General features: G+C 42.3%; 5 protein-coding genes and 1 non-coding gene across 10 annotated transcripts; 5 read left to right on the top strand and 1 right to left on the bottom strand.

Annotated features, from left to right (window-relative positions):
- Positions 1 to 24,216: 24,216 nt before the first annotated feature.
- LOC108933619 (transcription factor LBX1-like) lies at positions 24,217 to 26,032 on the top strand. The gene is made up of 2 exons (XM_029259187.1): positions 24,217 to 24,545; positions 25,243 to 26,032. Exons 1-2 carry the CDS (start codon positions 24,224 to 24,226, stop codon positions 25,728 to 25,730), a joined length of 810 nt encoding a protein of 269 aa, XP_029115020.1. The 5' UTR covers positions 24,217 to 24,223; the 3' UTR covers positions 25,731 to 26,032.
- Positions 26,033 to 48,278: 22,246 nt separating this feature from the next.
- On the top strand, positions 48,279 to 54,468 carry tlx1 (T cell leukemia homeobox 1). Of its 2 annotated transcripts, none has more exons than XM_018750881.2 (3): positions 48,279 to 48,968; positions 50,705 to 50,921; positions 54,015 to 54,468. In XM_018750881.2, exons 1-3 carry the CDS (start codon positions 48,479 to 48,481, stop codon positions 54,223 to 54,225), a joined length of 918 nt encoding a protein of 305 aa, XP_018606397.2. In that variant the 5' UTR covers positions 48,279 to 48,478; the 3' UTR covers positions 54,226 to 54,468. The 2 variants fall into 2 exon arrangements, with proteins under 2 accessions (XP_018606397.2, XP_018606396.2); XM_018750880.2 differs by having other exon boundaries at positions 50,684 to 50,921.
- Positions 54,469 to 57,382: 2,914 nt separating this feature from the next.
- cenpk (centromere protein K) lies at positions 57,383 to 63,642 on the top strand. 2 transcript variants are annotated; one of them, XM_018750884.2, is made up of 12 exons: positions 57,383 to 57,464; positions 57,646 to 57,669; positions 57,775 to 57,912; positions 59,358 to 59,414; positions 59,959 to 60,022; positions 60,305 to 60,351; positions 60,857 to 60,939; positions 61,105 to 61,203; positions 62,404 to 62,539; positions 62,662 to 62,715; positions 62,833 to 62,969; positions 63,534 to 63,642. In XM_018750884.2, the coding sequence occupies exons 1-12, from the start codon at positions 57,462 to 57,464 to the stop codon at positions 63,628 to 63,630; spliced, it is 939 nt and encodes a 312-aa protein (XP_018606400.2). In that variant the 5' UTR covers positions 57,383 to 57,461; the 3' UTR covers positions 63,631 to 63,642. The 2 variants fall into 2 exon arrangements, with proteins under 2 accessions (XP_018606400.2, XP_029114998.1); XM_029259165.1 differs by lacking the exon at positions 63,534 to 63,642 and having other exon boundaries at positions 62,833 to 63,178.
- A 1,164-nt stretch (positions 63,643 to 64,806) lies between these two features.
- On the top strand, positions 64,807 to 116,783 carry smap1 (small ArfGAP 1). 2 transcript variants are annotated; one of them, XM_018750937.2, is made up of 11 exons: positions 64,807 to 65,106; positions 85,819 to 85,952; positions 86,490 to 86,575; positions 88,695 to 88,770; positions 91,239 to 91,310; positions 92,549 to 92,620; positions 107,921 to 108,005; positions 109,651 to 109,763; positions 113,913 to 114,117; positions 114,611 to 114,942; positions 116,148 to 116,783. In XM_018750937.2, the coding sequence occupies exons 1-11, from the start codon at positions 64,989 to 64,991 to the stop codon at positions 116,274 to 116,276; spliced, it is 1,422 nt and encodes a 473-aa protein (XP_018606453.2). In that variant the 5' UTR covers positions 64,807 to 64,988; the 3' UTR covers positions 116,277 to 116,783. The 2 variants fall into 2 exon arrangements, with proteins under 2 accessions (XP_018606453.2, XP_018606454.2); XM_018750938.2 differs by lacking the exon at positions 91,239 to 91,310.
- LOC114912460 (small Cajal body-specific RNA 14) lies at positions 73,745 to 73,875 on the top strand. The gene has a single exon (XR_003798278.1).
- Positions 116,531 to 126,556, bottom strand: LOC108933618 (galactosylgalactosylxylosylprotein 3-beta-glucuronosyltransferase 2-like). Of its 2 annotated transcripts, XM_029258787.1 has the most exons (5): positions 124,996 to 126,556; positions 121,128 to 121,272; positions 119,720 to 119,868; positions 117,643 to 117,732; positions 116,531 to 117,490 (listed from the first exon to the last, which is right to left on the bottom strand). In XM_029258787.1, exons 1-4 carry the CDS (start codon positions 125,491 to 125,493, stop codon positions 117,646 to 117,648), a joined length of 879 nt encoding a protein of 292 aa, XP_029114620.1. In that variant the 5' UTR covers positions 125,494 to 126,556; the 3' UTR covers positions 116,531 to 117,490; positions 117,643 to 117,645. The 2 variants fall into 2 exon arrangements, with proteins under 2 accessions (XP_029114620.1, XP_029114619.1); XM_029258786.1 differs by having other exon boundaries at positions 116,531 to 117,732.
- Positions 126,557 to 144,179: the final 17,623 nt, after the last annotated feature.

Here is a 144,179-nt window from a genome sequence, read left to right as displayed (position 1 = left end):
GGACTGGTGTCCTGCCCAGGGTGTGTCCCTTCCCCCTTCGGCTTTGCACCCTGGGTTGCCACAGAGGCTCTTGTTTGCTATGACCCTACTTGGGACAGGTGGCTGTAGATGAGGTGTTCCTTTTTGTAGCAGAAGAAATTTGGACACTTGAGTCAACCACTTCTTTGCAGAGAGCTTCTGGTGTGGACCATAGCAATAAAAAGCATTTCCTTGCCAACTATGTAAGAGTAGTCAGCCCATGCTTCGTAACTATATCAAAAACAGAATTACGGTTGTGGTTTAACAGCAATATATTGGGGAATAGATCAGAAACTTTAAGATTTGTTGAATGGCTGAATTCATAAATGTATCAAAGTGCCAGCAGCAGTCTTATAAAACATAACTTAGATGTCCCCTCAAGTATTTAATGAAGACATTCTGGAGTAAGGTAGTCTGTATGAATGAACTTGAAATATACTGAAGCATGAGGTGTGCTGGGGGGTGCAGTGGTGCAGCAGGCTTGGCCAGGTCCCGCTCTCTGGTAGGCTTGTGGTGCCTTGCAAAGGACTGGCATCCTATCCTGGGTGTGTGTCCCCCCCCCGCAAGCCTTGCGTCCTGTGTTGCCGGGTTGGGCTCATCGCAACCCTACTCGGAACAAGCAGTTTCAGACAATGTGTGTGTGAGACAAACTAGAGCCCAACCCGGCAACACAAGACACAAGGCTGGAGGGGGAGGGGACACAGCCAGGACAGGACGCCAGTCCATCGCAAAGCACCCCAAGCGGGATTCGAACCATGGACCCGCCAGAGAGCGGGACCCAACCAAGCCGCTGCACCCCCTGCCCCCCCCTCATGTGATGAGTTGCTCTGTTAAAAATATCTACCTGGATAAATGAACGTAATGGTAGGCGGCTTTTGGATAATAGCATGACCTAAGCGCACAATAAATAAATTCCAAAGCAAATAGATGAACACTCACGCTGCACTAACAGACGTAGTGAGACTTGGAGCAGGACATTTTCAAGGACCAATCTTTCTATTTTACATTAAATGTTGAACCATGGTGGATAATTTAGATCACCAGAGGTGGAATAATAATCAGACCAGCTGACAGCTTGTGTACTAAACTGAAAGTTGGTTTCTAACTAGATTTTATTAGGCACACGCAATATCTTGCAATATGAAGCCAGCAACAATTATTGATTTTGGAAGGCATATCTGGCATGGGATTATCTTGGCAAAAGAAGGCGACCTGACTATGTGAACAAGGCTTGTCAAATTGCCCGTATAAAAACACCAGAATGCCATGGTGCAACACAGGACATTTGGTGGTCTCCGTCGATTACATTGCTGATAGCCCTCCTTTTCCGCTGGCTTGAGGACCAAAAGATATTACTTATATGGCTAAGTGAGATGTTGTAATTATGTTTTTGTGATGATAGAATAAAGCCTTGTTTGGAATGTTGTTCTCATTTTCTAGTGAATGAATACAGACTTTGAAGGAAACGCATTGCAGGTAACTAAAGTACATAATGACCCGGGATTTTTTTGTGCGCTGAATGTGTTTAAGGGGTTTAGAGGCACACAGAGCTCCAAACTCAGGGAGCAATATGAGGCAGCATCAGGCAGCTGAACACTAGATCACTAGAGAAAAAGACCTATAGACATATAAGAACAGAATTAACTTTAGAACTGAACCATACTGCGGTATGTCATACATTTTTGGCATTGTTTAAAAATACTTCAGCAAACAGTAAATGGCTTGCGTTTTCGGGTAAATATATTATTGGGGAAACAGGAAACTGGGTACAAATATAGTTGTGTAAATATATTATTTTTCTCTAAGAAAAAAATCCATTTGAAAAGAAAAATGCAGCAGTTATAATGTAATGGTATAAGCTGGACATTTCAGAATGGAGTTAACCTTAGGACTGAGCCTTGCAGTACACCATACATTTTCCACATCATTTTAAAACACTGAGCAATATATATTTGTTTTATCTGAGAAAAAAAAAAAAAAAACACTTTTTTTGAAAATTAAAAAATGTAAAAATCCTGATATGATCTCTTCAGTAACAAATGTCCAAGGAACAGAGAGGTTTGGGAAGAAAACTGTAAGAAACTAAATGTTGTTTTTTTTTCAGTTGCCCCTGTTAATTACCGTACCACACTTCGCGAGATGCTGACGAGAAGCACACCAAGAAAAAAAGTCAAAACGCTCAAATTGCAAAATGAAGAGTCGAGGGGTGTTGGTGGGGGTTGCGGGGAATGTGACTTTAGCACAGCCCAGATGACGAAGGTCATGGTCTGTTTCTGTTTCATTTGAATATCTGATGTGGTGAAGAAAGTGAGCATCCCGTCTCTGAGCCCCCCACTCCCGAGCCTGAGTCCAAGAAAATACAGAGGGATCAATATGATACTGGGCAGGTGTCAGGGGCCGTCTGTTTGCTATTCCCTTCACCACGGCCTTGGCAGCTGATGCAACAAGGACCCCAGCCATCTAGAGCTGTGAAAATAGTTTGTTTTCTTATAAGCACCTTGGCTCTCTTGACATCCTTGTGAATCTAGTAAAGAAGTGATTCTAACAGTCAGTGCCAAGTAGAGCACATAGACCAAATGCAGTATATTTTCAGAATTGCACAACCATATTTTCAGGTAATCTTTTAGGTAACGGTGGCAACCTTTCCAGACCTTCCCTTTAATGGGAGAAACTTCACAATTACCCATTTTCAGTGTAAAGACATTCTTCAATTCCAAATTAAATTGAGAGAATGAATTTAAATAAAGAAATGGGTTCTGGTTGTTTTTTGAACACATTGATTTTTTTCCAAATACACACATTGAATGTAGAGTGTGGTGTAGCCCATCCAGCTAGACTTATGCACAGTAATGCTATATTTAGTGACGTTTGACATGCATGTAAACTGTAATTTCAGTTCCATAAAGTTACTTTCAGCAAAGACAGGAGACAAAAACTGAATATGAATTTTCTGCTAAAATCACAGTATCTACGCAGTACGTGTAGTGTATGTGGTTCATCTGTGTATATATATGTATATATATATGTATACATAAAATACAAAAAACTGAAGCGGAGCACATGGTCAGACTTGCATATAAATCCACATCATTCATTCATCCATCCATCCATCCATCCATCCATCCATCCATTCATTCAGTCAGTCAGTCATTTACTATTGATAATCTCTTGTCCTATTGTAGTGTCCTGGCAGTCTGGAGCCTATCTTAGTACTATAGGACTGAAGCAGGGTCCACTCTGCACAGGCAGGCAATCCAAAGCAGGGCATATATCCCTAACGGTACTGTTAATTCCAGTGGTAACAGCATTTCTGAGCAATGCTTTAACCGCTTCCGTGGGTAGTGAGGACTTGAACTCACCAAAGCAACACACTAGTTCATCTGTTTTTTTTGCCTACATTTCATGGTAAAACTCACACAGTGACATATATTTAAATAGAATCTCAACTGATTAATTAATGCCCACAGTTTAAATGCAAAAAAAAGGAGTTTAAGCCAACCAACGAGAACATTTTCCTTGAGTAAATACAGAAAAAAAAACGTTTTCGATGCAGCGTACTCACACCCCGAAATGAAACTGCTTAACCTGGACCCAGACCAGTCTCGTAGACGCTTGATCATTAATTCTCTTAATGTAACCTGTCAGATGTCAGCCGCGTGAAAATGTTTTAGGCAAACATTCGGGAACGGCTGCGATAAATCTGCATTATCTCTCCGAAAAAAGAAAATCAGCTGTGGGATATGAGAAAGGCCTGGTCACGCCTGTTAGACGTGTATTTGTATTTCAGCCGTATCTGGCTTGTTCCTGCCACACAGGGCTTGGGTGTCACGCCTCGGGCCCCGATTGAGTTACGATAGACAGAAAGGTTGGGCACCCGGTGCCGCTTACATTGCTGCGCATCGGCTACTTTCAAGGAAGCTGGAGGTCATTCGAGAAGGCCAGCCGGGACCTGTTTCTTTTGACGATGTTTTTGAAAATTTCACTTTTAAGTAGGCCCCCAAAAGTAAGTTTGATACCCCTAAAAGGCACATTCTAAAGAAACAGAAACCCATTTGTAGAGACAGGTATATGATATAAGGAACAACGCGCTCTCTCCAGCGTTTTATACACTATACAATAGATATACTGTCGGCACAGCATCGAGAGAACAATTTTTTTTAATAATTATCCCCTAACGCAATTTTTAAACGCATCGTTTTAATATGCAATAGCCAGATTTTAAGTCTCTCCAAATGGTCATGAAAGTAAACACAAAAACAGTCATTTTCTTTAGTGCACTGCTAATGTAGACTTAAGTTTGCCCACGCAACAAAAAGTGTTTCGTGCATTGCTCAGTCTGCTGGTTCTTCGGTTCGATTAACGCCGCGAGTCTGGAAGCCAAGTTATTTTTCTGTTCTCTTATTCATATTTTACGAATATGTGTAATGACAGCACAAATTGTAATCTTTGCTTCCTTGACAACACAAAGCATTTGCCAGCTTGATTATAAACTATGTTACTTTGTTCATTTACTTTGATAAATAAATTATTTAATGTTTCCATGAATTTTAGAAAGATACTGTTTAATCTGTGTGGTGCAGCTGTCTGCCAACATATCACATATGGATTTGTTTATACATAAACAAATTTTTTTTAAAAAAAAAAAAAAAATAAGAGTTTTTCAAAGGGAACATTTTTTTTTTTTTTTTTCCTAAAAACGCAAGCGAACAACTTCCCCAATCCTTGGTGAACTTCTTGTCTTTCCTAATGATGATAACTCATACAGTCTGTTAATAAATCACTTCAAATGGATTCAGCAGCCCCTGTATGAGGACTGAATGGCTTTCAATGATGTTAAAGGAAATCAATCTCCATGGATTAACAGTCATTAGTTTGGCATCTGAAATCATTATAATTGAGAAAATGTGCTATTATACACATTCAGCTAAATAGTCAAAGGTTTATTTGCTCCAAAATTTACAACTTAACATTTAGTTTTAATTTGCCTTTTGCAGAGGTTGTGATTCAGATCCTTCATTTACAGCCTCTTGCGGAGCTCATGAAGTGAGTTCTTGAAATCCGGTGTTTTTCTGTAAATTCACTCCCCTCACACACTCTGACGCGCACATACATAGGTCCCACGTGTGAGTGAAATATTTCATAATCTCCTGCACTTTCAATTTCAGCTCACCACTCATTCAGCACAGTATATACTGTACATTGATTGGTGATTTAATTTCCCCTTCGAATGATCATCCAGGGTCTCTGTTTGTGGTTGACATGAGCCTTGAGCTTTGCTGAGACTAAATTATGCCCCCACCCCTGCCCGCACCCCCTCCCGCTCTGCCTCCCCTACCTCTCACTCATTATAGCGCAGGTGCTGATACCAGCAGAAAATCCTGCTCACATCACCATCTTTTCCTCTCTCTGTTGCTCTCTGTACCCCCTTGGAAGAAGAAGAATAAGAAGGAAGGGAAAGAGACAAGGGAAGATGAGGTTCCCTTTCCAGCTGGTCATGGAGGAGAAGGGGAATCGATAGAACAATGTGCTGTGCATATGCTGGAGAGGTTTCCGCTCCATTCAATGTGTTCTCGGAGCACTTTGGCGAGAGTGACGACAAGATCTATTTAACAATTAATTACCTGTGTCTCGCAATGATCCCATGATCCCAGTGGCTAAAGGTCTCTCCCTCTTTGCGGATACTGGCCTACTGAGATTCCTTTCCTCAATCCAGGAAGAGGGGAGTGAAGATGGCTCCCATATCCATTTATGTCATCAATATCCTCCTATATATATGTCAGACGTGCCATTTTACTCATAGCTATTTCCCACACTGCTGATTACATTACTGTGCTGTTGGGGGAGGGGGGGTGTGCTCTGGCTCTCTCTTAACTCTCTTCGCAGTAATGTGTCAATAGCCTGCCTCCATGAAACAAGTCAATTTTCTGCCGCCTTGGCAGCAGAATAAATCTCGCCACTATCCGGAGAACCAGAGATATTTATAAAGGAGGGTGGGGTGGAGGGCGGGGGGGGGGGGGGTGGCGCTTGTGTCCACGGCTGAGCGGGAGTGATTTCTCGTGTCGGCTCTTTCGGAGAGGAATGGGGAAGCGGGTCGCCCTTAAACCAGGCTTGCAGTGATGACCCACTGCATTTGTTTTACTCGCTCTGGTTTAAACGGCAGGAGGAGACTTATATCCGGATGGATGGTGCTTTCATGCTCACGGGCTTCTCAAGTGGATATTGTGTTGGCCGGTGATGAATATCAAGTGGTATGAGGTGCGAACGGAAAAAGAAGCAGGCAGCGCAGGCCGTATAGCCCTACTATGTTTTACACGAAACGCTTCCTTGTATAATTGCAAAATAGGCAAATGATGTGTATAATTTAGTATCATCAGCACAGGTTCCGCGAAGAATTCATAATCTTTCAAATTGTTGGATTGATTTACAGTTTTTTTACGTTGTTTTTTTCCTCACTGTGCCAAAAAAATAGCTGACTGTACACCACACTCAACAAGTTACCTCTATGGGCCTTATAAGGTGACTATCGAGTCCCTTTAGATGACACTGAGCTCTTTTTTACCAAAACATGGTATGTCTCCAACGCATCCAATCACAACCATTTGGTGTAAACAAAAGTGTTAGATGTGTTTTATCTTTGCCAAATATTTTTTTGCAAACATATCAAGTCTTCCACGCTAATGTCCAGCGCAAACTACATGACTGGATTACAATAAGGAAGGAAAAATTACACGTATATTGTGCAGATTTCAGTTCTCAGAATCGGCACATTGCGTGACAAGTACTACGCTGTCACGTTATGCAGTAGAGTACCGGGAGTCACACTATCTATTCCTTCATGACAACCCGAGTTCGATCGTCACGCTCGCTTTTGGAGGAATGAACAAAATTCAGTTGTTCCCTGAACGTGGCCTTGCTTGTTTTCGTACGCTGTGGCAGGATGGTTAAAGCTGCTCTCACCGAGTGTTTGTAGGAGGTTACATTCTGTACTTAACATGCACGGATCCTGTGGGTGTATTTTGTCTCTGATTAAAATTGTCAACATTCGCTCGGGCACAACAGGATCCTTGGTAACGCAACGCGTTAAAGGCAATTACCTATAATGGCGTGATATATTGGAAAAGCAGAGGTGCCCTGGATGCAGAGTACAGAAGCTGAAGCTTTTAATAAGGCTGTAAAAATGAATGCATGGCCCTTTGAGCGCCTAATGTGTACGGGTGGCCCTAGCACAATGCGGCTAACGCCAAAGGCGGGGCGACGAACTGCCAGGCAGCACAATTAACTCGAAAACAAAGGAGACGCTCTTTTGACCCTTCTCCTCGCTTGCTCTTCGCCACGGAGCGACACAAGATGGAGGCTCACACGACAGTGTCGTGCAGGACTGATCAAGGGTCTTTGTTAGCTCTGAATTACAGTCCCTACATCTTCTCATAAAAAATAAAAAATATTTAAAAAAAAAAAAAAAAAAACAACAAATGGGGCCCGCTGACTTAATTACACCCATCAATAACATGTTTGGGCTCATTTAATTGTATAAATGCTGAAGACAATTCTGGCGTAATCCTGTATAATTTATGTGGAGCCATGAAAGGAGCGAAGAGTTCCTTACTACAATGACCAAGTGTGGAATAAAGCTGGTTTGGGAAAGGGAATGTTTTTGCTAGTCCCTTTTTGGGTCTCTTTTTCTCCTGCATTCCCACAGTCGGCCACAGAGGGGCAGCAGAGTAGGGTTATTAAGGCTCTTCATGTACTGTACAGCAGGACATGAGCTCTGGGCTCTTGGCAGGGTATCTGAACTGTATGGACCTCACCATACCCTGGAGAGTGTGTGTTGGGGATTGTGGGGATGGGAAGTGAGTCCGGTGTGTGCAAAGAGGGGAACGGTGCAGCGGGAGAGCTCTTTTTCCTTCCCGCAAAGCAATCCTGTTAAAAAACATGGAGCATTTCAGCTAAAGTGGGAAATAATATTAATAATTTGCACTAGGAAATGCAGCAGATGCTCAGAACACAGCTTTGAATCTTAACCCAAAATATTGCAGTGTGTCAGGAAACACTGACCTTTTCTTTCAATTATATTTGGGTTATAGGTTGCAACCTGTGTTTTCCTTTTAATGCCCTAGGTTCCCTTTTAGTTCCAAATTGATTCGTGGATAGAAGACCCAGCAAGCTGGTTTAAACTATTTTAAAATATTGAGACAGATGCAGTTTTGGGGTGTTTAGTTTTATATGTCAATGCTGTTTAAAGTGTTGCTGAATGGGAGAAATAGCTTCAAGCAAACTGCTGGCCAAAATGTGACATTCTGTATGTGTTTTGGCGAATAGAGAGACCTTTTGACGTAAACCTGCTTTATACTCTGTATTTCTTAATATAAATGGTAATTTCTTACAGAGCCAAATTGTTTAAATATATAGTATTAAAGAACAAAAATAAATACTATTGACATTTTATGAATGTTAAGAATAACTCATATTTCTGAAATTAACTTCAATAACATATTTACGCATAACTCTTTACAATCTAATAAATAAATGAATGGCATCGTAACCAAACTGTGGTTCTGCATATATTTTACTGCAGATGGTTTAAGTTGCATTTCTAATTTTTGTTGTAAGCGAGAACGTGATTTTTTTTTTTTTTTTTTTTGTACCCCTACAACTACAGACATGAATGGCCATGAGTGGTGCTACGGTTCACCAAGGCACCAGAGGACATAGTCACTGTCTGCTGTCGTTAAACAAACCCTTTGTTCAATTCATGACATGTCTTGATTTGATTTTTATTCATAAGCGCTTGGCATAATACAGACATCAAACTAAGAATACACAAGGGGTCATTATTGTCTTTGCACAGTGTTAACCCTACATTGATGAAGCTAATTCACATTTCCTGAGCACAGCCCACTTGGGGGGGAGCGGAGGACAGCAATGTTTCCCACTTGACCTCGGACCCTCGGCGGGGGTCCTGCGTGGCAGCTGAATGAAGGAGAGCCGACGTCTTGACGACTCATTTTCATAACAATGGCGGCATATGTTTGCGGTATGCGGCAGTCTGCGAACATGGCAGCCACCATATTCCTCTGAGCGGGGAAGCCAGGTGCTTCATATCAAACCAACAGACAGTCGACAAATCATTTACTGGCGACAAATAATGGGGCCGCTGCCCGCAGAGCCCGCAGAGCCCGCGGAGCCCATGGCCCTCTGCGTTGAGTCAGGCATTGTACTGACACTGGGGACTCAAGCAGAGAAAATGTGATCTGGATCCCTGTGCAGGACGCAGAGTCCTGGAAAATAAAAATATGTAAAAAAAAAAAAAAAAAAAAGAAAAGGCCAACGCAGTGTAATTAAATGTCTGTTTCTTCATTTGTTCGTTTGGTTGGTTCGTTCCTTCCTTCATTTGTTTATCAACGTGGATCCTTCTGCGTTCGTCTTATTCTCATTATTAACAACTGCGGTCGCAGACGATAACGGCAAAATTTTACAAATACGTGCCATTTCCTTAACTTAGCCAACGCAGCGACATCTAACCGAAAAAAAAAAAAAAAAACGCAGGTTACAGTACGCGCCGCCACGACTGGTGTCCGGCTGTCTGCGGGGAAGCGGAAGCGTCCCCCACGCTGGACTTTCCTCAGCAGAAGATTGCGCTAACCAAGAGCACAGCGGCGCCAGAAGGGCCTCTCGCCGTTATGAAAAGGGAGCTCCACCTAATTACTATTCAATAAACTCCCGTTAAATTAACAGCTCAATAGGCAGTAACATCTGCTCAATGCGTCAGGCCACTGAATCGTACATCTTCCTGAGCCTTACCTCGCCTGACACTCTCATCGCACGGCTCCCTGCGAGAGAGCGAGCGAGGACAGGCTGGCTAATTGAAAGCGGGAGACAGCTTCTGGGCGACAGATGAAGTTCGCTCCGCAATTGCTAAATTATTTAACTTTCTTGCCGTGTAAATAGGGAATCGGTTAACTTAGGAGGCGGCGGGCACGCCTCGAGTCAACAGCACTCGGTCCCGCAGCTATGCGAACCCAGGCCTTCCCTGGCGTTCAAGAGGTGTTTCCGCATTATCCGAGTCGTTCTCATTTGGCCATTTGCTTCGAACCGACGTCTCCGTTTCGCTCATTTCGATTCGCCGTTTTCAGGTATACCGGTATTATTTGCTTTCAACGTGGAATATGAATCGGAAACCCCCGACCACAAATACCGATCGACGGTCTGTCTCCTCCTCACACCTCTTCATTCAATCTCATTAGAAAGGGCCGTGTGATGGATGTGAAAAGCGTTGCTTCTTGAATTCTCTTGAAATTCTTAAACTTTTTTTTCCGCTGCGCAATTGCAATCAGAAGGGTTAATGCGGTCGGGTTTCTTTTTTTTTTTCGATCTTTAGTGCAGTAACAAACAACTTTTCAATCAGTGAGCTGTAAATACAGCCACCGCCCATTCTTCTCACGCTATGTGTGAAAAGTGCATCGCGCCAACCTGTAATTAATCGGGAAAAAACTGCAGAGGGAATTTTCTTCCCTTCGCTTCCGTCAACGCTAAACCGCCTATCCCTCAACAATCTTGCCGCGGATGTAAAATGTATCCATCAAGTGTCCGGTCTCTGGCCGTCGTCCATTCCTCAGCGATGCCTCATATCTTGCGGACGGGCCAGCAGGCCGCATCGATCTGAGATCGAGCTCTTCGGTCAAAGTCGCGAGGCTCCGCGCGGCAGCTCGGGCCGGACCTGCTCGCGCCTGCGAGAGAAGAGCCTCGGCTTGCAAAATAGCTACTGACACAAAGAGGTCAGTCCATTAATCTCAGGCAGATAGAGTCAGCTGCAGATTTCACTACAGCACTGAAGCCACTCAGCTGATGCGAGCACTCGAGGCGCGGAGGGGGGTGTCGTGTGAAGACTTAAAGAGGCAGGCTGTTCACCACCGCCTACAGAGAGCCCACAGAGCCTGAGCGGGGCAATAAGGCGAAAAAGGGGGATCGGGAACTGCGGCGAAGGCCCGGGACTAATTATAATGTCGGAAGGACGCACCCAGCGCTTCCGACACGACGCATCGCTCGCTCTGCGCTCGCCTATTCACCTGGGCGGTGTGCGATCATTTACGCAAACACACACTCGTGTGCAGACACACTGCGTACGTCTACGTATCACTCGCATAAGCGCATGAGCGCAATCACTCACGTACACACACACACCCATATCACACCGCCGCCCAGTGATTTTGTTATAATTTCAGAGCAAAACACGCATCGTGCTGTAAGGGGGCCCGGATGTCTACGCAAAATGTCTGAAAATGTCACAAGGGTGAGAACCGACCGCATTGGCATTTAACTCTCAAATTGATGAGAGGTGCCATCTTTGAGATCCATTTCCTCCTTCTAACCTTTTGGCTCAGCTAAGTCTCTTCGGTTGTGGCGCACTGTTGTGCTAATACAGCGCTTTCATTTATTCCGCATAACCTTTGGAAAAACCTTAATTTTCCCCCTTTCTTTTTTCTCCTTGGACCACTAGCGCTTTATTGGCGACCAAACACAATCCTCCTCCCTAAAGCAGGCAGATCTCCGACAGGAAAGTTACAGGACACATGCAGATGCGAAACGCAAGCCCAGTCAACCATCTTGGAACATCTGGCCTGGATCTCCTCAGCTCTGCTGCTGCACCTCTATCCAGGTCTTTGGCAGCGCTTGTATTTTTGGCCCCTCAGATAATTCCTGGGGCTCAGTACGCTTATTGAATAATTAAATTTTTCAGTAGGGGAATCAATAAATGTGATACTACCTTTTGTATTAAGGTGGAGAACTGCCCATGCATCAAGATGATGTGTATTCCGAATGCGACAGCTATTTAGATCAAACTGTTCAAATCCAGGTGAAACGGGTCGGAATAGTTCGGTGATACTTTTTCGTAATGCATTCACAGTTTGGGACGAATATCTCGGACTGTGCGCCAGCAGGAATGCGCTCTGATATTGTCAGATCTGCAATAATCGGTTCACAGCCCATGAATTTACAAGTGAAAAAAAATGCCAGCACAGCCAAATAACCTCTCAACATTTGCAGCCTCCCACCACAACTGATGCATACCTTTAAGTGTTATCTGACTTTTTTTAAAAAATTGATTTTGTGAAAACAGGAGCTAAAAATGAAATAAACCTTGATTAAAGCCTTATTTGATTTTCAGTCATAGGCCATGAAGTAAACTATGCACATTGACCTGACTGAATCTGGAAAACACATCCTTTCCTGCCGCTGAGCAAGGGGTAATTGAACATCGAACTGAATATTGCCATCAGTAAATAACTAACCCATTTTTTTATATGTATTTAGGTACACAAACATTTTGCTATTACACTTCAAGGTAATTTTGGTTATGAAACCAGAGAAATGATATAAAACAACCGGTTGAGTGACAGAACTTGTTAAGCAGCATGCAGCGGAACATGGTCCCGTTTATGATCATTTTTATACAACCAGAATCCATACAATGTTTTATGACATCACGGAGCACCAAAGCTAGTACAATAAGGGTCGTGTCATTGAAAAATACTGAAAGATGTCTCAGTGTGCACCTAAAACCTAAACAGTACCTTTACGCAGCTACTCCTGTAATGTAATGTACAGTAAATGTTTCTATACAGTATATCTTTTTAAAAAATTACTAGGAAGGTGATCAGGAATTGTGGATATTCTGGTCAAGTTTTATGCGGCTACGTGTGTGATGTACATTGGTTCATATGGCGGAAAGAAACAAACTAGCTGTACTTATGAATCACACATCTGCATCTAAGTGTCTCTCCCAATGTAATGAACACATTATATTTTCGCTGAGATTTACGTCGCTTCGGAGAAAAGCGTCTGTTAAATGAATACGTGTAAATGTACCATTTATCAAGCAGTGCAAAATGTCCAGCTGTAGTAAATTGTGTCTCACCGCGTACAGTATATAGGTGTTTTGGGTGTTACTGCAGGGGGGGTGCGGTGGCGCAGTGGGTTGCATCGGGTCCTGCTCTCCGGTGGGTCTGGGGCTCGAATCCCGCTTGGGGTGCCTTGTGATGGACTGGCGTCCCGCCCGGGGTGTGTCCCCTTCCCCTCCAGCCTTACGCCCTGTGTTGCTGGGTTAGGCTCTGGCTCCCCGTGACCCTGTATGGGACAAGCGGTTCAGACAGTGTGTGTGTGTGTGTTACTGTAGCAACTTTAATAGGAAAGTTCAGCCTGATCCACCTACCTTTATGGCAAAGTGAGAGGAAGGCAGCGGCAGGTGGTAAAACAAACAATACATGCTGGAAAGCGGGCACCGCAAGCAAATGAGCATCACATAGCGGTGCACAATGTTTGCCTCTTTCAGATTCCTTTTCAACAAATGAACAAGTACAAATGTGCTGTAAGCTCTGTAGTTTTGCTGGACAAGGTCAACACACAAGGTGGAATCCTTCATAGAGTGAATAAAAAGAAGACCACGTGCGCCGGCAACGCCGCATTCACACTACGAACATATTTTCCTGAAATAAGAGAAAGCAGCAGCAAAATGAAGACTCCCTGTACAGATGTTTTGCAAACAAATACGAGAACAATGCAATGGTAATTATCACTAATAACAATTCCTTGCGTGGAGAACAAGGGAGAGCTGGGCCAGGGCTCTTGTCTGAGATGCTCCGCTCCTGCTGCCGCTCTGCTTTTCCAATATTTCTTCAGAGGCAGGGACACATTTTTCACTGGCGCCTGGGGAAGCCCATAAGCTGTGACATTAGAAAGCCGCTGTCAGATTTTGAGTGGTGATAAGTATACAATCTGACTGGGAGCTACTTGTTATCTCTGTCTTTCCTTAGACACCCCGACAGCACAGGATGCGCGCCGAGGAGTGCGGCGCGCCCCAGCGGAAAGGAAGGAAGACCCCGTTTTCACGTCTCAAATCTAAACATGCGGGAAGCGCTTTGTTTATTGCTTTCTTTACGCTCATCTATTTAGCTTTACCAATTTACGCGGGATGATGACGTTCACTCGGACAAATACGCCGCAGCCGAGGTTAACCCTTTAACGCCGTCGAAAGAATCACCGTCAGATGAAACGTATTCGCCACCATCAGCAGCAGCATCATCATCATCGTTATGGCCGTGTTGGTACATGGTCATGGCATGGTGGAAATGCCTGGGAAGGGAATTGAGCTCATGTGTAGTAAATTACCTGTCCGGTGTTAAGCGAGCAGTGCGGTCTACACGCAGTTCTTTACTGAGCTCCGTTTTTACTTTCCATAAAAACCGCTGTTCCTTTGTGAACACTTTCCTCATGGTTATTTTTAGATATCACATCCTGAGCATTAAGCAACAGCAGGGAAAACACTTGTTTATGTTAAATATGAGTGATGGACTATGCTTCACCTCAGATTTTCACGAATGACACCCTGTTAAAGCCCTTTATGTAAATCCAGTCCTATAACAAATTACAAAAGGTGGGCGACCTTTGTGAATGAAGATCACGAAGAAAAACTGTTGTATCGATTATGAATTATGGCAATGGTATCAAACAGAGTAAAACTGTCACGATGTCTGGCGTTTGCCTTACAACCTGACAGTCACTTAAACTTTGGGTTTACCGTTGCACAGCAAATATTTAAAAGAATGTTTTAAATAATGTTTTTTGAAGAAGATGATAAGCGTACCCTACTCTTTGTCTATGACTACACAACAGCCACACTGATGTAAAAATTAATATGAGATTAAAATTAATACGTTTTTCCGCGTGGCCACAGTATATTTGGTCCACTGGGCAAGGAATCAGGTTCCAAATAAATATCACTTAATACATATCTCCATAATCTAATTTTGCAACATGCAGCCTGCCTGACATCTGATGATATTGGCACAGTGACAGACAATCACACTTAAATATTCACCTTCAAACAGCAAGGTTTTAGATTCTCATGAATGCATGCCAATCACTTTTTTGGTAACCTACTGCTTTTCTAGTAATGTCTTGTAAAACACTGCTGAGTCTCGAAAGATTTTGGCATAAAACCACACATGAAACTTTGTAAAATATGTATTCACAGATGCAGCCAGTATTGCACGTGATCAGTGTAATAGGCATAGTATATACTGTAGTATGTACAGTAAACCATACCACAACTTACAGTGGAGCCCGTGTGAATGGCAAACAATGCAAATCTCTGCTTCTCAGTTAAATGCTGTTAATTTCCCTCATTTAATTTACAATAGCCAGGTTAGAAAGGCCCTTTAAATAATATCACTGCCCTGTTTTAATATTTAAAAACACTCAGTTTTACACACCAGAGGTTGCCAGAAACTTCCAGAATGCAACTTCATTCATCTAGATTCTTCACTGCTCTCAGGGCTTTGCCTGTACTTTTTCCAGATCGGCATAACGGACAACTCATAGCCGTGGCTAAATGTCACTGCATGTTGCAGGTCACAGATTTTGTTTCCATGCCAAAATATTTGACCCCTTAATTCTGGCTCATTTTTCAGAAGTATACATCTCAACAAGAGCCTATACCTTTTTATCATTTATCTGCGTTTCTCAGATTCCATAGGAACATTTTTGGAGAGCCTGCTCAGTTTTCAGAGAAAGATCAGGCCCTATTTCACACTCCATCCAATACGAGCCCCACATCCATTACTTAGTAATTGATGTATGAGTCTGTGCAACTTCCTTCAAGAGGAAGCCAACCAAAGACAAATCAATTGAACTGAAGCATAAATCATTTAAACATACTCCTAGATTATGATACTGGCATATTTTCAGGCTGTGCTGCTATATGTTGGTGAGCAAAATTCAAAACAGTATACTTTGTTGTTATTATATTGTAATAATTTGGTAGATCGTTAATTCTATGATTTCTGCAGTGTATTTTGTAATACTGTGATATGTATAATATAAATGATAATAAAAGAGCAAATGTGTTGAGGTGTACATTTACTAACACGAATGCATTTTTCATATCCCTTTCTTCAATCAACCTTTTGAAACAGCAGTTGTTATTTATGTTATTATGGAATACCATTTTTATGACTGCAAAACTGGCATATATTTAAATGTTCAAGTTCTGTCTGACACGTTTAGTTCAGCATACACGTTTTGTCATGACAGCAGTTGATAAGCGCAATGTATGATTTCAGCCAAAGTCTAATCCAAAGTACCGGAAAGGGTTCCAAGTTACTAGGCACGTTAATAGATGCAGTGCAGAAGGTTATCTCATATCATTAGTACCTACTTGATCCCAAGCTACAATATGGTCTTCAGCTTTGTAAAGTGCATATTCAGCCAATGAATACAAAGGACAAAAATATTTTGTCATGTTGTTAACAATATGTTGCCCCAAAGGCAACATGCTATTAATTCTGTGCCATCTAGAACATAACTACGATTATGTTCGGGCCATGAAATTTTGAGTATAGAGCAATAAAATAAAAATCCTTGTACTGACAGTTCATAAAATTAATTAAAAGATGAAAGGGGAAAACCATGCACACTGATGAAAATTAAATGTTAGTTATTTAAAGGTAGCAAAGAATGTCCTACCAGCCGGAGACAAAAAGGTCAGAAAGTGTGCAGAATTAACAATTCTCTGTTTATCGGGTAACTGTGAAAGACTTTGCATCCCCAGCCTACAGTATTCACTATCAGATTGCAAGGGTCAAACGCAGATCTGAAAGGCATCCAAATAATAAATTTTACCATGCAGGAAGAAGCACGAGGTGTGAATGAAAGCTGGAATAGAACAAATAGCCTTAATGTAGAAACAGACCTTTTAAAAATCTTATTAATTTCTAGAATTATACTTAATTTGAATGAAGCCGGTTATGATTTACATGACGCTTTTTCTCCAAAGCAATTTACAAGGTTAAGCAAATCACAACAATTTACCTGTTTGTACAGCTGGGCAATTTTTACTGGAGCAATGTTTTGGGTAATTACCTTGCTCAAGGGTAAAACAGCTAGAGGTGGGATCTGAACCTGGTCAGCTATGGGTCCAGAGACAGCACCTCTAACCACTACTCTACCAGGTGCCCCTCCTCCCCCCATTTTGAGTGCAGCAAATTCTGCTGGTGGTACAAAATTATCAGGTTGACATTTTTGTAACTGCTATTAGTTTGCCGGGAAATTAATATAATATAAAAATGAAATACTTCTGCAACATGTTGATCACATTTACAGCTCGTTACCGACAGCATACTTGGCTGGTTCTGAAACTCTCAAGAAAATATGGCATAACAGAACGTGATGACAATGACACTCCCATCCCTCCTTACACCGCGAACTCAGTCAGAATTAGTCGCTGATTTGTGATTAATCTGACTAAGGGGATTGCAGAGACATTCAGTGCAATTCCAACTGATTTATAATGTCTTAGTGCTAGCTCTTTTCGCAGCTCTTTTCCTTCGTCTCTAATTCAATTATTCAAGAGCAAAGTTTTCCTGCCGTCTGTATCGCATTATTATCCAGCAATAACACTGCCACCACGGTGGAATTAATTTGTTTGCAGGTATGGAGCGTTTGAAAGCTTGTTAACTCTTAATTTCAGAAAGCACAAAAACTGATTTATTATTAAGTCATACATGGGCTCAAAATGAAACCAAGGGTTTTAACTACATAGTAATATTACTTAATAAAGAATCAAAACAAATATTTTAAACACAAAGCTGTAATATAACTGAAATACAATATATCCAGTTATATCTCTGAACCACAACTTCGTGTTCACAGCCTGCTTGTAAATTTGAAAACATCGGTTTTGTCCTGCTAGTACAATTGTGGTATTATACCATGTTCAGTATGAGTTCTGTGCCTTTCATTCTTTTTTTCTTTATTTTTATATCTTAACTTTTTAGTTCAAGAAAATAGTCGCATCAAATGTAATAACCGCTTACAGCTAATGCAATAATTCAAATTACAGAGATTCTAAAGTTCAGATGGGAATATTGTTATCACTGCATGGAGTCCTATTATGATGCAAAAGTAAACTTCACTTTCACAAGTTTCTAACCGTTCCACATCGTCAAACTGGAAAAATTTCCATATAACAGCAAATCAGTTCTTTCACAAATGTTTGCAATAATTATACAGTACTTTATTTTTTTCTATGTGTATCGTAATTAGATCACCAGACTTGAATGTCGCCGTGTCTGATTAAATTATCACCTTCACATTCAGGATATAAGCAATACTGCACCTCCTCCTCATTTTCCTAATACAAAAAAGTCTTCATATGACACTTTTAAAGGAGCTGAAGCATTTACATTTCAAATGACGGCTATAACTCTGCAATAACTGGAACCTCGTATTACACATCACCTAGCAGTACCAGTCTGACACTTCTCTCAAAGTACGAAATGTTTTTTTTCAAAAGACTTCCCCCTGAGAGCTCAGCTCCTTGAAACTGAGTGTAAAGATATTGGCCAGTCTACTCAGTAAGAGGCAGTTGGTCTTTGGCAGGGTAACGAAGCCCTTCTCGTGTTCCAGCAGTGGATTCGTTACCCTTTAGATGATGACCGCAAATCACAACTGGCCTGTCAGAGCCTCGGCTATTTTCTGTCCCTCTACAGTTCTCTGCCAGAGTCCACCAAGACCGACAGAGGGAACGTTTGTAAAGATCATCACTAATAGCTTAATTTTAGCACTTCGAGCTATTCTTAAACTCTCCTTAAATTCTGCCCCTCTATTTTCAGGCGGTTGTTACAGAATATAAGTTGCGAGGAGCGATGGCAGCAAATTCATACTTATTAATGACATTGGATTTCATGTGGTGTGGCCTTTGGTGCACATGGGGCAAATTTTAGTGGTGAAGTTAGTTCAGTTTGTGGTTTATTACCTTCATCCTCCTCGTGAGAATGTAATTTTAACACGGAGGGAGTAATCAAGGGCTTGCAGCCATGTACAAGTCAGCAAAGTCATTCAGAGAAAACAGCAACCCTGGGAGACAAGGATCATTCCCGCATATGCAGAGACCGGACGAGACAGGATAAAGAAACCAACTAAAGGCTGTTTTATATCTAAGCTTACAAAAAAAATTCTTGGTTAATAGAATTAGATAAAAAAACTGCACCGTGCACGTAGCAGGTCTTCGGTGTGAAATCACTGCTAACCAGGTAACACTGCTGTATACAAAAGAGCTGCATTATAAGAAAAAATATGTATTACATAGAGTACATAAGAGCTGAAATGTTTTCAGGATCAACAGATTTAACACGTAATTTAGACAGGCACGACGCTGCATATAACTGCAACTGAAATAACCTGCATACTTATCAACAATTAAACTCATTTACTGTTGTAACATTGTGCATAATTTCCTATATAGGAATCTTACCACTGAACACATAGCAGGTTATGTTTAGCCAAAAAAGTATTTTGACACATTATTTTATTTACAATATTTAGAAAATTCCTATATCTGCATATGAGAATTGCCAAGCATTTTCGACTCAGGTATTGTACACAGTGACAAAGAATTTAAACAGTCTCACAAATTCTGGAAATTATATTTTTTTCCACTGACCAGTGAATCGGTACTGTTGACATGTACACTAAGACATATTATTCTGCACTTAAAAATAAAACAAAAATGATATAGAAACTAAAGGATCAACGAATAAGGGCGGTTTACTGTATTTGCACAGATTACTTTTTTACTTAGCTTACCAGCTGTCTCGATTAACCTTTTTTAAGTCCATCGCATAACAGCAGAGTTAGTAAGTAGGACTAAAGCTGGCCAGTAATTAGAGAATGTACCATGGTGCATTCTATTTTACAGCCTCGCAGAAGTGCCTTTTAGCACAGTGCTAGAATGCCCGGCATTTCCAGTCCACATACTGGCAAGTGGGGGGCCACCGGGTTGGTACGGCGTTGCCCCAACACGTGAAAGTTCGAACGTGAAATCATGTCTCCGTGGCTCTCCTAGTACATATACAATACGCATGAAAACATTGCACCTGAACCTTCAGACACCCAACCCAACACTGGTGTTGCATTTCACTATGGTCTACTCTGTGCTTTCAAGTTCAAAATCTAACAACATGGGGCTTAGCGTTTTTCTTTACTGGATAAAGGTAATGGCATGCTTATGGCACAGAAATAGATATAGTCAAAGCATGCGTACACATAACAAATACTTCTGACAGTTCAGTGGAAGTGGAGTTTTACATTTTCTGAAAATATTCTGAAGTATATATATGAGTTAATGTTTACAGTATGTACATTTACAGTAGAGGCTGCGAAAGGAAATGAAAATTGTGATGTTTACAAATTCAAAATAAATTATACTTTATCATGTCATGAACATTTAGCTGTAATTAAATGTATATATGTAAACATATATAAATGTATATGTACATATGTATGTATGTATGTATGTATGTATATGTATATCCATAACTAAACAGTTTTAACTGTTATTGAAGAATTGCCTGTTAATGAGGGAAGATTAATATATTAAACCAATTAAGCAGATTAATCAAACAACCTTGGTTAAAGCTAGTGTGTTCAAGGTACAAATGTGATTTATTTTACCTGTTTTACAAAGTAACAGCTCAACCTCCTTGACTTTTACTTTTCATTGTCTTACTATTGCTGGGACATAACTGTACATATTCATGCAATGTTTGTGTACTAATAAAGCGCGACAATTAAATCTCATATGGTTAAAAACGTGCACTTTCACCATACATTGTTGAATTCCCACTCAGTATCTTTTGGAAAAAAACTGACAATACGAGAAACTACTGCTGATTAACTATGAAGGACAGACCTTGTTGCACAGTAACATATTAAATATGGCTCTCCTCCAATTACTTTTTTTTTTTTTACTGTAAGTAGCTGTAAACGAAGAACAATGAAATGAAACACCACATCAGCAGGAAGAAGTATTTCACTCTTAAATTCCACTAATATTACAAGAGTTTGAATAGTTTAATGTTTCCAAATTTTCAAAATGTAAAGTAGTTCAAACTTTTTAAAAACCCTGTTTACATGGTAAGCCCCTAATTGTCAATTTTAATCATTAATAGAATAACTGGAACTATAATTGTTCAATTTATTTAATAATGAATTGATACAGCAGCTTGAAATTAACTGTTAACATTTTGGAAAATGAAGAGTTATCACCAAGTTACACAAAAGAATACAGTACATATCTCTTTAATTAAAATTAAAAATATAGATGTATCTAAGAAATCACAAGGCTGGCTAGGAAACAGGGCTCACGTACCGGAACAACTACTATTTACACGCATATATGACAAATGTTCACATTGTGGACAGGATGGTCACAAATATAGATGTATTAGTAAAGTATTAGTATTAACTTTATGGTTCAAATTTTAGGATTAGAGTGCAGCATGTGTACAACTTAAAAGCACATTAAAGGACATTTAAGAGCACTGCACTTAAATGTCATGTAATTTCCTTTAATTTGAGGGGAAATTACCTTCAGTCAAGTACTATGTGTACCTTTGAAGAGCAACTTTCATGTTGTTCTCCCATTTCCCTGACACCTTGTTAAATGTCTGATACACAATCAGTAAATCCCAGCCTCTTTAATGGAAGTAATGGGAATTTAAGGAGTGCCTGAATAAACAACCTGAAGGCTAAATAAGTACACTCGCCCACAAATATGTTCATAACTCAACATCATGCAATCAAGGGCTCGGTAATTTTTAATTTTACATAGATTTATTTCCCTCCTTCCCAGTTTTATAGTATTCTGGCCTGTGTGTTGGGTTTAATTACAGTCTTGGGGCACTGAAATGTAATTGGAAGACTTACTCCCCATGATGTCACAGGCGATCACTCGATTCTCTCTTTATTTTGGTGAAAGAAGACAATAAGGGTCATTCATGTGAAGGGAGAGTTAACTTGAGCTCTTATGTCTTAGATAGGGGCTCTATGGCGCCCCTAGTGGTCGCGCCCCACTCGCACCTCATGCGCTTCATTCATTATTTCCATTATTATTAGCAGTATTATTAATAAAACTACTGTCATTTCGGATTGGAAGAGTGCCTTCTGCTGCAAAGATCAATTGATTCATTTTTTCAACGAAGATCAGATTAAACTAAATTTCAACTGCAATTCACCACATTATAATAATACTTTAAGCTAAATTATTTTTGGACTGTCCCTTACACGGTGCGTTATGTAACAGCAAAGACAAACAGCCCAAAGAGAACTCGATAAGTATAATTATAAACACATGACTGACGCATAAATCTCCACATTACATTTAAAAACTATTATTATTATCACTGTTATTATGATTATCCTATATCTTAAATTATGGCGCAATGCGGTGACAGATATAATAATAATTACGCAATGAATTCGATTTGTTAGGCAGAAATTGTAAAGAAATTACTCAGAATTACTAACAAGAACAACGCAAATGGATCGGCGTAAAGAAAAAACCTCGTTATATTTGTGTTATATTTTGAAGCAATAATACAAAAATTGTCTTCGAAAATTAATGGTGAATTGCAACGTTTAAATGAGTAAACGTTTAAACGAAAGTATTATTCGATAAGGATGAAATTATAAAATATTGTCAAAAAATATATTTGATTTACATTTTATCCTTTCATGATATTATTAAGTCTGGTGGACACTTAAGCGAGTGAAAAATATAGAAAATAACTGCAGTAAGACACTGAAAGAATATCAGCTGCCGACGTAAAGTACAGTTGAAGCAATTCGAGGTCTAAACAAGATTATTTACGATGTTATTTTAATTAATTTTAACAAATTACCACTTGTTCGTTTTTTACAAGACGAAACCTACGACATGAGTCGATCATTTTCACAAGCAGCAACATTTTCGTTCTAAATGATCGTCTGGGGTTTTTTTTTCGCCCCCTGGAAAAAAAAAAAAAAAAAAAAATCCAAAAGTGTCAGAAGACAATGACAGACGCGTACCATGTAACACTGTTGTAAATTCGTCTCGTTTCACAGCGAAGAAGAGTTTCCGCCGACAGACCCCCGCTCGAGCGGCTGTTTATTTGCCAAAAGATCTGCAGCATAAGCCCGTCTGGAGAGCAGGCCCACCCTCCAGTATAAACACACAAGAGCGGAACAAACGGAGAAAAGCAAGGACAAGAACAGCAGGAGATTTTATAGGAGATGAAATATCTTACTGGTGATGTAAGGTGGCCCTTTGCACTTGAATTATGGCACTGAAGATTTAGCTGAGCTGAAGGGGACCGTGCCTTCGCTCTCTCTCCCTCCCTGTCACCAGTATTAGCGCTGCTGATATATTGCCTGCCTCCGCATTACTGTACCTTTATAAAACATGGGCGAGCGCGTGGAGCGCAGCGCTCCGCGGACCCACTGACTCACCGCCCTGCAAGACAAGAGCGCGGCCCCCCGAACCGCACCGAGGACCGACTCATCGACAGCGAAATTAAATCATCTATTTCCACTTCCCCTAACCTGCTGCAAGTCGCTGGGAAACATCCGGAGAAAACTTCGCGTCTACCGTTTCAATTCAACTACTACCGTACAGGCATCACGTGCCGAGCTCCTGAAAACTTCTCAAATATATATATATATATCTAGAGAGATGCATCGTGTGTTTTTTTCTTGTTCGTACTGATGCCCCCCGGTTGCGCGGCCGAAGGACTAATTTAGAAGAAAATGACAAGAGCATAAAGCATTATAATTCAGCCGGGCTCCTCCTACTCCTGGCCATGCCTTCTAATTAATGGGGCTCCCTACTTGCAAAAGGCTGCATTGGACTGCAACACTGTCAAAGAGTGAAAGAGAGAGGCTCAAAGTGCCACTGGAGGTAATTGATCACCTCCCAATCAACAATAACTTGTTAGTGATAGTCAATCCTGGCCACTCTTTGGGTTTGGCCATTTTCAGGGAAAGTACCACTCTCCTCCGGATTGCCACACGTCGTGGGGAGAGCACTGCTGCCAAAGAAACCTTGGACTGAAAGCGAGGAAATACAGAGTTGAAACATTTTGGAAAAAAAAAATAAAAAATAAAAATATATATATATATATATATATATACAGTATTTTTTTTCCAGTGTCAAGAACAAACAAGATGCATGATTTGGTAGCTGTGCTCTGATTTTTTTTTTCTAACTCATCCACAGTTTCTGTCTTGCAAATTTGGATCTTTTTTTTTTTAATATATATATTAGAATCAATTTTGTGATCCCCCCCCCCCCCCCTCTCCAAACTGCGTCCTCATCTGAGATAGGGAAAAAAGAATGACATCCAAAGAAGATGCCAAGAGCTCGGCGGTGGAAGAGAGACGGAGGAGCCCCCTGGACCACCTTCCACCGCCGGCCAACTCGAACAAACCCCTCACGCCGTTCAGCATCGAGGACATTCTCAACAAACCGTCGGTGAAGAGAAGTTACAGCATCTGTGGCACAGCGCACCTCATCGCGTCGGAGAAGCACCCGCAGCCGGGCCTCTCGCTCTCCAACCGCGCTCTCCTCACGCAGACCTCCCCACTTTGCGCCCTCGAGGAACTGGCCAGCAAAACGTTCAAAGGACTCGAAGTGAGTGTCCTCCAGGCTGCAGAAGGTAAGTGTCCCCACTTCCACGGCGCTCGTGCGTTCACTGCCGCGGGTGGCCAGTTAAAGGCAGAGCTCCCTAAACTTTCAAGGTAGAGTAAAAAATGGTTAAAAAAAAAAAAAAGAAAGGATGGAGTCAAATGAAAAATTTCATATTTTTCACTGTATAGGCCTGTGTTTTTTTTTTTTTTTTTTGTATTTTTTTCCATCTGTGCACATGTGTAAGCGCAAAATATTAAAACAATGCGCACTAATTGTCCTCTAAAGGCCTATTCATGCGTTATCGATCTTTCGTTCGCGCACACTTTTTGGTGAGGAGTGTTCAAATTTTAAATATATATATGTATATGTAGAAAATTAGAAACAATTGTAAAAATTAGCATAGAGGTCTACTCCCCCCCCCCCCCCCCCCAAAGTGGTCCACCATCAATAAATAAATAAGCGTAAATGGCAGTAAATAACCACATGTTATTTAAGCAACAGGGATACGTAGGAAGGCAGGTGCGTATTTCATACAAATTATAAATCTATTAAAATATGTTGCAAATGCTAGAGGCAAAGAAAAGGGTTTTTTTTTTTTTTTTTTCCATATTTATTTTTCCTCTAGCCTATTTCTAAAATATAATAATTGGGGCTGTTTGGCTTCCACTGCAGCATAAAAACGCGGCTAAAAGCAATTTCGGATTTAATGTTAATTATGCCTGCAGGTCGCGACGGAATGACCCTGTTCGGTCAAAGAAACACGCCCAAAAAGAGGAGGAAGTCCAGAACAGCGTTCACGAACCATCAGATATACGAGCTGGAGAAGAGGTTCTTGTACCAGAAATACCTGTCCCCTGCGGACCGGGACCAGATCGCCCAGCAGCTGGGTCTCACCAACGCCCAGGTCATCACCTGGTTCCAGAACCGCAGGGCCAAGCTGAAGAGGGACCTGGAGGAAATGAAGGCGGACGTGGAGTCGGCCAAAGCCATCGGCTCGGTACCCCTGGACAAGATCGCCAAACTGGCCGACCTGGAGAAGTGCGCCAACGGAACCCTGGGAAACCCCAGGTCCGAGTCCCCCGCCTTGTCCGGCCACGAGCATCAGGAGGTGTCCAACAAACTGAGGATGTCACCCCTGTCCCCCTTCACAGACCACACAACGAGTAAAGAGTGCTCAGAGGACGAAGATGTGGAGATCGACGTGGATGACTGAGTGATGACTACCTGAACACCTCTGATGATGGTGATGGCGACGCTCATCGCTCATCATGCTTGTCGTTGTCCTTATTGTCACTGTCTCGCAAACACTATGGACTCACAGTGACTTTTTTTTTTTTTCTCGACGAAATGACTTTTTTGGTTGACGAAAATATGAATAATAATATTAGTCACAGCAAGCATGAACGGTACGCGCGGTAAACGACACTGACTGACAGCCACATCACTGAAATCTCATCCGTATTTAATCCGAGGAGAGACAGGCTTCAGAAAAAGCAATAAGCAGCGCATTTTCAAAATTCACACCTCAGACCAAGGACAAAACAAAGGATTGTAACTAAATTATTTGTTTTTTTATTATTATTATTATTATTATTATTATTATTATTATTATTATTGTAAGGCGCGTGCGTGCCCGCGCGCGCACACACACCGACACATGTACATGTATGTTCACATGTTGATTCATCGTCGTACCTTTTTCGGGTTTTTTGCATGTTATAGAAATGCATGTTTAGTTGTCATATCAAATGTATTTCTTTTTATTTTCTAAAAACTTGACTGCTTGTCCCCCACCCCCTACCCCACTCTTCTTTTATTTTTATTTATGCACAGCTCCATTTCTCCACGTGTGTCTGTGTGTGCGCGTGCGTGCGTGCGTGCGCGTGTGCGTGTGTGTGTGTGTGTGTGTGTAATGTAGGGTCTGCACATGTGCAGTTACACAACATGCCACTTATTTATACAGTATTGCATGACTCTCTAAAGGGCAACAGAAACAGAGCGAAATTAAAGAAAACTGATAAACGAATGTACACATTTCACACAAAACAACGGCAAAATAATAATTTAAAAATCTATTGCAGGTGTCGATTAATTTACTTTCCAGTAGTTAAAAAAAAAAATCCTTTATTTGAATACATGATTGAGATAATTTACATTTTAATAGATTTACTATGTTTTGTATGCCTGTAAGTGCCTTCTGACCCAGGACACTATTTAAAACCAATGTATAATGCGTAATGTACATAAGGTGGAAATAAAAAAAAAACGCTTTTTTCTCAGTATTTCTCTGATTTGTGTATTACGATAGTACAATCGTACGCCCCCCCCCCCCCCCCCCCCACACACACACACACACACACACTCACACACAAAATTTATCCCGTGCCTGTGCCTATTCTAAGTGTTTTCGTCGCGTAAACTAAGGACCCAACATCCAAATTGATTTATAGTAACACCCTTATTTTTTTTAACAGGTGGAAGCGGTTTCGTTACGTTTTCGTTCGTTACAACGATCAATGCTTTATTTGTTCCAGCGCGAAAATTTCATTCTTTACACTGACTAGTTTATGTCACTGTGAATTGTGATTGTATATACAACAGCCTACATATTTGCACTGCATAGCTTCATTGGTACGAAATTATAAACATTTAAATCAAACAAGCTTAAGTTTGACAGAAGAGAGAAATTTTAAGCGAATGTTTTCAGGACTGAACATTTACTGAAAGTGAAGAACCCCGCAAAAAAATCACGTCGAAAAATTGCGGTTTCCTGTAAAGGCTTAAAAAGAAAAAAAAAAAAAAAGAAAGAAAAAAACTGGTGTACAATTGTTTTCTCTTCTGAAAATATTTCTGCCGTTTTTCTAGCACAGCATCCCCCTGCTTTTTTTCCCCCTTCTTCCCCTCTTTTGACGCGTCTAAAAGCGTAACCTGCCTTCTTGACCCTGCAACGTGTGTTTTCCTATTCTCAAAGAAATTTATGTGAGAAACACAAATCTGGTCCCGAGAGGAGGAGGGAAAAAAAAAAAGAGAGCGCGAAGATGCTACAAAAAACACAAAGTTTTGGGCCAGTTTCTGCAAGGCTGTATAATCCCCTTTTTGAAAAGAGGGGACGAGGCTGCGATTTTGAGCGTAAAGCATGAAAAGTGAGAACAAATGAGCAGCCCTCCCCGATGTGACGGGCCACAATGGGCCATGCACAGACCCCCGCAGCTCCCCACACTGACACGAGTGTGTCCCACCGCACAGAAAAAGGACGCAAACGTTTGGAGGCCATATGGTTTTTGTATTTTCCTCACAAATTTCAGACAATTTGATGGATTGAGTTAACCCTCTTTTTAAACTGTTTAACTCCATTTTACAAAAGCCATAATGCATACATAGACCCTCTCTTCTGCAGGGCATCTGTGCCCATTAATGTCCACCCCTTTCTTTGGCTCTTTAGCTTGGCATTTTAAACAAGTCTATGAATTACAATGAAACTCACTCTTTTTTTTTTTTTTTGCATAAAGCACTTGTCTTTTCCCTTTTTAGGGGACTGAAATAATATGGCTGACTTTTATCCAGAGATTTTTTTTTTAAAGCCCCGCATCTTGTGGTGAAAGTGTTTTTCATGTTAAGTAGGGGGAGTCATAAAGTGTTTAAACAGTGACATTTATGCGACTGTCTGGTAAATGGGAGTCTTTTGTTTGTTTTCTTTTACACTCTATTTCTTTTTTCCTCTCTCTCTTTATGCCCCTTTGTCTTTAGAGAGTTTAATGAAGCTGAAAACATGATGATGTGAGAAAGAGTATGTGAAAGGAGGGAAAAGGGAGTTGTGTGATCAAGAAAGAGCTGCCTTTAACACGAGCTCTCTTAAGAAAGGGAAAGTGAGTCCTGCCACATGGATGTAGCTGTTGTGCGGACAGCTGATCGGCTCTTTACACTTTTCTCATTCTGTCCGCTCGCTCGTCTCTCTCTTCACTGCGTCACCGGTCTTAATACCGAACGAAGCCTGGACATTCGCTCTTCCTACTTGTGTACAATGTATTACATTTAAAATAAACTATAAAACAGAATTATTTTTATCTTTAATTAAAAAAAAAAAACACTCTCCTGTATCAGGTTAAAAAAAGTAATTATATATTACTATATATTACTACCCCTTTTATAATAATAATTATAGGCGGATCTGAATGTATACAAAATAGCAAATAAATAATAAGTGCCTGCTATTACAGTTTAGGCTCTAACAACAACAACACAATAATAATAATAATAATAATAATAATAATAATAATAATAATAGCGGGAACTTATTTGTTATTTATTTGTTCTTATGTATACATTCAGATTCGCCTTTCCCTTTTTCTGCTGTTTAGGTGCCTTTTCGTACATTTTTCTGTACAGTAGGATCCGCCAGCTCGCGTAAAGGAATTAGAGGATCGATTCTTCTCCGTGATTTCACAGAAATTGCTCAGATCATTGTATTCAGATCACGTAAAATGTGGTTTAAACATCTTACTTTGATGTACCGCTAGCGTCCGCCTTGAAGCTGAAGAAATGCACAGTCTTTACTGTATGCCAGTATAAGAACGTCTTAAGTAATTGTATTACCTTTGAATCTTCGTTATCTTTATGTTCTACTCGTCTGCCCCACACTCCTACTATTTAAATTGTTTCTGCGGTACAGGAGGCGCAGTCATGTAAAAGACAAAATGTATTAAATATATACATTCTGCGAGTGAAACTTCGATGCTGATATTTGTATTTGTTTCATTACAACAGGGTCTGGCAAAACAGACAGTAGTTTCTTCTCGAAGATTGAATGGGGACTGAGTTTATTCTGCGAATTTTTGCAGATGTTCTATGGTGCTGCCAGGAGATCCATCGGAGAGGACGCGCGCTTGCCTCTGATTGAGGTAAATGTATGAATAAGTAACGCTGTGTGCAGGTGTGCGCCTCACTGGATAGGCTACCTGCGCCTGTCTCGCGCCCTTGGGTGAGTGCCGTGCGTTGCGTGCGTGCGTGCGTGCGTGCGTGCGTCGGTGGGTGCGTGGGCGGCACGCGCACACACGAACGCCCCAGCGGCGATCTAATTTTGGCGGGAGAACGTTATATTAACAGAGGAATGAAGTCGCTCAGGCTTTTCTTGCCCCGAAATCGCTTCGTCCCTCAGCTGCTGAGCCAAAAGCGTGTTTATTATATCAGAAAAGGGCGAGGAAGAGGCTGAGCTCGTGCATTGCAGTTCCTTATTTTATGAGGTGTTGTCAAACGTGGCAACGATAAGTAATACTACAATCTGAGGGACCAGAACGTGGTAATTAATCCCAAAGCCTTAAGTGTATTTCAGTTCAAGAGAACAAAAAAAAATCACTAATTCAATCGTGCGGAAAATTGAAGTTTGATGCATTAGTCCCTGCTGAAACAATAAGTGGGCTCGCGCTCTCTTCCCCCCGTCTCTCTCCGTCTCCCTCTGTCTTTCCCTCTCTTTTTTCCCTCCATTTCTGCCCCACTCATCTGCCATCCTTCTAATGACGCTGAAATGTTGAGAAGGGCGGCAAACTCTTACATTTCATTTATTGCGATGCACATATATATGACTGTGAAGTAACAGGAATTACAGACCAATAATTAAGCAGGTAAATGCAACACTAATAAATATGACCGCATGATGGATCAACGTGTTGGTACAATTATTCAATGGATCTGTTTACCCTTTCCGTATTTTGCTCCCTCATACATCCATTACACTCAGTCTCACAAAGAGAATAATAAAAGATTCCGTATTTCAGTGACAGGACTGACTCGTTTTGTGCGTGTAGTACAACAATACAGCTGCATAAAATTTATTTAAAAGACAGAAAAGAAACGACTGTGACATTTAGGGAAATGTTTCCGCCACAAACTCATTTTGCAGTTATGGTGATGTATTTCTAATTTGTTCAACAATTAAAAGCAGAATTAAAACGACAGCAGGATTTAATTTAAAAGCAGAATATCTTCATCTTCCCAAAATATGCAAACGAAACGTACTGACACAAAAGGTTTGACCTCAGCCTAAACCCCATAATACTGCAATTTAAGAGCACATACTTATTTCTTTCGCTTCATATACACATTGTTTTCACTCCCAGACGAATTTTTGCCAATTCTTTTTTAGCCAGGGAAAAATGACCAAGCCGTTATCATTTTAAAAAACTTTTTATCGACTCTGTGCTAGATGGCTTGTCACTAAAGTGCATGATTTGAGATGAAAAATGAACTAGATTAACCTAAGGGGGGAGCTTGATTGATCACTAAATAGGATGAATTTGAAAGTTTTAGTCATAACGTTCCTGTAGAGCCCGTTAATACTTCAAACTTCAATTTTACGGGCTATTGAACTAAGCATGTCCCTGACAAAATTGATATATGTATTAATTTTCTTCAACTGTTGATTAATTACTCTCCACTGAAAGAATTATATGGAACTCTTTGCCTTGAATTTGCATATTAATCAAATTCCACTTGATAATTCACATAGAGCAATAGATTTAGGGGGATTGTGAAGCATAACTTGAAAAAATACACAGAACCTAAAATATTTTTTTCCCCTCCCTTGCTGCTAAGCCGCTTGTCTAGTGTATTAAAATCAAAGATGCAGAACGAGTTAGCCTAGCTATTTGGTGAAAACAGAAATTGCCTGTCCAGTTTTATGATGTGCTCTTGCTGAGCAGGCAGATCTTAATGTGTCCTGTCAAAATATCAAAGATTTAAAGGGGCTCGAGGCTAAGTCAACACGCCGCTAATTTATGTGTGTGTGTGTGTGTGTGTGTGTGTGTGTGTGTGTGTGTCCAGATAACTGGTTGTTGTTGGTGTGTGCCAAGACATTATTATTATTATGATTATTAGCAGTAGTAGTATGTAAATTGAAAAGTGCATAATGTGGCCTTTTAATAAGATTAACTATTACTTCTCTGAGTCTTTTTAACTAATATTATATAATAAATAATATTTCACCTTTTTTATCCCAGAAACAGCAAACTGTCAGCTGCTTTATGTCCTTAGAATGTTGACACAGTATAATAAACTCTATGGCCTTTGCCTTTTATTGTTTGTCTCAACGTCTATACTTACATTATTCTGTTAGATTATTCTCATGTTAAAATATTACTATAGTACACCTGTGGTACCAGCTTGTGCCCCAGTCAGTGTGGTCTATTTTGTTTTATGTAAAAGTTCTTCACCTTCCACCCGAATCCATAAATTAGCATTTTTTTTCCATATAGCAGACACTTTTTTCCAAAGCAACGTAAAATGAGAGTGGCGTGGTGACGCATCAAGTAGTGCGTTGCCTCACGGTGCCTGCTCTTCAGACATAGGTTTGAATCAGACTCTGTGTGGAGTTTGTTTGTTTCTTTGTTTCTTTGTTCTTCATGGGTTTCCTCCCACATCTCAGAGACACATGGTTCGAGTTCAAGGCTAAATTGCTGGTAACGGGTGAGTGTGCCCTGTAAAGGGTGTACTCCCCCAACCTTTCGCCCAGTGTTTCCAGGCTAGGCTCTGGACCATCATGACTCTGAGGTTAGAAAAACTGAGTGACGTGAGCATGAAATGATTATTATCTAGTATGTAGCTGGCAGCTTACAGTGCTAGATGCACTGCAATAAACTCACAACAATCAATCACCAATCTATACATCAAAGCAATGTAACACACACTAAGGCCTTTTCAACAGTTCAAAATCTACCGAAAACATATCTCTCAGCTGTGGATGGAAACCCATCTGAACACAGTGAGAATTTGCAAGCTCCGCACAGACTGAGCCATACTTGAACCCGTGTCCCATGGCATAGTCCAGTCGCTGTGCGGCAACAGTTGTACGACCTGCGCTGCTATGCAGCCCATCAGTAAGCTCTGTGCGTATCTTTAATTTAGTGAAGCTATTACCATCGCCTGGATACTGTGCTACTTTTCAGCTAGCTAGGTAACAGAGGGTTGTATACACACACACACACACACACACACACACACACACACCACTTGTCCTGAGTGGGGTTGCAGGGAAACGGAGCCTAACCCGGCAACACAGGGCGCAAGGCTGGAGGGGGAGGGGACACACCCAGGACAGGACGCCAGTCCATCACAAGGAACCTTAAGCAGGATTCGAACCCCAGACTCACCAGAGAGCGGGATCCCGCCAAGCCTGCTGTGCCACCACACCCCCCTTTGTCATGTGCAATAATTAGTAAAAGCGAGTCAAAAATGAAATAAAACCATCTTTGCTAAACAAGTACATCTGCTGCTGCCATGAGGTTACTTGAGTAGTCTCTGCAATGTCAAATATCATACCTACGTTTTGTATAATTTTATCAACAATATTTGAATCCTGTATATTATATCTATGGTATTACTAGCTAAAGATACCTGAAATGGGTGTTTTAATTTTTTTCTTTAGTTTTTAGCCCTATTATGCATATTATTTATTTTTAACCATAAAAGGAAGCAGGTTATTAGGCATTTTTCTTATAATGTGAATGTTGGAAGTTACTTCTAACTACCTTGCTTGTTAGTACAGTATAAAAGTATTTTTTGAGCAACGTACATTCAGTTATAGAATAAAACTGCAACATTTCTGCTAAACAGCACTAACAGACCCTTTAGTCTGGATGTGTAATTTTGCAGAAGTACAAAAGTGTCATAAGTCACAGATTAACATTTTTAAAAAATGTAAGTATAGAAATGTACCAAAAGATACCACTAACAATCATCAAAACGTAGCATAAATCTGTCAAACTGTTTGTTTATTTATTTATTTATTTATTTATTTTAAGAAATCTACAACCAAATAAATAAACCAGACAGAAGTGGCTATTTTCAGACTTCAATTTTTCTAAAAACCACTTTCAAGGTATTTCCCTTCTTTAGTCAATACAGCTCTTCTTCAGATTTACTAGTTTCACTGCCGACCTTAAGTAACCTACATGATCATGTGTCCAAAAGCAGGAATAACTGATGCAATGGTTAGAGCAGCTGCTTTTGGACCTGAAGGTCACAGGTTTAAATCCTACTTCCAGCTGTAGTATCATTAAGCAAGGCATTTGCCCTAAATTGCTGCAGTAAAGTTACCCAGCTGTATAAATGGGTAAATAATTATAAGTAGCTCAACACTGTAAGTTGCTTTGTAGAAAAGTGTCAACTGCATGAATTAATGTAAGTGTTCAAACAACTGAAATTTTGCACCTAAAATTAGGTGATCGGAAAAAGGAGGAACGCTTTATGACTCTTTTCAATTCCACGCTGATCTTCACATTGCCTTAGTTATCAGAATGAGAAGAGGAGTGCAGAACCATTGCCATCTTATGAACACATTATTCTACAGTTAATCAAGGGAAAATGTTCTGAGTGTCACAATTTAATCTTCCTATAGTACGGATCATCCAAATTTTTTCTGGACTGTATGCTAGTAGGCTTTCAGAGGTATAATGGAGTGGCTATGATATAATTTCTTTTTATATTTTAAAGGCGCTATATGACGATGGTTCAACACAATCACACAACAGTCATTTCAATTCATAACTATACATGGATACAATTATGAAGGGTAGCTGATGCTTAGAATTTAATAAAGACATGTTTCCAGCAGTTGTTTCCAACAGTAATCCTATGGTTGCTGCAAAAATCTTCACATCTGAGACCAAAGCATTCTTTGCTGCGAACAAGTTGAATATGATCTAATGACAAGGTGGATCGCTGATAACTTCAATAATAAGTTTTACATGCTTTACACATCATTTGCAGGTTTTAAGGATTCAGTAGATGATTTATACAGCTGTACAGCAAAATAAATGTTTAAAAGCTGTGTGTTAGTGACAAAACACATTTCTGTGCATCTATATATTTTGTATTTTCAGATTTGGTCTGTCAAAATGATGCTAACCAAATGAAAGCAGCTAAATTGTTTACACTTAAAAGTTGTTCATTTCTACAGGAAGAAAATGCATGTTTTCCCTTTGTGCTTTTTAATGTATAACTATCCAAATTAAGCAAAGATCTGCTCCTCCTTTTTTCACATGCAACTAACGGAAAATGCAAATACTTACCAGCCACTGAAACTGTGTAGCACAATAAAATGTGTCTTTGTCAAAGGAATACTAGGTTATACTCCAGTCACCCATCCACTAACAATAACCGATTATCCCGTGCAGGGTCGCAGTGGTCTGGAGCCTATCCATAAACAGAGGGTGTGAGGAAGGGTCCACCCAGGAGGGGCTGCCACTCCATTACAGCTAGGTCATTCGGTATTCACAGTACACTGTAGATGTAACAACTATTTTTTGTTGGGGATATAATTTTTAAGACAAGTAGCCTGCTCAAGAGTGGGTATCAAACCTGCAACATTTGGATCCCAAGGCATTAGCTCGAACAACTACACTACCAGCTGTCCCCAGCACACCAGTGCCACAGCGAGTGCTGTTATTGTCTCACAGCACCTGGGTGGTGCAAGCAGACATGGGTTCGATCCCTGTTCTCCCTGCATCAGAGTGTGTTTCCAGCTGGTGCTCTGGTTTCCTCCCACAGTCCAAAGACATGCTGTTTAGATGGATTGGTGACTCTAAGTCACTCACAGAGTGTGTGAGTGACAGAGAAAGTGTGTTCCATTGATGAGTGACCCATTGTAAGTAGTGTATCTAGCAGTGTAAGTCACCTTGGTTGAATAAGGTGTGTGGGCTGATAACACTACATAGAGTTCATTGGAAGTCTCTTTGGAGAAAAACGACTGATAAATAAATAAATGTAAATGTTAAACGTATATGAAATAGCTTTGGCACACAGACTTAATTCAGGTTAAACCAAATATACCAGTCGCAGCTCCAAAGAAGCACTTTTTTAAGCTTTTGCTGGCCAAGCAGTGAAGAGAGGGGTCTTGGATTTGGCCCCTCAGATGCCCCAGCGTGTTACTTTGCCACTGACAGAGATTTAAATTGGGAACTGATGGGGGCCACTGTCCTCGAGGCGTAATTACTTGATTGGCTGGCAGAAGAGACAGTGGCTGATGTCTGACTCACATATGGGTGGACAATCAAGTCTACAAGCTCCTGGAACAGAACGAGGGCTGTCGTCCCAGGAAGAACAAAGACGGGCATAAAAGAAGGAGCAGAATGGGTGAAAATGGAGAAAAATGGAAGGCTAATGTGACAGGAAAGTCTAGTTTGTGCTTCGGGTGAAAAGGCCTTTCAGACCCTTTTTCACTAACTGCTGTACATTGATTGAATTAACACATAAATGTAAGTTTGTTCATCTTAGGCATGCATCTTCTTCAATATTTTCACTTAGTTCAGTTCTGCCGCCTGGGACAAAAAAAAAAATGAGTCCGGTGTTGGAAAGCAGGAGTGAAATGAAATCTCTGAAAACTCGTTAATTTGGCACAGATGCTTTAAATCATGTGAAAGTATCTCAGCCCTTTATGGAGATGAATGAAATGTTGCCCATAACCATGGATATTGTGTTTTCCCACCATCATGTTTTTGTGATGATTCATTTTTACCTGCTTTACTTCTTCTGCAAAATGCAATAAACTCTTAATGAGTACTGATAATGTGACATAAAACAGCTTCACCATGAAAACGAACAAATGGAAAAAGCGGCTGAAAATGAGAGCCAGTCAGAGCATGAGAGGATGCAGTGAATTTTCTCGATGCTCATATTCGTGGGAACAGAAAGTGCCTACTCGTACAGTGTGGAAAAGGTAAAAACTGAGGAAAGCAGGAGGAACAAGTAAAAATGAAGATTACAGTGTGAACTGTGTGATGAACTCGTAGTGTGTCGAGCACCGCCATCTAGTGGCAGATCTTTGTAACAACAGGTTTCATGACGACACAATTACACTACAGCTAAAAAGGTTTATTGTTTTCAATATACAGTAATTCATCCATTTCTACGTCTTTACTCAAATCGTGATTCAGAAAAATCATGCACAGTACCCGCTGTGTTCCAATACAAAAGTTATGATACACTTATAGGTTTGGCTCCTAAAAATCATCGAGACCTCTTGATGTGGTGCCACTGCCATCTTGTGGTGAACTTTCAGAAGTACATCCAAGTGGACTTAACATCACAGCTGTTTCTAGAGGTTAAGAGGTAAATTATGGTTATGCAATACATGACATATCATGACATCCATGTTAAAATAAATTTGGGATTTAGCTATTAAAATTCTAGCTTTCTAAAAACCTTAATAAATCTTAATAACAGTTGGAATTGAATCCTTTGTGAAGAGTGGAACACGAAGGAATACCAGTTCCATGAGTTCTCCAAGGCTTGAGAAAATTATTGTACATTTAAAACCAAGGAACAAACAAACTAGAAGGGAATCGGAAGGCGAATAAGGAATAAGAAAAAATAAACTAAGTGTATATTCAAAAATGTAATGAATTTTAGGTCAATATAAAATTAATCATAATTTGCCCAGAGCCTGTGCACCATTTAAAGAAAACATAAAACAAACCTTGTAAATTTCTTAATCAGGAGAGTGAACACTTATAGCAACAATTACCCTCCCAGAAATAAGCTTACAAAGAAAAAATGTTGCAAGGCTGTGTAACTAAGATAAAAAGTACCATCTTGTCCTAATTACACAGTAAATTTTTAATGGGTTGGGATTAAACTCTTTCCTTAGACCTCCTTCCTATCTCTTTATTACAGCTGATCTTACCTCAGCTCTTAAATGGTAGTTTAATAAGAAATTGTGTAAAAACCTGGAAGAATTGGATTTTGGTCACAGACTGGAAATGCCCAAACAGTATAAACCTGCAGATTGAAACTGGGAACATCTTTGGGGCAGAAGGAGCTCTATGGGACGTAACAGTGTGACATCCATGATTTCTGACACGATACAGGGGCACGGGGACACCACCGCACATTGTGATTAATTATGCTAATCTTGTCCAACCCAGCATGGTTTCCCCTTTGTGACAAAGGTTTTACCACAACAAAGCACACCGGCACATGTAAAATCATTTTCATGAAAATCGCCGTTACAGATTTTAGCCTTTACATTAAATTAATTTGTTTATCTGATGCCTCCTCCTGAACATCTCCTAAACATCCAAGAGTCTTAATCTACTTACAATGATTTACTCATTTATTCAGCTGGGTGTTCTTACTGTATGAATTCAGGGTAAGTGGCATTACCAAAGGTACAAAAGCAGGAAATGGGATTCAAACTTTGGTCGTTCAAGTCCAGAAGCAGCAGTTCTAACCATTACACTAGCCGAGGAAAATTTTCATAAAAGTCCAAATAGTGTAAAAAATTATATTTTGGGAAATAAAAAGTCGCAGTATGCGTACAGAACTGTGCAAAAGTTTTAGCACTTGGGGGAAAAAAGCTGTAAAGTGAGAATGCTTCCAAAAATAATGCTCTTAAATAATAAACTTCCTACAGAGCTTAGTAACCATCCATCGTCAACATCCGCTTGTCCCGAGCGAGGTCACGGTGGGTTTGGCTGGGTTCCACTTTCTGGTGGGTCTGGGGTTCGAGTCCTACTTGGGGTGCCTTGCAATGGACTGGCGTCCCGTCCTGGTTGTGTCCCTTCCGCCTTCAGCCCTGCGCCCTGTGTTGCTGGGCTAAGCTCCAGTTCACAGTGACCCCGCTCAGGACAGGCGGTCTCAGACAGCGTGTGTGTGTGTGTGTGTGTGTATACTTTGTTTAACACCATACAAAACCCTTACTGTAATACTGTAACTTTTTGCAAAAGGAATGCTTGGAAATCTAAAATATGTTCTTTCCCATTGACACTAGTGCAGAAGACATTAAATAACCATCTAAAAAATATATTTTTGTGAAACATCTAAGTGCCTAAGACTTTTGCACAGTACTGTACTTTAGGGTGAATTTCAGTTTCTTAGATTTTTCTAGCTGTTACATAGGGTTAAGTAGAAAGTTGAGTCTCCTACACTTCTCTGAAAGTCGTGACACTAATGTAGCTCCTTCACTGAGTCCAACCTTCTGACCATCTTATAAAAGGAGTAGCCCATTAAATAAACATCGCTGTGCTATAGACTATAAGTCCAATTTCAGTGCAGAACATTGGCATCCAGTAATATCACAGGTGCGTATTTCAGTCCAAATTTCAGCATTTAATAACTACTTGCCAAAGACTATCATCTCAATAACTGTATGAAGTGAAATCAGCCTGAGCGGAGTGCAGGTGGAACAATCTCAGACCTTCACTGAGAGGTCCCTGGGATTTGGAACATGTCAACCATGAGCCTGAAGTGAGACGTGTTGACACGTACAAGACATCCGGCGTTACAAGAAGGCTATTGTGTGTGTGCGTGCGTGCAGTGATTCACTCAGAGTGATGGTGTCCAGCCGCAATGAGACATGTGACCTTTAACACGCTGCTGTCACCTTGGTTCGACCTGCTCTTGTCCAGGGGCAAGGTCTTCTTGTCTTCCCTGGAAAAGCCTGCGTTCACTGGGGGGCCCCATGAGGAACTGGGCGGCAGCGGCCAGAGATGAGAGTGGTGCCGACAGTTCCTCGTACGCAGGTGGACGCCTGCGCCTCCGGGTTTGCCAGCACAGGACCAGGCCGCACTGGGCAGTTCACACACCCAGAGCGGTGAGCACGTCTGTCCAGTGAAGTCCTCCAGATGCGGGTAACATAAATGTGTGGTAATTGAGAACTTTTGAACGAAGGGAAATTGGTGCCTTCACAACCAAGCTATAAGTAAGTTCTTTTTATGATATTTCACACACGGGACTCCTCGCTGCATTGCATGTGAGGTTGGATGCATTTATTACATTTACATTTACTTATTTAGCAGATGCTTTTCTCCAAAGCAACTCCCCGTGAACATTATGTAGTGTTATGAGCCCACACACTTTATTCACCGCGGTGATTTACACTGCTAGATACACTACTTACACTGGGTCACTCATCCGCACATCAGTGGAACACACACACTCTCTCTGTCACTCACTCACACACTATGGGGGAACGTGAACAGCATGTCTTTGGACTGTGGGAGGAAACCAGAGCACCCAGAGGAAACCCACACAGACACGGGGAGAACATGCAAACTCCACACAGGCAAGTGACTTACGGGATTCACCATTTATATTATTATGTTTTACTGAAGTATGTCAAGTTTCTCAAAGAACCCCTTCTGGAACTGAAACCGATGGCAAAGATTAAGGCGGCAAACTTGTTACCTTCACGTTGAAACTCTCTATCTGTACTCTTTCTCTCTCGCAGTTTCAGTTCCATCTTAAGCTAAAGCTTCTCAGAAGTAACAGCTTGTGTTTCCTGATGTCTTGAATTCAGTTTGGGGAAGCGGAATGTGCCGCGTTCATCCCCGTTCCGCACTGAAGCCCTTTATCCAACACGAGTTCGCCACAGGCTGAAAGCCCTTTAACAGGCCGCGCCCCCGACATCTGAATAAGTCTGCTTTCGGCCCACAAGTCGGCATTCAGCTCCCGCTCCTGACCGCTGGGCCGGTGGAGAGTGCGTGCTCAGGCGTACCTGTGCTTTGTCTTCATCTGTCTCAGGGCCCGACGGTGAGATCCGTCTTCCAGCGGGGCGAGAGGTAGGGAAATAACAATTAAAGCTCCCAGTAGGCGGTTCCCTGCACTTCGGGGCTCTGATTGCTGCTCTTATTGCGCTCTCACATGTGCCGCCAGTCATTAGCTCCCAAACTGTGTCCCTCTTCCCAAATTAGGGCGAACACAGTCGCCCTCACACCTGGGCTGTACTGTACTCACGCTGATCACTGTGTACTTAAGGAGTATCTTCATGGTAAGATCAACGCTGCTTTCAGGGAGGTTCAAGGTCTACACCATCACACCTGTTCATCACACACCTGAGGGGTCAGCAGCACGACTCCGCAGGGCTTTACACTGCTTGCGTGTATTTACCGCGCAGGTTCACGAATGTTACAACACAGGGTATAGGTGTGCGTGTGAGTCCGTGTGTTTATTTCTTTCCTGTTTCTACACTATGAGTCGCAGCTTGGGTGACAAGGAGTGCTCTTCCCCAGCGTGGAACCAGTTCAAGGTGCTGCTTTAGGACCGCTAGCCTAGCATGGGTTCGAGACCCTCAGATAGGACTGTCTCCACTGACAGTGTGTATTGGTTCTCTCCCTGTATTATTACTTACAATATAACTTTGGATCACAGATTTAGCCCACTTTATATATAGATGCCACTTGGATGACTGCATCGATATCAAAAGCTTTTAAATGAAAGAACTCAAAAAATTCAAATAATCAATGTGTTCTAGCAGAAGCAAAATATATTTAAAAACTAGAACAAATTCTGCATTTTTCCGTTTGGAAAACAACTACTGAAATGTGGCGGCTGTCATGGAGAAACACCACAAATTCATGAAACGGGCAAAAGGAATAAACCTTGAAACAACCTGATCAATATACAAATGTGAAAAATTTTCACAATAAAAAAAAAAATCTGACAATAAAAATGAAAAATGTGTTAAAGGTTGAGATGAAATATACATTAAATGTATAATTCCATATTCAAAAGTTAATTGAAAAGAAGTGACATGTGAACATCTCCTAAGGTAAAGGTAAGAAAACTGCTCAAATTAGACCGAGTGGAACGCTATTGTGTTTTCTAGTACGATCGTTCTTGCATCGGAAATAAAGACACAATAATAAATTTACGCGTCACTTGTTCTGCAAACGTGTGCATGGCATGCTTCCTACTCTCAATATTGCATTTGCATTATTAATCATTTTTGTCCTCACGTTCCTGTTTTAATACAGTGGAATTAAATGTAGGAAAACCATACATCCATGATGACATTAATTTTCTCAACGCTCTGCCACTGCTTCCTTCTTGTGCCTTACCTTTATGAGGCCTCTTCTTCTGATACGTTCATTCATCTCTGGCTGGATAGAGCTCAGACCCTTCATTTTGGTCAATTAATGGTGGCTGCCAGCACACTCGCTTCTTCAGTCGGGGTAGGTGACAGGAAGCCAGCTTGAAAAGAATAATCTATCTCCATCACTTTAATGATTATGCCCATTAATCCGTTGTAAACCAATAACGTAGGCCACGCCCCCCCCTTCACGTTTGCCTGAACTTCATTAAGCCTTTAATGTATTAATGCGTCTCACTTAACGTCCTTTTAGCGCTGGCTGTCGCATCGTCGCACGACGCTCGACGCCCCGAGGCTTGGATGAATGGTTGAGCCCTCGAGTGACCCCTGCGCGTCTTCCACGAACGAGACGGTTTGAAAGACAAGGCGCGCGCGCGATCGGCAATGAATTGAGCGCTCAAATTGAGGCGTCGGAATTGACGTTGAAGAGGCAGACCTCAAGCAGTCCAAACACAGCCAAGGGTTTAATTTGGCTGATGAAATTACGAATTAGGTGCGGAAGGCCCCAGCCATCAATCTTCCTGCTCGTCCGCCAGACAGGCGGCTGTCCTGCGTGGACAGCACTGCTCCTCGCAATTCCCTTTTAATTTCTTCCAAATCCACTCGCGCTACCACATCCTACTAAAGAAGCGTTCATCTCAAGCCAATAAAAAGGGATCTGTCGCACGGGAGGTACGAAGCGCCTGTTTGTCACATCGACAATTGGCTTGTGAATGCATTTCCCTGGGAGGGAAGGATCTGTTGAGCGGGACAATCTGACCCCATCAGAGTGCTGTCACAGCAGAGGATTCATAAGGGTAACGGTAGAACAAAAAAACAGCAGAAACTTAATTAAACTGCCTCATTTCTAGCTTGGGGGGCACAGTGGTGCAGCGGGTTTGGCCCATGCGTGCTCTCTGGTAGGTGTGGGGTTCAAGTCCTGCTTGGGGTGCCTTGCAATGGACTGGCGTCCCGTCCTGGGTGTGTCCCCTCCCCCTCCAGCCTTGTGCCCTGTGTTGGTGGGTTAGGCTCCGGCTTGCCACGGTGTGTGTGCATTTCCATTTTAAACAATGTTCACACCTTATTGTTTCCCAGGTTCTCTAAATACATATTTTAATGACACCCTTGGAAAAGCTTCAGAACAACTTCACAAGAAATCTATTGAACATGTTTTCATATTTAATATACTTTGAGCGTAGTTTTGATACACATTACTACAAATCTGACAGCCAGAGAATTATGAGACCATGTTAGTGTTTCATTCTTTTATGATTCACTGATTACACAGCGCAACATTTTTTCAAAGTTCTTAGTTATGTCGATTTTGGCACCGATCGCGATTAAAGTTCAGAGATTACAAAAATATCACTAGTTTTCCGGGAGTGTCGGTTTCGCTTTGGTACTTTACAGCCATTGGAAGATTTTAGAAAGTACCAAAACACTGTAGAAAATATCAGATCCTAAATGGTGCTGGAATATTCGGTGCTTGAAACCCAGAACCAAAATTCACCAAAATTTGCTAAGTTCAAGAATGTTGACATATAGTATGCAGTAACACCAAAAATATGTTTAATCTAATAAACTGAATGGAAAATGCAAAAAAAAAAAAATCGACATAATAAAATTTTTGTTACATTTTGTTATCAATAACAGTTTCTCAAAAGGAGGGTCTTGGTGGTCCGGAGCCTATCCCTGGATGAGATAAGGGTACAGTATATACTGGCGGCGACACCAACCCATCGCCGGACGGTCAGCTACCTACTCGTTCACTCACGCAAACACACACTGAGGGTGATTTAAAGTCACCGACTCAGCTGAAACACACAGCTTCAGACTGCGGGAGGAAACTAGCATGAAGACGTGGAGAACGTCCTAGGTCCTCACAGACAGACAAATTCAATCCCACATCTGAGCCCACAGCCCAGAAGCTGTGAGGTACCAGCACTTAATGTTTCTTTATGGTGAGGAAAGTCAAAGGCCAGTAGACTTGTTTCCTGGAGAAATGTTATGCTGATCCACTTCCTTCTGAAGGATACTCCATACAGGTCCAGCTGTTGTGAGCAGAAGCACAACTGTGGTCTGAAATTGTTCATGGCGTTCCTCGTATCTGCATTTGTTCTTGACTTTTCTGCAGTTTACAGTCCGTGCTGCTCCACTTCATTGGGACATTTGTTAAAATGATCAGACTGAGCAGTTTCTACAAGACTATATAATGATTTAGATTAGCAGAAATCCAAAGACAGAATTCAATTCGCTCTATTTCTTTCCATGGGGGTTGGTGCCACATGTCGCCCAGGTGCCTCACGGGTTATGAGCTGCTGGATCTGAGGCAGGTTCGAGTCTGCTTCAGTCTGTACGATGTTTTTTTCTCCCTGTGTTTACGTGGGTTTCCTCCAAGTGCTCTGGTTTCCTCTCGCAGTCCAAAGAAGTGTATTTCACGTGAATGTGTGATTCTAAGTTATCCTTCGTGGTGGCACAGCGAGTAGCACTGCTGTCTCACAGCGCCTGGGTGGTGTGAGGGGTTGTGGGTTTGATCCCTCTCCAGGCTGTGTGGAGTTTACTTGTTCTACACCTGTCTGTGTGGATTCCCTCTGGGTGCTCTGGCTTCCCCCCACAGTCCAAAGACATGCTGTTCAGGTTCACCCATAGTGTGTGAGTGACAGAGAGTGTGTGTGTGTTCCACTGATGTATGGATGAGTGACCCAGTGTAAGTAGTATATCTAGCAGTGTAAATCACCGCAGTGAATAAGGTGTGTGGGCTGATAACACTGCAATAAAGTTCATTGGAAGTCACTCTGGAGAAAAATGTCTGCTAAATGAAATAATGTAAACATAAACATTTTGTGTGTGTGTGTGTGTGTGTGTGTGTGTGTGTGTGTGTGTGTGAGATTGCCCTATGATGGTCAGGTGTACCCACTCTCACACCCTGTGCTTTGGGATAGGCTCTGAGCCCTAACACTAATAAGGCCTCTCTATCCTGTTTTTCTCAAAGTGAATCAAAACTTTAAAATAATACCTTACATAAAAGTATATTCAATAAATATATATTACTTTACATACTTGATATGGATTATTTATGTAATATTCTGAAGCTTCATGTTTACCGCTTGCTACTTTGTCTTTTCGTTGGCTCATTAAAAATTCTTAATCCTTACTCGTTAGCAGTAAGAATGAATTAAGCAATTCAAGTAATTTCAGATTTTCATCCATTTTTTTTTTACAATTATAGGGGGTGCGGTGGCGCAGTGGGTTGGACCACAGTCCTCCTCTCCGGTGGGTCTGGGGTTCGAGTCCCGCTTGGGGTGCCTTGCGACGGACTGGCGTCCCGTCCTGGGTGTGTCCCCTCCCCCTCCGGTCTTATGCCCTGTGTTGCCGGGTAGGCTCCGGTTCCCCGTGACCCTGTATGGGACAAGCGGTTCTGAAAATGTGTGTGTAAAGGTTTCAATATTTTTAAGCAAGCGCGATGCTTTATTTACTACATCAGTGACTTGACTCGCAATACTTTTTAATAACTGGCAGATTTTCCCAGGTTCATTTAGATCAAGACCACTTAGGAGCAGCAGTTCAGGCTTTCCAACATACAGCTGGATTCAAGTCACACATGATGGGAAGAGCCAAGTGCAAAATCTGAGCCACCGACTCATCCAGAAAGCGGCAGCTCGTCTACTCCTCGGTACACACTTTTTACATGAGGGCAGAAACCTTGCAGTGCGGTAATAATGCGCTCCTGCTCTCTTCCACAGCAATAAGCTTACAAGCGCTTCCCCAAATCACCCACTGTTAAGCAGGGCGTAGAAAGAGATTGTTCTTCAGTCCTCAGACTACGTTCCTCCACGCTCCTTCTCCAGCGCACTTCTTCCAAGCTACTTATATTAATGTAATTTTTCAAATGTTTAACTACACATTCCAGTGATGGCTACTAGCCCACAGTTATTAGCTCAATTTATTACAAATATGACCATGTATGAATAGCACTTAGAATCACATTTTTTTTTTTTTTTTGCATTCAAATAAAATCCCTGCTGCTACGGAAAAGTAACAAATAATGAATTAAGACAAATGAGAACATACAAGGTGGAACCCTTAGATTAATGCGATCGTATATCTCATTGTAGTAAAGTAATTCTTCATATATGTAGCCACCATTATGATTAATTTAAAGGCTTCATTTCATTGTAACCCTTACTAATTGCATGTTTGTTTAGTAGGCTTATGGTCTCTTTTTGCTTCTGTGCTGTTTTTTAAAAATGAACCAAGGTGCTTTACAGAGTTTTTTTATGCTCTTTAAAAAAAAGAGAGCAAGAAGCGGTTGGATACAAAATAAGTAACAATGGACACATGATTCAATGTTTTCTTCCAGAAAACTGTATTTCAGCTTGAAGTTAGATGCTTCTCATGAGCTGTTTTAAAACGGACAGATCTGTGCGAAAAACACTTCTGAGGAAGAAACCCCGTTATCACGCAACGTGCTCTCCATCCGAGACCGGAGGTGCACTTGGTCAAACTATTTGAATTCAAGGGGATATTTCTGTAAACCCTGTGAAACATGCAAGGAGATTTATGATAGAACTTGGGTTGCTTTGTGAAATAGCAGATTCCAACTGAGCCCATCAAGGACCTGTCTCCGTAATTACTGTATATCAACTCATAAGGGTGAAGGCTTCATTCCGCTTTGAGAATTTATGGTGATTTACGCAAATGGCCAGAAGCTGGTGGGACGTGCCCATCTGTCTCAATGACTGCAACATCTCCCAGCTGGGCTCATGCTGCCAGCATGGGGAATGGGAGTGGATTTGTCCCTGTTGTCTGCCAAAAATAAAATACCGATGACAGAGCGTGCACACATTTGAGACTGTGACCCTGCAGCTCCCATGGCAATGGAGCAAAGTAGCCTGTTGTCGTCAAAAGGACAAGCCCTCTGCTGGGAAATGAAGGATTCCACATGACTGCAGGAAGAAGGACATTTCTCAAGATTCACAATAACGCCTCCTTTAAACTGAACATGGAAGCGGACGATGTCCGAACACAGAAAATGATGCGGTGTTGAGGAGAAGCAAGGAAAGTCAGAATGAAAAACAAAAAAAAAACGAGTTTTAAGATGAATTCCAAAATATCTGTTTTGTAGATATTGATCTCAAAAAAATCAGTTCAGGACTGTGAAGAAGGTGGCATTACCAATCACTGTCCAACTTTTCTTCAGCAAGAAACTGAACTTGTTCGTAGCTGTTTGAATGAAGTTATAATACAAGTCGTTTCACCCATTTCCAAAAAAACCTCCTGGTCATAATAATATTCATATAATTATAAATTATACTGATATTGAATAATAATGATTTTTTTAGAACTGAAGGCAAAAATCATGAGGTCTAAGGAAACTATGCAACTTTTACAATATCTAAATTAAACTACATGTTATAGTTTCTAATTTGATTTTGATTTTTAATGAATTATAGTATTTGGTGATTAATGCTTATTACAGATGACCTATTATTCAGAACATATTTTTCATAAAGAATGTTTTTCGTGTCTGTATGTGAGAGAGAGAGCAGTATATATATATACATATATCTCACATATATGAGATATACAGTATATACATATAGATTTCTCATATATGAGATGTATATTTGTATACATTGATTATATATATATAATGAATGTAATCAATGTATATAATTTCAATGATATATCAAACATGTTATAATGAACAAATCTAAGGAAATAAAATACTTAAAATAAAAACCTGCAAAAGAAAATATCATCTGCAATTATATATATACAGATAGTGCTGTAAAGGTGAATTATTTTGTTTCTTTCATTGTGTGAGGTGCCACACTTATCCAATGTTAACATACTGACACTGGGTTAAACCTTTAAATTACTGTAACTATATTTTCGTCCCTCTGGGTCTAAATGACACATTAAAACATGCACAAATTAAGTACTGCATGGTCAAACCGAAGGTCACAGTCTGGCAGAGAAAACGACAAAGGCATTATCATTTAAGTATAGTGCGGTAAGAAATACAGGCATTAGCAAAGGGAAAATATTTGTTGTGACAGCAGGATTAGTTGATAAGTTTCACCATAAATTTGCAAGTTATTGGGACCGAATAGATCCGAGAAGAAACTATTGACTGACACCATCACATTCTGACAGGTACACAAAAGCAAAAGGATAGATGTAGGTACTAATCTCTGCGGAGAGCAATACAGAAAGTATGTGAACCCTACGAGTGATGGTCATTATTCTTGTACAAAATCTAAATGGCAAATCTTAAAAGAAAATCTTAAAGAATATGAGTAAATGATGATGATTTACACTCCTGATTCTACTTTCCTTCTTGGTTTAAGCAATACAACTTGGGGTTCACTTATTTTTGCAAATGCGCTATGTATTACTTTTTTAGTACATATGGAATTGATCATTCCACACCTATGATGTGAGATGAGAAAGACACCAGGGACACAAAGGGGTTCAAATACTTTCAAGCAGCACCGTATGTAAGAGCACAGAAAGTAAACTTTAAAAAAAAAAAAAAAAAATTCATTATATATTTGTAATTCAACTTCGTCATTCTTCATTCCTTTATGAATTGTGTTCAGTCCAACATCTTATACTCGCATTATGTTAGTACAGGCCAACATCATTCGAATTTAATAAGGTTTCTAGCACATAAATCTGGAGGAAACAGCTCCCATGAGACCTGCTTGTCTTATAATAAAGTTCTTGTGGTGTGATTTATGAAAGTGTTCTTGGGGGAAACATCACTTATTCTTTACAACACAACAGTAAGTTCTTTTTCTTCCTTCCTTTCTTTCTTCCATCCAAATTACGATCGTCTCCTCTACCCCACGTGTCGCGGCGTCCCGCGGAAACGGGGCGCAAGCGCGCGCGGAGCCTCCTGCGATGGGATCCGCGCTCTCGGTGTCACAGGTTCGCTGCGCTCGGACCCGCGCAAAGTGGCCCAGCCCATTCCGCTTTCTCACTCGCGCTCGAGCTGCTCCAAAAAACAGCAGGAGGAGAAGAAGACAACGGACGCGTCTTGGAGCCCTCCTTCCCACCTCCCCCCCTCGCCCATTTGTCCCACGCCGGCACATCTCAGGAGGAGTGCTCCTCGGATCATGGATCACGCAGGAACCCACGTCCACCAGAGCCACGCAGACACGATCAGTTTTGGGATTTATCAGATCCTCAACCACGCAGACCAGGCCGGGCTGCCGTTCCCCACCTCCAGGTTCCAGGAGCCCGACCTCGGCTTGGGATGTATCTTCGGCGGCCCCTACAGCACCTCGGCGAACATCTACAGCTCGGGGGGCTCAGCTGGATACAGCAGCAGCTCCTCCGTGGGCTTCCACTGCAGCCCCTGCGACGCCGGCGCTCCTCTCGCGGGCTCCTACAGCCTGAACGCGGACGGGAACGTGAACGTGAACGTGAACGGGAACGCCGACGCGAACGGCTCGGATCCAAGCGCAGTGATCCGGGTTCCAGCGCATCGACCGCTGAGCTCGCCTCCGAGCAGCAGGGAAAACACGAGCACCGTGGGCAGTCTGGCTGGGCTGAGTTTCCCGTGGATGTCCAGCAATAGGAGGCACACGAAAGACAGGTTCTCTGGTAAGAGGAGATCCAGAGCCAGGCTAAAGTGCCTTTTTGTACCCGCAGTGAGTGAGTGTGTGCGGGACTAGGAGGAGGAGAAATACTGCAGTTTAACTTACCTGGCTATACCTGCGGACAGGTTAAATAGCATTTATTCTAATCATTATAATGGGTCAACAACACTCACTGCCTCCAACTGACGATCATGTACATCCCTTCTTCATCGTGCACTCTGCATTTACGATCTGAGCGACGCTTTCGAGGTTTTCATCATTTTAGAAGAAAGTCATTGCACGCAAACTATGTTACGGCGCCCGAATTTAGCGAAATTATTTGCCTTCTGGACCCAAGACGGGCTTGTGCGTTAAGCAGCTGCAGCTCATCTTCACACTTTTTAGTGATGAAATATTAAGGATTGTAGGTGGCGAGTAAATGTGGAGGGAACTAGGGGCAGAAAAGCAAGTACGAGGATGGGGATTATAGTGTAAATCGGGATGATTTTTTTTTATTCATTTATCTGGCATTTTAGGATTTAGGTTTATAAAATATAAAAGTGTTTAAAGTAACCAGATAACCAAAATCGAGGTTAAAATACTGTACGATTTTAAACTCGAAACTTGGTCAAATACAACTATTTAGTGGAAGAAAATCGTAGCCAAAGGGAAGAGCAACAGCTTGTGTGTGAAATGATGCCTTTTTTAATCCAGCAGCGGTTAAGAACAGAGTGAGAAACTATGACAAGTGAATTAAATGTACAGACATTTCGCAGTGTTGCCGTTTCTGCTGTTTATAATAGCTGATTTACCTTTAACATTTTTCTACGAATTCATTTAAATTCGACATTATGTTTAAACTGTAGTGTGAGGACAAAGCCCAGATCGCTTTGGAGAAAAGTAGACCAAAAAACTGTAGGTGCTCAGTTCTGGTCCATTGTGAACAAGTGTCGCCCAGTCATAACTGTCAGCACGTTAATTGCGTGCCGTTTAGGGAAAAAAAATGCAAAAATTAATAATATTAAGAATTTTAAACTGTGTATATTTCTGTAGTCGATTTTTCGATTTCTTTTTTTTTTCTTTTTTTTGGAAAAATGGCAAATACGGTTTATATCGTGTATAGATTTTGGAAATTTCCAGGCACCAGCCCCTGATATTGTACTTTAATTACAAATAATATCACGGGTTCCAGAGGTTTTTTTTGTTTAGTACCATAAGTAAGAGGGCGTTATATTGAAATTCTGGCAAGACACAGATTTTAATTATTATTTTTGGCGTTGAGGGTTGCAATGAACTGCCGATCACTGTCGGTGTACGTATTTTTATTTTTTTGGTAAAATTATTAACAAGAGAAAGCAAAACTACGAATAACGAACAACAATACACACAGAGTTTGTTACCGAAAAGAATAATCTCTAATATTACACTGAGCGATCCTCTTACCGCAGTTATAAAAACTCCAGTCATAGCAATGCGAGTCTGTTCTGTAAATTAATGCCTTAATGAAACTCTTCGAATTTAAAAGCCACGCAGGACCTGACACTCAGATACCGTAACATGGTAAATGGGCAGCAAAGTGTGCAGTGTTGAGGGCTGTTAAAGGTCTAGCGATGCGAAGGTTGTTGGTTCGAATCCCAATTCCTGCCTTAGTTAGTGCCCTCGATGAAGTGAGAGAATAACAATACCGTGCGGTATAAACAGGTACAGCACGGTAAACTCTTTCCGCCTTTGATCGTCCAGCGGCTCTGCCCCCCCTGACAGCGACCCGACGCCCGGGTCACCCGTACCAGAGCCGAACTCCTCCGAGGAGGAAGAAGCCCAGGACCTCCTTCAGCAGACACCAGATATGTGAGCTGGAGAAGCGCTTCCACCGCCAGAAGTACCTGGCGTCCGCAGAGAGGGCCGACTTCGCCAAAGCGCTGCGCATGACGGACGGACAGGTGAAAACGTGGTTCCAGAACAGGAGGACGAAGTGGAGGTGAGAGCAGTGAGTGAGCGCTCTTCACACTTACTGACGGCCATTTCTCTGCTGTAACAACGCGTGCTGCCTAGTGCCGTCGCCTCCTCGTGCGAAGGTTGTGTGTTCGAATCCCACCCCTGCTGTAGTGCCCTTGATCAAGGCTGTTACCCGGAATTAGTACAGTAACAATGTCCAGATGGGTAAGTCATTGTCAGCTTGATTAACTAACACTGTAAAACACCAACGATGCATAAGTAAGATAATAACAAGTAAGTAATAAAGTAAGATAAAGTAACTAAGAGAGATAAAATAATAATTGCCAATGTAATAAGACAGCATATTTGATCGTTTTGTCATTTTGTAAGGTGAATGGAAAGCGTCTGTTTGCTAATTGATTCTGCCCCCGTTATTAAAATCAATAGAAAACACTGTTTTCACCCACTGATGACTAAAATTGAGAAAGGCAACAGGTAAATCACGGCGATCAACTGTTACACATAAACTGATTCCTTGATGTAATTTACATCTAATGTAACAGGCTTACAGTCTGCAGTTACAATATGTTGCTGAACTGCATTATGTACTCTATTTTTACTCCAAACAGATGTCATTAATACGGAAACATGCTGCTGTGAAGTTAATGAAACCCTATCGCACCATTATACCTTTATGTATTGTTATATCAGAATCATTACGAGTTCAATGACGGATTTTATTTTTTTTAACAAAGGAAGCGCTCATATTTTCAATTATTGTTAAAACAGGTGCAAAAATGTCGTATTTTACATTAGCCTGATATAAAAAATATCTATATATGATATCGATGTATGCGATTTAATATGTCACAACCCCAAAAGGCAGGATCCCAGACGTCCACGAGATGCATCGCAGTACATGTACAACTGTATCAACCCTCCCGACCCAACTGCTATAATAAAAAGGCTCAAGTCACCACGTCCCTGGATCGCTGTTATTGATCAGCGCTTTACCACGATTTACCTGGCGACACGTGCTCACTGATCTGGTTCCTCACTTCTGTTCCAGTCAGTGTTTCAGTTCCAGTCCCCTGCTTTCGTCCCGTCCCTGGCCCCCGTCCTCCGTGATTCTGTCCCCGATCCCGTTTTCCAGCTCCGTCCACACCTCGTCTCTGCGTGTCGACTTCGCGCGCGGAAATCCGATTCACTCACTTACTATGGAGTGTGCGTGTGTGTGTGTGTGTGTGTGTGTGTGTGTGTGCCTGTGTGTGTGTGCCTGTGTGCGTTTTACCTCTCCCTTCGCTGTGTCCCCACTCGCCCTCTACACGTGTACTGTCTGTACGCTCTCCACACACACACACACACACACACACACACACACACAGATCATTGTACCCTTAGTATCCTGCGTCCCTCTTCGTATCTTACAGTAAAATATTACACCCGTGTCCATTTCACGTCCGCACGTGACCAAATTTAAAACGAAATATTTCCGACTGATTTTAACAATCATTAAAATATGAACGCTGTATATAAAATATATATTTTACAACTGATGGCTATTGCGTCTCCATCTGCTACATTTATATCCACTTTCGTACATTAGGCCCGCTTTTTGTCGCTACTGTATTGTTATTTTCTGATTTTTTTTTTTGCCCCACAACGTCCCCCATGGACCAGTTTAGGAAACTTTTTTTTTTTTCCCTTCAATAAACGCACATTTTTATTTCCAGGCCGGGAATACGGAGAAAGTCGCATATTTAAATAAGTTCATTAACATCGTTTTCCAACGATTTTACCATCATTTAAAGCAAACAGGTGAGGCCGTTATAGCGGGAGAGCAAAAGGAAAACAAACTGATTTTTTTTTTTTCAGATTGCGACAGTCTTGCTTAACTTTTTAAAATAAATGTCTATAAATTTCGATATTAAAATTGATATTTTTGAGTTTAGTTCATTATTTCGACACCTGTAGCTCAGTCCTGGTTTTAAATACTTTAAGCTATACTGTACCGTATTTTACTATCAATCTCATACCGTAAAAATAATTCCACGGTGAAAGCGGATGTCAGGCAAACCACACAAAAATGTATTGTTTTACAAATAACACAAATATTAAATACTTCAAAGTAATTTTTATGAGTTTAAATATCATTTACTTTGCACATAATTCTCAGCAGTATTTTGCTGACTCCGTAGATATTTTTATTCTTTCTTCTTCTCCCTTCTGTCACACTTTATAAAGGGGATCAATTCAGTTATTGGAGCACATTTACTAGAAATACAGTACAGGCCGTAAATAAATATTAATATGGACACTAAAGTGCAGTTTGGCCATGAGGAGGCACTGTAACTGACAAATGTTCACTGTTTCAAAAGATACATCTCTTCACCAGTTGGTTGTCATTTCACTTAATTATGGCTTTTCACAAAGATAAAAATGCCTTATAGTCCCACAACAGGCATCATGCTGGATGTTCCATTTAAATATTTTACATTTTAAATTTTTCATCATTTTTGTCTATATTATGCAGGCATCTTCTGCGTAGTGGGGCACGGTTAGTGTGGACAGTAGGGTTGAAGGTCCCATTTCACATACCTGCTCTATTACCTTTGAGTAAGGTACTTACTCTAAACCTGTACAGTAAGAATATGATGGCGTATCAATCATAATAAAGTTGTTGCCTAACATTGTAAGTTGGCTTAGACAATAGTGTCAGCAAAGACATACAGCATATCAAAATTTAATGTGTGATACTTTTTAAAACCCTTATTTCAGGCACAGAGTAATTTTTATGGTGCCAGTGATTTTATTGCATGTTTCATTCAGCTCTGTTATTTTGTAAATTAAACAAAATGAAAATTTGTCTGAAATCGTACACACACACGTACAAGGAAATAATGCTTAGTGAAATTTAGCTCCACTGACTTAAAAGGTTCAAAAAATATTAAAATGCAGAATAAAGGCCTGACTATTTTGCTGTTCAAGTCATTATTTGCACTTTCACATATTTACTAGAATTAAAAAAACCTTGCACTTCTAAGGTTAAAAAAAGTATCCTGAAGTTGGGTCTCTAACTCAAGAATGTCGAGTTGCTGATATGGCTTTCTGTCTGTTCAATGTTATTTTCTCTTAGACGGCAAACCGCAGAGGAGCGAGAAGCTGAACGTCAGCAGGCCAACCGAATACTCATGCAGCTCCAGCAGGAAGCTTTTCAAAAAACTATGGACCAGCCAAAGACTCCAGACCCCATCTGCCTTAACAACAGCTCCCTGTTGGCACTTCAGAACCTCCAGCCATGGACTGATAACCCCGGCACAATGAACAGGGTCCCTGCTTGTGACTAGAGCATCAGTTTCAGTGCAGTGATACTTATGCAACGTTACACGAGGAGTAAAGTATACACTATACTAGAAATATACATAAATATAGTTCCGTTTCATTAAAATGTATATATACGTATATATATGATTATATATAGTTATACTTACCACAGCAAACAGGACAGTGTCAGGAAAACCTTCCACATACTACCTAAATGCAAAACAAAGGACCAAAAATCATATTAGGCACATTTTTGTGTCTTGAGAAGCCCATCATATTCTGCTTTTATCATGACTCACTGATCTTGTATATCATAAAACAACATTCCAGTAAAGGTAACTTTTCATTTCTTTAACTTTTATCAGAATTTGTTTTGCCCTGTTTTTACGAAATTAACTATTTTTGCAATTTTGTACATCCAGGCAAAGTGTGCTTTGAAAATGGGCTCAAGGAAATATATAATTGCTGTGCTCCTTATCAGAATGTACAGTATAACCAAAACACTTGCAATAAAGCAGGTTTTACATTCGTTTCCATTTCTGTAATATCATTTTCTGTATCTTATTAGTCATGAGTAAATTAAATTTAATGTCTCACTTACTGCTTTTATTGCACTTACATTGTGGGCTTTTAGGATTCTGCTGTAAGCTTATTTTACAATGTATAATAGTGGGAAATTCACTCTGGAGACAAACATAATTAGTCATATGAAGAAAGCCAAGGAAATTTTCGAGGCTAATTCATAAAACTATGCAAAATGTGTTCTTTCATTAAGTTTGTTAAACTATTTTAACTTGTGTGAATAATAATTTTAACTGTGATTTTTTTAATATATTTTGTTACGAAATGTTTCACTGGAGTTAACTGGTCATGATATTTTAAACTATAGTGCAAGTTAAAATTGACACATTTTAAGAGAAAGAACCCAAAATGTTAAATTATTTCATCGGCACTCCTGTAAACTTTTTTTTCCTGTCATTTTTGGCACGTATTCTCATAAAGTTATTTTCAGTCACTTATAGCAGATAGATTTCATGTTAGTATTATATAAAAATGTGCAAAAGAACTATCACTAGATTAAATGAAAGAGAGGACTAACATTTGAAACAATTTTACATGTACATTTTTAGTAACACTGTCAGTCACGTTAATCTTTTTTGTAAATATGTGAATTCTTGCATAAAAAGTATTCTGGGTTTTAAAATATTTACTCAAACTACTGCAAACACTGTACGCGCTGCATAAAGAAACTTTTTAAAATGTTAAAGACGTGAACTTTTGCAATGCATCATTGCTCTTTTATGTCCTCAAGCAACCGTGAAGAATTTCTGCTGATGATTTTGTATGACTTTCATGGTTTGTTACATATTGTCCTGGGATGAAATCCTAGATAAGGTGAGCTGTGTTTTCTTTCCTGTGCCCTGGGATTTCGAGCAGCCGTGCTGTGTTTCCTTACAGTGAGCAGATGCAGACGTGCAGCAGTGTGCCCTGAGAATGGCCAGGAGCTCCTCCTCCATTAGTGGAGGAATGCGGCCCTTCATTTCATCGTCCACTTTAGATGTTTGTGGTGTATTGCCAAGGACTTTCCCAACTTTGTCACTCCCAAAACCGAAGCAGGGACCAGGTACTGCCTGCTTAAAGACTCCCCCCTCCCCTCCCCCCAACAAAATCAAGAAAAATAGATGCTGTTCAAGGTTCATAGCCCACTGCTTCCATTCCTCAATCAGGTTTACTGAAAACACCATTGTGAAGAATACACCAAATGTCACGTTAAATTTCCTTTTCCCAACTTTAAACGCATAATTTTGCTTGAAATGTATTTAATTACAAATGCATTCAAAATTTATTCATACTACTTTATAAGATACAGTACTTTAATGTAGAAAACCAGACCCAACAGTTAGCTATCAATATTTTCATAAAGATCTAAAGAGTTAAATAAAAAGGACATTGAGGGCAGCTGGTAGCAATAGTGGTTAGATTTACTGGCTTTGGATGTACATTCAAAGCCCTCCTTTAGCTGTAGTACCTGCTTTGTCATTGGTTTTACATTTCTATAATCAGCATTAAACTATCCATATTAATATATTGTACGTGTAATATTATTCATTGTTTGGGTTAAAATAGAAAGGCTAGGTACTATAAGAATGAATACTAATGAAAGATGTATCAACTTTCCCCGCTCTTCGTTATTATATAATGTTATTTCACATTAATTCTATTTATTTTTATTTTATATGCACATTACGTATTATTTGAACAACGAAATGACTTCCAATTAAATAAACAAATCTCGTACCCTTCACTTCACCAATATGCAAAATATGCATTACACATATGCTAAATATGTATTGCAAAAAGTGATTTTTTATCACCATAGGACAAGGGAGTAGGCTGATTGTGTATTTTGTGCAAAAAAGCAACCAATAAATACATAATACATATTTAACTTTAAACAACATATAGAGGAAAATCTTAGGGGTTTTACACATGTTTTGTTAAAACAAATACTCTTCACAGTTTTCACAATGGGTTCACATTTGTTTAGACACATCCCTCCAAAGGAACTAAGAGCACACATACTGATGACCACGTGGTGGCGACATCGTTCAACTTTCTTTAACACGTTGATCGTGTTCTGCCACAATTTTGTGTTAACTTCAATGACCCCCCATATATATAATATATATACATATATATAAAATACAGAATTAATTCAATATTTAAAAACGGCAATACTTAATACAATATCTATGTCTGCGCAGAATCAATTCAACTATCTCAGTCAGTGTGTTGCCAATGGTGGTAATAATAATCTTCCGTTTAGAAAAACCTACTTTCTCTGTTTTACCTAGCGATTCTGTACAGCACAAAAAAGAAAGCGTGTACAAAGGGGAAGGCCGTTGTTAAAACGATAAATTATTCATTGTAATTGTTACAAGGTTTTAAGCCAAATTGGAGCGACCTGAATTTTGTTTTATTTTTATTATTCATATTATTATTATTATTATTATTATTATTATTTTACTTATTTTATTGTTTATATACTTCCCTGGGCCGGGTTTTCTGTGTTAATTTTCTCGTTTTGGGTTTGAATCATTCATTGTTTTTTTTAAAAAAAAAAAAAAAGGCCTTCCACATTGAGACGCTTCCGCTTCCGGTATGACGTAACATTTGTGGCCAGTGGCGGGATTTTTATATGGTGAAACTAAGTACGTAGGCAAACGCTACTCTTCTCTGAAACGTTACTGCATATGATATGGTGAGTGTACTTATCAATGGCAGCAGTTTATTTGTGCAGTGTGCTTTTAAACGTTGTCGGGCAGGTTGACGCGTGTTTCGTAAATCCAGAAACAGTGCTAGTAGCGGTTTTTTTTTTTGTCGTGAGTGCGACTGCTGTCATTGGCTTTACTCACTTCGCTCTTTCCCTCCCTGTCTGTTAGGACGCGGACGAGCTCCTGCACAATGTAAGTGTCCAGCTCGCACTCGCCTTCACGCTATGGGAGCCTTTTTTTCTTTGTCGCGCATCCTCTAATACCTGGCTGTTTTTCACGACGTCGTGTCCGCGTCAGGCCAGGGCTCTCGCGAGGCACGCGGCGGAGTGCGCGCGCGTCGTCCCGCCGCAGGCCGCGCTGGGAATGCGATGCTCGGAGGCCGCGATGGGGCAGCTGCTGGACGAGTGCGAGGAGCAGTTCAGCCAGCTGCAGCAGGTGAGATCGTGTGCCTCGCAGGGTCACGTGAGAGGTGGGATCCAAATCACTTCGCGTTTCAGTGTTTTGTTTACGAATAGGTGGAGGCTGGTGCCTTGAATCCCACACGAGAGAGAGAACATGCAACTCCACAGAGCGGGGGATCGAACCCTCGTTCTCTCGCACCAGCCAGGCACTGTGAGACAGCAGCACTACTTGCTGTGCCACCATGACGCCTCATGAAAGTTTAAGGTCTTTACTGCGTGGGGTTCCTCCAGGTGCTCTGGTTTCCTCCCACAGTCCAAAGACATTCTGTTCAGGTTCACCCATAGTGTGTGAGTGACAGAGAGAAAGTGTGTTCCACTGATGTATGGATGAGTGACCCGGCATAGTAGTGTGTCTAGTAGTGTAAGTCACTTTGGTGAATAAGGTGTGTGGGCTGATAACACTACATAGAGTTCGTTGGAAGTTGCTTTGGAGAAAAGCGTCTGCTAAACAAATAAATGTAAGCAACGGTGAGTGAGTGAGGGCAGTGGTAAACCAGGACGTGTGCTACGGAGGAAATTAATGAGGGATTGCCTAAAGGAAAGTGTGAGTGAGGGTGTGGAAAAGTGCAAGTAAATGTGCAAGAGCAGTGGTGAGTTTGGTAGTGAGTGAGTAAAGAAATGGAGAGTGAATGAGTGAAAGGAAAGGTGAGTGAAAGTGAGAAAAAAATAACAGAAAGCATGATTAAGGGTTAGAGTCTGGGAATGATGGTAAGAGTGAAGAACAGAGGAAAGGAGTGACAGGGAATGCTGGGAGTGGAAAAAGTTGATGACCAAGTGAGGATGTTCTCTATCTTTCCTTTACTTTCCTTTCTTCTGAAAGGTTTTCACTAATACTCCAGTCCTGTCAACTCCCTTCAACTCCCTGTGTTTCACTGATGTATAGATGAGTGACCCATTGTAAGTAGTGTATCTCACCTTGGTGTGTTGGCTGATAACACTACATAGAGTTCATTGGAAGTTGCTTTGGAGAAAAGTGTCTGCTAAGTGAATAAATGTAAATGAAGGCACTCACTCTGAATTGATACAGTAAGAACACCCTGCTGAGCACCATAATAAGGTGGGGCAGCTTGTAGTGTAGTGGTTAGGGTTGCTGCCTTCAGATTCAAAGGTTGCAGGTTCCATCTCGGGCTGTGGTACTCTTGAGCAAGCTGTATAAATGGGTAAATAATAGTAAGCTTATAACTAATAATTGTGACCTTAACATTGGAAGTCATTTTGCAGAAAAGTGCATTTTGCAGAATGAATAAATGTAAATAATGTAGAAAGTTGATTATCTTTTAAGGTACTTTAATTCTTCCTGAACAAAGAAGAACAAATGCCACCTAAATAAAAAAATATTAGTTATTGGGGTAGTGCCATAATTTGTCTATGGAGCAAATAGGAAAATATTTAACATGGAGATAATGTTTTCTTTTTCAGCTGCAAAACGAAATCACCATGACAAAGTCTGATTCCCTTGAAACCTCAAGAGACGAGGTTAGGTAAAACTAAATGACGCCTTCTAATTTGATCACACCAGTGCATGTACGCTGTAATAGCTTTCTTTATTTATTTGTGTTGTGTATCTGAAAAGAAGCCAAATGTGTAAGGCTTTGTATGTAAAAACAGACAATGTGTCAGTGGCAAAAAGTATATTTTACCTTACCTCTTTTGCTCCTGGCTCAAACATTACAGTGAAGTCAAATCACATACAGGTAGGGCCAGTGTGCCTCTGGTTCACAAATAACCAGATATTTTGAGATGCCTCTCAGATACTATGCCGTACAAAATAACAGGCAGGTGCCATGGTCTATTGTATTCTGCTTCCCGTGTCAATATAGGCAGACATGTTACCAGAGAATTTAAAATATTGTATTTGCCTCTTGTTTACATGCCCAATGAACACAGCTGGACTTAAATTCTGTAGCTTATTTGTAGAAAAAGAATTAGATGAGCAGTTCAGTTTTCCCACATGGATGTTTATGTGAATAATAAAAATATTTTATTCTCTGTTTTTTTTTTTTAATGTTTTTCTTGTTAGACTGTGAACCGTGTGAACGCTCTTGCAGCAGAGCTAAAGCAGTGGATGGAAACTGAACCAAAATGTAAGCATTCTGTTCAACGTGTCTTTTAACTGCATTTTCTGTGCACTTGGTAAGTCCGGAGACTCATCCGTCATTTGCAACTTGGAGTAATGTGTAAAGGTGTCAGTTTATGATGGTCTGCTGTCCCACCCAGTGTACGCACACTCATGATCCATCTGGATCCTTGGATTGATACCATGACAATAATTATAGATGTGCACTTCTATGTAGAAAACAGACTGAAATAATTTGCTAATCAAAGAATGGCACGTAACTGAACTCTGGGTACTGTTCTGTTCTCAGTGCTGTCTACAAACTCTGAAATATTGCTTACAGTTGGAAAAGAAGAGGTGAGTTTAAAAAATAGTAATTGAATTTATAACTTGGTTATGCACCGAATAAACTTCATGTTGTTTACTAGAGTGCATAATAGAATGGAAAATGAAATGAAGTGACACAAGTCTCTGAAGAGTTTCTTTGATGACAAATGCTTATTCAGGGCTGTCTAGTGCTAAATCCAGAATGATTTTTTTTCTTTTTTCCTGTGGCAAATGACAGTGGTTAACAAAAATATAACCTGCATCTGTTGTAGTTTTCAGTGAGATGGGTGCAGATGACCTTGGGAAATGCATCTTTTCTGATTTTTCAGAAAGTCCACTTATAGCATAGCAGTATTTTTACCAAGGCGTTGCATTGCTTGAAAAGTGCTAAGATGAAACCCTGACATCTTTCTTAATATTTCAGTTCATGAAGTATGTAATAAAAAAGAAATCAAAACACAGGAGGTAGTGCAACAATTTTTCTCTTGACTTTTGTGATGTTTGTTTTCAGTGTTCTTATCACTGTCTTTTCCAGTTGTTGCAGCTAAACACACAACTTGAGATGGTTTTCTCTTGTTCTCAAGCAAAGAGGAATAAACTGAAAGAAGTTTTAAAAAGGTATACATTGCCTTGAGCTTGATAACACAACAAAATTTTAAATTGAACTGATTGTAATATACATGTTTAAAGGTATTAATATAATCAAAAACCTTTTTCATTTGTGGCTTGCTGTAAACAATTGCACCATAAGGAATTATGTTAATTTTTTTTTTCCTTTTACAGTGAGCAGAAGTGGTTAGAAGAAAAAAGAGAGGTATTAATGGCTGTCACTGAACAAGTAACTGCATTGCAACAGGAAAACGACAAGTTATCTGAAACAAGGTATCGTACAATATCATGATCAAGGTACCTTGCCTGAATTTAATCAAATTAAAATGGATAAATATAACAGCTTGAAAAAAAATGCACACTGTCTGCAGTACTACAAAAAATTTACAAACAATGCAGCTGTGCATTATGTTGATATAGCTATTAGTTGCAGTAGTAATAACACTACTATTTTCAGGTAGTCCTCAAAATATAGTACAACATGTCAGTTATGACAACCCATACTTATTAACCCTATTATATTATCTTTACATTTATTCACTTAGCAGATGCTTTTGTCCAAAGCAACTTACAACGGATACTATGTAGTGTTACTAACCCACACACCTCATTCACCAAGGTGACTACATTGCTAGATAAACTACTTACAAGGGGTTACTCATCCATGCATCAGTGAAACACACTCACTCCGTGACACTTGCTCACTATGGGGGAACCTGAACAGCATCTCTTTGGACTGTGGGAGGAAACCGGAGCACCCGGAGGAGCATGCAAACTCCACACAGATTGAGCGGGGATCAAACCTATGTTCTCTCGCACCACCCAGGCGCTGTGAGACAGCAGCACTACTCGCTGTCCCTTGTGCCGCCCAGTGACAGTCCTAACATTTGGTCGTAACATCTAACGATATCAGCTTCATCTGTTTTATGGTCATTGTGTGTCAGTGCATCTGTCAGTCATTGCATTTTATTTACAAAAGCATTTTATGTAAAGACTGTTTAGTTTGTGATTCTATTGAAGTTACTTTTTTGTTTACAGTGGCTAGCAGTTTAAAATGTGAGTGTGGTTCTGCAGAAAAGTAAAGGTTAAACATTTAGAATTTTAGTTTTTCAATATATGTATTTTAATACAAATATGTGAAATTAGTTAAAATGACAAAATCCAACTACACAATGTAGCATTAATCGATCTTAATTGTTGATACATTTTTATGGTTTATATAATACAGCATTTGCAGCAAAGTCAACTCGCTATGTTCTTGGAACAAAACCCCATCCAAAGTCGAGGGCTGTGCGCATAACAATCATCTTGTGGATGATACAATTTCGTTCAAGTTAACAGTAACATACACACAAATGTACATGAAGTTGAGTTGTGGAAGATTTAATTGTTTGGCAACCGCTGAAACATTGCACTTGATCATTGCATAACAATGGTGTCCTTCAGACTGACATAAACAAGAAAATCTTTCAGTGTGCTGCATGATATGAAAAAGAAAATCCAAAAAGTAAAAGAATACCAGGATCATTTGCTGGATACATTAAGTGACGTCCTGGAGGAACACTTTCCACTTCCTCAACAGGCAGGAAATACAAACAAGAAGAAGAAGGTTAGTTCTCTGGTTTTAGACATGACAATTTAAATACCACTGTCAATTCATTTCTAGACCTATTTCTATGCCATTGTTGTTTAAGAAATGTTGAGGATTTAATTTTCTGCTTTTTCTTTCAGAACAGTTCCATGGAACCAAGGAAAGATCTTATTTCACTGCACAATATTCTTGAGGTATGATATGAGCAGCTGTTCCTAATGTCTATCCTATCTTGTCTGTCATGGTTAATGTAAAGTACCTTGGGTAAGTTTTTAATGTGAGAGTCTTGACATTTGTTGTTTTCCCAACAGCTTCTAATGAACAAAACAGTGGAAACGCCACATGAACCTTATGTGGTCATTGATGAGACGTTTTGGCCTCCATACATAGAGATGCTGCTTCGATATGGAATTGCCTCAAGGCATCCTGATGACTACTGCAGAATTCGGTTGGAAGCATTTTATTAGAAATTCTCAAAAAAACAAAAAAGAATAATCTAGCCCTTGTTCATTTATCATGTCATGGTCATTGCTGTTTCATGTGTTTTGAAATGATGTGCATAAAATGTACTTAGGTGGTTGCTTTTACAGGGGATTTGACCTTGAAATATTATATTCTACTTTTACATTTCTATATATTCATCCTATATGTGTTACATTGTGCTTCATGTATATATACATACTACATTTGTACCATACTCACTTCTTACATATTGCTATTAAAGTTTGATGAAATAAAGTAAACTTGACAAACAATGTAGAAGCAGTTTAGGTTTTTACTACCCAGGACAGCCTTCACAATATTCAGATGGTTTTCATATTACATACTTTTGTATAACATAAATATAGTACAGCTGTATTTCGTATTACTCTTTTGAATTGTGGATTGTAATATTTTATATGCGGTTTTAACTTTTTGAGTACAAGAGGTGACTGAATAAGTGTATGTGATCGCCTTGGAACAGACTACAATCTCATCTAATATGTATCCTGCCTCACATCCATTGTTTTAGCATAGACTTTGGACCACAGCAACCCTTTGTTGGAGAAGAGCTAATTAATGGATGCATAGGTATGGAACAAAGGAGAATTTGTTGTAATCTTCTTTAGCTGTGTGATCACCCAACGAGAGCACTCTTTAAAAACAAAAATGAACTCAGTAAAATGAATTTTGAGTAATTTGACTAATTTTTCTTTACTTTGAAAGAAACTGCTTAGAAATGTAAAAACAGACAAGCTTCCCACTACTGTTAGACTGCTTCTAACATTTTTAATTGAAGTATTGTGTTATTAATTGTGGCAAAACTTGAAAATTTTAAATATCTGTGTTACCAATTCATAATTTTGTGTATCATAAAATATTACCAAAATACTTATGTCAGGGCTTGTGAATCTAGGGAAAAAAAAACTACAGGGCACAAAGATATTACTGTACAAAGGAAACTGTACTGAAATTTGACTTTAAAACTTGGTCATGAAGACACTATTCACCTAAAATCTTTTTTGACAGAACCTGATAATTTATTCCAGAATTTGTGGAGCATGGACTCTTGTCTTTTGTGTCATCAATGTAATAAGCAAGACTTTGATTTTGACTTAATTTGGATTATTTGACATTTTTGGTAGCTCTTTATTATCTTATATGAAACTTAAAAGGTGTTTGTCCTACTAAATTGTAATTCAGTGACTGGACCTCTTATTACTTTGACACAAAAGGCCTGTTTCAATGATTTTTGCGCTGAATAGAAACAGTACAGAACAGTCAAATACAGTAAATATGTATTATATTCAAAAGCTGAAACTGACAAAACAGCTGGTCCGTTTCACTCATACAGATGTTTTAAATAATTGCTTATAACTTAAATTATGGCATACATCTTTAATAAACTGAGGTTCAAACTTTAAGTTAAAATGTATTAGTTTTAACTTTATGGATATAAAATTTACCAATCAAGACAAATTTGCAATGCTTTTTAGATTCTTGGAACCACATTTCCACACGCAGGGTTGGTTGGACATCGGCGCCGTCCTCGGTGAAGCTGTATGAACCTGTAAAATCATGACGTACGTAAACACCGGCAACCACGAAATGATTCGTACAAATATACACAATAACAGAACCAAGAAAATAGTTTATTCTTCATATTAACTGTACATTTACGCTTTCAAAATATGAAATGGTTTCTGCTGACGTTCTGTATTCCATTGCCATTCAACATCGAACTTTACAAGGAAGTGCGTCATCACGCAAGCTGTCGCTATCTGCCGATGCGACCGGCTCAACTTCCGCTTCCGCTTCCGGGTGCTTTCACCCCCCGATTTGAGCCGGACTGTCTGACGCTGCTGGCTTTACGGTTACAGCCGATTGCAGTGTGCCCCACGGGGAATGATATTTCTTTCCGCCAGCCTCATTTAACAGCGCGGTTTGTAAGATCTGTATTTCGGCAGGAAAAGGCAGAAGCGGAGCCATGGCGACGCGCTCGGAGCGGGAAAAGGCCCAGAAGCTGAATGAGCAGCACCAGGCGATTCTAGCCAAAATGCTGCGAGAGGAGGACAACAAGTACTGTGCCGACTGCGAAGCCAAAGGTACAGCCTCACTGTTTTTCGTACTTTAAACGATAATTATATATATAACAACGTCAACGCCCTGTCGCTAACGTTATTTCCAGCCTTTCGTTCGGATGATCTCCCGGCGTTGTAGCTTGAGTGATGTCACGTTTCACTCGCACAATTACATCCCGTAACGCCGGTTAAGCTGTACTGTACTGGACCTCCCTGGCCCATTTTCATTCATTTCATCATGTACCAATCTCGTAGATGAGTCTAAATCCCAGTGAGGAATCACATGTGATGGGACGGGGTTGTTCCCTTTTGTGAATGTAAAGGAATGCCACACCACCACCGGCACTCCTTTTCCTTCAGGCTGTACACGTCACACACCCCCCCCCCCCGTTGTCGTCTTACTGATTTCCTATTATATATTAATGAGATGAAAGACACCCCGGACTTCAGCCTTTCCTCATTGCTGTGTAAACTAAAGGCACTGTGTTAAATCAAGGTAAAGTGGCCACAAATCGATCGTTCGGAGGTCCACGGCGTAACCATGTCTACTCCTCTAATCTATATTTTATCACATCTGTCATTCTGCTGAGTAGCAGCACAGGATCCAGGAAGCGTTTTTGGGTACATATTGGTTAGGACTGTTGTATCAATCCTCCTCCTCTTTCTGCACTACCCTTGAGTAAAGTACTTTTCCCTGATTTGGTACAGTAAAACTGTCCTGCTTTATGAATGAGTAAGTAGTATTGCATGTCTAAAGTTGTAAATTGTAATTTGTCAGATAAATAATGGTTAATGATAATCCAGTTGATAAACTAGGTAGAAGATCCGGCAAGCACCAGGTGCCACTTCTTACTATATAATCCTCACTAATCTTCTCTGCACCCAGTTGTTGGGTGCCCTGTGTTCCTCTTTTCATTGTTCGTGTGAAGGAGTTTCCCTGACTTCCCTGAGTGTGTGTGTTTTTTTTTTTTTTTCTCTTCCCGTTTCCTTTTTGAAATAACTGCTAAGGTACATCCATGAGGTTCTTGTGGTTGAATTTAGCATCAGGTGGCTTGGGTTTTTCCAGAAGTAGAACAAGGGATGTAGTCTGACACATCCTCTCATGAATATTTCACATTTGCCTGGTGTGCTCTGGCCTTGCAGAGTGAACAGAATGCAGTCGTCGCTGTATAGTCAACAAGCTGGGACAGTTTACTTGGGCACTTTAACGGAACTTGGTGCCCATTTGTCTTCTATAGCTGCTCGGATCCTTATTTAGCTGAATTTGATGACACTGTTATTATAACTGGGTGCAGGGGATTAGTGGGTAAAACTTAGCAGTTTTGGGCACATGGAATGTTATTTAAAGAGTTCCTTTATCTGCTTTGGGTAGAATGCAGAACAAGTTGTCTTGTTTTCGCATGTTTAAGGTTGGGTTTTCCTACCAAAATCCTGTTTTTTACCCAGTGTAATAAAGACCCTGCGGAAAGTGGTGAGAAAGTAATGGCATTTCAAAAGGACAGCATATTATTCAAAGACAAATTAGTCAGTGTTGTACTGTTTACTTTTTCTATATATTTTTTTACGTTGGTAAAATGATTAGTGTGTAAACTTGACCAATATTCAGTGACGTTCACTAACAAATGTGGCAATAAGGTCCTTACCCACTGCAACTCTAAATAAGGATATATAAGAATAATGTAACGCCATGATTAACGCATTCTGTAAAATTTTCAGCACCAGTAACCTGTATTGGGCTATCTTGCAAAGAAAATGTTTGGTTTTAATTGTAACAGTCTATGGTAAGAATTGTTGCCAAACAGTGTTTTGAGGGTTATGGAAAAAAACTGCATATGACAGAAGTCTTTAAAATGTAGAATATTCTGCCATTGATGATAATTGTAAATGGCACATCTAGAAAGACACACAATTTGACTATTGTGCTTGTATTTTTTTTCTTTGTTCTCTCAGAATAACCCAGGCTTTCTTGCATCATATAAATATAAGGTTTTACCGTCACATGATACATTCGTGTTTAATGGACTCTCAGCCAAAAAAAAAAAAAACCCCTTCCACTTGTAGAAATGTCCCTTTTGGTCTTGGTCTCCTTACAGTTCTTAAACTGTCAATTGTCTTTTGACATGAGTGTCAGATCGTGTGGGTTTTTTTTTTTTTTTTTGTCATCAGATATACCTTGTGGGACTGGAAGTCCACAGATCCTCAGAAAAAGTTGAACTCCAGCATATTCATGCACTGCCACATTCATTAAGCGGTCACACTACAGACCAGAGAATGACTAAAGCAAGGGTCAGAGCCCACACAAACAATGAGTGTTGTGTGAATGCGCCATTCTTTTAGTAATCCTGCCAAAGCGCATACATGGGGTTCATGCAGATGAGTTGTGGAACTCTAAATGGCTTGGGTCCTTAGTACAGACTGAGCTCTGTGAACGGGGCAAGCTTTTGTCTCTCGACTGACACTGCAGAATGCAAGAAAGGGATCTGTTCCACTGCCCTGGCTTACTGGTTTCCTCAATGGGACAAACACTCTGCTTGGACTTGTTCTTAAGTTCCTTCCTCAGCTGCTACAGACATTTCCGCCAGCTGATGGAGCAGGTCCCAATTTGATGACACAACACAGTAATTTCACGGTATTTTACTTGCTCCCTTGATACAGTGTGTGGTGCCTTATGTATCCTGTTAGTCCTCTGGTTTTTCAGACTTTGCGAAAGGTTATTGCTGAGTTTTCATTCCTTTTCATGCAGCTGATTTGGAACATTTTTTTGTGTTCTTGAAAAATCCGTTCTTAGAGCTACCTTTTGTGATTAATATCATTATGCATTGATTTGTCTTGAAGATGCAGCATCATCCTTCTGGAATTTGAGCCTGTGCTGTTTTGAATTAATGAATGAACCTTTATTCCACAGAGAAATTCACTTCAGTTGCTGCACTACATGTGGCATTTGTGGACATACATGCACATTTCAAGTAACCAAATGGAGTAAAGTAGAAAATTTCAGCAAGTGAAATATATAGCCAGATCAATAATTTAGCAAGTAAATAGGCAAACATTTAAATGTGAAGGAGCAGTGGATTGAAGTGAGGTAATGCACAGTGTGCTGGGATACAGAGAAAGCTCGGTGCTACTCGGTCATTAAGAGATCATCCCTGACAATATGTGGGCTCATTGTAGAACTTGCTGGCTACTGGTGGAAATGACCTGTGGTAGTACTGCAACAGGACCAGCCTATTGCTGAACGTACTCGTTTTACTATGTTGGTGTGTGAGGATGTGGGCTGTCGGCCATGATGGACTGGAGTTTATGCAGAGTCTGTCTCTGTGACCTTCACCAAGCAGCACAGCTTCACTAACAGTACTGAGCAAGCCTTCCTCGTTAACTTGCTCAGTCCGTTTGCATCTCATGTTCAGATGCTACTGCCCCAACATCTCACCGCACAAAAGATTGAGTGGCTACTGGTAGAGCATTGTCAGCAATGACCTTCATACTCCGGAGGACCTGAGCCTCCTTAGAACGTAAGGCTGACTTTGTCCTTTCTTCTACAGGGCCTCAGTGTTGCATATCTATTCTAGCCTGTTGTCCAGTTACAGTCCTAGGTACTTGTGTATCCCCACTACTTTCATCTCAGTCCTCACAAGAGAAACTAAACTTTTGAGCCTCCGTAAGTCTTCCAGCATTTCCTTAGTCTCTGCAGTTTTAAGCTGCCACTGTTTGCCCCCCAACAAAATCCTTCAGCAGGTTCCTGTACTTCTCCCCCTGCTCATCCCTAATGCACCCCAACAGTTGTCATCTTAGAATTTCTGCAGCTGACACGACTTATCCTTAGTTAAAACAAACTTAATTTTCTCCAGTTACATTTACATTACATTTATTCATTTAGCAGAAACTTTTGTCCAATGTGACTTAAGATGAATGTTATGTTGTATTTGACTCACGCCTTTCCATCTAAGGTGACTTACAGTGGTAGATCCACTACAGTATACTAGCAACAGTCAGTCACTCGTGCACATCACTGCAATGCAAGACATTAAGGGCAATTCACAGTCACCAGTTCACTGGAAGCACATGTCTTGACTGGGGGAGGAAACCTGCAGGGACATGGGAAGAACGCAACCACGTTGTCTCATGCTGCCCAGACAGAGAGACAAGAGTTCTTCTAGCTGTGCTTCTGTGCCACCTAGCTACATGGAACCAGTTTGTGACAGGGTGGAACCAGGCAGTCCTGTGATATATTACAATTACTACCCAACAGTGGGTTGGTCTGCATGATTAATCTCACCGTACCCCCTTTAATGCCAGCTGGAGTTGCATAGCAGGTCTTCCTCATGGCATTGCGGTGGTTCGGGGTGCTGGTAGTCATCTGGAGGCAGATGCTTCACATGGGTATACTGCTTTTTCAAGTATTCGTTGATTAAATCAACAGGAAAACTCTAGCAATGCATTCACGGCAAATCAGTGTTCATGATCTCTTGACATGAACATGCATTTACTGTTCAGTGTTGCCACGTTAGAAGGCACAGGAAGCTGCTGCAGGCTAAATGTTGAAGGTATTATGACTGGGCAGGATTTTAGATGTTGCCTAAATCCCTCATTCATTAAACTTACATGCTTCCTCAAATGATTTGCTCTTGTAACAATAGTACATTTTACCTGTGCAATATTAAATTCTTGGTGTGTCATAGCTGCGCATGCCTCCCAGCTGTTTGTTGGCTTAATTAGTCACTTGAAAAACCTGCTCTTAATTTCTTTCCTTTCCTGCAAAGAAGGTTTCTTCTGCTGCCTTGCCATAAGGGAGAACCAATTGATGAGCATTTCCAAGAATTTGATCATAATGGACACTTCAGGACAACTGGAAGTGGTGAAAAATGAACATGAAATAAATTGTTTTAGCGATTAGTGGGAAATTGCTGTAAAATGTACAGCACAGTAGTCTGCTCCATTGCTTGCCTGCTTGCTAATGGGGCTGGCACAAAGCCAGTCTCATTCCCCCCCCCCCTTCTGTTTTATGCTTTGCCCAGATATATGCATCTATAACTAGGTCATTGTTTAATCTTAAAATGGTTTTGTGAATGTCCACTTTGAATATTGCTTTGAGAAAAGTAGCTATCTTGGCTTTCTTGAACTTCAAATGTATTTAGTCCAGGTGTTTTTACACTGAAAATTTTGCACCTTGAAATCATAGCCTTTGTTTCTGTTAGTAACCAAATGCTATATGGAATAAATGTCTAATATATGCAATAAGTAGTCACTAGGAATAGTTTGGATCTAGAAACTGTAATGTCATATGTTTCGGGTCTGTTGAAAAGAATTCAAGAGCTGCTGTGGGTGGAGTCTTTGGTGGCTTTGCTGACTGGGAGTTTTTCTGTGGCACTGCTTTGTGAAAACAGCTTGAAAGTTTGTTTTTATAAAAATGGAAACAAGATTTGTTGAGGTACTTGGTGGTACTGCTTTTGCTTCCTTTGTATGAGAGGCATGCACTGAAATCTGTTACGCCCTGCTCTATCTTAATTTTAACCTCTGGACAGTATTGTTTCAACAGAAGGGTGTTAACTAACTCAGATTTCAGTAAAATAATAGGTAAATATCTCAGTAATCATTCTGAAAGGAATTTCAGGTGCTCACAGGCAAGGATGAAAAGCATGACGAAAGCACACCTGCATGTTGATGCACAGGTGCTGACATATACTCGTGTGTGACAGCCTTCTGCCACCTGACCTCCCAGTCTCGGCTGCACATCGCTATAAATCAATCAGCCTTCCCGAACTTGCTCCAATCCCACCTCCCTTTACACGTCTACGATGGCCATCCCCCAAACCTGTGTTACTGCGAAGCAGCTGGCGCTGGATCCCTGGTCAGTACATATGGGTTGGCACCCAGATATCCCAATTCACCCTTATGTTCACCACCAGCATTACCACAAGGTCTGGCCATACCCTCCATACTCTTCTCCTGGACATGTCCCCAGAAGGAGTGAGCTCATCACTCCATCTTGTAATGTTAGTCACAAAATGTACAGAACCAAGTTGTTTGTTGTTAGGAATGCTACTTTTCCTTGATTAGGCTGACTGTAAGAACAATGCATTTTATCCACTTACAAGGCTTGTATTTCAGAATGCGTACCTGGTCTTGCTGCCTTTATAGCTCTTCGTTTCAGATGCCTTCCACTGTAGCATTCTGTGCTGTTTGTACATCGCTCTGGTTGAGAGGGCATGCCGGTTGACACGTAAATAAGAAAACACAAATAAGAACACTCAGACTGGACCCCTAGAGCCTCTTGTTTGGCTCCAGTGCATTCCTGCCCTTGAAAGTGCTGGCTGTCCTTCAGGAGATGAGTCACGGGTGTAGAAATAGAATCACTAGAATGCTAGAAAAAGCCAACAGAGGGAAGGATAAAAGAGCGTTTCGGTCATATTGAGAGGAGACTGCATTGCTTCAGGGTACCTAAATCCTTATTGTGCATTTGTGCTCAGTGTAATGCCATAAAGCAAGAAAAAAATGTGAAGTTTCTATCTTCAGAGTCTTCCCCAACCTTGGTTACATTTTATATAAAGTGCAGATCCTGTAGCTTCGTAGTATTAGCTTTTCTGAAAGCTCGTCTGACATCCAGCTTTTTTTTTTTTTGACAGCACAGGGTCATGGTAACGCACAGTTTACCGAGGGACTGCAAATACATCCACGTACAAAGAGTTGGATTAAAGAACAAAAGGGTAAATATCACAGGTGTGCTCTTGTAGCACATTAGAATAATTTCCAGAATGGTTGCCAAACCTTCCAGACTTCCTTGGATTTGTCATGTAAATCAGCTGTTCATTTTTCCAGTGGGAGAAATTTAAACACTCATCCACATATTTACAGAGGGAACTTCTGGGGTGGACCACATCAGAATGTTTCCACGTTAAGTATGTAGCAGTTGTCAGTCTACATATGTAATGAAGAGAATTTTTGAATGGTTGTGTGAATTCTCAGTCCAGTAAGTTTCTATCTCATTGCATTTCTACAATAAATGAGTGCCCGGAGAGGCTTTGCATTTCAGATACAGCTGAGATGTCCCAGGGAACATCCTGTAAAGACTCACTGGAGTAGGGTAGATTCTATGAATGAGCTTAGGTTTGTTTCTGCATGTATAAGGAAGCGCAGGTAGGGAAGACGTTATCACATATAGATCACCATTTGTAATGACTAAAAGACAAGTCAAGACAAGGTCCTGTTTCCATGTCTCCCTCAACACGTCGTAAGGGCCAGTACCAATGTTGGATAAAATGCTCTATAATGCGGAGCTAATGACCCTGGAGTTGTTTGGTGTAATGAGCTGTTTTACAGCTTTAGTTAATTCTGTCTGTAGTCTTCTTTTCTAGGGCTGTAATAAAGTTTGTCATTGCAGGTGTTTATAGAAGTTAAGTTTTTAAGAGGCTGAAATTTACCATCGTTGCTATGTAAATTAAAACAATATATACAACACCCTTTCAGACAAGGCTTGCATGTCATGATGCAAACTCCATACCTGCCCACAGAGAATCTGGTCTAGCCTGGAACTTAATTTTGTGCCCCCCAAATCTCTCTCTCTCTCTCTCTCTCTCTCTCTCTCTCTCTCTCTCTCTCTCTCTCACACACACACACATTGTCTGAAACTGCTTTTCTCAAGCAGGGTCGCAGGGAGTCGGAGCCTAACCCAGCAACACAGTGTGCAAGGCTGGAGGGGGACACACCCAGGATGGGATGCCAGTCCGTTGCAAGGCACCCCAAGCTGCACTCGAACCCCAGACCTACCAGAGAGCAGAACCCGGTCAAACCCACTGCGCCACCGTGCCCCTCCCCCTAAATTTCATATTTTGTAAAGTCCCACCCTTGTCTTTTGGTTGACAACATTTGGAGACTTTAATTCTTGATCTTCTGTTGTTACCTTGATTTCTACATTTATTTGTGTCTGTTAAAATCTGAAGTAGCAGGGTATATTTTGAAATGGGTATGGCAGATGAAGTTAAATATGTTGTCAGTTCTATGAAATGTTGAAATTGGTAGAGTGGTCCATAAAGGTCCTCTTTAATGTTCTTAATTAGTGCCGAGTAGTTTTTTTTTTCTATAAGATGCTCAAAATCAAGAATAACAATTCCTAGGTATTCGAAAACCAGAGTTTGCCAGTTTGAAGGAGAAATGCCGATTGCAATTTAGTATTCAGTTGCATAAGCAGAGATGGATTTTTTTTATTTTTATTTTATTTATAATAAGCTGCAAGTTTACTACAATAAGATATCCCCTTAACTGTCTGGTCTGCTCCAGGATTACTCAGGTATAGATAGGTTCACATCATCAGCATGTAAGGAAATGTTATGGTCCTCCTTTCCTACTCTTATACTGGATGTGGTGTTATTGCTTCTTATAGCATTTGCAAAAGGTTCAGTCATATGTGTGAATAGTAAAAGGGAGAGGGATCAGCTTTGCTGGCTTCGACATCCAACTGAGAAACTTTGACAGAAATCCATTTGTATTGACTTGCGAGAAGGTCTTGCATATAAGGGCTTAATTAGGTAAACAAAACTGTTACATATCTTAAGTCTCTCCATCAAATGCCTTTTCTACATCAAGAGGAAGACCTGTTCGTTTGCTCCTGGGTTCAGCAGAAAGGGGGCAATTCATCTGCCTTTAGCAGTTGAGCAAGGGCTGTTGCGTGGTGGTCCTGTTCTTGGCTACAGCTCTGGACAATGTGCTGTAGCCTAGGCTTCCACGCAGAGCAAAGTTGGTTCCTGCCGACAGGCCCTTTCCAGGTATTAGGTTGCCTGTGCGATGGTTCCATACACACCAAGCCTTACCTCATTAATAGTCTTCCAGCAAATCTGGGGCTTCTCTCTGCCTCTCACTTTTGTTCTCTACTTACTTTTCAGTTCCTACCTTCAAATTTGATTATACAGAGGCTGTCTCTCTTGAGATCCTGCATGTGCTAAAATTGGAGGTTCAAACCCCCATGTAAGGTTCCCAGCAGATCACTGTCCCAGGACTTTTGTGAGCAGAACTGGCAGTGTGTTTCTCTTCTTTTTCTGACGTGTCAGCTCCCTAAGATAAACTTTGGCTGTAACTGTTCATGTCTTGGATTTCATGCACAACGGCTTCTCGAGTTTACTCAGATTGGTGTGAAGGGGAAAAAAAAAAAAAAAAAACATCCAGTGAGCAGCAGTTATGTGGATGGAAATGCTGTGTTGATGAGAGGTCAGAGAATGGCCAGACTGGTTTGAGCTGATAGAAAGGTTACAGTCACGCAGATAACCACTCTTTATAACTGTGGTGAACAGAAAAGCATCTTGGAATGCACAAACACGTCAAACCTTGAGCCGGATGGTCTGCAACAGCAGAAGTCCAGGTTGGGTTCCACTACTGTCAGCCTAGAACAGGAAGTTGAGGCTGCAGTGGGCACAGACTCACCAAAACTGAACAGTTGAAGATTGGAAAAACGTAGCATGGTCTGATGATTCTCGATTTCTGCTGAGGCACACAGATGGTAGGGTCAGAATTTAGCGTCAGCAACATGAATCCATGGACCCAACATGCTGTGTGGCAACAGTCCACGCTGGTGGAGGTGCAATGGTGTGGGGAACGTTTTCTTGGCGAACTTTGGGCACATTAACGCCAGTCAGTCATCACTTGAATACTACAGCCTATTTGAGTATTATTGCTAACCATGTGCATCCCTTTATGGCCACAAATTACCCATCCTCTAATGGCTACTTCCAGCATGATAACGCACCATGTCACAAAGCAAAAGTTGTGTCAAACTGGTTTAATGAACATGACAATGAGTTCAGTGTTCTTCAGTGGCCTTTCCAGTCACCATATCTGAATCCAATACCACACCTCTGGGTTGTGGTAGAATGGGAGATTTGCACCATGAACGTGCAGATGACAAATCTGCAGAAATTGCGTGATGCAATCATGTCAACATGGAAGCACTCCTTTGATATTCTGGTCCAACATCTTGTGCAATCAATGTCACTAAGAATTGAGGCTGTTTTGAGGGAAAAGGGAGGCCCTACCCAGTACTAGTATAGTGTACCTAATAAAGTGCTCAGTGAGTGTATGTGTTTTTGGAGAACAGGGTGTCCTCCCAGTGAGTGTTGTTGGACAAGCTGGTCTTTCCACTTCAGCAGAATCCACATTCTCTTTTTCAATTCCCTTTTAAATGTCAGTTCTTCATTTGCTGCTGAACATTATTTTTAAAAGGTGGCGTGGTGGGCTTGGCCGGGTCCTGCTCTCTGATGGGTCTGGGATTTGAGTCCCGCTTGGAGTCCCTTGTGACGGACTGGCATCCTGTCCTGGGTGTGTCCCCTCCCCCTCCAGCCTTGCGCTCTGTGTTGCTGGGTTAGGCTCCGGCTCACCGCGACCCCACTTGGGACAAGCGGCTTCAGCCTGTGTGTGTGTGTGTGTGTGTGTGTGTGTGTGTGTGTGTGTGTGTGAGAGAGTAATATTTCCTGCTTCAGCCCATTAGAAAACCTGGGTGTTTGCTTGATTTTCACACTAGTATTTTAAAAATATATTTACTAATAAAATGATTGGGGGAATAAGACGGTCTGCTGTTGGAGATAATTTGTAGGAATTTGTTATCCATTGTATTGAGACATGTCATGGCTGATGTAAAGGAACAGCTGTCCAGTTTTTTTTTTTTGTTTTTTTTTTTTTTTGCTCTAAGTCTTATTGTGATCTGTTCAGTGTTCCTGTGAACTTATTTTCATGGCTAACTATTTGGTTTTTAATGCCTCCTGTTAGCTGGACTGCCCTTCTTTCACTGCTGTTGACTTATGTAACCACTAGATGGTGCAAGAGATCTTTAACTGAAAATTGTTCAAGTGGAATGCCTGAAATAGTTTTTTTTTTTTTTTTTTTTTTTTTTTTTTTTTTTTTTTTTTAAATCCTCATTATTTAAAAATATGCTTGGTATCTTGTTAAAGCACCCTCTTAATTCATATTCCATTAACATATCTGCACATCCTGTAAGATGAGAGGTTTCCTGTTCCTGAGGAAGGTTTCAGTGCACCATTGGACAAGAGCTTGCATTACTGTTGGAAGTTGCTTCCTATCATCTACTAACTGTTCTGGAACATAAATGGTTAAAACAAAATTTTTATTAATTTTGAATAAAAGCATCTGGCAAGTAAATAATTCATCACAAGTAAATACTCTGCTAATAAATAGTGTGGCTGGGCACAACTTCACTGTCCTCTGTTTGTGGATCAAAGTGTGGTCCGAACAGCCCCGGTATCAGGGCTGCCATATGGCATGGACAAGACTTCATACACAGACACATTCGCACACCTTCGATCTGTTAGAGACTTCTGCAGGCTCGCCTGCTTCTGGGAGATGACGCACTCCTAACAGTATTGAATTTCGGAGCGCTTGGAAAAACATCCAGCTCGATACGCATCACCTTTGTGTGAGTGGCTATGGATGAGAAAGTGTTTGTTGTGCCGCTGTCGATGGAGAGCTGGGTGATGGGGGGGCTGAGCTGGCTGAGCTGTCTGAGCGAACCTGCCAGCTCGCTGTTAGCTACACACGCCCACTCGTGGGTATGCTGCAGGCAGTGTAGATGTGGGGGGGGGGGGGTTGTGTTGTCGACGCTTTGAAGGTGACCCTTTCCTTTTGGAGAGATGGCCTCCTTTAGATTCACCCATCAGCTGCCTGCTCTCCACTTCTTGCATTGGGAAGTTATCTGCCGGTCAGCCAATATTGCCTGTAGTTGAGCATGTGGGGGGTACAGGATCGGTGGATGTGGTGTATTGGATGGAGGATAATGCTTTTTGTTGGTGAATATGAGTGTCAAGCACTGGAGCACAGGTGTTACTGGAGAGGTTTGGGGGCTTAATGGAAGCATGCCATTTCTGCAGCACTTATGAAGAGATCTGGTTTCACCTCTTTGAGGTTTTGAATGATACCCATAGGCCAAGGATTGATTAGTCCTTGCTACTATCCCAACATTCTTTCAAAAACTAATTACATCCTTCCTTAATATTGGGACCTAATTTGTTAATGAGAAAAATCTATCTGGCAGAGATCTGGGTACCAACAAGGCTTATTACTGTTTTTTTTTTTTTTTTTTTTTCCTGGAAAAACTGTAATCCATACTGGTACCAACACAGTTTCACTCAAATGACCCAAAACACAAACGACCGTTAGTAATGTTTTATATATATATATATATATATATATATATATACATATATATATATATATATATATATATAAAAAATTCTGTTATAATGAACCGTCACCATGTATTATTATATTAGCTATGGTCTTGACAAGTTTAAGATGCTGCTATTAGTCTTTTGACATGGCTGAAGAGATGTGTTAAGGAGAGTACCACAGTATGCAGCAAGGTTTAATACAATTTTCACAGAACAGATTCATCAGTTAAGAATCGCACGTGTGTGGAAAGCATAATATGAATAGAATATCATTGTGGAGAAATTGGAACAAAACAAAATTAACCATGGGAATAGTTTAAAAAGGACTATGTTGATGTTTTAGTAAGTCGGAAACTTGTAGAACAGCGTATCATGTAAATTAACTGAGATTGCATTTCTTCCCAGCATCTTCAGCCTTACTGCACCTCTGCTTGAGTGTCCCTCTACTGGGACTAGTTGATCAAGTGATGTGGATCAATTAGTTTTATAACTGAAGATATTTCACAGTAGATTTAGTTTTCTCATATGCCTAAAAGTTTGGATAACTGGATACAGAGTTCTGATACTGGTGTGTGTGATGTAGGTGAGTGTCTGTATAATAAGGGACTATAGATGTGTTTTACTGCTGGACATGAAATAATTCCTTATCCTTGATGAATCACGTTCAGTCCTGTAAAGACTTGTCTCACATTTGGAGTGAAATCTGATTTAATGTCTGCTTTAAAGTGCGGCAAGAGCTGTGGATTTTTAAGTAAAACTGCCTGTCATGTTTTGTTGTTTGAGCAAACGCAGGTGTGTGTCCTACAGCGAGCTGCTTCTCTGCCTTGCTGTTCTTTCTGGGATTGATTCCAGGTCCCAAGAACTCCAGTGCGATAAACGGCTGCTAAAATTGATGGGGATTTTAATTGAATTTTCGGTAACAAATAAATGGAATTTATGAATTCCTTTTAATTACTATATAGTGCTTGATAATGCATTTTACTTTCGTTGGAATGAATTAGCTGTGGTAATCTCTGTGCTAATTATGTATTATGCTTTCCTGTTATGCGTTAAATGGTAAGATAATAACCAGACCGATTTAATAATTAATAAGACTGCTGCTCCAATAAAGTCACATATTTCCTTAAGACTGCAGACTGCTTTGCAAAGGATGAATGTAACATCCAGATTGTTTCTATTATAATGATGTATTTTTACAGCGGATTACATTTTTAATCTCCACTAACGGAAACTGAAGAAATGCATTATCCCAACTATTTGTTTATCAAACTAGTGGAAAGGTGGCAGCAGTGTATATTTCTATGTACAGGTATGAGTTGTTTGATGTATGTGCATTTTTATGGATAACATGAGTCTTAAATTATTCCTTCTGGATATTCAAATCTTGGCTGTTTGTCATTAGTGCTGTTGGGACAGAGCTGAGTTCTCTATTGTCCTGTCTAGCCACCAGATAAATGCCATAACCCATACCATGGGTTTTTCAGGAATGCATTGCGAAAGTAGTGCATTCCTGAAAAACCCATCGCATGACAATCTTATAACTCAAAGTTGTAGTTAGTGAGCCAAAAATTGACACCCATTTGTGGTAAAACGTCACCAAATCCTATTAAAATAGACATAATTACTGCAGTAGTTAACATTAGTCATCATGACAAGGTAGTCCTTCATTAATTAGTTTGTAATACTGCATGGCTGTGTATATGAACTCCTCATCCAGCTCTTTCATAGCCATTACATGCTGTACACTTAGAGTGGGTTTCTTCTGGGTGCCCTTATTGCCCCACCATCCAAAGACACCGTGTTTTAGGTGATTTGATGACTCTAAATTGTCTTTCATGTGTGACTACGTCCTTGTGTACGTGCTTTGCTTCTGCCACTGTGCATAAAGCCAAGCTCTATGTCTAACCCTGTCAGAACATAAACAGGATATGCAGCAATAACCTTACTTATACAAAAAATTGGGACATAAAATGCTTGGGAAAAAAAAGAAAATAAGCATGATTATAATATATTGTGATTACTAGTATTCGTATTACTAACAATAAAACATAAGCAATATAAACAGAATACACGGAAGCGTAAAGATGTTTCAGATAATTGACGACTCTGAATTGCCATGTGTGTATTATATTGCTGCGCTATATAGGTGGGTGAATGACGGTAGGAAGTTGTGCAGTGCATTTTAGTTAACTTGGGGGGGAAAAAAGCATCAGCTAAATACTAGTTGATCATTGTAAGCTGCTTCAGAGAAATGCATCTGCTAAATAAATGTCAATGTGTCGTGCTGCCCAGCTGTCTTGAAGTGTGTGAAGGGTTAACCAAGTTCTTCTAAATGCCTTAAGTCGAAGTAGGATAATAAAATGAAACTCCTCGTAACGTCAGATTATCATAGCTGGAGTGGTGATGCATCTCGGTGGATGGCTTGCATGTCGGGAGCATGCCCAGGTGAAAGTCTGTGTCGAAAGACAAGGCTCAGCTCCAGTACTCCTGTGAGGGTGTGTGTAGGTATGTTGTGTGCACAGAGCACCCATTGGCAGGCAGGCAGAAGGCATGTCTCCTATACGTGCATCTGCGCTTGCCTCCTGGTGTGTTGTCAAGACAGAGTGGTTCCAACCCAGGACACAACCAACCATGAAAGTATGAAGAAGTTCCCAGTCCCCTTGTAGTTTATCAACACCTTTCCTTCTCGCTGCTGACACCCATTGTCATGACCCCTTGGATGAACCCCTCCTCTAGGTTTGGAGTAGAGCGGGAGTCTCAGCTGTGAGGGAAGAACTATAAGAAGCATTGTAGTGCTGCAATCCATTAAACCTTCAGCTGTAATTAACAATGCTAATGTTTTTGTGTTTTGCCACAGCTGAAAGGTGGACGAGTTATACGATGGCACTACCAAACCGTAACTAGCTGGTTTTTGTGTGGTGCTTGGCGATCTGTGCAGTCTTACCTTAGCAGACTTTCTTTCAATGGGGCTGAAAGAACTACAATTTAAATTTCAACTTCAAATGAAATTCAATTTTAATAATCATTTTTTGAGATGCTGCGTAATGGAGATCCCTCAGTTGACAATCCATTTCCGAAAACGATGCAAACGTCAATTTTGTTCTGTGTATGTTGCGTTCATTCGTTTTTTTATTCGAAATTGAAAAACAAAATGTAAATTACGATGCCTTCATTCATTTTTTTATTTAATATTGAAAGCAGAAAAATGGCTCTTTATTGTTTGAGCACACGCAAAAAAGAAAAGGACTTTAATTTTCTTTTCGTTTAATCATACAAAGTGTAGAAATCGAAATCTCACAATACCAAATACAATGAATTCCCTAAAGTGCACAATATTTCCAATCTAACAAGTAGCCGAACCTAGAACGGGTGGCACAGTGGCACAGAAGACTGCTGCTGTCTCACAGTGCCTGAGTTGTGAGAGGACATGGGTTCAGACCCCGCTCAGTCTCTGGAGTTTGCATGTCCTCCCCATGTCTGCGTGGGTTTCCTCCCACAGTCCAAAGACATGCTGTTCAGGTTGACCAGTAGTGTGTGTGTGAGTGACAGAGAGAGTGTGTTCCACTGATTTGTGGATGAGTGACCCAGTGTAAGTAGTGTATCTATCAGTGTAAGTCACCTTGGTGAATAAGCTGTGTGGGCTGATAACACTGCATTGAGTTCATTGGAAGTTGGTTTAGAGTAAAGCCTCTGCTAAATACATGTAATGTGACCCAGAACTTCACGGTGCTTTTAACATCTGTACTTAATTAGTAGTAAAATTCTTAAGTAGTGGCACCTAAAAAAAATCCTACCAATTTTTCTCTGTGGACATGTCATCCTCCCTTACTGTCACGGTCTTGTTGCTTTTGAAAAGCCCCTAGTGATCCATATTAACTTGTAAATAACTCTGAGCGAAGCCAGCATGCAGGTTGTTCAAGAATACCACAAAACAAAATAACTCAGTCAAAAAATGAGATGGCAAGAAACTATAAACGAGACATATTTTAAACATTCTACATTTTGAACAGAAAATGGTTCCCAAACATAGTTAATTCATAATGTTTTTTTAAAAGGAATGAATGCATCGTAATTTGCATTTTGTTTTTCAATGTCAAATCAAAAAGCGAATGAATGCAACGTACACGGACCACGATGAATGAAACGTACTGCCACTAGCCAGCTAGAGCACAAACCAGTTTCGTATATCGAGGACCTATTTCCCATCATTTTAAATGGGGAAAATAATGCTTTCCCAGCCCATCCAAAACCTCAAACACAAAAGAAGTGTTTTACAGAACACTGTGAAATGCTATCGACCCATGATTTCAGCACAAAACACTTGCATGTACTGGTCTGGAGTATTTCTCATTTTTTAATTCATCAGTTTGCCACAGGATGAGCGATAAACTAAGCGGATGAACTGAAAATGTGACGTTTGTTATGAATAACCTTCTAAAACTGCTCACTGTTGCAAAAATATGCACGCTTAGCTGAAAAACGGCTAAACTTTCTCTGCTAGTTGCTGTGGCCTTTCTGCAGTCATTTAATCAAAAACGCTCTATACAAACACGAGACTTTCAGTTTTGCAAGTGCTTTGGATCAATTTCATTTCACTGGTTATTTTTTTAATATGCCAAGAGTTGTTACAATGGAATTTCAGATAAAGTAAGTTTGTAAATCGAGACATTCCCGTACTTAAGTTGTTCTCCATCAGTGTCAGTTTTACACAAAGATTTGTTGCATCCATGTCTTTAGTGAATTCTTGCACGTATATCAGAGAATAGCAGGAGCCAGCTGTGTGCAAGTTCTGCTGGATGCTTTGACATCCTGGTTTAAGGTCTTTGTCTTCATCCCTCAATTCTTTCCTCTTTAGCACTTCCTTCCCTTGGCTCACACCTGGCTCTCTATCGCTGTCCTGTTGCATCATTGTTGCACCTTATCACCACCCCTCTTCAAAAACACACTAGGCGTACTGAAATGATTTTGTCATGTGTGGTGTAAAAGTACCTGGGGGTAGGTCATACAGAGCGGTTATACCACTCTCAGGCAGTCTAGACCAGCTGTCTGCACTATTCGTTTCAGTTGCATCTCTCTGGAATATGGCTTCTGTTAAGGGCACTAACCACCAGGCTCTGAACAGTCTCTACAGAAGCATACTTGGCAAATTTGACCCCATCGTAGATATTTGGCAACAGAACACACGGTTGTTTGTTCTGAACCATGCCGTACAGTGAATGCCAGAAGGGGTCAATATGGTCCTTTGTCCGTAAAGTCTGATCCATAGGATCAATTTAACTGGAAATTTAAATCAAACTCTCAGCTTCACTAGAAAATTATTACTGTATATTGCAAGTTCTGCACTAATGAATTGTAAATGTGTTTCTGAGTCTCTAGCTGTTGATGGAGTGACATTTATTTAGCTGTGGTTAAAGCTCACATTGATACATATATCTGAATTAAACCGGCTGTAACATTTCGTGCTCTGGATGGTGTGGTAATTTCCATCTATTCTGCCGCCGCTCATCCATTCTGCTTCCTGTAATGCTGCTGTCTTTCTGGGTTGTTTCGCTCCTTTGGAGCAGAATATTAAGTTTCCCATTCAGCCGCTTGTCTGCTCAGCTGTCGTTACTCTAAGCACTTTGGGCACATAAAAGGGAGTTTAGTTATTGACCTGGGTGGTTTCTTCAGCCATCTTCTTTTGCCGTACTTCTTATAAGGCATACGTGTTCATGTTTTACTGTGCAAGCCACCGTATGGGCCTTATTACAGCCTGCAGTTGCTACACCCTAATCCTAGTCCTAACCGTAAGGGTTGAAGCCTACAGCATTGGTTTTGATTTGCAGCTGCAGATCCAGTCTAGCCAGAGCTGCCCCTTTTACCCACTGCATGTCTTGCGCTGGTGGCTGGTTGGTTGGGGGAGGGAGCCACCATGGCACCCCATGATTTCAAAGCTGGAAAGAAAATCCCCCAAGCGCTCGTCAGTGTATAAATCAGCATCTCAAACCACCAAGGAAACAAGTGAAATCGAATCCACATGACTTCTCAACCTGTTCCGTCAGTGTAATAAATGTCCCTGAGCAGCAGATTTTGATTTCACTACACTCCAGGCATAGTCGACTGTCTCCACCCAGAGGCGGGCTCCTGATTGCCACTTGGGACTGCAGGTTGTCGTTTTTTACGATGCTGCTGTTATCACTGTTCTAAGGAAAGTCTGAAATTACTGTGTGTTCGGTAAAATAAATGGTATACAGGCAGTCCCCGGACTACGAATGAGTTCCATGTCCTCAGTCTGTCTTTAAGTCGGATTTGTACGTAAGCTGGAACAGTTGGGTGTCTAATGTCAGTCAGTCACATGTTTGTTTTACTATATAGTACATTGTGTACCTTTCTGTGCATAAAAAAAAATTAAAGAAACACTTCTGGATACACTAAAACAACTTTAATACTACAAAGTAGTAGTAATAATAATACAATGTGATGATGATAACTGTACCTACATTATTTATAACAGACTGACATAGAAAGAAATAATAAATGTTACTACTGTCATGATGAACAGAGAATATGGAGGAGGCTGGACCCAAGTGCATGATTGTTTATTCAGAATCAAAGGACTAGACGAGTTCTCGTGGTCGGGGATGGGCAAATGGTTGGTCGATTGGTGAACTAAGAGAGACCAGGAGCCAAAATTGTGGTCGAGGGACAAGGCGGGCGGTCGTTACCAAGGACTGGGGAATGATGAGGGACAGGCCTTGGAAGAGCAAAGCGAGGTAGGTTTGAGAACATAGAGGAGAGTGTGTCTAGTGAGATTCCCTAACTGAGAAGTGTCTTTTATAGCCGAGTGCTCCGACTGAAGTTTGTGGTTGAAGTGCGAGGCGTGGTCGTGACAGCTATAGGATTTATAATAGAGAGAATGTATGTGTGCACACATGCCAAACATTAGAGAAACTTTAAAACATCTGCTTTTCCAGTGTTGGTTGGCATTTCACCTTTTTCCGATCGCTTTATTAATTTCCACTGTAGTTTCAGTTGTGATCATTTTCCTTTTCTTTGCATCACATTTACTCTTTGGTTGCCATGGTTAGGAGGGTAAAAACAAAAAACCTGAAGCCAAATACAGTAAGACACAAGACACTGAACAGCAATATGATCCGACCGAAAAGAAGGAAGTCTTCGTTCTACCTCAGTCTCGTGCTGACAAACTGTAATGTGAAATATGAAATGTAAATCAAATATAACTTGACTTTTGAATATAATAGGCTTAATTATGAAGTTTTTATTTCATTGTTACTTAAAGGTGACAAATTAAACTTCTGGTCTGTAAGAGGGTTATTCGTAACTGGCTTATACATAAGTCGTACGTTCGTATCCCGGGGACTGCTTGTATATGTATTTCTTACGTACAATTTCTTGCACAGTGCAGAAGACAAATACAGTAGCTCTCAGCAAATGGCACTTTACAAGATGTGTATTTTAATCCTTAAACAGGAGTGACCTACTTCATCCTCTGTCTACATACAGCCCCCCTTGGGTGATGGGCAGCGTACCATAAAGGCATGCCGAAAGCAAAGTTAAATCCTGCAGAAAACAGTTATATTAAGTATGTATTGTTCTCCTTAAGCCTGTGAGGCAGATGAACTCGTCATTTTCCCAGCACTCCAGAAAACAGCGTTTCTTGCTGCTGTTGCTCCTGTAGCTGTTTTAGTTTGTCCCATAGCCCTCTGTGTGGGCCACCAGGGAAGGGGATTAGGGCTCTTTTGCGGCCCTCCGCTGTCCCCCTTGCACTGGCCTGCTGTTCACAGTTGGATGACAGAGGGCATCTTCCTGGGCCCATGTGTTCCAGCATGGCTGGCAGCTCCAGATAAAGCACCAGGTTGAGTAGCTGCTGAAATGGAGCTGTGCCCAAAGTAATGATCTATTGGCTGTCAGGCTGCAAATGGTAGGCTGTGGGCCGTGCCTATGCCTGCTCTGTCTGCACAGATGGCAACTGCCCAGTGTTGTGTTTTTTTTTTTTTTTTTTTTTTTTGCCTCTGACCTCTTTCTGCTCTTACATGGGAACTTCTTGCTTTGACAGTTTCAGCTCAGAGCTTAGCCTTGAGTTCACAGGTATAGATCTTTTGTAGTCAGTCTTTGAGCTACAGTTGGCTGCTATTGGTGTGGCTTATCTACTCTTGAGTGGGTGTGATTTGGGACTATGAGCGTGGCATATGATTTGTTGCGGTGTGGCTAGTAACCATGGAAGTGGCTTCTGTGATCTATAATAGCAATGCATATTGCTGATTGAAATTCAGAGATGTGGTTAATGGACACCATAGGTCTGGTCCATATATTTATGCATACTTTTTTGTAAACGTGGTCTATTCAGCATCTGCAAGTTTACCCAAGAATCTGTGTATTCCGTTTAAACCTACATATTTAAGAGTTGTAATCTGTCGTCATCTTGCCTAGCTAAAGAGTACTCAGGTGCAGTTCATTGGGTCTTCAGCTGTGATGGATGAAGGCTCTTCAGTTGTCGTTGACAGAGAGCTGCTGCCATTGCTGTAAATAACAGAAGCTCGCTGCATTTGTGACCCCAGTTTTCTTTTCACAGGCCCACGATGGGCTTCTTGGAACCTGGGCGTGTTCATCTGCATTCGGTGTGCTGGGATCCACCGCAACCTTGGAGTGCACATATCACGTGTCAAATCTGTGAACCTGGACCAGTGGACCCCCGAACAGATCCAGGTAAATGCACTGACTCTCAGTCTTGGACTAAGTACCCACTTTTTTTTTTTTAAACGACAGGAGTGTTAAGGGTACTTTTGAAAATGCTTTAAAATGGGTACATTTAAAAAGATTTATGTTAAGGGATATTACTGTTTTTACCTGGGTTAGCTTTCCAGATAGTGTCTGTGTCAGACATACCAGAAGACTCGCTTGTATCAACTGCAAAGATGACATTGAGCATCTTAAGTGTATGTTTTCAGCACAGTTGAATGTCAGGCATATTTCTTGTCTTGCATTTATTACTTTATCTAAGGAATCGCACACTAAAAATTGCATAGATCATGCTGTCTGTTAATAATGCTTCAGTGGAAGAAGTCTGTCCACAGTGTTTTAACTTTGCAAAGCCTGTCTTTGACCCCAGTCTTCTGAATACATCAGTCGTCTCAACTGCTCTCTCTCTGTGTGTGTGTGTGTGTGTGTGTGTGTGTGTGTGTGTGTGTGTGTGTGTGTGTGTGTGTGTGTGTGTGTGTGTTTTCCCTCTTCCTTTTCCAATAGAGAGTACAAGAAATGGGCAACACCCGGGCCAGGCAGCTGTATGAGGCAAACCTCCCGGAAAGCTTTAGACGACCTCAGACGGACCAGTATCCTTTAGTTTGTCCACCGACACACGTAACACTGTCAAAGGCTCTGAAGAATCCAGAGGTCATAGAGGTCCAAAACAGCTAGTCTTTCTCACTCTTTCTTGGAGTGTTCATGGTCCAATCCAGCCAGGCTGCTCCTTGCTGTGTCCGAGGCTTTGCAAGCAGTGCAGTGAGGCCGACAGATAAGTTCTTACTATACACATCTGTATGTTTTGCCTGCCCCCCCCCCCAACAATCTAAGATTGCATTTTTTGCTGGAGTGCAGACAGCCCCAGGTGTTGATTCCTCTTGGTTTCCCAATGCAGCTCCTCACCTGCCTTTCTCCTCAGGGCCTGTGCTGCGCTCAGATGAGTTCAAAGGTCCTTTTTCTAGCAGTGCAAATTTCAGTAATCCCAAGGTCACCATGGAAACATTGGTTTTGTAGGTTTGCGTAGCTGCTCAAGGGTTAGCTAATAGATCTCAGCTGAGCATGGCACTTAAAACAATCTTAATGTGAGCTCATTTTCTGAAAACTACAGGAGAGTGTTGTTGTACTTGGAAGGAAATACTAGAGTGCTTGTATAAACAGTAGCACATCTGTGGAAGCAAGGTCATCGGAAAAGCTCCAATGGAACTATCTCAGTGCAACAAAGAAAATCCCCCCAGCCATTCTGAGCGCAGGCAGCCCCTGCGGGGGTGCACAGCATCAGCTAGAAGAATGTGTTTGAGAAGTGCTCGCCTGAGCCTCCAGGTATAATTGCCTGTTGCAGGTACCATGGACTCCTGCAGTTCCATCTCCTGTTCTAGCCCTGGGAAACAATCCCTTCTGGCCCTGGCTGTGTGTCTACATTCCAGTTTTAAATATGATCAGTACTGGTCCTGAGATGGACTAAAAGATGTCATAAATGGTGGGAGGGGTGTTGGTTTTATGCCACCATTCTCCCCCCCCCCCCCCCTTTTTGAAGGTCCTGGTTTGAGTTCTCACAAACAACCCAATGGATTTTCTACCTGCTGGGATTCCAGCTCTCTGCATTCTTTCATATTCCTTGCTAAAAGGATGAATTTAATATGTACAGGTCTTCCAAATGGAGGCATATAAAATAACTTCCTTTACACTCCTTTTTCTCTCAGGTCTTTCAGTTTCTGAGAAACTAAGTTTAATAATAAAAAAAAAAAAAAAAAAAAAAAAAAAAAAAAAACCACCTCCGGAGTTGCTGGTTGGTGTCCAGCTTCAAAAGGTTCCAATGAAGGCACAAATAAGCGTGTGCTTAGGAAGAAGACACGCAGCCCCTGAACAGCGTCAAAGCAGCGTTACGGCAGCCACTTCTTAAGACTTGTGTAGCCTGAGGTTTCGGTTGTGGTTCAATGTTTGGATCCTAATTTGTTTCACTTTTTTCCTTCTTCGGCACAAACAGTAATTATTTCCTACTGTTCTTCCCCCGTTTCCTCGCATGTCCGCCTTCTGTATTGAATGTTGTTGCTGGAGGACTTCTCTGGTTCTGCGCCCCCCACCCCCCAGCCACACCACCACACTCTTCCAGTTATACATTTTTTAGTAGTTGTACAATGGTGCTGTGATTAAACTTTCATGGAAGTTCCAATCCAATAATGCCTGTGGAAAGAGCTGCTCGCAGCTGAGGGGGAGGGAGACTCATGAGCTCCCCACAAGCTGACCCCTCACCCTTCCTCCTCCTATATGTGCTTTCAGAACTTCACTGTGACTGCACTGTGTCACAGGTCACGCTGAAGTTCTGGTGTTGTGTGAACTTCACCAGCCCAGAGAGGCTGTCTGAAAGGCATGTAAGGTTACTGTAATGTGCTCACAGGCACTAAGAAGAGATTCTGGTCATCCTATGAAAGTGTCTTCATATATGATTGCCCCTTTTTTCACCTGTGGGATTTGGTGAAGAAACTGAAAACTGGTTGCCTGGGGACAGGACCTCTTGGCCGGTTTCCTAGGAGAGAGTGAATCCCAAAATCCCTCAGCCCTGTATTCAGACACATACTGTTGTTTTACCAGCTGTGTTCCATAGTCCCTTCCTCCCCTGATGCTCCTTGACTGGCTGGACAATTACATTCAAGTAGGATATTGCGAAAACTTATCCTCTCGCCCTTTCACTCTCCTTAACTTTACTTTCAGAGCAGTGGAGTTCTTCATCAGGGACAAGTACGAGAAGAAGAAGTACTACGACAAGAATGCTGTCAGCGGAAGCAATGTAGGTACTTTGCTGGAGGTGGGGTGTGCTCCACTATAGAGAGAAGTTTATCAAACATGGTCACAGTTCAGGACACATACTTGCAGCCTGCCAACTCACTGCAATTCATTTCTCATATGTTTGTGAATTGCAATTTCCCTGACCTTTCAAGGTGAAGGCAAATGGAGTCTGTCCAAACTGTCATTGGTAGGGTGTCCATTCAGCCTTGGAAATGTCCCCCATTGCCCCTCTAGTATTCTCTATAATGTTCTTGCACCTGTTGATGGCTCAGACATCCTTGTGAACATGAGAATGAAAACAAAATAGGAAAACTCATTCAGTCACCGAATGACAAGTTGTACGTCTGGGGAAAAAACATTGTTGGATAGTCCAGAGACCTAGCCACCCATTTTTGTCCACTGCAGAAAATGCATTTTACAGTGCATCTCCCAAACTGAAAATTTTTCAGTTTTGAGCCTTAATGCACCTTATAGTAGACATTCTGTGGTTTCAAGCAATACCACATGTTTTGGCGGTCGGACTTGGACAACTTTCTTGAAATCCCGGAAATATATGCAGACCTTTTTTTTTTTTTATTATTATTAAAATGTGTCCAAGGAGGATATACCGTGTGAAGAAGTACAAAGTGTATTAGTACCTGTCCAATTATGTGAATTCAGTTTCATAAATATTCATATTAATGACAGGTGGTCCCCCATTTATAATGGTTTGACTTGCTATTTTTTTTCCCAACTTTACAATGGTGAGCTGGCAATAGAAACCGTACTTCGAATTTTGATTTTTTCCTCCCCTGGGCAAGCGATACTCTCTCACGATGCTGGGCAGCGACAGCAATCTGCACTTCTCAGCCTATCATGCAGAGGTGTGTATTAAATGCATTTTTCGACTTATGATATTTTCGGCTTATGATGGGTTTCAGGGAACGTAACCCCATCGTAAATCGGGGACCACCTGTATGTGACATACCAAAATTTTTGCACCATCAGTCCGTAGTACAATACCACCAGTACAATCAGTAATCAATATCCATGCATGTGTTGAAAATGTAGACACGTTTTCTGAGACATGAAGGCCCAGATTCTGTTAGAACAACAGTGTTCTGTGAAAGTCACGTTGCTTGCATTTGAAATGGCAGTCTCCTCTCTGCCCTATAGCGGCACAGCAGGCGAGTAATTGGCCGCTCTGACTGTGCCCCCCTCCATGCTTGTGCTGTTTTCTCTCCTGGTAATGACAGCCCACTGCAACCCAATTAGGGAGCTGACACCAGGCACAGCACGAAGGCCAGGGAGATGTCACCCTGTTCGTTTCTGTGTAACAGTGGAAACGTGAAGCTGGTGTTGTGTGGTCTCTTCTGCTGAGGGTGTGGTGGGGTTCATTTCTCGCTAAGCTCAACGGGAATTCTTTGCTCAGTAAACGCACATTGTATTTTTATTGTGACTCTTCAGTGTGAGGATGTCTGGCACTTGTTGAAAAACTCCGCGTTACGAACACATCTAATATGCCGCAGTTTCCAAATGAGGCTGTGTTTGTCTTATCTGCTCTGTAACAGATTGGTGGCAGCGTGCTGCAGGCAGGGTCCTGGGGCATCTGCACCCAGCTGTGGTTAATTGTTTCATATACTCACTGTTGTACTAGTTGCATATTATCTGGAGGAGAATTCCATTTAAAATTTAAAAAAAAAAAAAATGTGTAGGAGAAATAATAGTGGCAGAGGAAATTCAACAAGGGTGAACTTTTTGTAACAAAGGAATGATAAGGCATAGTGGCTAGAGCAGTCACCTTGTAAATGAAGGACTTGGGTTCAAAACCCTACTTTCACAGCAGTGCTTTAGGATGAGTTACTTGAATTATTCTAGTGACTAAATTATTCTGCTATGTAAATTAGTATATCATTGCAAATGGCTTAGTATACAACCATACTGTAAGTCGCCTTGATGAAATAGTAGTGACTATTAATATGCTACATAAGCTGTACATTCTATGCAAAATTGTTTTTGATGCCTTATTCAGCAGGTTCTGGCAGTTGCTCTCTAGCAACCTTGTCTAACCTATCATTCTGTTTTTGAAAACAATAGTCCAGGTTTGACCCCAGATCAGCTCTCTGTAGGCACGGTATCATCTTCTGGCTGTTGGCCTTGTCAGATGAATAACAGACTTATTTCTTCTACACTGTGGAGGGATTTTGGATTTCTTTCAGTGGCACATCATGGATTTTTTTTCAGCAGAGACTGCCATTTTTTTTTTCCTCTTCTTCTTTTTGTTCCTTTTTATGTTTTCTATGTCTTTTTTGCATATGCAGCTGTTTTCCTCAAATCTCTATACTTTTTGCTCCCAGAGCTTCCAAAAGCTGAACAATGAGTTGCTGAATAGGCTTCATCACTGCTGCTTGTTACTTCTGATTTCACCTGCTTCAGCCCTCTCCTTTTCTCTTTCCCCACTGTGTCCCTGCCTCCTCCCCAACTGTGCAGAAGTCCTCCGAGGCTGCTGTGCCCCCCACTGCCTCCCCCTCCTCACAGGCCACTGAGAAGAGCAAGGCGGAGGTACCGTGATGCTGCTTTTGTTGCGTTTCCTCTGCTCTCTGGCTCAAACCGGCACCATGCCAGGGTCATCTGTGGTTCCCTTTCACAACTTCCCCTGTCTCACTATATTATGGAAGACTCCTTGGATTTCTCTTTGAATGCTGAGATGTCTTGCTCTAAGCTGAAAATTCCTACTTCCTCCTGCAAGTTGTCTCCATTGAGGGCTTGACCTATGACCTCTACTGGACTAATGTAAATGTCATTGATCATGCTGAAAACCTACTTTTAATGCTGGGTCAAGAACAATGTGCTTGATGCTGCAGCAACCCAAATGTCATTTGCATATCATTGAGCCCTGTCCCTTTTCCTGCTGAATTGCTGAAGGATTCCAGGGACAGTTGCCCTCAGATTGCACATTAGTTGCGTATAAAATACCACACAATTTACAGGGGCGAAGGTGGTTGTTCCGTCAAAAGCTTGGTAATCTAGTCATATAAGATACATTTGCATTTATTCATTTAGTTATATCTAGCTATATATAATTATTTACCCATTTCAACAACTGGGTACTTTTTACTGGTGTAATTTAGAATATGTACCTGCTCAATGGTACTAGAGCAGAAAGTGAGATTTGAACCTGTGCCCTTCAGATCTGAAGGCTACAGCTGTAACCAAAGCACTACCAGCCATCTAATTTTCCAGTGAACCACCTCTGATCCTCTAGGAGAGATGCATAGCCTGAATTGTTTCAGTTGCTAATGGCATTGTTTTAACATTGTTTCACACTAGTAATCAATAGTCATAAAACTACTACACAAACCAAAGGGTATGTCTGCATTTCTTATAGTCATTGCTCTGTCTTATTGCATCGATCAGGTCAAGTAGTAAAATTAATTTAGTGGAGATGACATTCAAATTTAATTTTGATACTTGCATTCTTTTTATAGCTCATTATTCATAATTTAGCTTTTGTTTTAATGGAGGATGAATCTCCAGTCATCTTACAATAAGTGAGCCAGATATTAACCACACACGACTTCTGAAGTTTTTCAGCCGCACAGAACGGGCTCTGGCTTAATTGCTTAATTTAAAAGAGGAGGTTGCGGGTCAGGATTATCTCTGTCTGCTATAAATTGAACATTTTGAGCTAAGGGATGTGAACAGGCAGTAAAAAAAGTTCACTTTTCCTTTAAATGTCCTCTTGGTGATTGTGCTCTGTTTTTTTAAAAAAAAAAAAGTCACATTTATTTCACCAACAGAAGGAACGAGAGAAAGAAGAAAAGAAAGAAAAAGATCCTGACAAAGGGAGCAAATCTGTGGTTAATGAGAAGGTAAGGGATTGATCTGTATCCACTCCCAGAATTTCAGTGTTTTTAAACAGCAAGCAACTGACAATAAAATAACATGACATGCTGAGGGCAGGGGATGTTCTTGTGTCCTCCTAGTGACAGGCCACTTACAAACTTGGTGGGAGTAGATGACATCAGCACAAATGTTTGGAGAAATGTTTTTAGAAATAATAACATTTTTTAATTTAGAAAATGGTTTTCTATCTCAGAAAACAATACAAAAGTACAGTACACCAACAGACATACATTAATTAATTTAGCTAATGCTTTTCTCCAAGTAAGTACCTTGCTTAAGGGTCCTACAGCTGGAAGTGAGACTTAAACCTGCAAGTTTTAAGTTGAAAGGAAGCAGCTCTAATCATTACACTACAGCTGCCACAGGCGGAGAGATCAAGATAAAAAAAAAAACCATGATTCTTGAAGTAGTCACTTTTTCATTCCACTGCATAAACCAGCTAGTATTACCAGAGTAGCTGCATATTTAATAGATAACTTGGTACATGTTTATACCATATATGGGAGATTAATGGAGAAGTGATTGTGAAAGCTGTTTTGACACCCCTATTAAATGTAGCGAGATTCATCCATTCTGAGTTGGAGAAGGAGGTCATTACACCACATTGGAGCCAGAGCCAAAAACTTTTGTGCTTTTGATTTTGGACCTCTTGTGCCTGGGGCCACCAGGCTACCAGAGTTGGAGGATTGTTGCATTCTGGCAAAAGTGTAGCAAGCAATCAAGTCTTGTAAGTATTGGGGAGCAAATCCATTGATAGTCTTGTAGGTCATAACCAGAGTCTTGAACTTGATGCAGGTAACTACAAGAAACTAATAGGCAGAAAGGAGGAGCAGCATTCTGTATCAGCTGGAGAGGTTTGATGGCAGAAGCTGGAAGACCAGGCAGGAGTGAGTTGCGGTTGTCCAGCTGGGATATCGCTACTGAATTTACCAGAAGTTGTGTAGAGTTTACAAGAAAGTGCAAGATGTTCTGCAGGATGCATCTGCAAGAGCAGGTTATGCCTTCAATATATTGAGAAAAGGACCGACATGACTCCGTCATTACTCTGAGGCTCTTGCACGATGAAGCAAATGAAATGTGAGTTGCCCAGTTTTTTTTTTTTATTATTTTTTTTATAAGAGTTTTCTGCAGGAGGATGGTTCGCTTGGAAGGTGAAGGATCTCTGTTTTGGAGAGGTTCAATTTTAAGCGGTCACGTCCAAGCAGAGAGATGTGAGAAAACATCTAACTCCAGGGTGAGAAGAGAGGAAGATCTGAGTGTGGTCTGCAAAGCGATGATAAGAGAATTCTTGGGAGGCAGTGACAGAGCTGACGGAAAGGGTTTAGATGGAAAAGAGTAGGGGGCCCAGCACTGAGCTCTGTGGAACGTCACTTGAGAGAAGCTGAGGGGATGACTTGGAGCCATGTCAGACCACTTGGTAAGATTTACCAGATAGAAAGGACCCAAACCATTTCAGCACGTTTTGTTGAATGCCAAGCTGTCCTAGACAGGAGAATAGAATTCTGTGGGTTGAGTGGTAAATGCTGCAGGTGGGTTGATGAGGACTGAGGAGAGTGGGCTCCTCTCAGAAATGGAATTAGTCTTATCCTCCCAGCTTTTTTGCTTGGTTTTGCCTGTGTTCCTCTGTGTTCGCCCTTAGATCAGGTGTGATGGGTGAAGTACCGAAGAGAAGTGTAAACTGCATTGTCGAAAGTGACAGGAAATCTACCCGTCTTTTCTCTCAGGCTTTCTTTGTGTACGTATTCTTATCTGTGGATGTCTCTGCTTATGTCTGTGTACCTTTTCACACTACAGCTCAGACCTTTCCAATCTGTGATATTCCAACAAATAAAGTGTGAAAGCTTGCTGCTAGAATAGTGTAAACTGTTTTCAACAGCTTATTCGCAGCCATCAACACCATAAACTGCTTAAAAATAAAAAGGACGCTGCAGCATTTTTCGTTAATGTTTAGTATAGATTAATTGATCTAGAAATGACGTGCAGTAAACAGGAAGTCAACATGTCCATAGCAATGTGTAACAAATTGGAATAAGGATGCATGTTTATATGAAATGTAGCTATTCCCCTGCATCCTCGTCTGGTTCTTGTGGAAGAGGCGCATGGATCATTGAGCCCATGGATGGCTGCACCTTCTGGTGTGGTTATGTTTGGCAAGTTCAGGGAGTGGCTGCAGCTCACTTATATGTTCATTTTTGTTCAGAGCTTCTCACGAACTATCTCCCTACAGTCTTTACAGACAGTAACAAGGCCTACAATAAGAGGCCAAAATGACATCAGTAGTCACCACTGTCCAGATGTGGTTGTCATGGTTGCATGGATTTATGTATCTTTAAGTTGTGTAAGTCCTTTTCAATAGCTCTTTTGTTGCAATATTTTTGTCTCCACATAGTCCCAGAAATAGCAGCAGTGTCAGTCAGAAAAGTGGTGGCAAGGTAATGATTCAGGTTGAAATGTCTTAAAAGAGCAATCGTGACTGTCTGTTGCTAATGTCAAATTGTTTGCTTATTTATCTCTCCAGTACTGTTTTTGTTTGGCACAGAAATGTGGATTAAGACGTACAATCACATAATTCTTTATCTCTCTTATTGGCAAAACATGCCCTTGTTGTTAACCTGGAGTGGGCTCCATGATTGATTAAAATGACAGTGTAGCATGTGTGTTGCAGCGTGGTCTGCTGGAAGAGGCCGGAGTGTGACTGGAATACTGAGCAAGCTGGGGGTTTGTTAGGAGCTCACAGACTAACGTTCATGTGCATCCTGCTCGCAGAGGCGCTTCCTGTTCCCCAACAGTCTTATTCTGGTCTTGAGGTATAATAGAGACATTTAATGAAGGAATAACAGAAATTTTGCAAAATGAGCAGGAAGCAATCGCATAGTGTTGCTGTGTACAATACAAAACTAGGCAAGCAGCCCTGCTCTCGCCTCACCTGGGTGGTGTAAGAGCTTGTGGGTTCAATCACCAATCTGTCTGCGTGGAGTTTGCATGTTCTCCTTGCATCTGAGTGGGTTTCCAGCCAATGTTCCAGTTTTCCCCCTACAGGCCAAAGACATGCTGTTCAGGTGAATTGGTGACTGAGTCACCCATTTGTGTGTGTGAGAGAGGGAGAGAGACAGTGTGTTTTGCTACTGTATGGATGAGTGATTAACTGTAAGTAGTGTATCTAGCAGTGTAAGTCACCTTGGAGGAAGAAGGTGTGTGGGCTGAGAACACTACATAGTGTTCATTGGAAGTTGCTTTGGACAAAAGTGCCTGCTAAATAAATAAATGTAATGCCATAATGGACCCACAAATGGACAGGTCTCTGTCCATGTATGTCTTTGTCCTTAAAGATGCTAAACTTTAAAATATAACAAACAGTTGGTATTTCACGTACACCCTTTTTCAGTTAAATAAACTTTGTCTGCATTAATATCTTTCATTTCATTGATTGCATCAGTCAAAATGATGTCCTCACAGTGACGGCGTGCGTGCGCTCGCCTGTGGAAGTGAGGGACAGCTGTCTTTGTCATCAACAGCAATCTCTGTAACATGCTGAGAAGATGACAGTAGCAGTGTTTTTAATAACGTCTTCCTGTCGAATCTGGAGTCTGCCAGCCCTAAAGGAAGTCCGACAGTTTTGCAGCTTAATGGAACAAATGCAATGCTAGTGTAATAAGAAATGAAGTGTTCTGTGTAAACAAATACACTTTTGGCATAAACCTCACAATTTGGTTACTGTTTTATTGACTGTCCACCATTTTGGTAACATTACAGAACTACACTGCTATCTCCAGTTTCATAATGAAATGGTACATGAATTAACATCAGTAATGAATCATTGAAAATGTCACTTTTGGTTTGAGTGACACAAAGCCTATGTAAAACCACACATTCGTGGTTTTTTTTTTTTTTTTGTTCGCTGATTGGCCTTATTGCATAATTTTTCTCATAACTTGAGTTTGTGTACTTGTTTACACTTCTGAATACTGCCCATGTTGTCATGTGTTGTGGTTACAGAGGCCAGATTTATGTCCTTCCATGCTGGACAGCTCTGTATTTTCAGAATTGAATGACTCTCGTCTGAGTGACACCAAGGCCCCTGTTCAGCATGTTGGAGGTGAACGTTTGTTATGTGAATAAATTAATTGTGTATCTGTATGCGATTGGAAAGAGAGGGTGTGAAACAGCTTTGCACAGCTTATCTTGCTAACTATGCCAGGATGGTTTTGCAAAGGGGGAGGGCTCGGGATCGGGCGTGGGAACAGGCACCTCTCCCATCTCCCCCTTGTGTGAAAATTCCCCAAACTGCTGACTGCAAAGGGGGAACTCAGTGGGACAACCTGCCCATTGCAAACCAGCAACTACACCCATACAACCAGTATTTAATGAACGCTGGATTACTAGGAAAAACTACACATTTAATGCGAATCATTGCCCAAGCATGGTTGAAATGCTTTCTTACTTGTGAAACAACTTTAAATTTGAGTATAACAGCATGATTTTGCATTCTGTGGGTTTCACACTTTTCCTGTGCATGTGAGAGTCTGAGATCCAGGTATCCCACAGTTTCTTGGATAATGCATGCATATTGCTGGCAGCTGACTTCCCCTTTGAAGCTTCTCTGAGATCTAATGCAAGATTAATGCTGCTGAGGTATAAGGTTTGAGTCTAACTAGTGACAAATGTGCGACTTGGATCCTTTCCTCTTACGCTTCACAAAAAAAAAAAAAAATCAGGATCTGTCCATTTTTCCCCTCAGTGCCTTCTTTTAGCCAAGCATGCTTTGTTGTTCCATCTTAGGACTGTTTTGATTTTTTTTTTTTTTTTTTTTTGGATAAATATTCCATGGGTACCATATTATGCGGTCCTATGTGTTTGACTACCCTTGGTCCTAGGCTTGGAAAACTTCTAAGACTGTTTTGTATCAAAGGGATGAAGATGCCATGATTGTGTCTCTGCGTTTGTGCATGGTTTTTTTTTTTTTTTTTTTTTTCCCTTCCCCCCTTCACTTCCTTTGTTTGCTCGTCTTGCTGAATAAGGAACACAGGGACCAAGGAGAAGCGGAGAGCTCAAAGAGATCTTAGGGGATACTGTCTTCAGTTCCTCTCCATGTCTCTGCTGCTGCTTTGAGTACAAAGCGTCCTTGTTTTCGGTGTATAGCGGAATATATCTAGCGGCTGTTTCAGAGTCTGACCGTGTGGTTTAGTCCTCTTGCCCCCCAGATGTGGAACGACAGCGGTCACGGCAGCCAAGTTGCCCTCAAGCCTCGGGACACAAAATAACGAGGGAATGAGTGACGCATCAGCGCTGCTTAATTCTGTTTCCTTGCTTCTCCTCCGTCTATAACAATGACCTTGAGGTCCCAGCAGGACACTGGATTCCCTCTGGGATATAAAGGGTTGTGTTGAGGGAGGCAGGAGATTGGCAGTTGCATTTGCCTGCACGTAATACATGATATGAGGGCACTGATGTCTCTGGGCTTGTTGCCCCTGTAATGGCAGGCCTGTTGAATTGAGCCAGTCCAGCCCCTTCTACCTGACAGGGCCCAGTGAGTGTGTGACTGTTTAGGATGCCAGCATGGGCCGCTGCCAGTATCCCAGTTTGCCATTTCAAAGGAACAAATTGCTTTTGAGCTGAATAGCTTGTAGACACTCCATTTAATGAAATACATCTTCCAAGACAACACATTGAAAGCTTTATTTTTGTGCTTTGTTCATAGAACACTGGAGTATTGTCAGGGGTGAGAAAATATTAGGGACAACTTGCTGTGTTATTGGCCCTGACCTCTGTCACCCGTCATGTTGCTGCAGCCATTAGGGACTGCCCGAGGAGATGGAAAACAGGATGTGACAAACTCCTGCCAAAACACTCTGTACCTTCACCACGCAGTTACCAAGCCTTACCTACTTTTTGATGGGTTTTGGCTTATTCAAGGTTACAATGGTGAACTCGCTCATTTCCTTGAGCGTGTAAATGGCAGTCGTGGCTGTTGTTCCGCACTGTGGAACAGGTGGACAAATTTTGTTGTCCTGCAGATAGGCCATTTCCACATTTGCAGAAAATTTGCAGTCTGTTAATACCTGCAACACAAGAAAAAGTTCTCCATGCATCACATTGCATGTTTTGTGTCATTTCCCCCCTTCTCCTTTTGCTGGATCAGTCAAAAATCGAACAACTTTCTCCTAACCCATTCTTTAGGGTTTGTAAATTTGATTTAACTTTTAAATGGTGAAAAGAAAATCAATAACTTTTGAAAGATGGTAAATGTGGGAGAAATAATCTCAAGTAAAACAAGTTTCAAAGGTTAAATAAAAATGTAGTTGTTCCTTATTTCGGTGTATTTTAGAACTCGTTTTTGTACAGTCATACCCAGCATAATGTCCTAACAAACTACGTCCGTTTGCCTATATGTCCGTGGTCCCATAAGAAAATAGAAATTAAAGAATTTTTTTAAAGGTTTAGATTTGTGTTTGTCACACGGAACCAAGGACATGGGAACGGCTGGACCCAAGTGCAAGATAGTTTATCAGAAACCAAGGGGTCAGGCAAGTTCTCGTTGTCGAGGACGGGCGAAGAGTTGGTAGATCGGCGGTCATAGTGGGAGTGAGGATCCACGGACGTAGTCAGGAGATGAGGCGAATGGTCAGAAGCTGGGGAACGAAGGAGATCGGGACATGAACGCTAAGGAGGACGGGTGTGTCATTGAGATTCCGCGAATGTGAAGGAGCTGAGGAGGGCCTTTTAAAGCTGTTTTCTCTAATTGTCATCAGGCACTTGATCATCTTCAGGCGCTGTCAATTGTGGTGCAGGTATGGACGTGACAGTGTTTTATGTTTTAAAAATTTCAAGTGAAACAAATTTTATTAAATAAAAAGCTTATAGGTATTTTTGTATTATTGTAGTGTACTGTATACTGTGCTGTAATGTATACTTTTTACTACATTATACTGTTAGAATGTGTAGATGTTTTTATCCTTTTTACCACTATTACTATGCTTACAGTACTGTACAGTAATATAAAGTTGTACAGGTATTGACTGAACTTACTGTTTCCATACAACAACAAAATGTTCGTTCAAACAACGTCCAAATCGTACAACATCCTGTTTCTCAGAACGTTTCTAGGACGTTAAGCAAGGCATGACTGTACGTCCAGTGCAATCATATGGTATGTTCATTTTCAGCCACTGTGCTGTGTATGTTCAAGCTGAGCTCTTTAAGTTGTCTTAAGCTGTTCGCTGAAGGAATTTCATAGTGCAAATCGTATTAAAGTGAACCCATTAGCAGAGTACTTGATATAATTTTTTAATCCTGTTAACTGTAGCAGGCATTACTCAATACAAATTTGGTTTAGGATGTTTAAAAAAAAAAAAAAGAATTACAGGTGCATTTGTACTAACAATGTTCCCTTCATCATATTGTTTATGAAACTTAATAAAATGTGTTGAACTTAATAAGCCAAGAGCAATAGAGTATGAAATCAGAGCTCAAATAATGAGCACTGCATAAAATCAAAAGCCCCAAGATTCTTGGTTCTGGACCCAGTAGTCTCTTTCAGACCCACTTCTCCTGATCGCCTGTCTACTCCATAAATTTGCTCTATATCATCTGTTTAAAATAGGGGGGGAGAAAGTTTTATATGCAGCTACTCGTGTAATGGGTGCTGGTTATATGGTAGTATTAGACTAATTGACTGTACTTCAAAAGTTGCATGTCTGTATCTATATCTTGATTAAATAGATGTGTGCATCAGGTTGAAGAAAAGCATGTGTTAAATGAATAAATGTAATGTAAAATTGAATATAATTTTCAGAGCACAAGATACGGGGACAAAGCTGTTTTCAGTTTAGCGTGATTTGTGATATCACACATTCAGTGAATACCACAGTCTGTTCAATAACGTAGAGCTCAGTTCTGGGAAAAGATGCCAACATATACAGGGTGTCACAAGGACATGGGGCTGAAATGCTGTGATTTTCCTGGAACACTTGTACCTGTTCAACAAATGAATAAATATAAATACATTTATGGAGGTTGTCTATAGCATATTCCCTGCTAGTCCACAATTTTGTCAGTCACATTTATTCTCTTTTACCCCACTGTACCAGACAGCTTTGGTTTCGAGCTACAGTGTCAGCTGGTCCTTGGTTTCTTTTGAACGGAGGACAGAGTTTGCTCTTTCTCACCAGATGTGTGCAGAGCTACATCCCAAACTGGAAGAATGGTGCCATGCTTTAGGGTCTTGAATGATATCTGAATGCAGAAGTTTCATTAGACCGAAGCTGTCCAGCTATTGTCAGTACAGGTATTGTAGTGTTTCAGGTGTTAATACATATGTGTAATTTTGAAGGTGGCCAGTTTTCCATTATATCCCTGATTTAAAGTGACTCGCCAGAATTATTCCTGTGAATCGATAGCATAAAACATCCACCTATCCATTTACCATCAATGCCATATGTCCTCTATAGGTTCTGTGAAGCCTATCCAGGCAGTACCGGGTATGTAATGGGGTACACACTCACCATACACAAACTAAAAGCAGCTTAGTCATCAATGCACCTGAAATACTTGTCTTTAGACTGTGGGAGGAAACCCACATGAACACCAGAAGAACTTGCAAACTCCATAATGACTGGGCTGGATTTAAATCCCTGTGAAAACCCAAAGCCCAGGACCTATGAGGCACCACTGTACCAAGTTGGCTTAACAAGAGTTTAAAAATGTAAGTTACTTTGACTCAAAGTGGTGGTACAGAAGCACGAATTTGAAAGCTCTTATTTGTCAGCTAAGTGACATAAGAGTAAGAACAGTAAATTAATGCATGGGCAGACGCAAAGATTAAAGAACACCTCTCATTTTAACCACACGCATTAAGTGTCTTTGCTTTTATATGATTTTAGTGTCACAAGAAAAGCGACTCTAAGAGATTACATCTTTCTGAGCTGGCAGCAGGTAAAAAAACTGATAAATCTAATTACAATCTCTCTGTTCTAAGCTTGGCATCCCATTTAGCGTAATGTTGATTGTTTGCTGCCTTCAACAATGGCCTTTTTAAAAGTGCCACATATTACTTTGATGTAAATGAACAGGGAAAAATGTAAGAGCTGTTCCGCTTATGCAACTTCTCTGTAATTGGCAACCAAATGTGACACATACTTTGACTTGCAGGTTCATATTTTATTTTTATTATTTTGCTTTCGTACTTGGATAAATCCTTACTTTCAGCCACTCAGCAATGACCTTTTTGTCCTTCTGTCCCACTTGTGCAAAGGGAAGAAGGCATATGGGGGGGAGCACAATTCAGAAGTTCTCTTAATACAGCAGCTCACATGTCTGCCAGTTATAGTAGGAGGGAACAGCCTGAAAAGAATTTTTCTGTTTCACTTAAAATATCACCTTAAATGTTGTTAGGGAATGGTTATACCTCACACCTGTATGTCTGAAGACTGGGAGGACCAATCCGTTTCAGATCGGTGCTGCCTTTTTCTGTGCCTTTTATCTGTGGACGCAGCCATGAGGAAACCATCATGACAGCATTGCTCCCTGAACTGCCAACTTACTGTCAGGTGGTGCCATTTTTGGAAAAAGTGTTACTGAAACCCCTCCCTTGTTCATGGTGAGTTGTTTCTGGATCTCACTAGGGACATTTCTGGCCCACCATCATTACAGAAAATCTCAGCATCTAAATGACACAGAACCTGTAAACTGCTTTTGGACAGAGGAACCCAAAAAGCAATTTGTGTATGTGAGGGGGCAGGAGTTTCCTGCTTCCTGGTGAGATGCTGCTGCTGGATCCCTGTAATAATTCCTGACAGACTAGAGAGAAGTATGCTTCTGCACCTCCCTCCCCAGCAAGATGTTTCATGGGTTTAATTAGTCAAGAGTTGTATGTAATATCCACACACATTAATTCATTTAGCATACGCTTTTCTCCAAAGTGACTTACAATTTTAAGCTATTTACGGTCATTTCCTCATTTATTCTGCTGTTCTCTCCCCCCCCCCCCCCCGGAGCAATTTTTAGCATAAGTGCCTTAGTACAGGAGTACGTCAGATTTGAACCAGCAACCTTTGCATCCAAAGGCAGCAGCTCTAACAACTGTACTACCAGCTGCCGCACATGGTAGCAAAGTCTGATCTCGAAATAGAAAGTACTTTTAATTGAGTTATACCTAGCTGCATACATAGCTGTATGCTGTGGTGGAGTGGTTCAGGTAAAGTACCTTGCTGAAGACTACACAATAGGCAGAGTCCTGTGAATTAAGATGGCAGTGGCTATGTTATAAATCCATGATAACTGCCATTCTGTTTCCCCAATATCCAGGTCATTTAGTAAAATGTATGTGGGTTGTATAAAGCTACAGCAGAACTCCATTATACCACATGAAATAATGAAGCCGCACTATTTCCGTTAAGAACGTGTTGAGATGTACGTCGCTTTGGAGAAACGCGTCTGCTAAATGAATAAATGTAACGTGTGGCAGTGACATGCATTTGACTTACTGGAATTCTGCCTGCATTGGTGAAGACTAAGCACGAAGACAGGGAGGCAAAAACTCATTTGTCCTGTATTGTCAGGCTGTCATGAAATCCCACCGTGATCACTGAAGGCACTATCAGGGATAGAGGCGACAGACTAGCATTCGGTATCCGCAGACCTCTCTAGTAGAACCCTGTGTTTGAGACACTTGAATAGCCTGAATTTGTTTGCAGAAGCTTACACCATTTGATTTGTTTTTGTGACCATTTACTTAATGCTGCTCCACAGTCCAAATCTTTCCAGACATGCAGCCCTGTGTGTAGCAGAAGGGTTGACGTTCACTGAGAACTGTAAAAGGCTAACTGTGCCAAAAAGAAAAGGTTCTCCATTTCCTTACTGATAGTGAGTGCTTTACATTGCTGTTGGATTATTTTATTTTTTTTTTTTTCATGAGGAAGCTTCTGTATTCTTTAAATTACATTTCCAAATGACATTTTCATATTTTACAAACTCCAGCATGTCTGGCAAACAAACTTGATGCCTGTAGTGGATTAGGTCATTAGTTTCCAAACCTCTTTTTGGAGACCCAAAGCCATTTCTTACATTTGTTCTGTTGGGTAAATACACACACAAGATCAGGATGGTGTTTTTCAGCCTTAAATTGAAACCAAAAATCAGTGAGTAGTGTTAATCTAGACTATGATTCTTTTCTGCCATGATTGTTGCTCTTGGTTTATGCACAGCCCTATTTGGTAGCACAGTGATCCATACTGTGGAGTTCCATGCTCCGCTCAGATTTTGTTTTGATCGGTGTTGTTTTTCATCATAATGCTGGTGCTTCTGCATTCTAAGGCAACACACAGCAGCAGTAGCTTTTTGACAGCACAGTTGTTGTGTTACAGGAGACATTTTGGGTTTCCTGAATGGCAGACATAATTGTTCAGAGGAACACAAAACTTGTTTCATTTTTTTTTTTTAACCTAAAAAATCCTTCTATAGCATATGTTGCAGCAGTACTCCTTCACGCCAGCCCCTATAACTCCTCCACACTCTACCACACATACACACCATGAGAAGCACAGAAGTGCGTCTGAGAGGCACAGTCTCACCTCTAAGCCTAAGGCGTGCGATAGCAGATGCTGTCTTCCTCACTGGTAATAGAAGAAAACCACCCCTCTCTCCTGAGAACATCTTTTTTGACCTTTGAGGCAGCAAGAGCTACTGTGCTCCGGGAGCCTGGAGCCATGAAGCTGGGGGTGTGTGTATAAAGCGCTGAGAGACGTGTCAGCCGACATAGCACCGTCTCCATGTCTCAAAGCACTGGGCCCTCCATCATCCCGCGATGGATTTAACAGCATACCAGAGTCAAGAACAGCTGGCCGCCTCTTATCATAGAGTTGTTATTCTTTAGTTTAAGGAATGACAGTACCGGGTGCTGTGGAAACACCATTTGTTTTTTTTTTTGTTTTTTTTTTTTTTTCCCCCTTAGCTAAGGAAATGCGTTTCATTCATTTGCTTTCTTCGTTTGTATTACTATTAAATTTGGATCATATATTTGTGAGAGTATCAGGAGTTCAAGGCTGTGGTACATTTTGCTCATGTGAGAGGAAACGAAGTAAGCTGGCCTCATCAACGCACTGCTGTTAATTGGCAGGCCTGCTCAGTTTGTTGAATGAAGCTTTAAATTGGATAGACCCCTGCCTCATGACTACTAACGGAGTACAAGGAGAAAGAAGGACCTTGACGAAAAGATTATACTCGAGACGTGTGAGGAGGGAGAGCGCTCAGTGGGGGGTTATTATACTTCTCTCCGTTTTTGTTTTATGTAGAGCGGGAGAAGAAATGGCAGTGACAGAAGGAGCTCAAGGGACGAGGAATGGTGACAAATATGAAGCAAAAACTGTAATTTCAGCTTAAACTGGTTGCTGTCCCACTGCATTATAAAGCAGTTGTTGTGCATTTCAACACACATTGTGCATTTCAACACACTTCATTTGACTTTTTTTATTATTATTTTAAAGTTATGAAACTAGACCCTATTTTTCTGTAAGTGAAACTTGCCAACAAAACGCTAAACAGAACTTCAGACGCGTTTTGTCTGTGTGGTTACTGTGGTGAAAGATCTTAATCCTGTTTGATGTTCTCCATTGCTTCTGCAATACTGCTGCTCATAGAAAAGGAATTGGGGGCGTTGGTTTTACATTTATTTAGCAAACACTTTTCTCCAAAGCAACGTACATCTCATAGAAAATGCAATTTGTGCATTACCTTAAGTGAAAGAGACATAGCTGCTGGTGGGTGATTCTTAAATACAGTTTGTTTCCTTCACCATATACACTGATATTCATCACACAAGTAGCTGCATAAAACTTTACCAGAATATCACCAATTCCTAATCATTTTCCTGGGTTCCCCCACCCCCCCACTTTGGAGATGCATTTAAACAGTTGCATTGCAGGAGTGTCTCTGTAAAAGTTTGATTTGAGCATGATCATGAACGTTTATACCTTACATGAACTTAAGAGATCGTGCTTGAAGTGAGTCTGGAAAAGGTGAGTTTTAAGACCCTTTTTAAATGTGGACAAAGATTCAGCAGTTCTGAGCGAGATGGGGAGGTAGTTCTGCCACAACAGAGCCAGAACCAAGAGCTTTCGTGCACGGAACCACCAAGCAGGCAGATGTGGAGGAGCGTAGCGGTCTGGTTGGTGTGTAACGAATGATCGAGTCTTGTAGATATCTGGGAGCAGTTCTGTTGATGCATTTGTAGGCTATAATCGGAATCTTGAATTTCTTCTGGGCAGCTATGGGAAGCCAGTTCAGAGAAACAAGTAGAGGAGATATATGTAAACCCTGCGGCAAGTCAAACACAACCCCGGCAACAGCATTCTGTATCAACTGTTGAGGTTTGATGGCAGTAGCAGGAAGGCCGCACAAGAGAGAGTTGTAGTAGTCCAGATGGGATGTCACCATGGCCTGCACAAGTATTTGCGCAGAGTTGGTTGTGAGGGAAGGACGGATCCTGCGGATGTTGCGCAGGATGGATCTGCAGGGTCGGGTTGTGACTTAAATTTGCTGAGAGAAAGATAGACTTAAGTCAGTCATCATTCTCAGACTCCTAGCCAAGGTGGTAGGCAAAACGAGTGAGTTGTCCAGTTTGGTCAAGAGATCATGACAGGAAGACAGGCCAGCTAGGAGGTGTAGGATCTCTGTTTTGGAGAGGTTGAGTTGTAGGTGTTGATCAGACATCCGTGCAGAGATGTCCGACAGGCAGCGATGTGCACGGAAATGTCTGATGCTCCAGGTGGAAAGGAGAGGAAGAGCTGAGTATGAGCGTAGCAGTGATATTTGAATCCATGGGAGGCAATGACAGGGCTGAGGGCTGAGGGAGGAGAAGTAGATCGAGAAGAGCAGAGGACCCAGTACCAAGCCCTGCAGGACACCAGTTGAGAGGCAACAGGTTTTTAGAGAGAAACTGGGTATTAGCCAAATCTCCTCTTACGAGTAGTACATTGAGATTAACAAATATGAGTTGTGTTGTCCTGTGGGCTGCCAGTTAAGGTTTATTTTGTCTTTGACAATCCAGTCACCTCTGTTAATGATCATAAGTGGCTCTGACAGCCATCGTTCAACTCCCTGTAGAGAATAGGCAATACACATGGACCTCGTGTCTGTTTTTTTTTACCATGAAAACCTTACAGTACACAAATGAAAGATGTACAATGTTTTTCTATTTTTAAACTTATAAACATATCTAATATTTTTGTCTTATTACAGTATATATATACAATCAGATAAGGCAAGCTATTTATGAATGGTTTTTCAGTAAGAAATGATTGTAAATGCAATTATGAATCTTGAAATTTCTCCCTTACTCATACATTTAGCAGGTGCTTTTCTTCAAAGAGTAAAGGTTTATTAAAGCAGAGTTACTGTGATATCATCTTTTTGCTTGCAAACATTACTTAAGTTGCTGCCCACAGAACACACTCAGCTTCTCATTGGAGGGACCACCAAGCAACCAGAGGTTGAGCAGCATAGCACTGTTGCTGGGGTTTAGTGACTGATCCAGTTCTGTAGGTATTGGAGTGCAAATCCTTTCAGCATTTTGTAGGCCATTAAGATCCTTGAACTTGATATAGGCAACTACAAGAAACCAATGGAGAGAGAACCTTAGTCCATTTAAGTTATTGATATTACTTGGATACCTTCTCAGCTATGCAAGGGAGGGGTGTCTGGGCTTTGGACTGTAATCTCTTAGAAATTAAGTCCAGTCTGTATATGTAGTGATTAATAAAGAAGAATTTTACAGCACACAATTTTTGTGTCCATAGTGTATGCACAAAATAACTATCCTCATGTGGCTGTCATGACACATATCTTCAGTGAATGCATTTTTCTATTTTGCAAAGATCACAGGAAGTTGAGCTGGCAATCCAGTTTACCTTGGATTAGGGACCTGCATTTTCCCCAGGAAACTGGTTGCTTTCACAGCCTGTGAGGATGAAACGCACAAATGGTCACTGAACTGCTGAATGCTTGTGTATCTGAAGTGTTAAACAGGTCTTTCTATTCAGCTGTGAGTTTTTGAGATGACCACTTTTGGGTCCATCCATGTGGAAGAAGCTATCTGCGTATTACATGCTGTCAGTTATCTAGCCCTGGTACTTAATAGGGCCCTTGGTACTTTACTGGAGATTCTACCCCAAACTCAATCTGATTGAGATTCTGACTCAAGCCAATTTCTGAGAAATGCAAACCCTAAGCTGTTTAACATTGTCTTTCTTTTTTTGATCTTTTATTTTTTCCAGTCTCAGAAAAGAGATGAAATCCAGCGAGACTCAAAAGCCAGTCCCATGAAGAATGCAGAACCAGCCGTTGACCTGCTTGGCCTCGGTAAGACACTTGTGGCAGAGCTAAGCCAGCGCGGTTGGGGTATTTGAGCACTTAGTTGTTGATCTGTTTGGCCTGGCCTTAGGAGTACAGGCAAGACCAGCCCCAGGTGATAGCAAAGGGTTCCAATGCTACCCAAGGTCAGAAAACATCAGAGAAGCTGGGAATGATGGGATGCTGCATGCACTGTAGATAGTTCAGTTATCAAGTTTAGATGACACTTTGGGAAGAGCAGCAAAGCCTGCAGGAACAAGAGGATGAGCCAAGGCACTCAGATGTTCTAATGGGTTGTTGTAAGAATTTTTTTTTTTTTTTTTTTTTTTTTTTTAAATAAGTGTAATTGAAATGTTGGGGAGCTTGTTGTGGAATTGAGTGGAAATGGAGAACATTTAACACTACCGCCCCTTAGCTGTCATTCTACCTTCTTGGCTGTTTGAGCCAGGTGGCAGCTGGCAGGAGGAACACAGAGCAGTGGCAGTCAGGGAAATAAGAGGAAGTTATCAGATGGGCTTCAACATCCGTTCCAGTGGTTTGCCTCTTTGTTTTTCCCCATATTAGGATGACTGGGGATCCAGAGAGGAATGGCTGGCATTAATGAGTTCTGAGGAGAGATGATTTGTGTGTGCATGTGTGTGTCTGTCTTTGGTCCATTGGGTGCAAGAGGGAGGAGGCTGTGAATAGAATTTGGGCAGGCAGGTGAATGGATGGATTCATCACATTGCACCTGGCCCAAGGTGAACTTCAACTGGGAGCAGAGATAGGAGGTGATAAACAAGGTTTGGGATTTCTGTGTCTCCTACCAGTTCTGGTGGCAGCTCCTTGAGCAGGCCCACCACATAATAGGCCCGGATGGAAGGAACACAGGAGATGACCTTTCAAGTGCCATTTTGACAAACCATGTTATCGGAGCGCTGGGTGCCTGGGACAGGTGTTTAATGGAACCTGTCTCCGCATTCCATTGAATCTTCTCTATACCCATCATGCATATTTAAGGGCGTTTATTGCAATTTTAGATTGTTGGACCCAGACAGGTCACGAGCTGTTATTGCCATTAAACCTTGCTCGCTGCGCATTGTGATTGACAGGAAAAGCTGCCGAACAATTACTGTTATTTACTCAGTTATTCACAGCCAGCTTCCTGTAAGTTTCATTAAAACGGCAGGATATTTACGAAAGCAGGTTAAACACCATGTCTTTTTTTTTTTTTTTTAAAACTTTATTCATTTAGCATGTCTTTCTTCAATGTATGATGGCAGTGGGACTTAATGGTACCTAGTTCTTCAACCTTTCGGATGGAGTACAGCTCTTGAACCCTAAGCCATTTTTCTGGGATAGGTCTCGTTCCAATTTTTGTGGTATTACACTTTCCTAAAAAGAGTTTAGATGATGTTCACAGTATGTTTTAAAGAGCTCTGCTATTACTCATCTTTTTTCGCTCAAGTTGTCTTTTCATTAGTTCCTTGGGTGAGCAGGAGCCTATCAGGTACATAAAGAGCCCATCCTTGAGCAGGCTGTCTACGGACCTCAGCGCTGCCTAACCCACGATTAACAGCAGTACAGATGTTATACTTTGAATGTTTTCCTGGATCAGTGAGTGTGACTCCACATTGCCCTGCTGTTCTTCACACTTCCCTTCTGCCCTTTCCAGATACCCCAGCAGTTAGTTCTGGCAACAGTTCCAGCAACACGGCCCCACTTAGTGATGACCTGGACATCTTCGGCCCCATGGTGTCCAACCCCCTGCCCTCATCGAGTGCACAGGTAAGCCTGTCAGCTCCTTTCCACAACCCCTTCTGTTTTGCATCAGCTCAGTATTCATCAGCTCTATCACCATTTACACATCCTGCCCAGATTCTACATGTTTCAGTATTCCCTTCCTATGCTTGGAAGGTTAAAAAAAAAAAAAAATCCTTTGGTACACTTTTCTGGTGTCCATCTAAACACCCTTTTTTGTGCATTGTCTGTTCTCCATCTTTTTCATTACTCCATCTCATCCCCTCTCTGTCTTCCACCTTTTCCTGTGTTTCCACTCTGCACCTCTCTATCCACAACCTTAGTCAGAATTCTGTCCACACAGATCCCTCATTCCCTCTGCTTTTACTTGTTTTTCCCTGGAGCTGATTCAGGTCATTGTGAGAGAACAGTTCACACTCATTGTGCAGCCCTATCACCCGTGCCCACATTGCCGAGCCCTGCGCTCTCTGGGGAGTCACTGTCTTTAGCAGCTTACTCCCCGTCCCAACTTCAGCCAAGGGCCAAGTCTTTTTAGCTCAAATAATCTGGTTTTGCTCTATCCTGGGGAAGCTCCCAGAGAGCCGTAAAGGAAAGGTCACACTCAGCTGTTGACATTCCTATTTGAGTTGTCACATTTTACGCTCCCAGTCAAAGTTGCCAAAATTCATTTGGGAGGCAAACACAATGAAGGCATTGGCAGGCTTCAGCAGAAAGGATGCTAGTTACAATTTCAAGTACTACTTAAATGACGTTTCTAGGGCCTTCTGCCTCACGCGTGTGCATCCGCTGATATTTCTTGGCTTTTGCCACGACCAAAGCCAAAATGCGTTTCTAATACATGTGGTAGCCCAAGGCTATGGCCACCTGGGACATTTATAGAATAAGTGTGCACAACAAGGAGCTGTTTGTCTTTGATGCAGGAGGCCAGTTTGACCGCTGTGCTCCGCCAGAGGCTGAGCCGGGGGACCAGGCCGGCAGCTAACCATCTATTTTCCCCACGTAAATTAACTTTTTATCCGCCTGCACACAAAAAAGCACAGCACTTCTGCTCATGTGAGATATCTCCTCAGCTCATGGCAGCACAGTCTTCCTGTAGGCTCTCTGTGCCGAGGGTCCTGGTCTCTCTCACAGCGGGGAGGCGGTGCAGTCCGGCAGCAAATGGGCTTCATCGGGTCTCCAGCAGGGGAAATCACGCATTGTGCATTTTGCTAAATCTGTGGCTGAGATACACCCTCTAAAATCACCCCGGTCACATCTACAGATTTGCAAGCAAAGTTCTTTGCACAAGAAACAGGAGCAGTAAGACTGGTGTCATCTCTGTTATGTTGATCATAGAATGCTATGGATTATGAAAAGAACAGTACAATATCTGTGTAATACATGCCTTTGTTGTGCTAAGCCTTAAGCTGCAGCAACAAAGATGAATTATGGTATTATTTAGGATAGTAAATGGATGAATGAAAGGCATGGAACTCAAATGACTATGTATGAGAGCACTTGTCAGATGTTCACAAGCTTTTGGAGGAGGGTCACTCCATAGGCGTATAGCTTCTGTGCTGAAAAAAACCCATCTGATGGGATGCATCTCAGGACCGTTGTCTGTCTTCTGTTCTACCATTATCTCCTGAGTTATTTCAGCATCTGTTTTGGATCTTGTTGGCAGAGTGAAAAGGTTTTAAATATAGCTTTTAGTTCACTAATGAGGCACAGTTAGAGAAATTCAAGGTAAGAAAGAGTCACACCTGTTCACTTATAAGATATTTAAAAAGCATCTATGCATATTTCAGAGAGACCCGTCTGTACTTCATTTCATCTTCCTTTTATTTCTGTTCAGTGTCTGCTGAAGAGACCACGTCCTGTCTTTTCCGGCGTGTTCCATGTGCGGAAAGTTTTCCTCTCTGTACTTTCTTTTCCTGCTCGTTTGTGATCAGCAGGCGCGTGAACACAGCCTGTCACAGTGTGAGGAAGCAGCCGGACTGTAATTCCATTTCTTTAAAGCCTGAATTCACTGCACAAAAAGGAATTCTGAGTTCTCCAGGCAAGCCTGCACCATGGTTGTAATGAGGGATTACGGGAGATTGGGGAGGGTGTAGGACGCTCGGAAGCTTTGTCCTTAAGGCAGCGCTACCTCGGAGGTTAGGAGGGCTTTGTACCTATAGATAGATAGCAGTCATTTTGCAAAAACTGAACTGATCACCTTAATATGTTTACTTTTGTTAATTTAGCAAACTCTTTTCTGCAAAGTGGCATATGGTGACTATTAACTGGTATTTAGCTGACACTTTTGTCCAAGGTGACTAGTGCTAGGTTTACTGCACTAAACCCCTACAGTCGGTCACTGATTTACACTGCAGAGCAGTGTAACAAACCCCCCTTCACTATGGTCATTGTCGAGTCACCGCTTTACTTGGAACACACACTGGAGTACCGGAAGGAAACCAATGCAGAGACAGGCAGGACATGTAAAACTCCACACAGATTGAGACGGGTTTAAACCCATGTCCAGTTGTACAGCTCGGTTACTGTGAAGCCTCGCTATTACTTGTGGTGCCATTGTACCAGCCATTGATGCAAAACTCAAAAGCTTCTGCCTGCCGTAGGTGGCGCTTTAATGCAGAGGTAACAGCTGTCTTGGGTTATATTGTTTATGTAAAGGATGTAAGGAAAAATGTAGAAATAATGCTAGATTGTCATGGTTTTCATTGGGTTTCATTAGCTCTTAAGCTTTAAAAATTAATGAGTTATTCGTTGTATTGCTCAGTTGGGCATTCCTGACTGTAAAGCTGCACCAATCAGCCAGTACTAAAAGACCTGCATCTGTAACCTAATGAAGGCTGCACCATACATAATCTAAATGACTTCTTCAAGCATTCTTCAATCTATTCTAAATGTATTATGACCAGTGATGGAATACTCATTGTTTATGCGTCTATAATTCAGATTGTATTTGTACGCGTTTCCGTTGGCTCCGTGTCACGTGCCGTTTTGGGGATGTAGGGCTGTCTGCATTTCCCCCACCATACAGCTTTTCATTCGCGTGGTTTATCTGCTGCCAGGCGTCATGTGGGACCCCCGCTGTCAACCAGGTGTGCTGCTGCATCTGCAAGGGCCAGCTGCCAATCTGGCCTTCATCTAAATGGAACGACAGTTATCTACCCCTCCCCACCCCCCGCCGCTCCCAGTTTGCATTCCTGCTGGAAGCGACAGCCTTAGGAAGCCATACGTGTCCTGCATTGCGGTGTCATTTTTAGCAGGAACAGTGGTTGGCTCTGTTGTTAAAAATACACGGGGGGACAGTTGTTTCTTATAGATGAGAATTTGTGGTTGAGGAACTAGTGGATCCGTTGCTCATTCAGGTTACCAAAGGAAACTTTATCGTGCCCTTTAAATACACACGCAATTTAAATACGGACACAGTTAAATGGTAATGCCGAAATGAGGGTATTTGCTAGACAAATAATTTATTTTAATGCTATTAAGCAGCAGTGGCTTAAAATGCTGAATTATTTATTAAGATTTAAGTCCCACTAACAGTATTTCTATTCTAGTTTTCACTGCTTGGATGCATTAAATATTTATTTAGCTGTAAAAATGGATTAATTGTACACACACATACAATGCATGCCACACAACATGTGCACGTGTCAGGGCAGATTATCCTTTTCTATTATTTCAGTCCAAATACCTTGACTTGTTGGCCTAGGGTGTTGTTTATTACTGCATAGTGAATTTTTCTTTCATTTGAGCACATTTGTCAGTAGTGTGAAAATATCTTGTCTGTTGTTTTGAGCTTGGAGTCAGGCTATGGTGGAGTTGGTGGGATGGCTCCCACTCCCTGTTTCTGTGTCCTCCTGTTGAGAAGTGACCCTCCTGGTCATAGACGTGACTCCAAATCCACATCCCATCATGGTTTAATGAAAAACTGTGCTCTCAGTAGGAATACCTCCTTCCGACATCCTGTCAACGTGCATTAAAGGAGGCCAGTGCATGCTGTACACTCCAAGTGTGCAAAATGGTGTGTTTCCATTAGCATGCCATAATGTAAGCCAGCAACGGATCCCACATGTCACTACACTCATGCTTCAACTGTGTGTGTCCAATGTGAACCGTGCTTTGATTTTTTTTTTCCGACAATGTTAATAATGCAGCGTTCTCCTCGATGCCTGCCCTTCACAGCCTAACACAACAACTGGGGCACCTGCCACAGCGGCAGCATCAGCTGCGGGGACTGTAGGGGGAAGTTCCAGCACTGCCCAGGGTGAATTGGACCTGTTCAGTGAGAGCTCTGGCAAGGTGGAGGACACGGCCAAGAAACCCCTCTCAAAGGACTCCATTTTGTCACTGTACAGCACCAGTGGCATTGCCCAGCAGCCCACCCCAGGTAACGCACCCCCCTCAGGAAAAGCCATACACTCTTATGACATCCCTACACCGAGCTTTAGTCACAGGCCTGGAAATCACATTGCCAACAGGTGGTGAATACTTGACTCTATTAGGTTATTTAATCTTTATAGTTTGAAAGGAGGTTTTTGAGTGGAGTGACTGTAATATAATGAGGGCTCTGAACCAGAGGTCTTACTGCGAAGATCAATTATTTAAGCACCATGCATTTCAGTGCCGTTTCACGTCAGTGGGATTTAAACTTTCTTGCAGCCTTCACTGTTAATGTCACACTTCGTAGCAGACATTTTCAAATGTGAAAGCATCGCCTCTTATCGAGGCAGTCACCTGTTTATTTTTAGTCTTTATTGACTGGATGGATTTTAATGATGTCTCCCACAATTTTTCTCACCATGACTGTAGTTACTGGAGGAAATGGCAAACAGAGTGATAATGTTAGCATTCATTATTGTTGTGTGCTCCCCTCCCTCCAGCTGGCATGTTCATGGGAGCTTCCCAGATGCAGTTTCCTACCCAGCCCCCGTCTGGGTTCCAGGGATTTCCAGGCATGGGCGCAGCCATGCCCCCCACCACCATGATGGGGGCTGTAATGGGCCAGGGGGGCACCATGATGGGCCAGAATGCAGGCATGATGGTTGGCATGACGATGCCCAACGGTTTCATGGGAGGCGTCCCAGCTGGGGTGATGAGCTTGGCACCTGGGATGATGGGCCCACAGGGGGGTGCTGTGCCGGCTGGAGTGGTCCCAACACAGAATATGTACGCCATGCAGCCTGGCCAGCAGGGGCAGTGGACTATGAACCAGGTGGGGACCCCCTTCATCCTAAAACTCCATAATTCCTCTGACCAAAGATGTATTTCATTGCACTCATTAGCCTCAATATTTTAATGTACTATTTGTCCCAGTGTGTCTCATGATTATTATTATTAGTATTATTATTATAGTGGAATCCCATCCAGGATGTACTTTGCCTCGGATCTAAGGCTTTTATGATAACTTCCAGACCTCAGAGACCTTTACTGGATTTAAGGTTACTGATAACTGGTAGAAAGAACTGCTGTTATTGCTTATCCAATTTTTTCATGCAAAATCTTTTCTGTGGCCTGCCAAGTTATGTATTTTAATCAGTTGTTTTACAACAAGATCCCACCCCAGACTTGAGCCCAGCAGCCTTAAGGTTGCAAACCCATGTAACTCACTGCTAACAGCACTGCCTTGTCAGTGACAGCATTAGCAGCCCAGCCTAATTTAGTGTAAGGGAATTGACTGCTCATAGCCTCACTGAAGTTAGCAGTGTGTTTCTGATATGCAAAGGAAATTAAGATGGCCAAAACTGTGTTCCTTCACTTCTGGTGTGGAGTCAGTTGCACGGGAACTCAGTCATATTTGTAATGAACCCCTTCTGAAGAGTCTGCAATAGCCAGTTTATTTTCTTTGTCCCAAAAGAACTGGTTTGCCTTCCAGCGTTTTTGAATCTTTGAGACTTAGCATTGAGACAGCACTCGGAAGTCGTTAACGGATTTTGCCGCGGTCACACTGGATATGGATAGCGGCTGCGCCAGCTAATAAATTCACCTTGTGATTGGGAAAGGTAGGCTGATTGGTATGCAGTGCTCTGCGTCCAAGTCGAGTTGGAGGTATTGAAGTTGACAGAAGGGCAGATGCTCCGGTGCTGAGCTCGGGGCTGTGCAGTGACCTCAGACAGCTGGCCCTTGTTTCGGGAGGGGGTCCAGGTGGCAAAGGGGGATCAAGGGGCTGGAGGAGGGAGCCTTGTCCTAGCGGCAGGTCATCTCAACATGCCAGGAAACGGATACAATACTGGTTACAAAGTCAAGCTCTGCTGGTTTGCTTTTCTGTGCATAAGTCTGTATGTCTCTTGTCTCTGTCCCTGTGCAGGTCTGTCCATCTCTCTTTATGTGTGAGCTTACGGTGAAGGTCACTGTTAGACAGGGTACCTCTTGAAATTACACTTCAGCGCTCTCGCTAGATACCTTCTGCTTTTCTCCTAGGTGAACCAGCAGATGTCTGGCATGAGCCTGAATGGCACGGGGGCAGGAGCAGCAGTGGGTTTTGGCCAGCCTGGTACGTGGGCCGGGCCCCCCTCAGGCCAGACCCTCAGCACCCAGCTGTGGAAGTGAGTGACAGGGCGGGGCGCCTGCAGCGGAACCAGCCACGCACATCAGCCAGGCTGTGCCGCATAAGCGCCCCCTTGATCAGTACCGTACTGACAAGTTTCTTTTATTTCCAACCATTAATAATGAGGAATATCGCCTTTGCCCGGCTGGTTATGCATCAAAGCATTGGGTGGCCAGAGTTTTAAGTTTTAAAGACTGACAACTCTGTACGTCTTACGTACAAACTTTATTTTAGTTTTTTTTTTTTTTTTTTTTCCTTTTTTTTTTTTCTCCAAAGCATATTAGCAAACAAGTTGCTGGACCAATTATACAAGCGTCTAATATATCGTTACCAAATCAATAGTGAATAATAATAGTATTTAAATGGAAGAGAAGTGGTTATGTTAAAATTCCTCTCCTGTGTGTAATTTCCTATGTCCCAGCTATCCTCTAGAAGATATTGTATAGGAAACTGTATTGTGTGTTACCATAAACAGAGAAAATAGCCCCCTTCCTTTTTCTTTCATCCACCATCCCATCGGTTGAAACCAATCGTTCCTCTTGCTGTGATGTTAGTTGTGCACATAGTAGAGAAAGCAAGGTGTTTAAGAGGAAGACGTACGAGGCAGACCGAAGATTGTTTTGTGGGTGAAACAAAGCTACGAAGAGCCGTGGCACTGCGGGGGGGGGGGAGGAATAAACACATGGATCGAATGCATCGAACAAACTTTGCAGAAGAACATTTTCATCTGTTGCCCAAAGCAGAGCTGCTACCACAACAGGACCACACTGGACACCTCTGCCCGGCAACGAAGACGGAACTCAGAGCTCGTCCTCCATGTTTATTTCTGTAATGTGTTTACATTTTATGGTGCCTAGTACAGATGAAATGTTATTTCCGTGCATTAAACAGTGAACAGCCATAAAATTTCGTGTGATGTTTTTGAACCCACAGTATGATTTTTTTTTTTTTTTTTTTTTTCCTTTGTCCTCGCTCTTTACCTTCATAGGTCGTTTGCACCAAGGCCGGTTGTGGTGGCCCTGCTGTCTTTGGAGTACCCCATATCACAGCTCCTGAGGTGTGATACATGTGCCCCACTGAACAGGCAATGTGGTGATCGCTTCTAGAGCTTTCCTGTCGCATTTTGAAACGAGCAAGGCAGTCTGATATTATTAGCACTCTTGGAAAGTGGCACCAATGGTTGTCAGCGGTCTTCAGAAAATGAACTCGTCGTGAACTGCAGACGGAGTTTTCCAGAAATCGTAAGAGTCATGACTGATGCACAGTTCTCTTGGAAATCAAACAGCTGTCAACAATACAGTTTTTCACTATATGAAGCAAAGTTATTCTGGATGCCATTTATGGCCTGTTGTGCCAACTGGTGCAGACCTGTTAGACCTCGATAGTGACAGTGTCCAGCGGTGGATCGGGTTCATTGGTCAAGTTCACCTTCTCTGTGCGAGTGTGCCACACAAGGACCTATGGGCAGAGCAGAGAGGAGACCACAATAAGCCGGTACAAAACCAGATCTAGCTCTTCTGAAAAGGATCTAATGGCCACAGCCTGCCTCCCCTCTGGCACCGCTGCCTCCAGGTCAGCAGCAGTGTCATGCTCATTTACCGTCAAGAAGCATTAGCCATGGAATGAGCTACCTTTTACTTCCCCCCTGCTTTACTCTGGGCTGCAGCATCCACATCCAATGCGATGCTCTGTGATGTGTGACCTTACCCCAGAAAAAAAAAAAAGCCCCGCCTTTGCTTTTCATATCTTCCAGGCAGAAAATCCAGTTTTCCCCTTTCAGTGTAAGTCACGAAGCAGCAGCAGCAGCGCCGGAGTCCTGTGCTCCGGCCTACTCTGTTCTCAGGGAGGTGTCAGCTTAATTCGAAATGCTGTTTTACAGTATGATCTGAGGGCAATGCCGGAGCTGGCAGGCCTCCGCAGCCTCCTCAACGCTCCACCAAGCAGCTAGGGACCCGCCGCGCTCAGTTTATGAGAGAGAGCTCGTTCTCGTGCACGCAAGACCCCCTGCGGAATCGACCAGAGTGCAAGGTGGCCGTCATAAAAGGAGTTAAATAAATAGCAGTTCGTTCTGAGTTTAAACTGGATTTGTTTTGAGAACCAGTTTGGGATTTCCATAGACTACTTGCTTACTTAATGCTTTTATTCAAAGCAACTTTAAATAGTGTTTTTTTTTCAGCTAGATGGATTAAGACACTTCCTAAAGGGTACAACAGAAAGATCCATCCTGGAACTTGAACTGGTAACGTTAAAAATCTGCATCCTTAAACATTAAGCCACCTGTTGCCCCATCTGCATATTAAGTACAGTCCAGGAAGGATCTTGCGTTCCTCACCATTCCACTGCATAGTCCTTCAGTATGTAATTTTCAAGGATGTTGTTATTGCCGGGGTTGGGGTTTGGGTGGTACAGCTGGTGGCGCTGGTGCCTCTCGGCTCCTGGGCTGTGGCTTCTGACAGTTTCGTTCTAGTCTGTCCAGAGTTTGTATGTTCTCCCTCTTGTTCACTTTGGTTTCCTCCCCAGTCAACAGATGTGTGTTTCAGGTGAACTGCTGGATCTAAATTGCCTGTGGTGGGTGTGGGTGTGTGTCAGATTACTGTGTAGTGGACACTCATCCTGTCCAGGATGAGAACCCTCAAACCCTACACTTCCAGGAAAGACTGGTTCACTGCAACCCTGCATTGGACAAGCTGTGATGGATGGATGGATGGATGTATGTATGTTGAAAGGAAGACAGAACAGCCAATATTAGGATGGACCACAGTTTGAAGGCTCAGTGTCCAGGCGTGGCTCTCACTTCTAGTGTCAGGGAGGTGAGTGCCAGTATTTCAGTTTTCTCTACATTTGTTTGCATTGTCGGTTGCCTTTAATGGTTTGTTTGACGAACACTTAACGTTCCTTTAGCTGATAACCAGTCATCCGTCTCCATACTGCTGAAACGACAGGAATTAAAAAGGCACAAAGCCACATTTGCTTAAACAGAGACACCCTTTACATGCTGGAAATATCTTTAGATGACGTTATGTTCATAGGGGGAATTTGGTGTACTAAACAACTACTAGTTTCACTTTGAACGTTTTGACTTTGGAACCCTTACAAATAAATGTTTAAACATTTTCTATTCTTTACCGATCAGTGTTCTTTATCTGGGGCCTAAAAATAGTTTATGTGCAGCAACATGCTTCAGATAGATGTTAAAAAGTAATATAAATTGTATTTAGTTTCTGTGCACTGGAACATTCTTGTATCTTCAGCACATATTGTCTTAGTCTGGTATACCAGATGTCCTCTGCAATGATGATTGAGGATGATTATGCCTCATTTTGACTGAATTAGGATCTGTCCTGAAACTCTCTGCAATGGTTCTCGCTGTGGGAAAGTTTCCCATGATAGTCTCAGGACCAAAAGGGCCGCACAGCAGCAGAGGACCGTGATGCGACTCACTCACCCGGGTGCAGTTGCTGGCCTTGGGTTCCAGGTCCCGGACCGTCGTGATCTGCCTGAGGAAGTCGGACTCCTGCATGCCGGGTTTGGAGCCGTGGCGCTTGAACAGGGCTTTGGGATTTGCAAGCACCACCTGCAGGTTCACAGCGAAGCCTGAGGAGCACACAGGTATGCGTTTTACCCCGCCTGTCCGAGACGCCGTGATGTATAGCTCACCTTATCCTTTGTAGAATTTCTTTTTTTTTTTTTTTTTTTTTTTTAGGATATAATGGAACGGAATTGTTTAAAGAATTTTTTTTCCCCTAAACAGTTGTTTTTATTTTCCTGAATGATGTATGGTGAATGTTACGCTCCATTAACAACGTGCACCGTTGCAATTTCATGCTTCACTCGCCGCACCTGTAGTTGAATTCAGGCCTGTTGCTCACATTCACTGTAGGTGACAGCGTATGTATAGTATTCCTTCGAATATACGCGCCACTTGGTTATTCCGCTTACGCAGGTGCTTTTAAACAGCCGTCACAATGGCTTCCTTTCCATTAATTTGAAGACAATTTTCCCCAAACGTTTGATTTAACCATTTACACGTCAGGGTAATTTTTCGTGGGGAGCAATTCAGATTAAGTACCTTGCTCAAGGGTACACGGCAGGTCCGGGACACTGGTTCTAAGCATTATGCCACCTGCTGCATCAGTATTACTTCTGCTCACAATTACCGCAGTACTCCTTTGAAACACACCCCCCGTCCATTTTAACTTTGATAATATTCCAAGAAAGCACGTAATAAATGGGAGCCTAATAATTCTAGACAGGCCATCTATTCGGTCGTCTTTTTAACGTTCTTCGAGCCCACCACTCTTACCCAGTACATCACAGCTAAAGGACGCGGCATTCGGAAACTCTCTGAACTACTTCTGCCGGCGCTTCAAACAGGTCGCGAAAGCACCTTTTTTTTCCCTTTTTGGTTTTTATCCTGACTGGTGCTCAGCACAGCCAGTTAAATCCTCCGAGTGGTTTAACAACCATAAAAAAGCCTTCCGGAAGAGGCCCGGCAGCGAAACCTTGGCAGAGTGTTTCGAGGGTCTTTGTATTCTAGAGAGCCGGTACCTCATCTAGATTCTTAATGTGCGGCTGCTTTGTAAAGATGTCGCGCAATGTCATTTTCTCCTGAGCTGTAACATATATTAACGGTATAATTCCCAATTCTTTGTATTGTTGGAGGTACAAGCTGCATGCCTACCCCAAGCCGTTAGATTTAATGCGTCGGACTTGTTTTGACTGCTTGCATCGATCCTAGTTTTGTACCGTCTCATGACGCCACCCTGTCTGTCCCACAGCGTACATAATTTGTGCATCTATCGTTCACAATTTATAGCAGTGCTTCAGCGATCCAGTGGAAGGTGAGGTTTTACCTGCCATGTCAATAGGGAAAGGACGGCCGGCTCCCCAGCCTGTGTACCAGCCCACCACCGTGCCGTTCTCCACCAATGGGCGCTCGTACCGTCGCCCTCCAACCAGACCCACCGGCCACACGGACACGTGCCGAGTCCATCGCATCTGTTATGAGAGGCAAAGGTGACGTGTGAGGACAAAGCAGCACGTGCAGATTTTTGAATATTGAGTACAAAAACTGTTCAGAAACTGTATTGTACCTCTTGGTCTGTGACCTGGTTCCACCCAAACTGGGAAATATTACCACCTTTGGGTCATTTTTATTACATTTGACAGCATGGTAGATGATAAAATGGCAAACAGTGCTAATTTAATTTAACTTGGATTTAATTTATCGATTATCAGCTTAAATGTTCAGAGAATTTCACTCCTTTTTAAAAAAGAAAAAAAGCGATTTAAACTAAAGTAATTCTGAAGTCGCAATGTGTTGCTCGTATTTAATCGGTCCATTCTTATGAGTTGTTAGTATGCATTGCTCGGTCTGGAGAACAAAGCTGAATGGAGAGATGAAGAGAATATAAAATATGAAAAGAAACCTTTTCATTGCTCTGATGCTGTAACAGATTTGGTTTTAACAAGTCTGGAGGCGACGCAGGGCTGCCGCTGCCTTTCACTTTCCGCAGACTGTTCCAGAGAGGCCGAATAAAGGCCCTCTTAGCAGAGTGACCTGGGTGCACAAAGTGCATTAGTAAGAGTGCAAAGTGGGGCAGCGCTGCGCAAACAAAGCATCTGCTGTCCTTTCATGGTGGACCTGATGCTGCTCCAAGCAAAGAGCATGAAATCAGTCACCTGAATTCACAGTCCGCTGCCCTTTCCAGTCGCTCGTCTTGCTCCTTCGCTGATGCCTTCTCCACTTTGTGAAATCTGCTTTTATTTAAAGCATCTATTTATGAAGTAGACTTAACAGCAAGTGATGTGATGATTATGGCTGTCTTACCATCCGAAGGTTGTTGGGTAAAATCCTGTTTCTGCTGCCAGTATCCTTGATCAAAGCATTTACTCTGAATTGATACGGTAAGATAACCTGCTGCAAAATCTCCTATGACCTGCTGCATAATTTCTGTCCCCTGAAGGGGGCACATTAGATGTGTCTTTAAGGGTGAATATTATAGTGCTGAGTCCTAATGCATCTTACAGAGGAAAATACCACATATACAGTACTTTAATGTTATAGCACGTTAGGGGCTTGAACACACACACACACACACTTTCAGAACCGCTTGTCCCATACGGGGTCACGGGGAACCGGAGCCTACCCGGCAACACAGGGCGTAAGGCCGGAGGGGGAGTGGATACACCCAGGACGGGACGCCAGTCCGTCGCAAGGCACTCCAAGCGGGACTCGAACCCCAGACCCACCAGAGAGCAGGACCGTGGTCCAACCCACCGCGCCACCCTGGGGCTTGAACAGATTTCTAGAAATGGAGATGCGTTCAAAAAAGGGTTTTTGGTGGATCTCAGGAGGATACATTGTAAACTACTGTATATTATCCAAGTCCTTTAGATAAAGGTGACAAAGGTTTTAAAAAATGTGAAATTTCCATAGCAAATTCAGAGCTAAAGTCCAAGTGTAGATGTTTTTAGTAGAATTTGTCTGCCATTTTTATACAGTGGGAGCATCAGTTTCCACCTCACTGAGGGTAGAACTGATTTCTACAAAAGCTGTATTAAAATATTAGGATGCCCCAGATCTAGACAGATAATGCACATTCTCCATAATAATCAAATGAACTTGAGATCCACCTAAATTTAAAAAATGGTATCAAAAATTATGCACATGATGCACAGAGCATTTATAATAATGTGGGAATATATGCATGATCTAAATTACAGGCCAGTGTAATTACACTATTTTTCACAATTCTCTCTTCCATTTTTAGTTTTTTTTTTTTTTTTTTGTCACAAACAGGATGGTTTACGTTATACTACGAATTAATAATGCACCATTTCTGTCGTCTGGGACCATGAAAAATAGGGAACGGAAATCATTTCCGTCTCGTCTTCATTTCGAATAGTCATTTCCAAATTATAACATCTCGAAAGACACATGACATTTTTGTCTTATAAATAATAGTCGCTGGTTTGGCAGCTATTTCTACACTTACCGACTGAAAACCACTGCGATCCGAAGTCGCTCCTTGGGACAGAGGGTGTAAACATCTGTTTTGATTAATAAATATGGTCACGACCCGCGTTACTGAGGGGTGTCGTGTGTAAGCGGGAAAATAGGTTTATTGTAAATCGTTGGGGATTGTGGGTAAAATGTGAATTAAGCGTTCAACCGTTATGGGGACTCGCAGGGAATATAAGCGGTTCCGTGTCTGTTGGCCAGCAGAAGAAATATAAAGCCTGAGTGGCGCTGAGCAGGCTGGGAAAGCTGGGTGGAGGTGCAGATTCTTGAAGAGAAGGGATAGTCGGACCGAGAGACTTATTTTCTTTTGTTTTCGCCGCTGCTTCTCGCTGTGTGTCGGTCTTCCAATAGACGTTTATACTGAGCGTTGTCCGTTCGTCTCGTCTTCACCTCATCCGAACCTAGAGCGCTAACCTCGTTGTGGGTGGCATATTTGTTCTCCGCGACTTATTTATTCATTTATCTGACGCTTTTCTCCAAAGCGACTTAGTGTTAAGGTTACAATTATTTACCCATTTATACAGCGGGGCAATTTTACTGGAGCAATTTAGGCTGAGTACCTTTCTCAAGGGTATTACAGCCGCCGGTGGGTATCAAACCTGTGCACTTTCGAGTCAAAGGCAGTAGCGCTAAAAACTTGGCTACCGGCTGTCCCCATATAATAAAGACATAATGATAAATAATCAGATTCACAGAGATTCACTCATTTATGCAGCTGGGTAATATTAGTGTGTCGATTCAGGGTAAGTACCTTGATTAAAGTGTGGGATTCAAACTCATAACATTCCGAATGCAAGTCGCCTGCTCTAGACTCTGCGCACAGCAGCCCACACACACAGAGTATGAAACCGCTTGTCCCGAGCGGGGTCGCGTTGAGCCGGAGCCTAACCCGGCAACGCAGGGTGTAAGGGGACACACCCAGGACGGGACGCCAGTCCGTCGCAATGCACCCCAACCGGGACTCGAACCCCAGGCCCGCCAGAGAGCAGGACCCGGTCAAACCCGCTGCGCCACCGCGTCCCTTCACAGTGACAGTGGGCTAATTCTCTTTAATTCTTTGTTAAAAGAGCAACACTCTCTTGCTGTCCCTTCCCCGAACACAGCCCTTCGCTCCTTACTGTGGTAATTACTGTATCCCCACAGACCCCCTCGAGTCCGGCGAGCTGGAGAGTCCGATGGCGCGTTTAGCGTGGATTTATTGTGTACCTGACACGGCCTGGGTGACCCGTGGACTCGAGCAGAGACTCCTCCGCACAGAGTCCTCTCAAGACAGACGGGGAGTGTCTGTACTCTGTACTTGTCTTTCACTGTACCTCGGTGTTACACACACCTGCTCCCAGAGATGATCGTCATCGTTATTTTTTTTTTTATTCGGCCCTTTGTCCAAGGTCTCTCGCACTGATAGATCTGCAACTTTGTAAGTGGCTAAATCATGGTATAGGCGGGGTATTTTTACTGTCACTTCAGGCTAAATGCTTTGCTCAAGCCGGCAGCAAAGCAAATTGCACGAGCGAGGTGGGACTGGAACCTGGGTCTTAGTGTAGCTCTAACCACTACGCCACCTACTGCCCTTGTACCTGTCAGGAAGCGTTAGGTGACTGCATGGACCTGTGTGTGTGTGTGTGTGTGTGTGTGTGTGTGTGTGTGTGTACACACACACACACACGGGCAGTGAGCGGACGGCAGCTCGCGCGCACCTCCTCGAAAAGCTCCAGGCTGTACGTGTTGTCATCGTCCGCGAAGAAAACCACACCGGAGTCGTTCCGCGAGCGGTTCCCCCGCAACCAGTGCAGCGCCGCGTTCCTCTGCTCGGTGCCGCGCGGCGACCTCGGCCGTTTGTACCTGAGCAGCGTGGCCGCGTGCAGGTGCGTGTGTCGCAGCCCGGCGCGAGCCAGGAAGCGCGACACGAGCTCGGTGCGCGCCTGCGAGTCCTCCACCACGATCCAGTGGAAGCTGGGCACCTGGCGGAACGTGTTGGAGAGGCGCGTGAGCTCGGCTTTCTGCACGTCCCTCGTGTACGTGGGGGTCACGGCGTAGATCACGGGCAGGGCTGCGCGCTCCGTCCTCGCGTGGGGCACCGCGTACAAGTGCGTCCTGCGCTGGATCGCCCTCCTCGTGTCCACGTCGATCATGATGATCACGATGAGGATCCACGGCAGCGCCGTGAAGATGTAGCTGTAAAACAACGTTCTCATTTTTCTTTTTTTTTTTTTATATTTAAATGTCCCGCCGCGGTTTCGCGGTTGATCGGCTACCAGCAGAAGTGGTGGCGCTCCGGGTGTTTCCCACGCATCCAGCTGTCGCGGGGTCGTCCACGAGAGGAGGCGGGCGCGTGAAGTGGGTTCGCGGCACTATTTAGGCTGTAAATCATCCACAGGGCTGGTTCCGCAAACAGTCCATGTCGAGCGGAGCTTTAATCTCCTCCAAGTCCTCGGTGGCTCCCTGCTCCTCCGCGGACTCCTCTCCACCACCGATGCGCTTCTGCACGCGGAGAACAAGTTGCCGCGCGCTCCATGAACGTGCATGTCGCGCGCGTCACTCCGCGGGGGTAAGTGTCACGCAGCAGCCGGCGCGCGCTGGAGCTGTACGAACGGGGCCGTGACGTCATAACTTTGCCTGACACATTCTCCGCGTCTGTGCGAGCAGCAGCAATTACTGTATTATTTTTTTTTTTAACGATTCCAGGAAATATGATACTCAAGAATGAAAACTTTGCAACAGAAGCGCTTCACCTTTGCAACCTTTTGCCCAAGGTGACTAATGATGAGCTTTAGAGGGATCCACCTTTTGTACAGCAGTGTGATTTCTGTGTCAATCCAGGTTGAGAACCTTGACCATGGGCTCTACAGCAGGAGTGGGGATTTGAACCGGAAACCTTCGGACTGCATTATGTTTAGCATGACGGCTGTGCCACCTGCCCGCTGTCCCTTTGGACACGTTAGAATAAAAATGCTGCCGGTCCACGCTGAAGCCGATTCGTCATATGGTGCCAAGGAATGAAGGCCCAGGGCAGAGCGCTGACGGCGCACGATGGCAGGAGATGAGATTTTCGTTGTTGTTGAAATTCTCTTGTCCGTAGTCTACATAAAACAAGTCCACGAGGAGGGCTGTTTTTCCAGTTATTGTCTCGTCTGTGAGGCATGTGAGACCCAGGAGATAAAGCTGCTGACAAACCAGGTGTAAATACTACATTCAATGCATTTTGTGAAAATGTCATTTTATGTACTCTTCCTAAGTAAAAACATCTGTAATGTTTTTGTTTTTTTTTTTTTGTTTTTGTTTTAATATTCTGTTGTGCTATTATACAAGCATCCAAATTTTTTTTTTTTTTTTTTTTAAAAAAAAAGGAGTTTTCAGCTTGTGTCAGAGTGCTCAGGTGTCTTTTTAACTCATTTAGGGAACACGTGACTTTGGCTGCTAGACTCAGATTTATTGCTATTAATAAAAATAGCAGGTTACGCACAAATCTTTATGTACCTGTTGTACTGATGCAACAGCACTGCTGCTCTTCGTGTAAATTGCACAACTGATGGAACAGAAGCCTATGTCCAGTGCAGGGTCGCTGTGGTCTGGAGCCTATCCTCGAAGCGTGGCGTTTAAGGCAAGGTACACATTAGATGGGACACCACTCTATCACAGAGCAGTCACACACACTCATTCACCCACACATTCACACGCTGAGGGCAATTTATAGTCACCAGTTCACCAGGAACACATTTCTTTGGACTGTGGGAGGAAACCAGAGCAAAGACATAGGGAAAACATGCAGCCTCCGCTCAGAGCCAAATTCAAGCTCACATCTGAACCCATATCCCAGGAGCTGTGAGGCAGCAGCACTACCCACTGCACCATCATGCTGCCCCACGTCAACTGAGGTGTAAGAAAATAAGTAATCGTACCGTAGAACATTTGCATGATGGTTTTCTGTTATTTTGCCTAATTAGGTGTTTCCAGAATTTCTTGCCTTTCAAACCCATTTTGAAATAGGTTGCAGTAAAAACAGGATTTGCACTTCTGTGCATCCTGAGCAGATGTTCTGCCTTTCAGCTGGTGATGTGATGTCTGCCCCAGAGAGGCCTCATATTCAATCAAGACAGCTTTTTAACCGATCAAGTTTTTGTTTGAGAAGATATAAAATATTCCGAAAATGCCGAAGTCCCAGGAACTAATCTTCACATTCTCATTCATTGCATTCAGAGAGAAATTTCTGCCAGGGATTACTTACCTTCCAGAGTGATGCTCTGAAGGTCCCCTTTGCCACCTGTATCTGCATCTGCAGACTGCGCCGCACATATAGAACGATTTGACAAAACCATTAAGCGCTTATTGAATTCTGGGAGCAATGCAAGCACTTTTCCCCTATTGAAAACGCAGTGAAGATTTCCCCCCACAGGTGCTGAATTAGAAACGGTTAAGGAGCCTTGCGTTGCAGGCGCTGTTGTGTACGTGAAGAAATGCGAGCTTCTCTCCAGTATAAAACAACACAGACCGAGTTCCTCAGCGGCGCAGCTGAAAGGTACTTGGACTCCATTTCTCCCGCTAAGTGGTTTTATTGTTCACGCAGTGTGTTTATTGAATACGTTGTGCACCAATCACGAGAGGAAGACGTCGGCAACGCATCGGTACATTATTAATAACCGTTTCCGTAATGCAGGTTACGCTGGTCCCAGACCTATCCTCGCAATTTAGGGTGTGTGACAGGAGGCCAGTCCATCACAGGGCAATCGCACACGTTCGCTCACTAACACACAAACGTGCGCAGTTTGGTCACTGGGTCACCTGACATATGCTTCTGGACTGTGGGAGGAAACCAGAGCACCCTGGGGGGGGGGGGGGGACATGCAAGCTCCGCACAGACTGAGCTGCCTTCGGATCCACAGAGCAGGAGACTCCAGCGCTACCCGCTGTGCCACCATGCTGCCCAATGTCGGCAGTGAGAGAAAATACCTCTTCCCGGTGTTTTTTCGAGAAGGACTCCTCCGCAGCAACGCTGCACTCCCCAGAAAGGAGGGAAAGGGTAAACGGCTGATGTAAGCTCCCGCTTAGTGCCAGCACCTCGACTTTGTCTAATTAATTCATGACTCCTTTAATCACTGGAAGACCAAGCCGTTGCCTGATCAGTTCAGAATAATTATTGCAGCATAATTGGACTGTTCTCTTGAATAAGAAAACCCCTGGGTGTACTTCATGTTCCATTATGAATGTTGAACAAGATGGGAACTGAAATATTAATGGTCAATCTTGTAGCCTTTGCTTTTTGTACACGGTTCCGCGCTGCCGCAAAGGGACGCGGAGGCCGCGGGGTCCCTGCGGATCCGGCGTCTCCGTCTGAAACGTGCAAAGAGTCTCTCGTAGGAGTTTATGACCTTCTGGAGACGCTTGGAGGAGGACGGTAACTGGCGCCGCGCTCTCGGTGTTCTTCCCCCGTTTCCTTTCCTGTGCGCTTGCTATAACCGTGGTGATGGGACGGAAAGATGACCGAGTAGCAGGTGCCTGATAGGCCCACAGCTGGGGATTAACAAGAAGGGGTGTGGGGGGCATCACATGGATCCAGATCTGAGGTTTTAATTCAGTCCGCATTCCTCCTGCTGCGTCCCAAAGCGATCCAGACAGACTGTCTGCAAAGACCCAGACTGGAGATGCTACAGCGCAGTCTGGACTGGGCCTCTGACATCACAGGGGACACACTGAGCCCTTCACGTGCTTGCTGCGCTCTGCCTAGAGCGCCTTAAGGGAAACTGCTCCCCCTACTGGCCAGTTGCGGCACTGCACCCCATGTGTTCCCTCTGGCAGCAGCACTAAAGGGCTGCGCGGTCCACTTTTGTTGAACACACTTCCTCTGTTCTACTGACCCACTCCCATTAAATTAAAAAAAAAAAAGTATAAGGTGTAAACTATTTAACGGCTATTAAAAATGCATGCTCAGCTTTTGTATGTGTGACTTTTCTGTAGATGCACTGCTTCATCCGGGTTATTACAGGAGAAACGAGGAGAGCGTGGAAGGCCCCAAAAAGGATGAGCTCCTCTCCTCAATAGGCAGATGAGCAGCACCTCACAGTAAAGGTGTGCCCTGGCTGGGGGGTGGGGGCGTTGGCTCGCCGAGTGGAGGAGCTCTTTATTACGAGAGCGCTCACTCGAAGTGCATTAGCCTCTGTCTGGAGGGTTATTAGTGCTGATGCCTTATTAATGGAGCCAGAGCCTGAGAGTTATTCTGGGGGCTTGGAGCAGACAAGCGGTTCACCATTGGGCAGCGAGAGTAGCAGCGCTTCTGTGCATTTCAGTCGACATACCTGAGGGAACTCAAAGGTTTCTGTTCCTTGATGGAACGGTGGGGTTCAGTTTCCAAATACAATATCCTATTTCCCATCTGGGAACACGGCCAGTCTATTCTGTCATAGATTTAGGGCAACGGCTGTTCTTCACATGCTTTATATTACAGTACTGACTCAATGGTCCATTAAAATGACATTTGAGCCAAATGGATGTTAAAGTAATCCATAAAAAATGTGATTTTGTTGGCATTAGGGCAGCAGGCGCTGTAGTGGTTAGCAAGCTAACAGTCCTTTTTTTTTTTTTTCTGTTTTAATAAATCCTCTTGAGCTGCACTACCCTTGATCAAGGTAGTGACCACAAATTCTCAATTTAGAAAGTTTTGCATAACTTTATGCAAACCAAACATTGCTAGTTGCCTCAGATAAGTAAATGATAATCAAAATAATAAAGAGGCTTATATACTGAGGCATTTATTGGCATTTTAATCTAATTTTAGTGTCTCCCCCTGGTGGCAACACTTAATATGACACACTGACACTCAAGTGAATGGGAATCCATCCATCCATCCATCCATCCATCCATCCATCTTAAAATTGTAGTTGTTACTTGTAAAGTACTCGTATCTTTAAAATTTATTTTCAAAAAAGCCCAACTTTCATAAAAGCAAAGCTTGGTATACGTGTCCTATTATAACAGTTTTGAGAACAAAGGTGCTCACTATCACATTTGACAGCAAAGGCTCCCAGAAGCAGCACCAAGATTTGTCACTCGAACGCTTTGGATCTACCAGATCTGCAGTGAATTTATCCGACAGCGTACATTCAAATTTACATCATTCTTCGTTAACCGAGGGACTGGGTGTTCTTACTGAAAGAAGAGCCCGAATCTTTCTCCGATGTCTTGTCGGTGGCTGTAAAAAAGCAGCTGTGAGGAAGACCACTTGAAGTCCCCCTTGGCCCACGAGCCGAGCTCCCTGCCCTCTGCCATGTAACGACAACTAAAGAAAATGCTGAAATTCTTGCAAGTTTCAAAAGCTGATTCATGCAGTTCTCAGCTTTACACTAATGTTCCCAGGTGCTGGAATGGCCTGTTCATGTAAACATCATCCTTCCTCTGGAGAAACACAGTCCCAGTGTGACTGAATAAGTTCTCTCTTGATTCAAAATATGGAAACTAGTTAAAATGATCCTTTTACTTAACTTCTTTCCATCCATCCATCCATCAATCAATCATTCACCTCTTGTCCAGTGCAGGGTGACAGCGGTCCGGAACCTATCCCCACAGCATTGGGCGTTGGTGCAGGGTACACCCTGGATGGGAAGCCCGTCCATTGCAGGACTCCATCATTTAAGCCCCTGTTTAACTTTGCTTACAAATGGAAAAGTCTCATGAACTGAGTCATGTTCTTTTTTTAACCACAGAACTGAGGTGTAGTACCATGGTGAATGCAGCGCTGTTTCATCTTGCCAAACACTTACCAATTACTGATACTGGGTGAGTGGGTGTCGGGGGGACGTATCCATGCTGGTTTTCCCAGCAAACACTCGGAGCAGTATTTTTCATTCAGGTAGAGAGAGTTTAGAGCACTGATTGAAAGTATGTGGAGTCCTTGTGTCCCTTGGTTTTACCACGAAATGGTTATTTAATAAAAATCAGTGTTTCTCATGTGACATAACAGGTGTGTGATGATCAATTCCATGTGTTGCTTTAGAGGAAATTATGTGCATAGTAGAAACACGGAAGTAGTGGAGGTGTGAAAATAAGTGAAGCCCAAGTTGTATTGGTTAAACTGACCAGGTAAATAGAATCAGGTGTGTAAATCATCATAGTTTACTGATTTTCTAAGTTTATTTGAAGATTTATCCTCGGAATTTCATAAATGTATTTGAAAAATTTGCCCAAGAATAATGACCATCCCTGTAGGGTTCACATACTTTCAAGCAGCACTGTAGCTATTTGGTTGTTAGCTATTCTTGCTGTAGCTATGATCGCGTTAATTCCCTCCAGATTTGGCATGACGCGTGGGCACGGGATGATTCCGCACGACGACGGACCGCAGCTCAACATTTAGCACGGCATTTCTCTCCGTCCACAGAGGCACGGCGTAGATCAGCGCACATGTACACGCAGCCACCCCACGGACGCGCAAGTCGCTGTGACCTTCACTCTGCCGTCAAGCGCTTTGTAAGATACGAGGCTCTAACTTTTGCAGGCTCTCATTTCCCACATTCCCCAGCGTGAGTTGTACCACGCCGTGTCCATTTTACTACCCGCTGCACGGAGCTCCTTGCTGTCGGAACCGTTACCTCCGCAAGGCCTCATGTTGTGCTAGATGGAAAGCGAGCGGCTAAGGCCACGTGCGCAGCAGGGCGAGGCTAACGGAACGGAGAGACACCCCCCCCCCGACCAACCCCCACGTGTTCGTTCCCACAGCGCTGTTCCCGTCGACAGACACAGCCATCATTTGCATAATCTCAATTAGCGAGTTTACAAGGTGAAGGCGCCTGGACAGATTGCTCTCATCTGCGCGTTAATTGTTTTGGGGGCTGAGGTTTCTAGACGGCCGTATTCCTCTCGGGTTCCAGCTCGTACCCTTGCGGTCGCGCTTGCGGGATTGCAACCGTGTGCTTGCGACACGAGGAGCGCGCTAACCTTACCGTCCTTACTCCATTGTCGCACGCTGCTGATTATCCTTCATTCTTACATGTAACACACTTTTTTTTTTTTTTTTTTTTTGGCAATGTGTGCTTTTACAGTTTACTGTTCATATTTGATTTGCAGCACATCTTAGAATTGGGCTTGATTGCAGTCCGAAAGTGAAACGGGGCATCGTTATGGGGAGGGAAATGCGTTCCAGTACCGGATACATGGTACAGCGCAACGTGTGTGTAGAACTGTGTAGAATTCGCTGTACTGAGAGTGTGGAATTACTGTTATAAAACACCACCAATATTATAAGCAGTGATGATAGAAACTACAGTTTGACTGTCCAGGGTCAGATCCCAAAGTGAACAGACAAGGGTCAAAGTCAATCATAACCAATCAATCAGGACTGATTTAGATCACTTATCCTTATATCCTATGGACCCGATCGCCTCCCTGCGCCTTCACTTTCTACGTCTCTTCGACTGCTAGGTATCAAATGAAGAATGATGAAAAATGAAGCTCTGGTCAACTAAAATACAAATTTACTGGAATTTTTTTTAGCCGTATTGATGTGTTTTTTATTTTGATAATGATAATGTCAAAATAATAATAATAATCATTTGATATTAATTTTCATAATGTATACATATTGCACACACACATAGACTATACATGTATATATACACACACACTCACACACACATTTTCTGAACCGCTTGTCCCATACAGGGCCCACGGGGAACCGGAGCCTACCCGGCAACTCAGGGCGTAAGGCCGGAGGGGGAGGGGACACACCCAGGACGGGACGCCAGTCTGTCGCAAGGCACCCCAAGCGGGACTCGAACCCCAGACCCACCGGAGAGCAGGACCCGGTCCACCCCACCCCACAGAAACACACTGGACACAATCCAGTACTGGAATCCTCCTGTTTGGTATCCATCAGCTCCTTCCTATCTTCACATTCCTCTGGAATTCTGTAACTCCAGAAAGGCCAAGGTGTACTGTTTTTTTGGCCCTGGGCAAGAATCAGTGTGGTCCCCAAAGACCTGTATCTCTAAATTAATAAAGGTACACATACATATACATGCATATGACAAAATTATTGTAGATATAGATATGTACAGATCATGAAAAAGGAAAGTTTGGATTTACAAATAAACTGTTCTATGTAATTATAACAATGTGTGAACATCATAAATGCAAAGAACACAAATTTATAGTTTAATGACTGAAAACGGAGTTCAATCTTGAAAATATGTTTAGAATAGGGGTTAAACCCAAAGGTTGAAGGTTCAAATCCCACCTCCAGCTGTAGCACCCTTGAGCAAGGTACAAAATTGCTCCAGTAAAGTTATATGGATGTATAAACAGGTAAACAATTGTATTTTGCTTTGTGGAAAAGTGTCAGATAAATATATATGTAATTTTACCTACAAAGTTGCAATATTTCAAAGATGCAGGGAGGTGGCACATCATATGATATATATCATCTTCACACATCACGTGATGTATAAGGCAGCTGATTTTCAATTTCCTAATAAAACTGTTGATATATTAGCAGGACTACAATTTCTTTTTTTGATTTTACCTAAATTTGGCACATTAAATTTCACCACCACCCCCCCCGGCAGCTGCCTAGGTTTGCCTTATCACAAAATCAGCCTGTCGATACTGCTTCTTTTTGTTGGAAAGAGTGAGAAATGTGAAGTTTTGGGCCTCCAGGCTAGATGATGAGCTCCGGCTGAAGATCAGGTAAATCCGGGCACACGTTTATGGCCCCGCTGTGATCAGGAGCGATCAAGCGAGGTCCAGGGCCGCTGTCCACTTTCCCCCTCGTCATTTGCAAGGCCCAGCCGATTAACTCCATCATTTAGTGTTGTTTTAAGGATTCACCTCACCCACGTGAGGTGCACTAGGAGCGTCGCCAACGTGGCTCCTGGCAGCGTGAGAGCGGTGGCCCTGCCGCTGTAGCTGTGCTGCTGGAGTCACGACTTCCAACGAACTCTGTGCAGTGTTATGAGCCCACACACCTTATTCACCAAGGTGACTTACGCTGCCAGATACACTACTTACGCTGGGTAATCACGCTCATCGCCTGCTTGGCAGCTCGCTGCTCTCCTTCACTCCACACCGTTATTTCACAAGTGGGACAGCAAGCGAGAAGAACCGAAATCATTAATCTTTTATCATTTCAGCACCGCGGCCATTGATTAACCTGCACATTCTTACTCTTTATAATTAATCCACGGTGGAGTCGTGACAAGAGATTTTTATTTCGCTGATATGTCGGCTCCGCGTGTTGGAGGTAGGCCAGGTTGTCGGTGTAACCTGTCTGTTTAAGCGATCTGGATTTTGTCCGGTACAACTGGACAACACATCCGGCTTCATTTCTTGTTTCTCTTCGTCTGATTTAACCCCCAAACGCCCACAGTGGCCCTGCAGCAAAGTGCCAGCATGCTGGAGCGATATGAGCTATTACTGCGTTCTTCTTTTACTGACTTCGTGTCTCATTAGGTGTTTCAAAAAGTAGAGCAGTGATCAGCTTTTTCTTTAGTTTTTTTTTTTTATTAATTAATAAAATTGGTCTCGGACCCTTTCAGACACCAGAATAGTGGCCAAATGAACAGCTCTCCAGCTGTTTCCCATTGCGCAGCTATTCCCCAGGAGGCATTTGTCTACTATAGATCATGTGCAGCTTCAGCTGAGGATCAGCCCTCTCCTACACCCCCCCCCCCCTTTTCACACACACACACACACACACACACACACACACACACACACTTTGCTTTATTTGTTCCCCCTTCATGCGGAGCCTCCGCTCGTATTGACAGCCCGTTTCAGTTCGCGCACCTCCTCCGCTTGTTTGCAGGGCAAAAACATCTGGTCAATAAATGTAAGCGTAAACATGAATATAATGAACGCAATAGAGAAAGGTTGGTTTGTGCCATCCGAAAGCGAGAACCAAATGGATCCATATCCCAAGGGGTAGCTGTACCGTTGTACTTTTTGAAGCGGGTCCATCATTTGAATGCTGGAGAAATAGCGAAACATCCAATCTTATAGAAATGGTTGAAAATGTACATTCTCCAAAGTGACTTACAGTGATTTAATCTTTTATACAGCAGGGTAATTTTGATTGGAATAAAGTTCTCCAAGACTAGAAATCATGGTGATAACTTTATATATATATTTAGTATATATATATTAAACATAGTGAGCGGGGGGGGGCACGGTGGTGCAGCAGGTTCGATTGAGTCCTGCTTGGGGTGCCTTGCGATGGACTGGCGTTCCGTCCTGGGTATCCCCCCCCCCCAGCCTTGTGCCCTGTGTTGCCGGGTTAGGCTCCGGTTCACCTTGGGACAAGCAGTTTCAGAGGGTGTTGTGAGTGCATGTGTTTGTGTATATACACTCTCACACCAGTACACATACTTTTTATTTGGTGTAAACACAAAAATGATGATATAGCGCAAATGCATTCTGGCCGCATGCGTCACGCTGAGGAAGGCTCATGGACAAAACGCATTCGCGCTACATCATCAGTTTCGTGTTTACATTAAATAAATAGTGAACTCTACATGGCTACCACCATGAGTGCCGGTCTTATTTAAACACTATATTTCAGTTTTTTGTAGGCTTCGCCACCCGTTGTAACAGTTGCCTCCTGCATTTTATTGCGTACGTGTTGAACTGTCCATTAATTTCACCTGGAGCAATTCAGAGTGAAAACCTTCTTCGTGTACTACAGCAGAAGGCGGGATTCAAACCTGTGACCTCCGGGTGTAAGTCAGGAGACAGGCACCCAGCAAGCAAGTGTAAAAAGGGTGTAATGAGGATGAAGTGCAGACAGTTGGTTCATTGAGCGTCTTGGCTGAAATGGTCCTTCTGATGTTAAGCCAGGTAATGGGATGAAATGCTTGAGGATGGTCCAAGGATCGAGCGCTGGAGCTCCTCTCTGGGGGTGCGAGGAGCGCAACGTGAACGCGCTTTACGTGTTGAATATACAGGGGTGTCGGCCGCCCTTTGCAGAAGACGCATTTTCACACTTAACGCTTGGATGTGACAGGAAACTGATTTATTCTGCCTAAAAAAAAAAAACTCCGCGAAATCAAGGGCTGGTAACACTCAGGTGGCTGAGGTGAGGTCCAACACAACTGTTCGGAGCATTTTATTCTGAAGGAAAATAAATGAATGCAGGGGGGAAAAAAAAAAAAAAAAAAAAAAAAACATGGGTTCATTTCTTTTGCTTTGAATGAAAATTACCGCAAGACCTACCTCAAGTTCGGCCACATTGCGAACAGTGGTGCGCATCTTGTACGAGAACACGCACCTTTCCGCAGCTCCAGTCAAAAGTTTGAGTACACTCGCCGCTAACTTTCGGTTAAGGGGAAACGGGTCGTCTGCTCAGCTCTTCCCAGACACGAGGGGCAGAGCGTGGGTCGACCTGCTTTCTCTCCCGTTCCTCCCACGCACATCCGGCTACTACCCACGTTTCCCACTACGGCTTTACGTCCACGTAATCTGCAGAATATGTGCAAAGCTGTAACGCGACGTTAGGTTGACTTTTCTCGTGAATTGTTGTCAAGCGAGCGTGACGACTGGCTGCGAAGTGAGGTGAAAATTCCAGCCAGGTACGGCAGAGCTGAGATGAGCGATTCTTCATCGCAGGACCGTCTCAGTACTGGGAGCGTTCTCACCTTTCACACACCTGATAACTCACTGGAACCTGGATGCTGTACTTACCTGTGAAATAAACCTCTGAGGGCAAAATCTGTGAAGCTGACATTTCCTTTACCAAAGAGCAACATTTTCTCTCTATAATTTTTACGACTATTATTATGAGCTCAGAGGGAAACGCGAGATACTCTGCATTTTTAAGAATTCAAATATTACGCCGTATTGGAATGCTGATTCTTCGGCAGCAGTTTCTACTACCGAGAATTCACGAAATGCAGAATCGCCGTTTCTTAACGTTGCCGAAAATGCGACTCGTCATCGTCTTTCAGCAGCATCATTTCACCTTCCTGTCCAGTCGTTCACCGTGAACCTTACACAGAAATGAGACCTTCTCCTCAGTGGCGCTCCAAGTTCTCATGAATATTCGTTTGCTGTAACCCATCGGGTGGATCATTACACGCTGGTTTCTCGGGTTACGAATGTTCAGCATACACATTTTCAAATGTTCGTTTATTTTTAACAGTATTCTTCACTTGAGGTTTATATATATTAAAAAAACTCAGCTAAGTGAACACAACCTGTGTTTCTGCACTTGAACATTAGTTGACTGTAAAACACACCCAAACAGAATAGGAATTAGTGGTCGCCTACATTCGACATCCTTCCACAGTGTTCACAGGCCATTTTGTGTTTTGAGTGTTGGTGATTAATAAGATGACAAAAGGATGTATTTTACCCGTGTTTTTTCTTCCTTTTATAGTTTAGAGGCCAGGTGGCAAACTGTTCCGTGTCCCTCTTGAAGCATGACACCCCTGCCAACCCAGGAGAGGTCAGGTGAGGCACACGCTGTCCCTGTGTGTGCTGTCAGGTTCCGCGAGTGTCAAAAATTGTTGAAGACCAATTGTGCAGAACTGGTGCTTGGATAGAAATGAGTACTCATGACTTCTGAGAGTGAACAGCCATTCCTGCACTTCTGGGTAACGTTAATTATCGGACTACGGCCACAGCGGTCAGGTACCATGTAACTGTAGTAATCTAAGTACTTTTGTTTACCATTTTCAGCACTGATCTGCTGTTCACAAGCAGAATGCTGCACGTTGTGCTTTGGAAAGTGCCGGTGCACGGCGGGTTGCCCCATGGAAAAGGTCAGAGAAGGAGAATGTTTGCTCAGTAATTAATACAATTGTGTAATTTGTGCAATGTCACCCGCAGTGCAGTAGATGCGTTGCATCAGTACCATTTGACTTAAACGTACCTCTGGCTCCTAGCTATATTATTTTTGTTAACTAAAACCTTATATGTATGCAGAACTGCTTGATATTATACCATACCCACATCCTAAAATGCATTATTCAAATGAAAATATGATCTTTAAATACCAGTTAAAGTCTGTTGCCACAGAAGTGAGATTGTAAGAGTGTGTGGCTGCTGAGGAAGCTATGTTTCTGTCAAAAAAGAGCTTGTGTTGTATATATTCAGGCTTCTGCATTTGAACTATCAGTGTAAATACATGGAAGAAGAGACTGAGAACAGACACCTTTTCTCCCCCAGGGCCTTGGAGCACATAGAAAGTGGTGGCGGTGTGGCAGCAGCCTTTTTGCACAGAGAACTATATCCTCATGGAAATGTATGAGCCTCATGTGACATCTAGTCTCTCTCTCAAGCATGGCATTCCAGCTTCTTGCCCTTCGGCATGTTGGGAATTTTCCAGAAGGGTGGTGTACAGGAGGTGCAGAGGTTGGGAGGTGTTAGTCAGGGCCCTGACTCTGCCCTCCCACCCTTTCCCAGGGCACGGTAGCACACAACAGCAAAAGAGAACAGGCTTCTTTACTCCAGGAAACATTTCGTTCTCCCCTCAGCTGGTTCCTCACTACACACGCTGCACGGTCATTTCATGCACGCTAATAAGAATACTTCACGTAATACAAAGGGGACGCCCGTAAGAAGTCTCCTGGTTATCCTGGAAGAAATTCTGCAGGCCAATTATCACTGGAAAGGAGCTGGTCTTAAGAACTACCCTCCATTAGTGATTACAACTCAAAAACTAGTCAAAGACTTTGCTCTGAAGCCCATTACTGTTTCTTCACAGAGCTCCTAAGACACCATTGGTAGAACAGTGATAGCTGATTTGGTCAGAAAACAAACACATTTGACAGTTTTTAAAATCCATTTTTCTAACAATTTCAAATGTGGCCTGGAAAAATTGGATAATTCAAAGCCTAATTTTGGAAAATCTGGGGCTTGCAAAGATGCCAACTCCATTTCATTAAATCAGAAAAAGAAAAGTGAATAACATGATCAAGTATATCAAAAGTGACTTTGTTCATGTGCGCTTTGTACTCCCCCTCCCCAGGTACTACATCTCACTAACAGTGCTACAGAAAAACCAACCTCTCTAGGAGGATAATTCTCCTACAGCTTTCTAGCAACTTATTCCATTTCTTTGTAAGCCGTTATGCACAAATTGGCCTCGCTGAAACATGAACATTACCTCCGACACCAACCTACCACCAAAACAGCAAGGGCCAGGGCAAGAACCAGGGCTTTGGCTTCAACCGTGTTTGAATCCAGCACCATTTGTATTTTCTGCCCGTTTTAACATGGGTGATGGGGGACACACACACCCCGGACGGGATGCCAGTCCGCCACAAGGCACCCCAAGCAGGACTCAAACCCAAGACCTACCACGGAGCAGGCCCCGGCCAAACTCGCTGTGCCACCACGCCCCCTAACTATGCACAGATCTGGTAAAAATGTGACTTTTTCCAGGCAGCATACGAAAATTAGTATTACTTATAGTAACCATACCCTGCACTACCAACAGGGAATTCTGTGTGTGGCCGAGTGAGATTTGACAGCTACTGGCAGCTCTGATTGTCCTGTGACTGTCAATGGAGGCCCAGGTCATATTGCTTTGTTTGAATTACCACCACAGCAAATTGCTGCCCTCTAGTGGAGCTATAGGCAAGTGTGACAAAGTGAGACATTTACTTTGATTCATTTATCTAACGCTTTTCTCCAAAACAACTTAAATGTTAAGGTACTTAAAATTATTTACCTATTTATACAGCTGGCTAATTTTTACTGGAGCAATTTTAGGGTTAGTGCCTTGCTCAGGGATAGTGCAGGTAGAGTTGGGATTCAAACCTGCCACCTTCAGGTCCAAAATTAGCAGCTCTAACCATTACACAGCAGCTGGTGTCTCAAAGGGAAACAAATGTACAGCTGAATGACCTCACTCACTATCAGTAACCACTTGTAAAAGTCACTACTGAAAAACTCACCTGAAAGTAAATTTCTAAGCACATTCATTCACAAATTCCTGCTGCGTACTGAATGTACACAGAATCAACTTTACATTGCACCGTTTCAAAATGTACAAATTGGACATTTTAAAGGTCTTTGAATCTCTTTTTTCGATCTGAGAATATCTGTTTTTAAGGAGAACTACTTTTAAATCATTTCCTTCTACTTAAGATAGTGTTGCTCCTGTCTTTTCAGCAGCACATGCTGGTACAGCACAAAGGTGCTTCTAGGTACTAAAAGAGAGGATAGCAGGCAAAATAAAACACATGCAGTTATTTTATATAAAAGTTATTCCCCCCCACCAGCTATGCTTGAAAAGTAGTAGAGTTCAGCTCAGACGGAGAGAAGCACTTTTCAGTACAAGGTTGTGGCTGAATAGCTGTGTGCCATTCACACAGAGGAAATTAAACAACAATCGAAAGGCGGATTTTTCTTAGGCTTTGGGAGTGCACAAACAGGCACTTCCTTCCAGTTGCTCTGTCTGTCTTACATCAGTCCTCTCCAGGGGGGTTGGCCTGGGATCTGTGGGGCAACAGAGAGCTTGCTTTTCAAGGAATTTTACCTCCAGCCTTTGTGCCCAGCATGAAGTCAGGAGTGGAGCACCAACCCCTTGTGGTACTGTGCTCTATCCAGGAAGGTGGTCTTAGCTGCACTCATGAGCTGACTAGTGACCACTGACCGGCCTTTAAAACATACAAAGACGCAAAATATCAAACACTTCCACTATCACAACATGGGAAGTAGGGTGGGGGAGAGAAGACTGTTGAGAGTACTGCTGTTTGTGCTGCGGCTCCCCCAGCTGATCAGTCAGGTTTCTAAAATTAAGGCCAACTGTATTTATTCATTTGTTTCCCAAGTCCACATCAGTCGTTCTACAGCTTTGTTCAGGGTGTGACTGCTGCCCCTGGGTGTGCGTGGCTGAGTGTTTTTGCCATCTCGGGTTGACCTGGGTGGGGGTGTGGGTCCGAGCGGCGCCTTCCCGTGCCAGGGAGAGCAAACACCCCGCTCCCAGCCCAACTGGACCGCTACAGCTGAGAGTGTAGGATGTTTACACCCCCTGGACCCCAGGCTCTGGGTCCATGGCTCCTTAACACACTCTTGCTAACTCTCCGTCCCACTGAGTTCCCTGCCATGGCCACACCACCTTCTATCCCCATTGCTCCTGGAACAACCCTAGAGAGACTAAAATAAACAGTAAAGTTTTCTAAAAAGAGAACAGGACTCACAGGCTTAAAGGAACGCATCAGAGATCCAAAGGCCTGCTGGTGTAAGGAGAGTTTTGCCGAGATGATGCTTCCCCTATGAAATCAGCACTAGCACTGTGAAACAGTATGCTCCCGCCGGCTGTATGTTAATGCCCTTCTCTGCCCCATTCAGCGCCACCTAGTGGAGAACACTCAGAAGTGTGACCTCTACTTGAACTTTAGTGACTGTAGTCGGCAGGAGGCCCATGAAACATTTAGCTTATTACTCAATGAGAACCCAAAAAAGACGGGCGGACGGAACGGTCACCTGGCACACTCTTCTAATGACCGATAAATTCCTTTACGCTACACGCCCCCCAGCAGTCACAGTTCAGGAAAGTACTGAAGAAGAAACGCCCAAGAAGTGCAGAAATTGTTTGCCCCCCCCATAAACAAACAGCAGGGTGCTCACCCGCTCCCACGGACACGCGTCATCAGGCCTGGCCCCCTGCCCGAACTCCCACCCCTCCCTGAAGGAGGATATGGCCCCACCCTGGCAAGGCTGGAGCCATCCTGAATGGGAGCTTTTCACATTCTTCAGAGCCATTTCCTCTATCTGAAGAGCTAGGCGCACTCTTCAGTAATCCCCAGAGCAAACACAGACACAGAGCCGCTTCACAGGAGCGCTGCAGCACAGTGAAAAGGCCCCCATGGTGGCCGCAACCACAATGAGCAGCTTTGTATGCATTATTACAGCAATGCACTCTCATACATTACCGATATTACATTTACTGTCACCACTAAAGGTATTGTTACAGTTCGCTCTTATTATCGCAGCTATTGTTGCTGAACGTGCAGCTACAAAACTCACAGCCTGTACTGCCTCTGACCTCCATGCAAGGTGCTCTGTGCTGATGGGAAGAGACAGTGAGACGTGAGGGCAGGTAGATTCAGACGGGAGGCATCAGGAGGTGCCTATCTTGTGCTCATGGGGACAGTTGGACGCTCAGTGAAGGTCTCCTGCTTCATGTCCTTTCTGCTCACCCGCTGACGCGGGCAGGCTGGGCGTCGAACAGGCCGGCTCAGTGTCGCACGCCAGGCTAGCAGAACAACCTGGTAGAGAGATCTGCAAACTTAGTGATTTCTAGGAATGGGGGAGGGACTGCTGCCCATGAATGGAGAGGGGCAAGGTGTTGTATTCACACAGAGCAGCCCGCTTCACCGGCAGTGCTCCTGATTGAACCTCAGCTGAGGCTGAACATGACATGGGCAGCAGGGGGCATAGTGGTTAAGGACAGAGACTTGTGACATAAAAATTGCTAATTCAGTTCCCATCAGGAGCCCTGCTGTAGTGTCTTGAGTTTGAGGCAGTTCAAACACTGGCAAAGAACAAAATAATACTGATTGGCTTCAGTCAGCCAAAATTACTGGTAGGAAGGTCATTCTTGTCTTAAGTGAAGCATCTAACATGTGTTTCATTTCTATATGGCACTTTATATTCTCTACAGTCTTTTAAACATTATATACTGGAGTTCCATTCTCACTTTTCTTTGTTTGGCTTCAAAGTGTAAGGAACGAACGCAGTGGAGGAACTTGTCTGAAACACAGGCACAACCCATCAGACTTCATTCAAGATAAAAGTGTACTTGTGGGCCTTGGAGAGCCTCTGCTGACATGCTTGTGCTGCTGGTGAGGTGCCTCTGTTCAGCAGCTGCAAGGATCAATTTAGCACTGTTACTGTTGAGCTGGAAACCCAGCACTGGGCACAATGGAAAACGACTGACATCCTGCGCAGGGAAGGCATCAGCACCACACCAATCTTTTTCGCATCTTGAAGGTGTAACCACTATGGAGAATTAGCCTGTTTATCCCATAAAACCACCAATGCAGCAAATTTACACACAAACAAGTAACAATAATGCTCCCTTAGTGGGTCACGTGGGTGTTGGGGACAACCTTCCCCTGTCACTCACCCCCAGAAGACATTGGGTTGCAATTCCCTCACCGCTACTGCTTTGAGTCAGCGATGAATAATTCATAGCTCATGAAAAGGTAAGTGGATATTGAAAGACAGCAGCCATGAGTCTGCAGAGTAAAAACAAGAAGTGATGGCATCCTGAATGCTAGAGACCTGCACCTCCAACATCACCCCCTGGCCCTTGAAGGTAATAGCAGCTGGCGGCTGCAAACATCCGACTGAAAGCCCCCTCTTCTGCACCAGCTTCCAGTCAAGGATGTTTACAGTTGCCTGTACTGCCAGCTGTCCCAGCACTGCCAGAAATGCATCCCCCACTCCCTGTTCCCTCCCGCCATTAGCAACCATGCCAACTATGGGCTTCATGTTAGCGTTACTGGGCTCAGCTTCAGAGCTATTGCTCAGACAACAGTTTTACTGGCTTGTGTGGATGTTATTCTCTCACACACACACACACACACACACACACACACACACACACACACACACACACACACACACGTTTGAATGTGCCTCAGGTGTATGTGCATCAGTAAAATAGATTTCACCATTAGCCACCTGTTTTTTTTCTGTCTACATTAACAATTTTACATGTCTGTGCCTCCAGGCTTATTTCATTTAGCTAGGTGGGGGTGTTGGGGAGGACAACATTATGTTTACACCAAAAACACTTGGAAGTGTAAAAAACACACAGTTTCTTGTTTTGCCGACACACTCCTTCGGGAGCTGATCTGATTACAAGTTGCACGCAAAGCTCATCCCACGCTCAGGGGCGAGAGAAAGTGCAGGGATCACCAACTTGAACCTCAACCAGTCTCCCCCT

The sequence above is a fragment of the Scleropages formosus genome, chromosome 16 (genome assembly GCF_900964775.1).
Source record: "Scleropages formosus chromosome 16, fSclFor1.1, whole genome shotgun sequence".
Lineage (NCBI taxonomy): Eukaryota > Metazoa > Chordata > Actinopteri > Osteoglossiformes > Osteoglossidae > Scleropages > Scleropages formosus.
Note: the sequence above shows the minus strand (reverse complement) of the source record. Positions and strands in the feature narration are given on the sequence as shown.

Bases quoted from the DNA above. Each gene is read 5' to 3' on its own strand.
- LOC108933619 (XM_029259187.1), top strand. From the start codon at position 24,224: ATGACATCCAAAGAAGATGCCAAGAGCTCGGCGGTGGAAGAGAGACGG. The intron at 24,546-25,242 runs GTAAGTGTCCCC...TTATGCCTGCAG, and splicing joins TGTCCTCCAGGCTGCAGAAG to GTCGCGACGGAATGACCCTG.
- tlx1 (XM_018750880.2), top strand. From the start codon at position 48,479: ATGGATCACGCAGGAACCCACGTCCACCAGAGCCACGCAGACACGATC. The intron at 48,969-50,683 runs GTAAGAGGAGAT...TTGATCGTCCAG, and splicing joins CACGAAAGACAGGTTCTCTG to CGGCTCTGCCCCCCCTGACA. The intron at 50,922-54,014 runs GTGAGAGCAGTG...ATTTTCTCTTAG, and splicing joins AACAGGAGGACGAAGTGGAG to ACGGCAAACCGCAGAGGAGC.
- cenpk (XM_018750884.2), top strand. The intron at 57,913-59,357 runs GTGAGATCGTGT...TTTCTTTTTCAG, and splicing joins AGTTCAGCCAGCTGCAGCAG to CTGCAAAACGAAATCACCAT. The intron at 60,352-60,856 runs GTGAGTTTAAAA...TGTCTTTTCCAG, and splicing joins TTACAGTTGGAAAAGAAGAG to TTGTTGCAGCTAAACACACA.
- smap1 (XM_018750937.2), top strand. From the start codon at position 64,989: ATGGCGACGCGCTCGGAGCGGGAAAAGGCCCAGAAGCTGAATGAGCAG. The intron at 88,771-91,238 runs GTAGGTACTTTG...CCAACTGTGCAG, and splicing joins ATGCTGTCAGCGGAAGCAAT to AAGTCCTCCGAGGCTGCTGT. The intron at 114,118-114,610 runs GTAACGCACCCC...CCCTCCCTCCAG, and splicing joins TGCCCAGCAGCCCACCCCAG to CTGGCATGTTCATGGGAGCT.
- LOC108933618 (XM_029258786.1), bottom strand. From the start codon at position 125,493: ATGAGAACGTTGTTTTACAGCTACATCTTCACGGCGCTGCCGTGGATC. The intron at 119,869-121,127 runs GTAAAACCTCAC...TGTGCTCCTCAG, and splicing joins TTTCCCTATTGACATGGCAG to GCTTCGCTGTGAACCTGCAG. The intron at 117,733-119,719 runs GTGAGTGAGTCG...CTCTGCCCATAG, and splicing joins AGGCCAGCAACTGCACCCGG to GTCCTTGTGTGGCACACTCG.